Genomic DNA, 126,260 nt, shown 5'->3' on the forward strand with positions numbered 1-126,260 from the left:
GGAGTTTTATTTTAAAACATTTTGTTGTTTAATATGACATATTGCATTTGTACAAAACTATATGCAATATATATGTTTTTTGAGGTGTACATTATATTAGGTTGCACTGTAGAAACAACAGTATCAGTGAGGTTGTCAGTTTATGTCAGAATACACCAGATCCTGGTTGTCATAAAGACACATAGCTGGACACTTTTTGAAAAATGTATGTTATCAGTATAGGTACTACTAGACCAAATAACTTCCGGCTGGGTCAAAATTGGAGGTGCACCGAACTTTTGATAGAGAAGTGAACACCACAAGTCCTGTGATTGGTTATAAATGTGAGTGTGTTGGTTGTAAAAAATAATAGTTTTATCTGGGTTAAAAAAAAATGCAATTTTATTTCATCTAGTACCAATGTGTCAAGTAGCCTTGTGCTTGAAACATGTATGGGGTACCTGTAAAAAAAAGTACTCGAATTTTGTGCGGAACTAGGGTAGTCATAGACGCTACCCGTTATCTCAGAAACGAGCAGCTTGACCCCCATTTTTTTCTGATTCACTTTAAGTGTGAGGGGTGGTAGTATTTATATCCGTGGCGTTTATGTCGGTTGATACGTTGCAGGTAGGAGTTTTAGCCACATATGTTACTATTGTCGTCTATGGGATTTGATTTGGTAGTATACACCCAGAAGACCAAATTGGATTTTACCTCCCAATAATTTGGTAGTTGAGAAAAAACCCATATAGTGAATTAAGAAATAAAATGAAGTCAGTGCTTCTATAAGCATTAGGATGTCCAGAAACAGAGAATATACAGACCATGATACCAGTCCGGGGAGTGTTGATCGAAATGGGTATAAAACATCCACAGGTCTGCTCATTGAGGTAGCCAGGGGAAGGGAGGCATGAAGGCCCCCTTCAGTCACACCTCTTTTTTCTCTCTGCCCACCAGTTTATATTTTCCTGTTGCCCCAAAAACACAATGTGAGTGCCCCACCCCAAACATGCCGTATCAATTCCAGGCTATACCTAGCTAAGAAACATGTATTTAACATGTAATATTTGACGGTTACACAGGTTCCATTAGTCAGAGACATCTTGATAATGGCAGCAAACCCAGGACAGCCTCTTGACTTAGTCTTAGTAACTAGTTTAACATGTCCATATACCACTAGGGTTTCAAACACGCCTATCCCGAGTCCGGCCTCCGATAGGATCGGGGGTCTGACTCGGGATAGGGATAACCTAACAAATACGGTCAATTTTAAAATTTTGAATATTAACACCAAAAGTATAAAAAAGGGCAAAATTGGGGTTAATAAATTTTGACTGCACCCTTAAAGAGAAATATTAACATTCCTAAACTATATAAATTATTAATATAAGGTCCAAAAAAAAAATGTGTGTGTTTCAGGTTTCATCTCTGGAAAAAATAGGTAGGTAGGTAGGAACCTTTTTTTTTTTTTTTTTTTTTTAAACGGTGTTCTGCAAAAATGTTTTTTTTTTTTTTTTTTTTTTGGTAGTCAAATTGTTTTAGGGTCGCAGCGTAGAATTAGGGTTGGTCAGGAAACCGGAAACACACAATGTTTTTTTTTACGCCTAATATAATTTCAGCACAAATTTAGATGGGCTGATCTAATAGCCTCTTGAATTAAGTAGCTAGTTAAATAGTAATACTAGGATCACTTCACACTCACCTGGAAAACATGGCAACAACACACCAGACGACAATCTATTTATGCATTTCAGTATTAAAAATAGTCTGCAACAAAATGTATAAGAAATAGAAATTTATTCAGACATTGTCTCTTTCGAAGGCACCTTTAATTTTAAAGTCAATTTTGACTTCTTTACTGTGCTGTCTGACCCACTACTTTCACCACTTGGAGAATATATATGTAAAGGAGTCAAACTCATTCTCGTGCCCCGATTCTCCTCAGGGTCAGACTTGTCAAATTCAAATGGGTCAAAGCTTTTGGGACTTCTACCAGAATGCTTCCGCTTGTGTCTCTGCTTCGAGTCTTTATGCTTATCCAAAGATTTATCCCATATTTTTTCTTTACTCCCTGAACTTTTATCCTGTGAAAGCTGAAGCTTTACACGAGGCTGTAGTTTGATTTTTAACTTGATCCCTTTGGCTGGGTCAGCTATTGTACTGGTTATGTCTGCCACAGCAGGGGTTTCACTTTCTACTTCCACCACACTTTTCTCAAGAAGTTTCTCCTTGGTATCAACTGGCAAATGCATCATCCGAGAATGCCTAGGTTTGACTTCACTATCACTGTCGCTGTCTTCGCGGTAAAAGCCTTCCTGTCGAGACAGTCTGCGACGTCGCATGATCGTTTCCTCACCCAGCTTTCTCTGTTCCTCGTATCGTCTCTTCTGCTGCTCCTGCTCCAGTCGCTGTCTCTCTTCCTCTTCCTTGCGGATTCGTTCAGCTTCCAATCTTTCAAGTTCTGCTAATCGTTTTTCTCTTTCTTGTTCCTCTGAAAAACAAAACATAAAATAAGTAGATCATTTATAAAAAATAAAAAATAAAATAAAAAAATTAAGACATGGATTAGGTCGACAACAGTCACTTTTCGCACCCTTTTTTTGGCTTTGTATACAATAAATATAAGAAATATCAAGTCAACTCCATATATATTTCGTAAAAAGTAAAAAAATTTAATTACAATACTTTCTTTAACACATTCATGCATTAGAATTTTTCCTGCATTCTGAAAACGGACATGTCATGTACTCAGTTTATTGTTATTTTAAGATGCAAAGTGAAGTCATTGGAAAACTGACATCATTAAAATTAAAAATTAGCTGTATTAGGAAGGAAGGATATATTTTATTTAACGACGCACTCACCACATTTTATTTTTGGTTATATGGCATCGGACATATGTTTAAGGACCACACATATATTGAGAGGAAACCCGCTGTTATAGCTGTATTATTACAATGCTTCACCACAATAAAATAAAAACTAGTCTACTAACCTTGAACCCTGTCAAATTTCTATAACGAGCAGACAATGCTGTTTACAGGTCGGTATATTTTTTTTTTTCGTAATTCTGGACAAAATATTAAGTTTAAATTTTAAAAGATGAAATAAATAAAAAGTACCTTTTGTCAAATATATCACAACAAAACATTACTGTTGGATATGTTATAGTTCTTGTGTACGAAGCCAAAACAAGGGTGCGAAAAGTGACTGTTGTCGACCACCATTTAACAAACTATAGGTGTGATGTTGTTTTTTTGTCACTGTACATGTTTTCAAAAATCTCAATAAAAGTTTTTTAATATTTCCACATTATCATTTAACATTATATTAAATCTTTTTTCTTCCATTAAAAATATAAATTACCAAGAAATACTCTTTGCTTGTCTTAAACAAATAATAGATAAGTTACTAGGGTTCACAATGGAAAGTATTTCATTTTAGCCAGTTTTCAGATATGTTGAGAATTTCTTTTAAAATATTAAAAAAGTTCTTACTTTAGAAAAACTTTGTATAAAAATCAACAATTGACTAATTTGGCAATGGGCAGGGTGAGCCCTGAATTGCTAGGAAATATATTTTTTAATAAATAATAATAAAGTACAAATTACCAAGAAACACTCTCTGCTGCTCTCTGATGAGTCTTTGCTGTTCTTCCTCCAGGAGTCTCGCCTGTTCTTCATCTTCCCAATTGAGTGATTCATCCTCATCCTCATCATCATCCTCTTCAATGGGCTGGTCCTTCTCCTGTTCCTCCATCTCCTCCTTCTCTTCTTCCTGATCCTCCTCCTCCTCACTCACTTCTTCATCAGTATGCAGGGCTTTCACTTTCCTCTGTTCCTTTCTGGCCAGCTTTACTGCAGCTCTTTGTGCTTTTTCTGCTGCTCTTTTCAGTTCTAACTCGGCCTTTCTCTTTTCTTCTTCAGCTTTCCTCTTTTCTTCTGCAACCTTTCGAGCCAGCAATTCTTTCTCTTTCCTCCTTTGGTGTTCCTCCTTTTTTCTACGGTGTTCTTCAATCTTTCTTTTCATCATTTCTTCTTCTTGACGTCTAAGCTTTTCTTCCATCTCTCTTCGCTTTCTTTCTTCTTCTTTACGTTTCTTTTCTTCTTCTTCTCGCTTCAGTCGTTCCAATCTCTCCTGTTCCTGTCTAATTTTCTCAAGTCTTTCTCTCTCTATTCTTTCTTTCTCTTCCCTTTCACGCCTTTCCTCATCAAGTTTCTGCTGAATTCGAACCTGTTCCATAAAATCTTCTAGAAGCTGTTCACCTGTCTTTGATCCTTCAGGATCTGACAGATTTATCTTCTCCTTCGTCTTGACAGGTTTGAAGACTTTAGACACATCCATTATTGGCAGTTTCACAGATAAACTGTCACCAAAATACTCATGGAGTTCCTTATAGAAATCACTGGGAGATTTGTCCAGCAGCCCAGGGAGTTCATCTGAATTGTTGCTACTGTTTATTTGCAAAGTTTCTAGCACACATTCACCGACATCCTCATCAGGAATAAACTTAGATTCAAACTCGTGAATACTTTGTTTTAACAACAGCTCTGCTGCCAGCTGAAACAAAGAGAGACAGAGAGAGTGAAATATACATATATAAAGGTATATTTAATTTGACAAGACCTAAACACATTTTAAACTAGTCTTTAATACAGGATTACTTGTACACAAGTACAGAATACATTAGACTATTAATATCCATGCACATTTGGTAGAAATGATCGTGCAATATTATTAAATTAAATTCATATATTTCTGAACTGCATGGTCATCATATTGGCTTTTGAAATTTTACACAATACTAGGGTCTCCATGAGTATTCGAGTACATGGGCACGGGCTGAGCCTAGCAAGACTCGAGTTCATTCACAGGACTTGAGTACCCAGTACAAGACATTGTAGAGCATTAATTTCAGCAGTAACTAATCAGCAATACAAGTTACACAATAATTATATGGTCGTGCTAGTTTCTCTTTTTAATCTGTTCATCCATCACAATACTGAACGTATTAACCGGTTTCTAAATGCAATACAATGGCATGATTTGACATTCATATTTAGCGATGGAATTATGATACATAATGCTATTTTAATATTCCTTAGTTTCATTATCATCTAAGTGTTGGGTACTTGGGTCTGGGTTGAGTTTGATCCTCGAGTACTCAAGTCCAATACTTTGAACTCATGGAGGCCCTACTCAATACATATTGTAACAAATAAATCTTTAAAATATAGCAACTTTATTATGGAATAAAGCTACACAAACAAAGCATGCCTGTTCTACAAATAATTTTCACAAACTAACATTCGGAAAGGAAGAACCGTTTTGGTACAATACTTACCAGCAAAGCTCCATGTACTTTGTAGGCATCAGCTTTTGCCACAGCATTAGGTAAAGAGTTATCTTCCATCACAGCACTCAAATGAGGCATAATGACTGCAAGGTGAGGAACAACTATATCTTTTACTACCTGAAACACAAGTAGAGAAATAATGAATAAACTTCTTTTTTTTTAAAGATCAAAATTATATCAACAATTTTCAAAAATGTATTTGACCGAATTTACAAAGCCGTACACACATGCAATTAATTACATTTCCAATGCTTAAACACCTCAGGTGTTTAAATAAAACAGACTTCGTATATTCGGCCCTAAATATTTAATAATATTAAAGGCTTTTAAACAAACCTGATCACCTCTATTTAAACCATACTAACGACATTATTCTAAGTCACAATCATTAATGAACAAGAGAAAATGTTTGTTGATATTTTTATCACATATATTCCATGTCTTCAACTTCATTATATAGATTTTGTTACCTATGAACATTTTTAAAGCTTTTTTCCATCAACAAAATGCTCTCCTTTGGCAATTTAAAGCCTGTCCAAGGCAATTTTAAATCCGTAACCTTTGCAACAAATAAACACAAAATTAAATACCAGAAAAATCATCCATTCAAATGATGGTAATAATTTTCATGCAGTGGTAAAAAATAAAGCCATTGGTAAAGCTCCTGACCTACGGCAATTCATGTTGCAAGCTACGGCAGTTGCCTTTGATAGCACTGTTAAGTTGGAGCCCTGTAATCCTAGGTACAAACCTGGCATCCCAGCGCAAGCAGAGCCATGACAGCTCCGTAGTGAGAACAGTGAGGTTTGGTGAGATCATACAAAGCATCTTTCAGGGACTTGATTGTGTTGTACCTCAGGTGGTTCACGGGACTGTCCCACTTACTACAAAAAAATCCACACAAAACATTTATTACAAAATTCTATAACAATTATAGTTCACTCTGTTCATTAAGTATATAGTGTGAGCTTCTATTAAAACCAAAAGTCCAAAACCAAAATGTTAAAAACTACGATAAATTGCTCTCCTACTATTATTTTTCGTTAGATTTTACCCACATTTTGTCAAGACAGAAATCTTGAAAAAAAAATCACAAATGACACAGACTCTACATACTAGATGATAACCATGTCAGCTATATCGACTTCGCTGAGATAGTATAGGGCAAAAAGCATGTAATTTTGTGCTGGCTGCCATTTTGACTTTTTATGGAATATTCTCCAAGAGGGGTGAAAGGATAGGACTTAATCAAACAATGTTATGATATAAAAGCATTTAAAAAAAAAAAAAAATTGTTTGTTTAAAGATACCACTAGAGATCATTGATTTTATATTAATTATGTCACATACTTTGGAGGCTTTCACCCCTCTTGAAGAGTATTCCATAAAAAAGCAAAATGGCAGACGGCAGAAAACTGCATGTATTTTGCCCTATGTTATCTCAGTGAAGTTGATACTGGCGACATCGTTACAGTCTCATATGTGGAATCTGTGTCACTGTAATGTTTTTTTCACAACTTGTGCCTGGATAAAATTTGGGGGAAATTAACAGTAATTAAAGGTAGGAGAGTAATTTATCGTAGTTGTTAACAATTTGGTTCGAACTTTAGGGTATAATAAAGCTCAGTGGATGAGAACGTGCCTGAGGTGCAATGGGCCACAAAGGCTATGGTGTTTTTCGGTCAGTGTGATAACATGTAAAAGATCCCTTGCTACTACTCAACAGGAGTTGCCTATGAGATGGCAGAAGGTTTCCTCTCTTTTACCCTAGACCAATTGCTAAAATAATTGGATGTTAAGACACCAAAGAGCCATAAAAAAAAGAGTGAGGTGTTGCTAATCAATCCTTAACTTACTATTCACAAATATTTGACAGATATTTTCTCAAAGTGGATCAGTATTAGAGACACGTTGGACACAATATCAAAGAAGACACAAAATATTAAGCAACACAACAAATTATACACCGATAAAACTTACTTGACTATTTTAGCTAAAAGACATGCTGCATAGTCCCGTAATACCCAGTGGTCATTGCGTGGATTAATTGATGCAGCCAGTGGCTCAAGCACACAGTACACGACACCTTGGACTAGTACATTTAGCTGAAAAAATACAAACAGGAACTGTTTAGTAAAAAATCTAACCATAAACAACTATAATAACACTGGAATAACTGCTACAATGGTACCAAGTCAAAGATATAAATACAACAAATCAGAAAAAATGGAGAATACTTCTTTGATTAGCTTCTTTGACTAGCCTACTTCAGTCAAAAACAAAGGTTTTAAATCAACATAATTTTAATGTTGTCCTGCACGTGTTTCAAATAAAATAATATCTGATACAATGAAACCAATTAAATGAAATTACAGGAATTTTGTGGCTACCCCCCCCCCCCACTTTAGAGTATCAAGTCCAGGGATCGATTTTGGTGCCCTTTTTACTGGACGCGGTGCCCCGATAAATTGGACCGTGTCCACGGCCATAACTAGCCGTGGTTGCCTTCCTTGTATGCCCTAGTGCCCATCTCATGCCTGGTACCAACTAAATTGAACTTTGCAGCATTTGTCATTTGCCGTGTATTCGTCCATAAGAACAGAAATCCAAAGAAATTATTGCCGACTCTCAGACACGCAATTTCGATGGGCGCAGCCATATTCTTATTGTTTACAAGCCACAGATCCGAGAACCATGTGGTCGCCGAGAAGTAACTGCGCAGTCGCTCTATAAAGACTGTTCTGCACAGGGAACCTCATCTCTTACTCGCATCAGTGAAAACTTTACAGAAAGTGGCCTTGGTGCCCTACCCTTGAAAGAAATGTTGCCCTTGGTGCCCCAAAAATTTCCTCAAACCCAAAGCCAAAATGGCCTTGCCCTGAATTTTTTTTTAATTCTACCCCTGCAAGTCCAGTTACGTATCTCACCAATAACAGGCCGGGTGTTATTACATGCTCTATTTCAAATCTGGTGCACTACTGGCCTCAATGGTGTCGTGGTTAAACCATTAGACATAAGACTGGTAGCAGGGCCAGCTCTGCCACTCGCCAATTGCAAATTTTGACAAGAAGTGTTTGTTATAATATATATTTTGTTGGAAAATAGCTCTAGGTTTTGCATTTTTTTTAGATAATTTGGTGAAATTTTCTGATCAAGTTTTAATGTGTAGGTGTAAGACCACTACACCCACTTCTCTCTCACTAACCACTAATAACTAACTCACTGTCCTGGACAGACAGCCCAGATAGCCGAGGTGCATGCCCAGGACAGTGTGCTTGAACCTCAATTGGATATAAGCACGAAAAATAAGTTGAAATGAAAAAACATCCGGTGCACATTGAATTTTGATTTGGTGAAATACTGGTATACTGCTACCTGCAACCTATTTTTATTTTTCATTCTTACTTTTTTTAATAGACAAAAGATGTTAAAATGGCTGAGCCATCAAATAGTTTGGGCACATAGAATAAACTACCCAAAAATAAAGCAGCATTATAAAAAAGAAGAAAAGGAAGGAAATGTTTTATTTAAGATGCACTCAACAAGACTTACATAAGGCTGTGGCTCAAAGTTGAGATACGTATTGCTTATGAGTGCACTTGCTGTGTGCAGTAATGAGATCATCTGGTTCAGGTCATGGCTGATGGCTCGGACCTACAAGTACAGTCAACGTGTGGAACATGCATGTAAATATTACAAAGCACAGAAATAACAAATACGAGACGTCAACTTCACAGTAAATAAGTATAGTCCATATGTGGAACTAGAATATCAAGCCCATAGGAATTGGGGGGAGGCACACATCAACTTCAGAGTAAATATGTATAGTCCATAGAGGCAGCTGGCACATTAACTTCACATCACAGTAAATATGTATAGTCCATAGAGGGAGCTGGCACATTAACTTCACATCACAGTAAAAATGTATAGTCCATAGGAGGAGCTGGCACATTAACTTCACATTACAGTAAATATGTATAGTCCATAGGGGGAGCTGGCACATTAACTTCACATCACAGTAAATAAGTATAGTTCACATGTGGAACATGCATGTTAATAACAAGTCTGTAGGAACCAAGTGGGGTTCTGTGCCCCCTTCCCACTTGAGGACCAAAATGTATGTTTTTTGTCCTACTCTATATAAATAAAGATAAAAAAATGGCTTATGCCCCCGCCCACCTTACTGTTACTCCTCCACTAGAGATTGTACCCCTCCTCTCAAATTATTATTCCACAGATGTGAATATTGCATAACACAATAAAATAAAATATGAGACATCAACTTCAAAGTAGATAACTTGTATATAATAGTGCACATGTGGAACATGCATGTAAATATAACTCATCAACTCCACAGTATGGAAGCATAATCCATGACCATATTGTCACGATTTCTGGTATGGTAGTGTCTGTGTTAAGTATCTTTACCACTGGTTTTTATTAGCACAACAAATTAGTTATAATTATGGAGTTATTTAAAAAAAAATCCAAAAACATTTGGTACTTATTATTATTCTTCATCAAAAGAGGCTTAGAAAAGTTGATAAACAATGACTTATATTACACATATGAAGTTAAATTTCCATTAAAAAATTAATCATTATTACGCAAGTCGTGTCAGCTATGTTTTGGCTTGTAATGACTGTTAACGTACCCCATTGGCAATGAAGTTGATGAAATAGGACAGCAAGGGAGTTACATTTGGGTTAGTCTGAAGATCAGAAAGAGCCACCTGAAAATAAACACATTTTGAGCAATATAAGCATGTTTCAATTGGCATCATAATATACTAGTATACATTTTGTTAAGTGGGAGGTATCATTAGTGTGGAAAACATATCTTATGACATCAGCAAAGAGAAAATCTGTTGAGTAATGGTGCATGGTGGAAAACAGTTTTTAACAATAAATAATTCATTACATAGCATTTATGTTACTGTGTATATTGTGTATATTGCATACTTAGAATAAATACTGTTCAAATCCATAAAACTAACAATTGCTGGTTTGCACATACTGACAGTTATTTCTGTTGCCATGAATAACACTGTGTTAAGATATAAACAATACCCATACTCATTGCTATATGTTTTCCAGAAAACGTAGAGAGATGTTTGAGGGCAATATAAAAGGTTTTGTTTCAGAAAACATAGCTATGGATTTCTAATAAAGCAATACAAGTCAAATCAATTTTTTGTTAGTGTTGTTATCTTTCCTAAAAACACATTTTATTTTTTGTTAGGGTCCTTGTCATATCAGTAACAAATTAATCCACTACTCCATCTAATTGACGTGCATAGTGTACAGCAATCATTATAATCAAGAATCAGTTTAAAAATCTGTATAAATAAAAGTAGGTGTTTGGAGGATTAATATATATATATATATCGGTCAATTTTGGTAACCTCACCAACTCACCTTTCTGAGTCAATTAATGTCCATATAATATTTAATTAGATTTTGAAAAATGGCTTATCTTTAAAAACTGAATTCATCTAAAATACTGTAAAAATTCCCAAATGAAATTTAAAAGGGTACATATATCTGTCACCATTTTGGTCAGAAATAACAAGAGGAATGTCCATCTAGGGGCAATAACTCTCAGCAGAAACATATGTAAACAAGAGCACACAGCTCACCAACCATTCACATTTTAAAACCTTATAATAATTAATAATTTTATACCTTCACAGTTTTCTCATCTCCACTGATAATGGACTTTGTTATATTGTTGTAATACAAAAGCTGGTCTTCGCTAATTTCTTTTTTAATGTTGAGTTTTCCTGAAATATCATACATCTGTTAGCCAAAATATACCAACAGAAGACAAATATGAAAAATATATATAATGTACAAATAATAGATAACCAAAATTATATAAAATATATGATCTGAATTATTGTTATACTTCAGGTTAAGGAACAACATATGCCATTAAATGAAAAAAAACCTCACAATATTTTAGTGCTGTAGTGTTCTATAAAAAAATAAAATAAAAACCGTACACACAAAACACCATTTCAGAAGTGTGCTGATGGTATTCAGTTTAAGTTTTATTTTTAAAAATATTATTATTATTACTGAAATAAAAAATAAAAATAATTAACAAACAAATAAAGAGTCAGGATAATTTTTAGACCAGGTTAATTTACAGTGAATAAATATTTTTCTATGTTGGCTGAGGGGCACCATGAAGCAATAGTGATTCAGTACGAGTTAAAAGGTCAACAGTGTCACCTGATCCCTGCTGACTAGAAGTTGTCTTCTGGGTTCCTTCCACAGCCAGCCACTGAGCTGTAATAGATTACACCAACATCAATTCAATATATTTGTGTACAAACAATGTATGGAAAATTTGAAATAAAATATTTAATATGATAACACAAAGTTGTTTCACAACTAGGTGGTTTTTTTTTGTGTGTGTGTTTTTTGGATATACAATTTTATTGTCCCCAGAAATATTTGGCAGTGTCAGGGTTGAGGTGCCCTGAGCTCACTGAAGTACACATATTTTAATTATATTTCATATATATATATATACACTGTATATACAGACTATTTACATGTACACAATGTTCATGTTTAAAACATATACTGCAAGAAAGAAGAGAAAGAAGAAAGGGGAAAAACGAAATATCAGAAGTGAAAGAAAAGAATGATGGGTTGCAAATTTTATCTTTTAATGTTTGTCTCTAAGCCAGTATGTTAAACTACAGTTGAAAAGGTTCATGTAAAATTGTCAATAAATAAATTATACCATTTCTTCCAATATGTTTCAAAATATTCGTATTCAGTTTTTAAGCAGAATACACCTTTGAATTTCTAATTTGTTTTTAATTGTCCGTTGTAATGATCGTAAGTTCAATTTTTGTTTTTGGATTTTTATAGAATAAATATAATATTTTATATTAATAATCATCCAATTTACTACACTGCTGTTTTGTTCATTAGGCAAATCTAAGATAACAATATGTTTACCCATAGTATTTGTTATCCAATTTGCAATAGTTTTCCATATTTTTTTTTAACAAAATGACAATCATAGAATAAGTGTTCCATTGTCTGGCAGCAGATTACAGAAAGTACATTTATTGGTATCTATATAGTGAATAGTATATAAAAAATGGTTAGTTGCGAGTATTCGATGCAATATTCTGTACTGAAACCACCGCAAAGTTGTATCTCTAGTACATTTAAAGGGTATGCTATAATATATTTTCCATTCCCTTAATGAATAGTTAAAACCTTTTCCTGATATTTTAATTGTGATTTTGGTATTTGTGATGTTTTGCATAGCAGTTTATATTGTTCCTTGCAACCTTGTTTCTCTTTTAAAATCTTCTTTAACTTTTGTGGATAAATTGGTTTAAAATTAGAGAAAAATTCAGTTTGACAATTTAATTTTCCATATTTTTCAATGAAACATTTTACTGCTTTAATTAAAGACGTATAATCTAAAAAATTCGTTATATTATACTTCACCATAAATTCGTCAACAGTTAGAAAGCCACCATGTACACCAATTAAATCATTTATAAAAATAATTCCCTTTTCGGCATACTTTTTGTAGAAAATAGGTTTTTTATCTTTTAATATTTTACTGTTGTGCCAAATATTGACACCAACTATGTCGTCTATACATTCAATGATTTCTTCACATTGAATTTTTCTCCAGCTTTCAAGAACATCTTTCCAAAAAGGATTACTTATATTTTACATTTTCTTGCTAAACTAGGTGGTTGTTAGTTAATAATTTTACCAAGGCTGTACCTAAACTAAAACAACTGGGTGTGCACTGACAAAAACCCAAACAATCAAGGACTAGAAACAGATAGTTGTCTCCAGATAGACCAAGAGGACACTTTTAAAACAAAAGAAAACTTTTAAAGTATTTTTTGTTTTTGGGGGAGTGTATGGGGAAGAGACGTATGTAAGGACTTAAATATTTTTCATTCTAAGCAAGTAGAAATTTAAAATTATTAAAAGCTATTTTATGATTGTAATCCCAATGAAATGTACCTTTTATTGATGTTTTCCCCAGATTTTTTGGAACATAACTGTTAAATACGATATTAGAGAAGTTTGTGTCAAGATCTTCAACAAAATGAAGCTCTCCCTCCCGTGTCTGTCGGAACTGGCTTGGTTCCATCGATCCATGACCAAACACCGGCTATAAAACAAACATGAACAATAATACAGTCAAAAACAATAAGCAAAATTCAAAACATTTGGTTTAAAGGAGACACAGTAGCCAGATGATGATTACCATACTCATCTTGTTTCTTCAATCCTAATTACAGATGTTTTTCAGACTTTGACAGTCACAAACGTAATTTATAGAGATCACCATGTCTGAACAGGTTTAAGTATTGCTGTTTCAATTACATTTCTTTTGAAGTTGTATAACTATAGATTTTAGGGCTAGCTCTACCAATCGCCAAATTTGTCAATTTCATATTATAAAAACAAGCAGCAAAATTTATTTTTATTTAGTGAATTAGTTTTTTATAATGATAGATACAGTAGTTTGTCAAAATCTGTGGGTTTCTGCAGTTTTTGAAGTTTCATAGATAATTTGGTGAATTGTTTTGCTCACTCAGACCTAGCCCTGGATTTTATTAACGTAATGTATTAATGTATAAAATAGTGTATTTAAATTCAAGTATTTCACCTGTATATCGCTTTGCCTCAAAGCTTTATTGAAATCTTCTGTAGTCAGTCTTCGCCGTTTAGCATGCTTCATGAACTGAGTACAACACTGCCAACATAAATATAGGTAAAGATTAATAACAGAATTTGAGAAGTAAAAAGTGCAATTTTCATTAATATTAGAAGCTTAGTATCTTTCACAACTACATCCAGGTGTTTAGAATATTTTATAACCATTCTCACTTCACCTACAAATCTATTAGCCATAAGAAAGAATGTGTGCACTGTATGCAATTAGAAAGCATGATAAAATAAATATTGCTATATTACTTTTAAACAATATATTCAAACAGCACGTTAATATACATTATATGTTCAGTCTAAAAATATATACCCTGAGAGTAGCTTAATTATATACAGATTTACTAGCATAAATAGTAGCTGGATAATATAACTTTTTAAAATTTGCTCTATTCTTAATGTTTCCAGCAAAAACAGGTTCCAATCTAGTGTAAGTGATTCAAATAAATCACTTTGAACATGTTTTTTATTTGTTTTTAAATCCAAGCTGTTTCAAGACATGTTGAAGAAACAGATTTGATCCTTAAACTAACACTAAAACTAGGTCATGACCTCTCAGAAACTATATCCAACATACGTTGTATACGATTTTGATACACAACGGTGATCTCCTACACAGATATGTAAGAAATAGAGAATAATACATGAATTTCCATTTGATACCATTTATCTTACAACGAGTTGTAAGATAAATGGTATCAAATGGACACGAATGTAGTATTCTATTTCTTACATACCTCGAAATAATAAAAATGTAAACAATATAATAAACAATATATTATGTTATTACAGAACGTAGCCTAACTGGGTCATGACGTATGGATACTTGGCTTTAAGAATACATAACACATGTCATAACCAAATCACTACTGTACTAACAGATCCATTTTCCTTAAAAAATAGAGCACCTTAAAACATTTGCCAACCACTCGGAAAATTAAACTGATGAAAAGCGAGCTTTTTAATGTGGCGAAGCATTGTAATAATACAGCTAATTTTGAATTTGAATGACGTCAGTATTCCAATGACGTCACTTTACATCTCCTTATAATAACACTAAACTGGGTCATGTCCTCTCAGAAACGAACTCCAACATATGTTGTATACGATTTTGATACACAACGGTGATCTCCTACACAGGTGTGTAAGAATTACCTATATTATATAAACCAGACTATTTACCATTGTTATCTCTCGAAGTCTGTAGCTGACATCTTCGCCAAGTACTGCTGCCACATCATCTGGGAGATCCGAGATTCCCGTGGCTTCTGCTACCATTCTAATGGATTCCTTGGTAACGATGGCATATCTTTTCTCATCTACCAGCTTCTTCTCTTCTCCTGAAGTGGTCGTCATCTCGGAAGCCATGAGAAGGCCAACGTTATTTGCTTACACCATCATCTCTGACTTTCCTCATCTAAAATTGAAAAAATCACAATTGATATTTCCATCTGCTTGCCTTTTCTAACACCAATAGCCAATGTGTATTTTTTGTGACGAGGTGTTGTTAATTACTATCATCATCTGAATTATGAAAAAATTATCTTTCACATCAAAAGTATTGGAATTTCAAGAAACAAAACACTAATACATATTATAAAGTACATATTATATTGTAGTCATGTATTATTAAAACAAAATTTACTTTTAATAAGGGCTTCAAGATTATAGTAGCCCCACTCCCATGGCTAGTGATATTCAATGTTGCGCAGTATATAATTACTATTGCCATGCCTGATGGCTAGTGAAAGAAAAAAGAAGTCAAATGTTGCAGATATGTCAATTTTGTAAATATGAATATACTGCCCCCACCCCAACCCCACAATGTTAGTGTTTTAAAGCTCTGTCTCCCCCTTTAGGTGACATATCTGATCTTACTATTATTTAGTAAAATTGTATTAACTTTAGTAAAGTAGGGCTAGTGAATTTGTAATCGTGGCTAGTACGTTTTTAAAATCACTGATCCCATGGCTAGTGAATTTTATAAAAATTCTAGAAGCCCTGTTTTAATGGTCACTTGTAAAATAATTGTAAATTAATGTTTTATAAAAAGAAAAACTAAAGGCAAAATTTATGTCTTTCAAGACTTAAAAATAAAAGTGCCATTCTTACCATGTCATGATAGCATGTAGGGCCTAGAATAGCTCAAGCAAACATATCACGATCAAAGGAATCAAGTGCTGTGATTGGCCGAAATGTGTTACAGCATCATTGGGATTCCCAGCAAAGTGCAAACTATGGAAATGCTCATCAACCCGCTTTTAAAAAAATCTAAATAAACCATGATACACAACAACTGAAAAACAGTGCATTTAACCATAGGGCTAAAACCTGTGAATATCATATGCGATTAATTATACCACCCTTAATTGGAAATTCTGGAAATCCCATCAAGATGTAAAGGAATGCTCGCGCAAGGCTTTTGGACAGGTATGCATATTCAATGCTATATAAATTATAATGCACATTATTTCTTAATATCAACAAGTATATTATTATATTTAATTAATTAAATGGTTAAATGTGATGGCTATTATATATAAAGGGCACTGCCATTTTGTTCCATTGCAGTGAATATGCCTTCTGGCGGCTCGAGCCGCTGGTTATGTAATACTTAACGCGTCACATCAGGAATTAGTCTTAAAAATGAAGAAACAAACATACCTGATTTTTGAGCGATGATAAAACAAGCATGCATTGCCAGGGCTAGCTCTGCCACTCACCAAATTTGCGAATTTTGAAAGCAGTAGGCAAATTTTATTTTAATTTGGCAAAATAATTTCATGTCATAATTGACATTTTTTAGAAAATAACTGTTGATTTCTGCAATTTTGAAAGTTTAAAAGACAATTTGGCAAAATATTTTACTCACCTAGATAGTGTTCTTGCTGGGTAAAAATTAAAGGAGGGTGGCCACTCAGCACCACACCCTTCAAAATAAAGAGAAAAAAAAGCCAATAAATGAAAAGCAAAAAATAAAATAAATTGTTTTTTTTTAAATATTAAAAAAAAGGGGGGGGAGGGGTGGTTACCATATTGTTGTGTTTGGTAAACTTTGTGAAAAGACATACTCCTTATTTTGTCTACAAAAAATGCAAAAAGGTTTATAAATACGAAATACAAACAGACTTGTCTTTTAACTGAACCGAAGATGATATCGGTCTGACATTCATGGGCAGTTCCAGTTTTGCTGAACCAATCAAAGTTTTAATATTATTATTTTTAATAAAGATTTCAAGATATACGAAAAACAATAAAGATGTTTGTAAAGTGATCCCCTAATGTCGGATACATTTTTTGTTATTTCCATCTTCATTGAATGAATCAATCGCTGTGATAAAATAATATTGCCAGCTGATAAAAAAGCGGTGTATATATTATTTGGCAGTCAAGATAAATGATTTTAATGATAAACACTACTACTTCCGTTGTTTTTATAAGCGTTCATATCACCCTAAAATGAAAAGTTTGCAATATTTTATAAATAACTGCGGAATAAACAGAATGACAGAAAGTAAAAATCATCAGTTACAATCAATTATATCTGCAATTGAGAAAAAAAATCAGACGATAGTTAGTGAAAACAAAAGACAGAATGACTGTTCTGATCACGTGACAAATTTGGCGCCAAATAAGTGAGGTTTTTTCAATCGGAGATTGCTGAATCCGTAAAAGATAACAAACGTTTTCATTGCTCAAATAAAATATAACTTTTATTGTGTCTATTAAACATACAAATGGATACAGATATGGGACAAAATAGAGGCTGTTAAAAATACTGTTAAATTACGTTATGGTAACTTCCGTAAATGTTTCGTTGATTGTTTTTTTGTACACAAAAGTAGGTTATTTCCTTTGATGTCCAGTGTGCAGACTGATCGTTGGTTTTTTGTGGAAAAAAAGTGTGCATTTGGAAATAGAAAGAAAGAAAGAAATATTTTATTTAATGACGCACTCAACTAGCAGAGATAGGTGCTGGAAAATAAAGAGGGGTGCACAAAAATAAAGGAGGGCAGAGAACGTGAAAGGAGGGCAGCAAAATGGAATAGCGGAGCGGGCCGCCCCGTTTAAATGGAGCAGCGAGAACACTGCCTAGAGCTAGCCCTGATCGCATTGTTCTGTAATAATATTCGTCCCAATAAGCCAGCAATAAGTACACATTATTTTTCAATACAAAATAAACCATCATTATCAAAGTGGTTGAAATAACTATCATGTTTTGTCCATGCAGTAACCTACATACTGAATTGATAATCGAAGTGTTTTCTTATTTAATTTGTCTATCATGTAGTTGCCTCCATCTGTGATTCCTGATTGGCAGGTAACCAGACATGGTAATTAATTACCGCTGTCTAAACACAAAAATATGTACCAATATTATGAACATCACAGGGTATGGTGAAATAACCTGCTAACTCTAAAATGGTAATGGACATTATAGTTGTCGTGCTTTATTACTGTAAATAATTCTGTAAAACTCTTGATTAAGTAGACTTTCCCATCTAAAATCAAAGAAATGACCAATTACGAAGTCCCAAAGAAAAGAAAATGACAGAGTATGAACTTTACGGGTCGACCAATCGCCCATGGCAAGTCAAAATAGCATCAGGCAAGTCAAAACCGTATAACGCGTCGCCCACCTGGCGACTGAAAATTTCCGCATATTGTATTATGTATCAAAATGAAATTAACTAATGTTTGTAAGAGATCGGAAAGTTATTTTTTTTAAACTGTTTTCAATTGGTTTCCTATTAATATCTGTGCAACCAAACCCATATAGAACACAATAGTGACCACTTCCCCAGTCTATCGAACAGTCTAAAACCATTCGGAATACCTTGGCTGGTTTTAATTAAATATGTATTATTTGATTATGTGTTTTGATTATGTATTCGAAAAACTTTGGCCATGTAAATGTATTTGTAGGTTCAATCAGAACATCTCGGCCATGTCCGTCTTTACTTTCCATTTAGTTACAATCGGAACAACTTGTCACATTCCGCTACACACTGTTTCACAGAAAGATTTTGTTTACAAGCATGAGGTATTCCTAAGTTACATTCTGTTGGAACATTTTCGTTGCTCATGGAATATACAGTCTACTATATCAAACACCCAATCATCACTGCGAATAATGTCAACAACAGCTATCATTGCCTGTGCACGTGCGAGTGCTATGGGAACTTCAAATTAACTGAACTCTTGACAATGTTGTTTTGAGTGACCTGTCAACAAACGAGTTGTTGTTTGTTCAATATTTTTGCACATGCCTACATCCACTGAACATGTGTTGCGTACATGCTCCATTATGGTCACAAACGTCATTTTGGAAACATGTGGTGTTATTATCCATTTCATAACTAAATAGCGATGGTTGTTTTTGCTTCATTAATAATTAGTATTTTCTGGCATGATTACTGAAATGAAAATGGCAGAGAATTAACAAAGGTTAACTGGTCACTGCAAATGGTGCAACATGCGTCAAATTACAGACTGGTGCCAAAGTAAAAGCATGGATTGACACTGTGACAAGTGAGCTATAACATTCAACAAGTCGGGGTCTTGATGTCTGTTGTATTGTTGTGTTTTTGAAATTACATTAGAATTTAAATCCAAACTATTATGGTGACTTCGACTCCTCACTAAGTATTGCTAATAACTCGGGGACTTGATTTGGCTTTTGACTAACATTAAGCCTTGTTTTGATTGTGCAGGCCAGGCATGAGAAAACAAATGTAAATTGTAATGGAATTAAAAGACTAATGCAATTAATTTGTTTGAATTATGAACATTGATGATACATTTAAACCAAATCCAAAAGTTCCAGCCTTTCCCCCAACTCTGAACCAATCCTAGCCTAACGTTACCAACATTCTAACCAAAAGCTAACATGGGGGGGATGGGGAGGGGCAAAACTTTTGTCATGACTTGTATTCTAATCACTCGATGGACACTGAAAGGTAAAATAAAATTGGGAAAAACAAAATGACTGGATGTCATGTTTTAATGATTCTCAGGTAGTACATTTTTTACATTCAACCAAATACGATGCAGGGAATAATCTATTATTGTATGTTCGGTCAAACAAATTCAACAAGAATAAATATTACTTGAACTTACACGGAAAATAAACAAGAAAGGAACCAAAAAAGGGTTCAAATCGTCATTTTTCCGCCATACTTCGTCTTCTTTGTTAGTTTCGTCCACCACCGTGAAGCACCCATAGTTTTGAAATAATTATTTGACTCTTTTTAATACCAATCACAAAGTAGACGTATCCATTTAACAAAGTAATTAGTTAAAAGATACAACAATGATGGTCAACAGATAAAAAAATTCTCTTATTAACCAAGAATTTACTTTTAGTGATCCTTTTTAATATTTAATAATAATAGGCCTAATTATGTTAGTGGTAAATTACTCCTTTTCTTTAGGAGCCCCAACTTTTACAAATAACATAGCTGCGTGCATGTGAATATCATATTTCTCAGTTCATAAGTTGTGAAGAGCGTTCGTTTGCCGAAATAAACTGTGACCACAACTTGTGAACCGGGGTAAGATGTTTTTTGTCTCAATGGCTCAACAAACACATATCATTCGTATAATTATGGTTTGGTGTGTGTGATTGCAGTAGCTGGGACAGTGCAGATTGTCTATAAATCGCCTGAACAGTTTATATAGCGAAAACGGCACCGTGCCAATATGGCCCCAAGCGAAAACGGAACCAAATTGGTCAAAACGGAACCTAGCATTGGCTGAAACGGCACCAAAATTTATGGACAAAACGAAACCGTATGTTTTAAACTTTTTAAATGTATGGCTAAAACGGAACAAAAACCATTACAAGTTGTGAACAATGATATGCTCAATAAAACAACAGCTATATTAATCATTATTACTTTGTTCTGTTTTTATGTCCATGTAAGGGAGATAGAAGTAATAGCAGCTAGACGTTGGCAATATGCAAGTGCAAGTTTGTTTTGGGGTCGAATTTCAAACGAAGAAAGAAATGTTTTATTTAACGACGCACTCAACACATTTTATTTACGGTTATATGGCGTCAGACATATGGTTAAGGACCACACAGATTGTGAGAGGAAACCCGCTGTCGCCACTATATGGGCTACTCTTCTGATTAGCAGCAAGGGATCTTTTATTTGCGCTTCCCACAGGCAGGATAGCACAAACCATGGCCTTTGTTGAACCAGTTATGGATCACTGGTCGGTGCAAGTGGTTTACACCTACCCATTGAGCCTTGCGGAGCACTCACTCAGGGTTTGGAGTCGGTATCTGGATTAAAAATCCCATGCCTCGACTGGGATCCGAACCCAGTACCTACCCGCATGTAGACCGATGGCCTACCACGACGCCACCGAGGCCGGTAATTTCAAATGATGACAGGAAACGCCTTTTTTCTCATACTTAAAATTTACTACACGTTGGGTTTTTTTTGTGGGTTTTTTTCTGAAATTGCACACAAAAATAGTATTATCTTATTATTTCCAAAACACTTTTTTACTTTTATTTATACGTCAGACAAAACTGATATTATTTACAAAAAACATATTTGTAGGAGGATGGGACGGACTATTTTAAGTATCTCAGGGACGGAATAGATGTTCGGACCAGACGTAACACAATGCATCGATTTTTGAACTGTTAGGTCGTATGTTAAAAAAAGAAGAAGAAAATTCCGTTTAAGTTTGAGGTGGGCGGAATTTGAAATAAGAATTTAGTAGTTAGGTCAGAGACGTAAAGCCAAACGAACATTCAAATAGCATTACGTTAAAGTCTGGACTTTATTAAAGTCTAGACTTTATGTTTTATAAGCACGGCTGGTCATGTCTGGACTGAAAAAGAAAATTAAACCTAAAATTAAAATTAGAGTGCTCGGCCAAAAAGCTTTTTAGGTGATTTGAGCAATTTAGACGGGCTGCCAAAGTAAAGTGCGTCGGACTGTTTACAAAAAAATAAACATAAAATTATGAACCACGGCCAAAAAGCTTTAAGTCCGACTAAACCCAAAAAAGGAGGTACCTGTTCTAGGAAACGACGCACTCAACACATTTTATTTACAATTAAACATCACACATATATTGAGAGGAAATTAACCTGCTGTTGCCACTTCATGGGCTACTCTTTTCGATTAGCACCAAGGGTTCTTTTATATGCACCATTTCACATACATACCACGATCTTTGATATACCAGTCGTGGTGCATTGGCTGGAACGAGAAATAGCCCAATGGGCCCACCGACGGGAATCTATTCCAGACCGACCGCGCATCGAACGAGCGCTTTACCACGGGGCTACGTCCAACCCCACAGAATTCAGAGCTCCAAATAGTTTTACATCTATTAATTTTATTTTTTAATTTAATTATTATATTATTATGTTGTGTTTTGTATTAGTGTGGAAATGTCATTTATGCCTATATAATATAACCATAAATTATGTGAGCAATTTATTAACCTTTGTCTTTTTTTGCGCTCACATTTCATTGAAACTGAAAGTCAAGGCCATGACCGACAAGGTCATTTTTTTTGTACTGCTGTTCCAAAGGTCGGCGGCCGTCACGAATTTGTTGCAGGTAAACAACATTAATTGATAGTCCAGTACGCGTCGCTTGCGAGTTTGAAATTGATTCTGTGAGAGGTAATCACCGTAATGCAGTAATGCAATGTCTGCATTAGCATAATTACATGCTTATAGGTAGTGTCAGTACTGACTGCAGTAGTAATTGATAATGATAATAATGTTACTTGGTAGTGCTTATTTACTCGTTATTGTGTCTATGTGACTATACTGCAGAATCGGAATGAAGGTCGGGCATGCATCATTGCTACAATCGTAACAATGATAAACGTGCATTTTGTAAATAATATATATATTTGTTTTCATGCAAACGGTTTTTGTGTTCAGCATAAAGATACAATTTGTTTTCTTTATTTATTATAGACCTGTACTATCTGTTGTATTCTTGCTGATTCAGTTAAATTATTATTTTTATATATATAGTCCTCAAAAAAATTTGCAAAGTGCAAAAAATTCAGTGTTTGCTTAGCACAAACTAAATAAAAACAAGCACTGTCATTTTTAACATTGCGTAATGACAGTTACTATGGTCGACGACAGTCATTCTTTGCACGCTTATTTTGGCTATATCATATCCAATGGTAATTTTTTTTAATATATTTGACAAAAGGTATTTTTTTATTACTTTTATCTTTTAAAATTTAAACAATATTTTGTCCAGAATTATGAAAAATAAAAACATATTGACCTGCAAACTACGGAAGAGTATTAGTGCCATCACACACAATAAAATAATTCTATTTTCTAACATTTAAACTTTGAAAAATCAACTTTAATCTTGGTAAAATCAACTTTTAATCTTGGTAAAATCAACTTTTAATCTTGGTAAAATCAACTTTAATCTTGGTAAAATCAACATATTGTCGTGTGAGAGCCAGGAAGTAAGTGCATCAAAATTCATTTTTAAAAAGCCGAGATAATGAAGGAAAACTGTTTTTCTTGATCAATAGTTAAAGATGTCGAATTTGTTTTACTGACAATGAAAGCTGAACATATTTACGATTTCTTTGTATATTTGCGGTATTTATAGCATATTAGGTGTTTTATACGGAAGCATATTAGTGCCACCAAACGCAATAAAGTAATTCTATTTGCCTACATATAATCTTTGAAAAATCAACTTTAATCTTGGAAAAATCAACTTTAAAGGAGGGGACAATTAAGGCATTTGGCCTGGTATGCATATTCAACGATATATAATGCACATTATTGCCTAATATCAACAACTATAATCATATAGTTAATTAATAAAACGGTTAAATGTGACAGCTATTATATATAACGGGCACAGCCATTTTGTACCATCCCAGTGAATATGCCCTCTGGCGAGCTGGTGGTTACGTAATACCTAACGTGTCATGTCAGGAATTAGTCTTCGAACTGAAGAAACAAACATACCTGATTATTGCAGATGCATCGCAGTGTTCTGTAATTATATCCATCCTAGTAAGCCACTACCAATTATATATTATTTTTCAGTACAAAATAAACCACCATTGTCAAAGTGTTGAAATAACTGTATTATGTTTCGTACATAAATTAACCCACGTACTGAAACAATAATCGGAGTGTTTTCTTGGTTAATTGGTCTTTTCTTTCCATGGCCTTTCTGTGGTTCCTGATTGGCAGGTGTATATTCAGACGGTCCCCAGACACTGTGTTTAGACACTCTAAAAAGACGTGCCTCTTTTATGAAGATCACAGGGTATTGTGTGATAACAGCACAGATACACCTCAAATTGTAATGGACATTATCAGCCGCCTGCTTTATTACTGTAAGTAATTCTGTAAAACCCTTGATTAAGTAGACTTTCCCATCTAAAATCACAAAACTGACAAATTACGTTGTCCCAAAGAAAAGAAAAGTATCACTTGGGTATCATGAGTGGTAGTTTTTGCTAGTATGCATTTTTTCTTTGGTTTTTTAAAAAAGAAAAATACTATAACTCCATTTCGTTCTATTGATGTAACCTGAAATATATTTAGTTAAATAATTTATTATACTATCGAGTCATTTGAATTGTTTTACAAGTCAGGTTGATGAAAGCGAAGCACCTTGTCGTAAATTAGAGCGTTTGTTTACACTGTGCATAGAGAAGATGGACGGAGCTGACGTCACTTCGCCCCAAGCTATACCACCGGACGTCACAAAAACGAAACAAAATGGCTGCCCCCAGTTAGCAGTAATAATCATGTGTTTTTATTAACTCTAAAATTACGCGTTTTTCATTTGTTAAAGTGTCAGTATGTGTTGGTGGTCCGGGTATGCATCTTTCCAAAACATAAGGCTCTTGTTTGAGTTGACTCTACCTTTAATCTTGGTAAAATCAACTTTAATGTTGGAAAAATCAACTTTAATCTTGGTAAAATCAACATTAATCTTGGAAAAATCAACATATAATCTTGGAAAAATCAACTTTAAATTTGGAAAAATCAACAACCTTTAATATATTAACAAAGCAAGTTTTAGATAGAAATATCAAACAGTGTTTAAATAAAACACGTTACATTAATATAATAATTAACAAACTAAGTTTATATTAAATAATACACCAATAAGAATATATTAATTAACAAATTACGTTTAGATAGAAATATCACACTATTGTAACAGGGCCACGTACCTTTAATATATTAATTAACAAACTAAGTTTAGATAGAAATATCACACAATTGTAATAGGACGAAATACCTTTAATATATTAATTAACAAACTAAGTTTAGATAGAAATATCGCAATATTGTAACAGGGCCACATACCTTTAATATATTAATATTGTTAATTAATACATTAAAGGTGCGTGGTCCTACTTCAATAAGGTGTGATATTTGTATCTAAACTTTGTTAATTAGTATATTAAAGGTACATGGTCCCATTACAATACTGTGTGATATTTCTATCTAAACTTTCAACTTTGTTAATTAAAATATTGAAGGTATGTTGTCCTATTACAGTACATATATTAAAGGCATGTGGTCCTATGACAATACTATATGTTATTTCTATCTAAATATCACACACTATTGCAGTAGGACCAGTACCTTTAATATATTAATTAACAAAGTAGGACCTCGTACCTTTAATATATTAATTAATGAGCTAAGTTTAGATAGAAATATCACACAGTATTGTAATAGGACAACGTCCCTTTGATATATTAATATATAAAAGGTATACTGTCCTATTACAATTGTGTATTATTGTGTTAATTATTATATTAATGTAACGTGTATTATTTAAACACTGTTTGATATTTCTATCTAAAATTTTGTTTGTTAATCAATATTTTAAAGGTTGTTGATTTTTCCAAATTTAAAGTTTGATCTTTCCAAGATTATATGTTGATTTTCCCAAGATTATATGTTGATCTTTCCAAGATTAAAGTTGATTTTACCAAGATTAAAGTTGATTTTACCAAGATTAAAGTTGACTTTTCCAACATTAAAGTTGAAATTACCAAAATTAAAGTTGATTTTTCCAAGATTATATGTTGGCAAATATAATTATTTTATTGCGTTAGGTGGTACTAATACGCTTCCGTAGTTTTAGTTATTTGCTTAAATAGTTGTAGTTACGACAATTATTTATGATTAAATTAAATACGTCATTTACGACCAACAGTATATCAAGTAAATTTAAATATTTATTCTAAAAGCTTGTAAGCAGAAAATATTTAGAAGCAAACATTCAAAAAGGAATACAAGTAGAAGTACGTATTAATAAAATCACTGTTTAAACAAAATATTACGTAGAAAAAGTTATTTTACTTTTGTTAATAATAATACGATAAATAAAATCACCAATTGAACAAAATAATAATGTGAAAAAAACTACTCTGACTCGTGAAATCCTTTGTTTTCTTTGACCCACCCCTGATTTTGTTCGACCTTATCTGGTGCAGTGTTTGTGCCAGAGGGTAAAATGGGTATGGTACCATACCCAAATATTTTTGCAGAATTGTTTTTTAAATTAACTTTTTGACAAAATTAATTACTCTTATCATTACTGTGATTTTCTTAATCCTAACCCTAAACTTAACCCATTTTCTTTCTGAGGGAGGACCCCCCATCTCTGTTGACTGTGGTTCCATTCAATTCCATAGAGCCATACCCAAAAAGTTCTATCTGGCAGAAACACTGTGGTGGTAGTACTCCATATTATGTGCAGTATTCTTTCTGTGTTCTTTGCGCCATGGGAGTCCTTTTGCAGATAGTTCCTGGTTGTGTGTTCAGTGATCTCTCCAGGTTCTGTTGTGTGTCCAGTGCTCTCTCCATGTTCTATTGTGTGTTCAGTGATCTCTCCAGGTTATGATGTGTGTTCAGTGATCTCTCCAGGTTCTGTTGTGTGTTCAGTGATCTCTCCAGATTCTTTTGTGTGTTCGGTGATCTCTCCAGGTTCTGTTTTGAGTCCAGTGATCTTTCCAGGTTCTGTTGTGTGTTCAGTGATCTCTCCAGCTTCTATTGTGTTCAGTGATCTCTTCAGGTTCTACTGTTTTCAGAGATCTCTCCAGGTTATGTATGATGTGTGTTCAGTGATATAGCCAGACTATGTTATGTGCAATTTTCTCTCCATGTTTTGTTGAGTGTTAAGTTATCAATCCTCCGGTTTCTATTGTGTGCGCTAAATTATTTTTTGTGTCTTTTGTGAGTGTTATGTCATGTTCAAGTTCTCTTGTGTGTGCTATGTCATAATCATGGTATGTTGTATGTGTGTTCTGTTATGTTCTTCTTCAGGTTCTGTTGTGTGTACTATGTCACGTTCAGGTTCTGTTGTGTGTGCCACGTCATGTTCGGGTTTTGTTGTGAGTTCTCTATTATGTTCAGGTTCTGTTGTGAGTGCTATGTCATGTTCAGGTTCTGTCGCAAGTGACTGGATAAAGGCTGTGGTATGTGCTGTCCTATGTGGGGAAGTGCATATAAAAGATACCTTGCTACATTAGAAAAAAAATGTAGCGGGTTTCCTCTGATGACTATGAGTCATAATTACCAAATCTTTGATATCCAATAGCTGATGATTAATTAATCAATGTGCTCTAGTGGTGTTGTTAAAAAAAAATAAAAAATAAACTGTAACAAGTGCTATGTCACGTTCATTTTCTATGGCTTTTCTCATGTTCAGTTTTTTGCTGTTATGTTCAGGTCTTGTCATTGATGTGCCAAGTTCTGTTGTGTATGCTATATATCATGTTCAGGTCCTATTGTGTGAGCTATGTTTTGTGCGTATCTTTTTGTGTGCTATGTCATGTTCAGCTTCTGTTGTGCGTGCTATGTTGTGCTAATATTTTGGTGTGTGTGTTGTGTCATGTTCACGTTGAACATTCTGTTGCTTACCTTAGCTTAGGAACTGGTTTAACGTATCCATAGTCCATATACCACTAGGGTTTCGAACATGCCTATCCAGAGTCCGGCCTCCGATATGATCGGGTGTCTGATTCAAGACAGGGATATTCTGTTGCAAATATTTGTTAACTGTAAAGTTAAAGTTCATAGATCTTGCTATTGTTTATGTTGAGGCCACATTCACTTTATTCTCCTTTTGACTGTACGTCTGATTTCACTGTCTTTTGTTACTGGACTTTGTCCTGGATAACTTACATTGACGTTTGTATGTGCAGTATTGTTAATCCATAATGCTTACATTAGGGCAATCCTGTAGATCTTCAAAGGCAGCAGAAAGGTGCAACTTGATCACCGTAACATATAATTAAATACATGTACGTCCAAAATCAGTGTGGGTTATGCTTGCACTTTGGTCGTATATACATTATTATGAATTAAAATTGTATCTACAGATACAGATTACATGTTGGAAACTTTGCTTCAAGTAAAAACATTTCAAAATAGATATTTGTTTTTCAAGAAAATTCACCAAAACATGTTTATTATTATAATTATGGTGCTACTTGGAAATTGGTATTTCTGAGTTGTAAACTCGTAATTACAATTTTACTTGTTTGCATTCAAGTACACTTATGAGAAAGTAAGTTCCAGCACAGTTGGTTCTGTTGACCACAATTGGATCATTAGTATTGACATTTGTGGTAATAAAGTTTACTCTGGTTACTGTTCTGCCAAAAGATGTCTGGTGTTATGTTAGATCGGGTATTTGATTCGGTTATGTGTTGATCTTCGACCACTTGATAGATCACGTGAGCAGATTCGAGAATTCATCCTTGCTGTAACAACAGCTAAGATCATAGCAGAAATGGAAATGTTGAGAGGATCATGTCATAAGAGTTCTTCTTCTAACTCATGGATAGCGTTTTCAGCAACAGGATTCTTGTTAGGATTCTTTATCCTTCCCAACTACAAGCTGATTCTTTCTTTAGGTAAGAGTTTATCAGTGACAAGAGCTTGAAAGCCGGGAGCTGGATCTGTCCTCAAAACAGCTGGTGGTCCATCGAGTGGTTGAAGATCAGCACATAACCGAATCAAAGCTTCTCGTAATGATTCAAGTCATTCACTTTCAATTAGCATAGTAGCTGTATATTATGAGGTTACAGTTTCTCTGAGGACAAAGATTAGTTGTTGGATCGATGCACTTTATAACATCAGCGGCAAAGGTGGTGCCTGTGGCTTCCAGGGGAGGATACAACATCTATGCTTTGATAGTTGAAGTGATCTTTGCAAGTGAAACACATTGGTGACAGGTTGTAGACGTAATATTAATGGCCTTATCACTATCCAGGGCATAGAAATACCGGTGAAATATCAATTTTAACTAATGGTGAGTTGGGTGGTCTAATTGTATGTGAAGAGCAGTAAGCAGGCCTTCTAGGAACTGACATGGGACTATGGTTGGATGAAGTGGTTCATGTCTTTTGACCACAAGTAAACCGTCACTTGAGATAGATGCCACTCTGAGGTAATATCTGATGTCTTTAATGTTTGTTAGTTTTTTTAATGGACGTGTTCCTTTGCTTAATGTGCATGGATGTATCTCATATCCAAGCATTCTTTCTGAATACACAACCATGCATGTTGACTGGTAAATGGTAAACAAACAGTGTCCTGCACTATATCTTGAAGACCAATCTGTCTAACCGTAGCTTCCTCAGTTTGTCGTATGAAATTGTAAATTGGCACCTCATCTCATTGCAAGTTGGGACATTACGGCTTGAGAAGTCTGACTGAATATTGGCTGCACCTGCAATATGTCTTATGATGGTTTGGGGCGTGTAGAAAATTAACTTCTATGTAGTTTTTCATATGCCTGTACACTTGGTTTACTGTCAGTCAGAATGATGGTGTCATGTTGTGACTGGATAATGTAAGGACTGAGGTGTCTAATTGCAATGCCTATTGCTAATGCCTCGATTTCACAAGGAATCCATGTGAGTTGACAAGCTCAAAGTTTGGCGTTAAAGAAGCCAGAAAGGCATGTCTGGCCATCTCTTGTGATGTATAATATAGCACCAAGACCATGCTGTTTGGTAGATTCATCAGTCACAATCCATAGGTGATCAGATGGTTTTGGAATCAAAATGGACTTATGGTTAGCCAACTCTTTTTGGAGCCTTGATGATGGATGCCAATCTATTCTCGGACCATACGATGCTGTCTTTAGACTCCTTTCCAGCAACTATGTCATCCAATGGTGATAAGAATGATGCACATCCAGGCAGTGCACGGGACAGAACTTTAAAAGCTCCAGTAAATGATCACAAACCTTTAACCGAGGAAGGAACAGTAGGATACGAGAGTAGCAACACGGTGTGAATTAGCTGTGAGTGTGCCTGACCTCCAAATCCATCCCAAAAGAGTTGTGGACATATGGTAGTTTTTAGAGCTGACAAAGTTTGGATTTTGATAAACATGCAAACACATTCCTCCAGTTGAGTGGGAGCTCAGTTAAAGTGTCACCTCCACAAAAAAGGTCATCAGAGATTTTTGCTACACAGCCCTCTTTTATCAAGTATCCAAGTACATGACACATCAATTCTTCAAGGACTGTTTCTGAGCCTGGCATGCCCATTGCTGATCGGGCATAAACACGAACACCTCCAAAGGGGGTCAACACGCTGCACAATTTCAGTGATTCTTTGGCCAAAGGAATTTGATAACAGGCACTGGTGAGATCAGTGGTGATGATATACTTCCACTTGACAATTTTTCTGAGAGTGGAGTCAGTGTCAGGTAAAAGTGCTGATTGTGGTTTACTGTAACGTCCAACATCAGCGAATGCAGTAACCAAACGTGATTTATTAATCAGGAATGATGGGTTGACGTATTCAGCTGAGACTCCTACGTCCTCAGGTCACACAAAAACACCCTTTTCCTCTAGTTCATCGAATTTGTCATGGAAGTTCAACCAATTGGTTATGGTTATATTGTGGCTATTGATCTTTTCTCTTGGGCAGTGACATTGGGCCCATATTAATTACCGCTTCTAAAGGATCAACACCACCATTGTATCCTTTAATATCCAGGCTAAACACATTATCAAACTATTTTAGTAGGTGTCTGATATCTTGCTTGACAACAGAAGGCATTATGTTGTCTGGATCCAATATGACTTCATGTGAGTGTTCAAACACCGTCTTTCGAGTGGTAGTGTATGATGGTCAGGAACATTATGTTCTGGGATGAACACAGGTCAAATTTGAGCAAAAAGTTCATTGCACTTGAATGTCACAGATTGTGGATGCTGAGGATAGTTGCACGATGGATTGTATGAGGCACATCCTCAGGATTCACAGAGTTGCAGGAACCATACCTGTAACAAGTCCCATCTTTAAGGATAATGGATTTAGTTGCAGGTCGTGTGTAAACATCATTGCTTTCCATAAAAGAAACACCCACGAGACTGGGGATGTCTAGGTTTCTTATGACTAGCCCATCAAAGGTAAAGTTTTGCTTTTCTCTAGTGAAGGTGAGTAGGGTCTCTCCAACTATTTCCAATGGAGAAAAGCCATCAGCTTGATGAGCAGACTGTGAGCTATAATTGAGTCTAGCACCTAAGTGGACTGCAGTCACTTCTTAATCATGTTGCCAGTAGCACCGGTGTCAAGTGTAATTCATACGATGTGATGTCTGCAGAATATATCGAGATAGGGCGATGATGCAATGTTTATTCGTCATGCTGTGGGTGGACCCCATGCTTGTGTAACTGTTAGTGGCTGGTATGCAAGTTCACTAGGGATATCGTCACATGACTCTACTCATCGTCACTTTCTACAGTTGACATGATTTGTCTTACCCTTGCTATGTATCGGCGGTAGGCATCAGGTGTGAGTAAGTTATCTTCAACATATGCAACAAGCCACTGATACAAATCTTCAGTGCGCTCATTGGGTTGTAACTGAATATCATTGAAATCTAAAACCTGTAGTCTGACAGCTGAAGTGTAACCGAATGACTTGCCAGATGTTTTTGCTCTATAGTATTACATGAAAGAATGGGGCAATAGTTTGCAATTTGGCACATTAACTTTTTGTTATGCAGATAGCCTTCGCTCATCCAGTACATGTTCAGGATCATCTTGGAATCTGGGAAGTGAGTTATTCCTACTACACTTCTCCAAGGTAGATCCTGGTACTAGCAACTTTAGGTGAGAAGTCTGGGTCAAGTGATAGAGTATATTGCAGGTTTTGTCTCATAATTTCAAAAGAAGTAATAGTCTCATGCTTGGACAGGCACCATTATTTAGGGGCTCGATGGTTGTTTGCCATTATGGGACGTTAAATCAATCTGTATATTGATACAGATGAAACTTTGCAATACTGAAGTAACTGTGGGAAACAATGAGTATAATGTTGTCTCGCAGAAACGTGGAACGCTGACACCGGATGTTCGCCAGAATATGCTAAAATATAGTATTTACAATAGATCGGATGCAATATGCTGCAAATGATTTGCTGTGAATGAACTAGGTAACACCATTAATATGTAGGATTGTGTCCCGGCGCTGCTACCACACCAGTAAGTTATGTTTTATATTTTGCTATTTTATCAGCTCGAATGTTTAAATGTTTTATAAATTATGAATTACATCATTTTCACATGACACAAAAAACCTAATTAAAATAGTCTCCCACCACTTTTTGCACCAATTAATTATGATCGTTTTATAATTTTAGGTGTATGCTATATTTTATATCATCAAAACAGAGTTCAGAGAAACATTTTGTTGCCTTTTTTCTTCTAAATTTAAAAGGTATTTAAGGTGTCACGTTTAGCTTTTTTTTCTTCCGAATTTTCATGTCAGAAATGCAAACTCTGGAGCATTTCGGCTAATGTGAACAAACATCACAAAGATTGTGCTTAAGCATTTTGTAAAGTGGAATGGTTTTCAGTGGAGGACAGTTTTTGATAATTTATAAAAATATGTTTTTTTACAGAAACATACACAGGATTTGGGGAAGGGTGGAGGTAACCATTTTCAGCCCATTGAATCTAATAAATGGTGTTCTTTTAAAGCTTAACTCTATAATTATAAATTATGAGCTGAATGGTTTAAATCTATTTTACTGTATACTTTGTATTCTAAATAATTAGTAAAAAGTGTTATACCTACTTTTGCTTTCATTTAAGTGCTGCAAAACATCTTACAAAATACCTATGCTGAACTTTATAAATTTTATCCAAAAACAAGGACACCATAAACATCATTTTAATGTTTTCCGAACATACACTATATACACAAATCAAACAAATTATGTCACTATTCAAGAGAAAATCATACAAACTGTGTCACTATATTCAAGAGAGTTAGTCAAACTTTAAGGCAGGATTTTCAATAATGTTTTTATTGGAATATCCTTTATTGGAATTAAAAAACGTGTAATGTCAGCTGTTGATATTTGACTACGACATTATAAAGTTAACCTTCAAGTAATATTTCCCATTGAAATGTGTGTAAACATATATGATTTCCAACATCCCACTCCTTGGGTATGGTTTTGACATTAGTTTTATAGACCAAAGTATTCATGTAACTGTTCAGTTTTGTATTTCAGACAGATATTTGAAGCCAAGTAAAATACATGCTCCATTAATCTGACAATATTGTACCAAGTGCCAGATTATATACGCTATATTGACCGTGAGAAAGAAAAGCAATACATTTGTATCTATTTAACAACACCTCAGCACATTTTAAGTTACAGCTATTTGAATTTTGGATCTTAACAAATATGTTTATTTCTAAACCTGGTCAAGAAATAGCACAATACATACCACCACTTTTGAAGCTTTGTCTGTTTTACGTACCTCAGTTTAATAATGAAAATTAAGTATTTGCCTAAATGTCCATACTTTTTCTCAGGTAACTTTGTGACATCATAGCCTTGTACTTGCACAGGGCATATTGATATATGTATTGATATATGTATGTTTTACAAACAATGTCAATGCAACTCTCAAACCAAAATTGAAGTTCCGAGTTACATTTACATCTTGTTGACCCAGGGCTCAAACCTAATGTCGGAACCTACAACAGTTGCCGTCGTTGAGATATAAATTGCCATAGGTAGTGCCGTCAATAAAGCTCAACAGTGGCGAAATGTATACACCTGATATACATTATCTGCCAATATTTAATATTTGCACATTTAAAAGATGTCTACATATTTAAAAAATTGCCGTGGGATACAAATTCTTAAGTTCGAGCCCTGTTGACCTAATGATTAGGTCGAACTACTCGATGGGTTGAACACTTTCTTGAGCACCAACGATGTTCGACCCAACGGGATTCAACTGTATAAATAACAGAAGTACTTTCTTTTGGCAGATATCCCTGTGGAACTAGAGAGGTGTGACCAGGACAGGATTGCCTGAACCTTTGGTGGATGTAAGCATGTTACCATGTACATTTATTTTTCCCATTCCTTGCTATTGAAGACATGATGTCTGCCCATATTGGGATAAATCTGTCATGTATGACCACGTGATATGTACCAGATCATTTTGATGTACACATTCCATAATGTCGGCTTAAACACTGCTCCATGTTTAAGTGGAACAATTTTATTTAATTTTTAAAACAGTTAGTAATAATGTTGATAGTCAGAATACTCAAGTTTATATTAAAATTATAGTTTGTAATTTGCAAGACTTGATGGGAGGTGTGAAGAGGTGAGAGTTGAGATTGTAGATTCACTAGAAAAAGCATAAACATTATTATTAATTTTATTTTTCATTTATCGTTATGATCTTAATTTCAGTTGCCATAAGTGAAGATGCTTCGTCTACAAGCACGGGCTGGTCAGATCCGCAATGCGGCCTGTTCTCAACTCAGTAACATAAAGACAACTCCCCACTCGGGATTTAAACTGCCACAAGGAATAACACGGCAGTATTCTACAGGCACAGATGTGGAACCCATCAAAAAGCTTATGGTGGCTAACAGAGGTGCAAAGATTATTTAACATTTCATTAAAAATATTTGTTTTCTAATTTTACATATAATAATACCATGTGCATATAGTAAATTATAATAGACTATTGTAGATTTATATATTAATATAAAACATGGTCAAAATAATATGCCTAATTCATTTGTTCCTTTTGTTATAAAAAAGGATTGAGACAATTTTCATTCTTTTGTGTTGAATATATGTTTTTTTAATTTTATGATGTATTAATCATGTGGTATGTTTGATTAGGTGAAATTACTACCCAAGTGTTTCGAGCCTGTACCGAGTCCAAAATGTAAGTGTTTTTAACTGCATGATGTATTAATCCTGAAGTATGTTTGATCAGGTGAAATTGCTATCCGAGTGTTCCGAGCCTGTACCGAGATGAACATCAGGACGGTGGCCATTTACTCGGAACAGGACATGATGCACATGCACCGGCAGAAGGCTGATGAAAGCTACCTCATTGGGAAAGGTCTTCCTCCAGTAGCTGCCTATCTCAACATACCAGAAATCATACACATAGCACAGGTAGGGACTCTCAACTGGTAACCATTTGCAATGTACCAAATATATATTTTTTTTAACAGTTTGATAGATATTATTAGTCTCCTATGTGTCCAGATAGAGGGGACTATAGGTTTTGTTTCCATACTGTCTGTCTGTCCAACATAAATGTTTCAGACCTTTTTTTTCAGAATGTCTTAACACTTTAATGCCCGTGACAAAACTAGCATGAATTCAGATAAAATATTGGTTTGTGAATAAACATAGCATCATTTAAAAACACGTTTGAGTATATTTGAAATAAATAAATATTTTTTATTTGTTTTTAAATGTACTCATATGATTACATCAGGCTGTACTTGTATATGAGTACAAAAGTAATTATTACATCAGATTTTAAAAATATTTGTTGCAATCAGAGAAAAAACATATCAAATTCATTTAACACACCATTAGAAGAATGTAGCAGATCTATAAGTGCAGAGAAAAGACTACAAGATAAACATGTTGCCGTAGGTGCCTATTGTACTCAAACGAGTACACATTTAAATGTTTGGCGCTGTTCAAATATAAGTTTAATCATTCAAGTAAATTGTACTCATTTTGAGGATATTAGACATATATGGAAATTCTCAGTACTTATTCATTAGAAATATTTCATTTTTGCAAATAGTGTTTGTGCTTATAAAGTATGCACTCATTTGAGTACACTGGGCTTTAAAGGGTTAAAACATTTGGTAGAAATTATGTGAATAGATTATCAAGTATGAATGTTTAACTGAGTTGTGGCCCTTGAACTTAGGTGGACTGTTTTTTCCCCTTGCAAAGCCTAATGATACGATTTCATAGCAATTTTCCTAATGATTTTCAGAGTTATGTCCCTTGAACTTAGGAGAAATGAACATTTGTTGGACCCAGTAGGGGACATGTATTGCTTTAGCAGTACTCTCAGAATGCTGGTATAGCTATATTAACTTTTTTTGGTCACAATACAGAATGAAGCAGAATGTCTGCATATGATATAAATACTAGACTAAGTATACAAAATTATGAATAAAACTTGGTTAATTTGTTGTGAAATATTTTGATTGATTTGGTGCTATTGGGTGTCAAACTATGGTAATGCAAACAAATAAAGTGATTATCAACATCAGTATAAAAATTCAAGATTTAAATAAAAACAGTGTAAAGAACTGTGCAAAAATACAAATATCACAGATAGATACTGACTTTTACTCAAAATCTCAATTGTATCTCGAAGAAAACAAGGGGATTTGTGCTATATTGGCCATTCTCAAAGAGAATGTTACACCCCTGCACCACAGTGAGGTTACAGCACACGCAGGGGAAGACAGTCTAACAATTCTTTGGTTAAGCATTTTGTATCTTTTTTATTTTTATTGAACTGTGTTATTACTGATTTGTCTAAACTGTCTCTTAGTAAATAGAACATATTGATAATGATGCATTGTAAAATATTTTTTATTTATTTTGATGTCTGACACTGAAATTTTTGTGATCAGGAGAATGGTGTTGATGCAGTTCACCCAGGCTATGGGTTTTTGTCAGAAAGAGCTGATTTTGCCCAAGCTTGTTTGGATGCAGGAATGAAGTTTATTGGTCCATCTCCAGAAGTTGTCCGCAAAATGGGAGACAAGGTAGAGGCTAGAGATGCAGCAGTTGAAGCAGGTATAATTCTACAATATAGTTAGAGAGTTTTAGTTTTCATGTGTTACCTGTCTTGGTCATATGTCCTGAATAACTGAAATAATGCCCTGCCCTGCCCTGCCCTGCCCTGCCCTGCCCTGTATCATTAACAATTGAACTTGATATTTGGTGGAAATATGAACCATAGAACCACTTGATACACACTATAGTATGAATGGTAGCATGCCATTCATGCAGTGTAAAATGCATCCATAATTCATACATGGGTTTATCTCAATAGAATGAAGATATTGTTGTAGGTGGAATACAACAATTTATGGTGTATTCTGGTAACACTGACAGATGAAACTCAAAATGTTAAAACTATATGATTTGTGAATTGCAGTGTTTCCATGACCTGCCCTGGGTAGTCAAACAGTTCTGAATATCAGACTTTTGTAAATAACAATACAGACATGTTGATATACTGGTTGTTATTTCAGGAGTACAAGTCGTGCCTGGATCCCCTGGACCAATAGAATCGGCCGAAGAAGCTCTAGAGTTCTGTAAGCAATATGGCCTTCCGGTGATATTTAAAGCAGCCTATGGTGGAGGAGGACGTGGTATGCGTGTGGTCAGAACTATTGAGGTAAGTGCATAGGGGTCATTTTAGGTAATACATACGTTTAGTTTTTGAAACAAAAGAAAAAGATATGTTGTTGATGGAAATAAATAGTAAAAGCAAAGAGTGACTGCAACTAAAACTGTCATCAATGGTGTCAGAAAGTTGAGTGTTCAGGGATCGTGGAGTGTATTTGATAGCCAGTTGAGAAAAATTTAAGGGCCCAAAGGGTTAGTTGGGTTTTAAGAGTTAGTTCCCCTGAGAAAAGTTTGAATTTCAGGTGTTTCATTATGGCATTGCACAATTAGAGAGAAAAGTGTGGGGGAGGAAGGGCACCAATTCAAGATTGGCTAGGAATGAACATTACTTCCTGTTATGATTTGTCTGTTAATGTGGAAATACATACAAATATTTCTCTTATAAAAGTGTGAATGAGCTGAATTCTCACTGTAGATGAGAGATATAGATTTTGATCTTGTTACATTAAATAATAATAATGATTCCTTTTGTAGGAGGTTGAAGAAAATTTCCAGAGAGCTTACTCAGAAGCTCTGGCTGCATTTGGTAATGGATCATTGTTTTTGGAGAAATTCATTGAACGACCGAGGCACATTGAAGTCCAGATTTTAGGTATGGTACATAGCACTAACAAATATTGCTATTGAATTCTAAAACCATGGTTATTTTCTTAACCCAAGGTTGAAATGGAGATCGAAGTTTTATAATCAAATCTGTTTTACTATTTAAAATTAATCACACAATAAACAATTGAAACGTCTACAAGAGCAATATTTCCTGTAGGTGTTAGGTTTTAATTTAAATTGTTTTGTGAATCAGCAGTAATATGTTTTCTTTTAGCTAATCCAGTCTGTAACCTTTGTGTATATCCTGTTCAACGTATAGACTCCCAACAGCCTATAAAATGTCTATATTTCATGTATCAAGAGTACACTGTTAAGAATCCTATGTCATATCCTTTCTTTTTTGTTTATATGGTTCAAACACAATCGTTTCTTTTGCTACCATTCTATCATGTTCTTAGGCTCCCATTTGAATCTGGTGCATAAAACATTACAGACATCCTTTTTATATTTATAAAACTATTGCTGACAATAACTGTTCTTGCTATGATCTGAGATTTAGTTTAAAATACTACGAGTCACACAGTTTTCTAAGTTTACTACTATGAGGACCTAGTTAAGAAGGTTTGCCCACCGAAATAAAACTTGAATGTGTGTCATGAAACTAATCAGGGCGTTATTTTGGAGAGCATATGGAGACAGCTATCTTCCTGTTAGATTTTGCTATGATGGCTAGAGTGATACTTTTGATGTTGAGTAGGTTTGGTTTCACTTCGGCATCAAAACTGTGCCTTTGAAAAATGTGCATAAACTATTTCTTTTCTACTTGACCTGACCTCAGACTAGGGATAATAGTGTGGTCTAAACATCCCAACAGCCAATGGTCAGGTTAAGTATTCTTAAAAGAGCAAACACTCCAAGTTTTCTCCATTTATGGTTTACACCAAAATATACGAGGTAGCTGAAAACAGTCATATAATTTTGCAAAATCTGTTCACAACACTAATGTGTTGGGCATAAATGACTAAAAATTATAATTAAAACAATTGCTTATACTTTATGTAGATTAGATGGATGTGTTTATGTAGTTACTTCCATATTACTTTTACTTTTATTAAGTGACCAAGCTGGAAATATGGTTAACCTTTTTGAGTTTGTTTTGTTTAACAACACCACTAGATCTCAGTGATTAATTAATCATTGGCTATTGGAGGTCAAACATTTGGTAATTTTGACATATAGTCTAAGAGAGGAAACACTACATTTTTCCATTAGCAGCAAGGGATCTTTTATATGCACTTTCCCACAGACAGGAAAGCACATACCATGACCTTTGACCAGTTGTGGTGCACTGGTTGGAATGAAAAAAAACCCAATCAGTTGAGCACCACATTTAGTTCATATAGTTAATTGCAAATGTTATCTTCTTTAGGTGACCATGCAGGAAACGTGGTTCATCTGTTTGAGAGAGACTGCTCAGTTCAACGTCGCCATCAGAAGGTTGTGGAAATTGCTCCAGCTCCACTGCTGTCTCGAGAGATGCGAGAATCCATCACGCGGGACGCTGTCCGTCTGGGCCAACATGTTGGTTATGAGAACGCTGGCACCGTGGAGTTCTTACTGGACAAGAACGGACAGTATCATTTCATTGAGGTCAATGCCAGACTACAGGTGGAACACACGGTCACCGAGGAGGTGACAGGGTCAGTGCACAGTCAGTTTGTTTGATAGTCAGGCTTTCTGCCAGAAAGGTATTTTAGGGTATGTAATAAAAACAAAATAGATCATAAGTGATTATGGGTCTAAAATCTTTTGAAATTGGACAATGCATTCATGTATTTTGAACAGCAGTTCTCTTATCTAGAAATGTAAAAAATGTATCCATTCATTTCCAAGATTTTACGGCACGTAATACTAATAAAATAATGTTTCTGCCATGTTTGGGTTTCATGCCATCCACAAGCTATATTTGATCCTTGTACGTGTATTTGCAATCGCTTTTTAGCTAATTTTTCATGGATACACTGATCACAAATGCACAGAATCCAACAAGAAATGATATCCAGAAGAAAGCATCGTCATCAGAAGTCAAAACTGACTGATGTTCTTACGGTGTCCTTTTGAAATTAATTTCTGTCAAAGTGCCTTCATGACTGGGTATATGCACACTGCAATTTCGTGTATATGGAAACAATCTGTACATGGAAAACATAGGTATGGAAAACTTATCTTTAAACTATGTGTAAAACAAAATCTGCTTTCATATCTCAATGTATCAACAGCTGTGTGATTTTGAACTAAAACAAAATTTAATTTGACACTAAATTCTCGTTTAATACAAATAACTCTAAATCTGAGATTTTATTTCAGACTCTAATCATTTTCTACCGGCCTTGGTGGCATCATGGTTAGGCCATCAGTCTGGTAGGTAGTGGGTTCGGATCCCAGTCAAGGCAAGGGATTTTTAATCCAGATACCGACTCCAAACCCTGAGTGAGTGCTCTGCAAGGCTCAGTGGGTAGGTGTAAACCACTTACACCGACCAGTGATCCATAACTGGTTCAACAAAGGCCATGGTTTGTGCTATCCTGCCTGTGGGAAGTGCAAATAAAAGATCCCTTGCTGCTAATCGGAAAGAGTAGCTCATGTAGTGGCGACAGCAGGTTTCCTCTCAAAATCTGTGTGGTCCTTAACCATACGTCTGATGCCATATAACCATAAATAAAATGTGTTGAGTGCGTCATTAAATAAAACATTTCTTTCTTTTTTTCTAATCATTTTCTAACCTCTTGTCTTGATTTGCTTTAGTATTGACTTGGTTCAGTCTCAGATCCTCGTTGCCCAAGGTATGACTTTACCCCAACTCAACCTGACTCAGGATCAGATCAGCCTGCACGGTGCTGCTATCCAGTGCAGAATGACCACAGAGGATCCAGCGAGAAACTTCCAACCAGACACAGGCAGAATCGAGGTACTTCATCTGGAATGTTTGTTCTGATGCTGAAAACAAAGTAGCAGGGTTCATATGTATTTGTACAGTAGTTGAAAGTCTACCTCTGCCAACCTTTAACGTTAACAATAGTACCGTAGGTTGAACAGTCAATTCACAGGTAATTTGACATTGTTAAGGCAGTGCTTTAATTGCAACAATGTTTTTAGCTTTTTTTCGACTGAGAGTTGTAAGAGTCTGCTGGTAATGTATCATGTGCTGGTATCATGTGTAATGTAGTCAACACAGATCTGACATCTTGATAATGAGTACATTGTAGTTTTGTACATAATTGTTTCTGTATGACAGAAATTGGATTTACCTTAAATATGATGTATATAAATGTAACGTTACTGGTTACAGTCAATATTTTTTAATGTTTGTTACCATTTAAAAGTTATAAAATGCATAATTACAGGTTAAAATATATTAATAAATGTATACATATTGTTTTTTAAAAATGTAACAAATAGATGTTTCCCTCATTGTTTTGTAGGTGTTCCGAAGTGGTGAGGGTATGGGTATTCGTTTGGACAGTGCCTCTGCCTTTGCTGGTGCGATCATTTCTCCATATTATGACTCACTGCTAGTGAAAATCATTGCTCATGCTCGCGACCATAAGTCGGCATCAGCAAAAATGTTGCGAGCTCTCACAGAATTCCGGATTAGAGGTGTCAAAGTAAGTAATAAAACTTAATATTATTTGTGTAATAGTTCTTGCAGTGTGTACATTGCTTATCGGGTTAATAATAAAGTAATGAAAGCATGGATTACATGGATTAATAGTGTGCTTGAAAAATAATCATTTGGAAAGATTTTAAAGCCTTCATGTTTTTTTGCTATTATGGATGACCTGTGATGTATCATTATGTTGAGTTTAACTGTATATGTCTGTAACATATTTACTAGTCCCCTACTGGTCTAACAAGAGGGGACTATAGGTTTTCTCTTCATCAGTGTGTCTGTCCGTCCCACACATAGTTTTTGCTATTATGGATGACCTGTGATGTATCATTATGTTGAGTTTAACTGTATATGTCTGTAACATATTTACTAGTCCCCTACTGGTCTAACAAGAGGGGACTATAGGTTTTCTCTTCATCAGTGTGTCTGTCCGTCCCACACATAGTTTTTGCTATTATGGATGACCTGTGATGTATCATTATGTTGAGTTTAACTGTATATGTCTGTAACATATTTACTAGTCCCCTACTGGTCTAACAAGAGGGGACTATAGGTTTTCTCTTCATCAGTGTGTCTGTCCGTCCCACACATAGTTTTCTGAACTCTTAATTTTTTTCTTTTATGATTATTATTTTTTAATGTCTCAGATGTTTAGTGAATTTTTTATCATCTAGAAGTACAGATCATTTTTTATTTGCCCATTTTGACAGAGTTATGGCCCTTGAACTTAGGAGAGATAAAAATATGTTGCTTTGGCAATACTCTCAGAATGCTTGTTTAGCTTGACTTTTCAAATATTAGTTACATAGTCAAGTCATTAAATGTATTTTGTAGATGAATATAGATTATAATAAAATTATAAATATATATAGATTAATCATGACACTTATCACAAAAAAAAATTGTTATATATATTTTTTTTTTTTTTTTACACGCAACCAGTTTTTGTGAGTGAGAAAAATTATTCAGTTTTTTTTCTTCTTTCAGACCAACATTCCATTTTTGCTAAATGTCTTGAAAAACAAGGAATTTTTAACTGGAGTGATTGATACATACTTCATTGATGAAAATCCAGGCCTGTTCCAGTTTATTCCGTCACAGAACCGAGCACAGAAATTACTTCATTACCTGGGTCAGGTGATGGTAAATGGACCTTCAACACCCCTAGCAACCAATCTACAACCATCTGATACCATCCCCACGGTACCATCACTACCTACGGGTAAGCCATTTGTGAACATTTATGCAGAACACTTTTGACTAAATTGCCTATATTTTATTAATTAAATTGAATTTACTGTACAGCTATACCATCTGTATACAAATTGGTGACTTATGTTTTTATTGGAATTTCAAAATCTGTTACGGTTAATAAATATATTATAGGCTACTAGGTGTTCATTACTTTTGGAAATGGAGGGCTGTGTGTAAAAATGTGGTGGCAATATCTACTAAATGCAGAGGGGTTTATAACTAAGCTTGAAAGATAAGTGACAGTAGCAGGATAAATATTTATTAATAATTGCCACTGTCTCCTGCTAATGAACACACTGTATATTCCTATAAATCTGTGTGCATGATATTTGGATTGTGTGTTTTGATCAAATATACATATACTGTATATCTTTGCCTTTAAGTCGACCCTGCCTATAAGTCAGAATCCCTAATTTCTAGCCCTAAAAACACAGGTTTTTTTATTAACCTGTTTATAATTAGACCCATAAAAAATAACCAATAAATATTAAAGTATATCTTACTTTCAGCAAATGAGAATCATAAATGGCTCATATATACAATATTTGAACAAATACAAATTATTTTTAAAACGTCATCTTTGTAGTTTGTACATCGCAGTATTCCATTTCCAAGCAAATCTCATTACATGTGACATCAAACGGAAATGTGTCCACAATAGACTGTTTGACTGTTACCGTATAGCACTGTACAATGATTAATTCCAGTAATCCGATTTTAGAATAAACAGAGGCAACAGGTGCTTAATACCGTTTACAGTTTTGCTAGTAGTGATGGTTGTTATTTTAACCAAGTGGACTGTTGCCTTAGTGTGTGAGATCTGTCCGTCTGTCCGTGACACATTTTATGACCAAAACCGATCTAATGCCAAAAAATTAACGTTTTAAAAATTAAATAGTAAAAATTAACACATCTGAGTAGAAACACTGGGATAATTCAAGAATACAAACTTCCAATACCTTCCCCAAAGTGCTAATATTTTTAATGTAATTTTTGGACCCACTTAAAAGTCAACCCCCTAAGTTAAAAAATAATATTTTAATCTAAAAAAAACTTGACTTATAGGCGGAGATATACGGTAATAGGTAGAGATTGCAGTTATTGAAGTGTGCTTAAATGTGATGCTGTTTAAATTATACTGATTAAGTTTCTGCCAGGTAAAAAGGCTCTTGCTTTGTCTTGTTATTTAATTTAATGTATAAATTAATTTTGATCCTATTTTCAGAAACCTTGGATGGTAAGTGAATACTCATGGCTATGAGTATTTAACAATGTTTTCCCCATCTAAATATTTAAAGACCTTATTAACATCTTGGTGTTGGTTATGTTGCAAACAGTAAATTCTTATTTCATTAATGTTGTTTTTAATGATTTGAGAAAAGGACAAGTTCTATGTTCCTTGACTTGAATACCAAAGGCCATGCATGGTATGTGCAAATCTGTCTAATTGGAAATTCTATATAAACGATCCCCTTCTGCTACATGTATTCTATGTATTCAACATTGTGATAACAGCAGAATACCTTTCTAACATTAACCCATTAACATATAGCTGTGTTCTGGACAGACAGCCCTTCTTGGTAGACTGGTCGAATGCCCAGAACAGCATGCTTCCACTTTAAGGTGGTGCCACACAATATGTTTTGTCTTGTTACAATCAGCTGTTCTCCATTAGTTAGATATGAACATAATAATAAATTAAAGTAGAGACAAACTGAGTTTATAGCTAATTCTCACAAGACTGAATAAAATGGATATTTGTAGTCATGATCAGTCTGATGGATGTGTTAATAATACAGTTTAGTAATTATGTCGGTGTTTAATCAACATATTGATGTTACACAGAACAACATTTTATGTGAAAAACTGTCTACAAGAATTGCTAACCAAAATAAAAATCTGTACAAAGGATAGAATAGTTATATCAGTGCAAACAGGAATAACACCGGCATGAGTTTGTTAGACTCTTTGTTTACCAGACTGAGTATAGTTGTTGTAAGTCCAACACAGGCACATGTGCAGGAAGGTTTGTAAGTGGGTGGAGGTGTCTCGACTGGCAGGCATCAGTAATGAATAGCAAAACATCTGCCCTCACTACATTTTATAGAATACACATGTAGAAAAAAGTCAAATTGTTTGTTTCTGTTAATATTTAACAGATGGGATTAGTAAACAGGCATAGCCTATATAAAGATCTTTCCCTACATTATACAATTGAAGTAATGTTTAACTGGTCAACATGGACAGCTACATATGTCTATTATGCGAAGAGCAATCTTAAATCTGTTTTGGGAGGTAGGGGTTTGACCCCACATAACTCTCTCCCTGCACATGCACCCAATAGCTATTTAGGGATGTAGCAAGTATTTGTTAAAGTTATTTTAAAAATAGATGTCGCATAAGAGTTTAGGTTTAGTATCTGTAGAATAACATAGCATGTCCTTAAAAGGACTGATAGTTTTTAGTTTACATATAGTTTATTTATAGTTACGCAATCTGATTAACATTTTGATTTATTTTCACAGCCACTGAATAGACTGATAGATACCCCCCCCCCCCCTCCCCCCTGAGCTATTCAAAACTTACTGTTTTATGTTTTAGGACTGGAGTTTTGGAACTTAAGATAATTATGCAGTATTATTTATAAAAGATACAATTTTAATAATATTTCATCTAAAATGTATGCAATATTGTACATGATTGTTTAGTTCTTTTTTAATATATGTATTGGTAAATTATTTAAAAGTAGATCGACTTATATGAGAGAATTTTGGAAGTCTTTTAAACCATTTTGGCATATGTACATTATTTAATATCTTGTACTTATTTATTTAGCCTCGCCTTTTGAAGAGGGTATGAATCCTATAAAACATATCTAACTCTTAATATAGCATGGTTGTAGTTTAACCAACCTTCTTTAATTATGTTTATTTATTTTTTAAATTACAAGTTATATGTTGTGTTTAAAATCACAGTTCTCTGTAAAATGTGCTATATTGTTGTTATTATTTGCAATTATTAATTATACTTGACATTTATGTCAAACTCAGTAATATCCATAATCCCAGCTCTCAATAATCTGTTGTAATAGCAGGTGCATATTTAAGAATAATATTAGTAGTGGGGATTCACCAGCTGGGGTGCGTTTTGGTTGGATATTTTTTTTTTTAAATATCTATATAAGTGCGAGTGCGAATAATTTTTACATGCTCATATACCACTAGAGTTTCAAGCATGTCCGTCCTGGGGCCTGTCTCTGGATAGCCAGGGGCTTGTCCCGGGACAGAAAAAAATTAAGCAGACAATTTTGAAATTTACATCCAAAAATTAAATAGTGGGCCTTTAAAATTTTGATGCGCATCTCTAATTAATATAATTAATAAAGAAAATTCTACTCATTAAATTTGGTCGCTAGATTAGATTGGGTGGTCAAAAAGAAATTAGATATGATCTATATACGGTCCTCTTTTAAACTTAATATAGTATTACCTCTCTTAATAAAAACCAATCTTCAGAATGCTTCTTTCTTGGATTCTGAATTTTTTTTTAATTTGGTATTTTTATACAATACATATATTAAAATATTTATTTATTGTTAACATTTATTTTAGTCTGTGACCTTTATAACTTAATTTCAATTAACCTTAAAGTGTTTTTGCCTTTAAGAATCTTATGATTAGGCAGTTAAATACTTTGGCTAATTTGCTCTGAATATGAGACCAGAATTTAAAGTTAGATTTGCAAAGTACTTTTATGGGCACAATTAAAGCTTAATGAAATCATTTTTTAAAATGAAATTCAAATTTAATACCTTTTTTTATGAATGTGCAGAAATCTATATGGGTATCTAGTATCACCTACCTTTTTGGCTTTTAGTCCGTCCGTCAGTGTTTTCTTTTATGCTGGGGTGTCGTTAAACTTCCATTTATTGAGTTGTCAACCTTAATACTAGATAAACACATTGTTTGAAACCTGTTGGTCATGTTTTATCAAGATGTTATCTAATTGTAATGCTTCGTCTTTTTTTATGGAGTTTTTTTTGTTTGTTTTATTTTGTTTGTTTTTTGTTATTTTTTGTTATTATTGTTGTTGTTTTTTTCTCCTTTTTTTTGGTTTTGTTTTGTTTTTACAAAAGCTTACAGAATGTGAGGGATCCTAAAGTTGTTTAAATAACTGTATCATTAACTATATATGGGGGGTTTTCTACATAATCACTATCGAACAGTGAAAGAGGATTTTCCTAGAAGCTATTTCCACACTTATTGTTTTCTGTAATAGTCATAATAATAAAAATTGTAGAAAATGGTTTCCCTCTATTATCCTGATAGGGACTAAAACTAAAAGATAGCATTTTTTATCATAGCAAACCAACTTGTAATACCCAGTGATCTAAATAAGTAAATTTGAGATTTATTGAAGCATCTAGATTGTTTTGCTTCTTTTGTCTCGCCTTTATGATGTTAAACGGCGAAATATAGATATTACTCTTCAGATGACGGAAGCATTGGTGGTCAAAGCAGCAACATTGTCAACCTCTGCACATTATTCAATGTTAAACTTTTACATTTAGCTCTAGTTCTCACAAATTGTAAGTCTTACATAAATGAAACTTGGTTTATAGTTGAATCCATGAATGTTCATCTCAATGCATGTTTAAAAAAATAGACATTTAGGCCCATATTTGTAAAGGTGTTTTAACGTAAAAACATCTTTCAAAAAGATAAAACAGTGTTTTAAGAAAAATCAATATTTACAAATATGTTTTAACTTTAAAGCACTGCTACTAAAACATGTTTTTACATCCATATTTATAAAAGTATTTTAATGTTAAAACATGTTTTAAAGTATCCTAAAACACGTTTTAGTTAAAACAATGAAGAGGTATGTCTAACTCAATCACGTGTTTGGACTCAGTAACTTCAACATTTTGGGACATGAAACATGGATGTACTCTGACAACTACAACATCTTCAATGTGTTCAGGATATCAACTATAACCGTGCAGTGAGACGAGAGCGTGTTTTCAGAGATCGTGACAATCCATTTGACCGTTTGTCTGATGAGTGTTTTCGAATGCAATTTCGGCTGAGCAAAAATACAGTTCGCGTTGTAACTGACCTGGTGCGGGCAGATATAGAACAGCCAACACGTAGGAATCATGCAGTCCCTTGCGAACTTCAAGTCTTACTTGCATTGCGGTTTTATGCAACAGGGGGATTCCAGCTCACCATGGCCGACCTCCATGGACTTTCTCAGACGACCGTATGTACTGTTCTCAAATGAGTGACGAATGCGATCGCCAGGTTAAGACCACAATATATTTCATTTTCCAATAACGAGGAAATGAACAATCTTAAAGAAAGATTTTTCAACATTGCTGGTTTCCCCATTGACTGCAGTCACATCCGTATAATTGGACATGGTGAAAACAGGCAAAGATTCATCAACAGAAAAGGCTGGTCTTCTATTAATGTCCAAGCAGTGAGCGACAGTAATCGTAGATTTGTCAACATAGTGGCACACTGGCATGGTTCAGTACATGACAGCAGAATATTCGACAACAGCTTAATGAAACAGAGATTTGAAGATGGATAAATTGATAGGTTCTTGATTGGCGATTCGGAATATCCTTGTCTGCCCTATCTAATGACACCTCTGCTCAATCCAGGAAACGCTGCCGAAAACAGATATAACCATGCTCTCTGTTCCACGAGAAATATAGTAGAATGCATGTTTGGAATGTGGAAACGAAGATTTCCTTGTTTAACATATACTCTCCGATTCAAGAAGTTACAAACATCTCTAGCAGTGATTGTAGCAACTGCTGTATTGCATAATATTGCTATCAGTGAAAGAGAACCCAATTTGGACGAAGACATTGAAGATCCGCAGCCTCCACTTCAGTACAAAACGGACGTGGAAATGCTGTCAGATGGGCTCTTATTCAACAGTATTTTGCCTAACATATTAAAAGTTAATCCATTAAAATAACATACTTGTAACCAAAAACCTTACAATATCATTAGCTATGTATTTATTGTGTAACAGACAAACTACAAGTAACTGTTTTATATACCATCTTTTATGCATTTAAAACAAAAGGTGCTTTGGACAAAAACTGCATGTTAAGTACTAGATGAAGCTGGGTGGCTTGGCGTTGAGCACTTTTTGATCCAATACTGCTTTTTAAGTTGAAGAATTTCATGCTTCAAATCAGGGGTGGGGAAAAGCCCTTTTTTCCTGATCTGGGACCGATTCTCGATTTCTGAGACCGAAATAAAAAATTTAAAACGTGTGTTTGCCGGTCCCACTTTTGTCATTCTTGTCGGTCCGAAGCATCTGTCCATTTCTATTATTGGAACAAATTCCTATCTGTCAAGTGGATCAGCCTGCCCAGACATCAATATCTCGTGCATGATTGAAAATAATATATAAATTGTGGTCAATATGGCTGGTGTTTCAGACATCTGTGATTTTAAAGTCTGCCCAAGTATATATCGCCAGTCACTGAAGTCGGACCTACAGTAGTGTCAATCCACTGCTACTAGGCTAGACATTTGTCAAAGTCGCTGAGCCGGTAAAAAGATTAAACAGACATTAACAATGACACCATTCTTGGTGAGAGAGTCATCAAGGCATTACACTCCAATTAAAACAAAGGACCCAGAGTTTGCAACTGGTTATACAATCAACACCTGTCAACACCTGTGTACGGAGCTCTGTTGGGTCGAGTGTCCTAGTCCGAAAAAAGAGGCTTTTGTGCAATACAAAGTGTTGATGAGCAGAATCAGGTCATCCTGGATTGTTTCACAGATAGGGGCCTATCTTTTGTGATACCTTGTGGAGAAGTCAGCTTTTCCCCACCCTCTGTTTTGCTCATATCTCGTTTATGTTTTGCATGGTCTTTCCTTGCCTGACATTTTGCCCATCGCCACCAGTCTCTTTATCTGCGTCATTGTTTTCCCGGTATGCTCAGGGAAATGATCGTGGTAATCTTGGATAACCTCCTCCCAGGCGGCCTTTTTTTTCTTGTTAAAATTAATGTAATTCCTTTTATCTTCTATATATATTATATAATTGTTTGCACCAAAAATGCTTTTTCAGCATTTGAAAAATTTGTAGTTCTTTTTTTATCTGACATTACCTCCAGTAGATAACGCTCACAGGTGTCTATAGAAGTAATGCAGTGCCAATGTAATTGTGCTGTGTGAAAACTATACCCTTCCATACGTGCATGCAGTTCACTTCAATAGAATGTGTTTCACTTGTTGCATGCAATGTGTGCATCTGTCGTAATTTCAGTGAAATAAACAACTTGTATGTTTCATGTTCTTGCCAGCTTTCAAGGAAGAAATATGGGTGGTGAACAGTGAGGGCTCAGAAAACCCCCATAATAAAAGTCTTTAAAAGATTGTCATTTCGTTTGTTCCCTTAATTCGTCCTTTAAACAGTCCAAGAGTAAAAAAAAAAATGTGTGGCGATGTACGCATATATCCCGAGGTACATTCCCCTTCCCCACATCCGACATATATTTCGTAAGACCAGCGCATTCCTGATATTGCATATATGTGTACACTTTAAAACGGTACTCTAAAACAATGTTTTAAGTGAAACAGTGTTTTTTCTTAAAACAGTTTTTATGATATCGATTTAAATGTGTTTTAGGTTAAAACATGTTTTAGTTAAAATATGTTTGACCTAAAATGCCTTTATAAATATGGGCCTTAATTGATTAAAATTTCAGTGGAATTTTTTAATGTTTTTTTTAAAGGTTTTTGTTTTTAAAGGTTTTTTAAATATGCATTGATATGAACAAGTGAATACTAATTAAGTTATGGTAGGTGAGACATTTAACTCTGCGGAATTCTTGAGGGGTTTGTAGGTTTTACATGTATACTGTATCGTAAAATTGATGCATTGTTATGGGTTTTTCTCCCATCCATCTAGTCTGGTTATAACATTGCCTTTGCAACTAGCATGCTCTGGTTCCAATTACCTTTGCATCTAGTGTGATCTGGTTAACATTGCATTTGCAGCCTCTGTGCTCTGGTTCAAATTGCCTTTAAGTTTGAATCTGGCGTTAACTGGCTAACAAAGCTTCTGCAGCTATACTTTCATTAAGATTACATGTTCCTTTGCACCTAGTTTTTCTAGTTTTTATTGCTTTTGACAATAGTTATTGGTAGTGCCACTGTATGAATTGTACCATGATTATAGCATTTCCATGTCATATGCTATTATAATATGCCATGGTTAATATACATGTATTTGTCCAGTTGGCTTGTGCACTGGTAATATTGCCTTTGCAATTGGTGTTCCCTGGTAATAATGCCTGTGTCCTGATAACTACTAATAACAATGCCTCTGCAACTGGTGTGCCCTGGTAACAATGCCTGTGCAACTGGTGTGCCCTGGTAACAATGCTTTGGTTACGTTGTCCATGCAGCCTTTATTAAGAGTAGCAACTACTGTTTCTTGTATTATTAACTGCTATTTTCAATTCTCATTACTAGCTTCGTGATCAGCACCATGCATTCAAAAATATGTTACATATATTACTAAGCAAGATCTCAAATCTTTCTAAAGTGTTGTTAAATATTAATTCATTGATTCATTGTCATATGTCATCAAATTACTGTAGCATGTCACTGTATGTGCCCTGCTTTTTGGCATAAAATGTGATGTCTGTGATGCAGTAAAATGTGATGTCTGTGATGCAGTAAAATGTGATGTCTGTTATGCAGTAAAATGTGATGTCTGTGATGCAGTAAAATGTGATGTCTTTGATACATTGAAATATAATATTTATGTACCAATTACCAAAATAATAACTAGCATGTAGCATGTAAATCTGTCAACAGACCTTGATCACATCTTGAAATAAATAACTTTTACCAGTGTATGTAAAACCCAGTACTAATGTTACACAGTGAAAACAGTAGTAAATAAATGTAATTTCATCTGGGCTTAAAATATTTAACAACACAACAATAGTTAGAATAGTTAATAGCACACATAATAATATAGAATATATCATCAAATCAATAAATTAGCTACCGTCATTAAATAATGAGTTTGTATTTAGATATTATTAGTGTTGGTGTTATATTATTATTATTATTATTATTATTTTATTATGACCCGGTATTTTTTAAAATTGTACATACATACATCAATACATACATGCATACATACATGCATGCCAGTTCTGAATTAAAATATAAATGAGAATCTAAAATATTTGTTATTACCATTTATATATAAATGATGATAAAATTAATGCCAAACAAAACTTTCTAAACTGGTAATCTGAGATTGTAACACAGATTTTTCTGTATTTATTTGAAGTGTATGCCTTAATTTATTCTGTAATTTAACAAATTATGTATTTGAAAGAAACAGTAGTTTCTGCAGTATAATTAAAGGGACAATCCTGAGTTGGTTGCCATCGTAACATGTTCACAACATACATAACTTTTTAGATGGCTAAAATTACATATTAAAGATATTTTCTTGTTTAAAATATCAGTAATAAACAAGGTGTTTGTTGTCATCCTAATGTTTGTAGTAACTGAAATTAGATTTTACCTTCCATTAATTCCGTAAAAAAAATATACACTATGAAATAAAATGAAAAATATTTGCTACAAACATTAGCACATGACTGTAAAGACATTGGATATACAGACACTGGTATTAATAACAGTTTTTAAATTTAATATACAATTGTATTTGCCAAAAAGACTGTTATTCAGAAACATTTTACAATGACTGCAAACTCAGGACCTTCCCTTTAATATCTTTGGTTTCATTATCTGGTGAATAAATTTTGCATTTCTATTGGAATTTATAACATTTGTCTTTATAGTTAAGTTGTATAAAATGTACATTTGCTTTTAAAACAGGTTGGAGTATTGTGTATAAATCTGGATGGAAATTCTTCAAAACAATTAAGGGCTTTCTGTGACAACATGGGGTTAGGGGAAAATTAGTGGGCTGTCCTGACTGTTTTTATATGCCTGTCTATGATGGGTCATATTATGGTATGGCATTGTCCATCCATCTGTCAGTCCATATGTCCGTCTGTTAACTTTTTCTTGTCCAGACCATATCTTACATACAGATGCATAAAGGATCATCAAACCTCAAATGTACGAACAACCTGGGATGGCGGTGTGTCGCATACTATTACTAGGTCATTGTGACCTTCTTTTCACGGTCTATTGCACATATCAGTAAATCCTTGTTCGGACCATATCTTGCATACAGATATATACAGGACCATCAAACATCACATGTAGGAACAACTTGGGATGGTGGTGTGTCACATACAATTACTAGGTCTCTGTGGTACAAATAAATCAAATAATTTGTCTATATTCTGAACATCATATGGTTTTCCGTCAAACTCCTGATGGACGTATCATGTACGTCACTGGTACTCTTATTTAATTTAATGTTTCATATATTTTTGTATTATACATGTATACATTTTTATTATACAGTGAAACCTCTTTAACCAGACATCCAAGGGACTAAGTTAAACAAAATGTCTGATATTGAAATATACATGTATCTGATTTACAGGGTTTTTTTTTTTTTTACTATATTCAAATCAGATAGTGGCGTTATGGTGACCGATATTGGTCTGATTGTCCAATTTTCAGAGGTACAGTTTACACTAAATAAGTACATTGGGACTGGATTATTTCTTTAGTGTTCAGTTAGGAGATAACTATGTTGTATTTGACCATTTGTAGACATTCATGCTGGTTTTACAGTCGTAAATTTAGTTTTACTGTTGACGTGAAATGTAGACGCTAAAACAGATATTTGCGACTATAAAACCAGCATTAACGTCCGTAAATGGTCAAATACAACATAGTAATTCCTATTTTATTTCAATAAATGCATTTTCTTTTTAAAAATTGTTTAAATAAAAAAAATTCGAAATGAAAAACCTGGTCACTATTTTCGTGTTTCAAGTCATCCGCCTTATAAAATAATTATAACGCAAGCAGACTAAAAATATGAGTGTAAAAACAACTACTGCTCCTAATATCATTTTTGTATTTTATTGTTTTATTAACAACTATACCAACCATTATTATCGATTTCACTTATTCCGAATACTCATCACAACAGTTACTGGTGCTCGATAATGAAGATTCATAATTCGGCATAGTTGCCGTTACTTACTTCCTGCATTCTTGTCAGTGTCACACAGACATTTATAAACAGCATTTCCATCATAAAATTTAGAGGAGCACATTTTGCTTCAGAAAAAGATTCAATGTTGGTATTTTAAAAGTAAGTATGTCTGACTAAACAGTGAGAAGTAGTGTATAAATATGCAAATAGGCTCTAGGGGAATCCCCCAGATTTCCGACAGGTTCATGCTTGTTATACTGCTGCAAATGGGTTTGATTAGCCAACCCAATTTTGCGTTATATGCAGAATAAGTTTAGAGTTTAAAAGAACTTCCAATTTAAGAGGTAGATTTTAGTGTTAAGAGATGGGTAAATTATGGGACTGAAAAATTTCCAGTTTTTGAGACAATTCAGGTTTTAGGGTTTGCACTATGTATCAGTATTTTGTTTGTATGTATGCATGCTAGTGTGTGTATGTTTGTGTATTTGTGTGTGTGTGCTAGATTACATGAAGTGTATATATTTATTACCCATGTGGTTAAAAATATCTTGATACATATTAAAGTGAATATGTCCCACTTGGCGTAACAACGCCAAGTGTGACAGAACACTTTGATGTCATCAATTGGCACACTACATTCTTACATTCTGACATAAACATGTTACGAAATGGAAGCTTGTTTAATATCCTATAAATATAAAATATGTGCATGTGTAATTGGTTATTGTAGTTATTGAAGCATATAAGCACATTGATTGTTACAAGTTTGTATAGATACATAAGCACATTGATTGACACAAGTTTATATAGAAAACACACACACATCAGTTGATGGAAACTACTATATAATATATGAATGGTATATTGCATAGTTCATTATTTATTTCTTAATGTATCTTACACTTACTTAAGATAGATGTTTACCAAACTATTTGTCCCCTTTCAGCTGTGAAACCACCCCCAGGATGGCGTGATGTTTTGCTGAAGGAAGGACCTGAGGGCTTTGCGAAGAAGGTCCGAGAACACAAAGGCTTACTTCTGATGGACACAACCTTCCGTGACGCACACCAGTCTCTGCTGGCAACACGTGTTCGCACGTACGACATGAAACGCATTTCACCATTCACAGCATTTCACTTCAGCAACCTGTACAGCTTGGAAGATTGGGGAGGTATGTTTTGAATAGTCAATATCTGTCTAGGATATATAAAACATTAATTCATTTTTAAGTCAAAATATATATTGCATGGTACACATTAATTAATTTACCATAACATACTGCTGTTAGTTAACCTTAAAATATTGTATTATATCATGGTAGTTTTACTGGTGTTACTGCAAATAGTAATATAGAGCCATACTGGGTACAAAAAAGTAGAAACAACTCCATAATATAGCATGTTTTATTTTGATGCAAGTAAAACACATTGAGTTCAATTCATAGGTGTATTAAGCTTGAGATTATATAATAATGAGATTATTACCCTCATGTGTTTCGGTATTGTCAATATCATATATTAGGAATAAAAATAATGTATTATGCTTGCCACAGGCTCACATAATAAATTTTGTATTCCTTATATATGATATTGACGATACCGAAACACACTAAATGTGTGTGTTATCAAATAGTTTAAAATCAAGCTTAAATGTTTTTTAATTGGTTTTTTAATGTTTTTATTACAGGAGCCACATTTGATGTTGCTTTGAGGTTTTTGCATGAATGTCCTTGGGATCGTCTGGACACTCTCCGCAAGAAAATTCCAAACATTCCATTCCAGATGTTGCTAAGAGGAGCCAATGCTGTTGGCTATACAAATTACCCAGACAATGTTGTCTTTTCGTATGTTTGGGCTTATTTACACGTTTAGTAATACTGATTATATTCAGAACTGTAGTATGCTATCCCATTTCTTTCTTTCTTTGATATTTATTGTAATGAATATAATAATACCAGTAGTGAAAAATAACTAAATATTATGTATTATAAGTTAATGATAACAGATTACATCTGTTCAATGAGTAGGTGATAAGAAATATGTCTTTCAGGTATATTTGAAAAACATTGACAAAATCCCCCGGACAAACCTAACAACCCTCACGGCCAAAACCGCCTATGCCTACCGCCCTAACCATCTTCCGTTGGAGTATCCCCCACCCACCCAACACCCCCCCGGCCAACCCAACCGTCGTGCCCTCCAGTCTCGGTGCCCCCATCAAAAATTAGGCCCATGGGCCAACAATGCTACCAGGAAAAAAAAGAAAAAAAAAAAGTATTTAAACAGGGAAAGTTAAGCGTCTGGTGAGTCTGGCAATGTAAAAACGTATCCTGGCAATTCCAAGTCCAGGGGCGCCTCTCTATAATCCTGGAGAAACAGAACCTTATGCCATTCATCAGACACTGGCACCACTTTAATTTAGAAACCTAGCGCATACAAGTATGGTATAGAACCATGTTGCATACCCTAGGATAGGAGCAGCACACCACCCTATTAAATTCCTATTTCCTATTATAAAAAGAGGTTAAAAACATAAATAACTTATCATAAAAAACACATATTTAAAAGAGCACGCTGGTAACCTATTTAATTAAAAAAAATAACACCAAACTAAAAATTGAAACGATTTATACAATATATTTGACCGGCGAGAAGGGGGTTGTTCATCCATCACCAACCATACATAATAATGTAGACATTATAAAAATAGTTATATATAAAAGTATATACAGTTTAAAATTCGGTACATGTTTAAAATAAAATGAAATGCCTACTCCAAAGCCTGCCAGGCGCGACAAAGACACGGAGGATTCCGAGAAGTGGAGCCAAGGGGCGGTCAACGTCCTTCTAAATCCCTAAGGGAGAAGAGGCAATTACAGTTTAAAGAGCAGTACTGACACGCCCAAGAGCAACCATCGGAAGGAAAAGAGCAGCACCATACACGTCCAGCATGGCGGCAGGCGGCCGTCTTCGCACCAATCTAACAATGCCTTAGCGGCGGCCGCCCCCCACCCCTACCAGCGATAGGCGCTGCCCAATCTATATTGAACATTTATATATATATTTTAGTTTGATAAACAAAGGCGACCACTAACCTGTCGATTGTCATTTTATGTTCTTTAGATGGGTTTAATACATTAAATGCATTAAACTTTATATTGTTTACATTAAAGAAATTTACCAATTTACTTCTGAATTTAGTATATTTAGTACATTCAAGAAGATAGTGGTTAACACTATCAACAACTGTACAATTAACACAGTTGGGTGAATTAATTTTCTTAATTTTAAATCTGATATCGTTTAATCCCGAAGAGACACCCATACGTAATCTTGCAATAATTTTAGTTGCCTTGACATTAAATGAAACCGGTCCAGGGGTGGTCGCCCTTGGTTTAATATAAGAATGCCACACTCTGGCTCTGTGGTTCCATTCGGTCTGCCACAGGTTACCAAAGTGTGGGTCAGCTATTGAGTTTATTTCATTAAAGTTATGTTCCACTGGTACACTGACTACTGGGTCCAGCAAACATCTTTTAGCCGTCGCATGGGCCAACTCATTACCAGTTATTCCAATATGAGCTGGGACCCATTCCATGGCTAGCTCAATTCCTTTATCCAACAATTTATTATAACTTTTGACAATTTTAGAAATAATTTCGGGTCTGATACTATGGGCGCCATTGATTGCCTGCAAGGAACTGAGACTGTCAGAGAAAAGAACATATCTGCTAGGGCCATTATAATTATGATATCTTTCAACCCACTTCAGGGAATACAGTATGGCCATGAGTTCGGTGGTATAAACTGATATATTATCCGACAGCCTAGCCCTAATAGCTATCTGATTTTTATTACTATTTTTAACAATAAAGACCATCCCTGTTTTACCAGTGATTGGGTCCTTCGACCCGTCTGTGTATATTTGAACCACATCCGGGTAGAGTTCCCCAACCACTGCCTGAAAAATTATTTTCTTGAAATTAAGATTTTCTGTTTTAATAATATTTTCCCTGATGTGGTAATGAACCCTGGGGCAGCCCACGTGCCATGGGAAAGTCGGGTTTTATACCAAGAACATATTTTCATCTGTATTGAGTGGCTTCCCTTCAACAAGCCTGTTTTCATCAGATAATCACACTTTTCACTGCTATCTATGACATATGCCGAACTGTATAACTTGTCAGAAGTTAATTGAAATTCATCTCTTATATACATACTTATTTTGACATTTAACATCAAAGCAATGGTTGTCATGTGCTTTGTATTAAACACATTTTATAAAATGGTAATAAATTGTATATTACTGTTTTAGTGAACGTTTATAATTTATTGTGTTTTTAGCTTCTGTGCTTTGGCTGTGAAACATGGCATGGACATCTTCCGCATCTTTGACTCTCTCAACTACCTTCCAAACATATTGGTTGGTATTGAGGCTGTTGGCACTGCAGGTATGTAATCAACTTGAGCCTAGATCACATTATATGACCTGACACAACTAAATTGTTAAAATGCAGCATGGAAAATAATAGAATATGACAATATGTATATGTTTTATAGGTGGTGTCGTAGAAGCAGCAATTTCCTACACTGGTGATGTCTCTGATTCAACCAGGAAGAAGTATGACATAGATTACTACATGAAGCTCACAGACGAACTTATCAAAGCTGGCACACACATTCTGTCCATCAAGGTAACATTTCACAAATTAATTTAAATTAAAAAAACAAAAAACAAACACTTACTGCTAGAAAATTGGTAGCTTTGAGATTTGTTTCTCTATCATAAATATTAATATAAAGACATTAAAGTACTAGATTTTTAAAAATGATTATTTTACCGGTTTTATAAATCATAAAACAATTGCAAAATGATAAAACCCTAATCAACCACTATATAATATACATAAAATAATTGTAAAATCATATATAGAAGGAAAAACAACAATATTATGCTTTGGAATTCTGTTTACATAAATGATAAACCTTTTGGAAGTCTTTCCATATGACATGTTGTTCATTCATGGCTTACAAAAGCACATTTGTCATATTTTAGTAAGTTTATATGGACATTTATTACCCATATGATTAAAAATAGCATGGTTCATATCAAATATCAAATGATGTTGTCATACAATTGGTGCACTTTGACCTACGGAATGTTAATCAAATGAGTTCAGTGATATAAACTGAAATCGATTATGGGTAATAAATTGGATATTAAAAATCGTTACCATTTCTATCAGTTTATGTCTCTCATGAAATAATTTTCATTGTTCTTCGCTAAAGGTTGTGACAATTGAACATTATTTCACTCAGGACATAAACATGATACAAAATGGAAGCTTGTTTAATATCCTATAAATATTTTGAACATTCAGACAAATTTGTACTAAACTCATTTTCAGGACATGGCTGGCCTGCTGAAACCTAAAGCAGCGGAGTATCTGATTGGCTCAATCAGAGACAAATATCCCGACATTCCCATACACGTCCACACCCATGACACCGCTGGAGCTGGGGTGGCATCAATGCTTGCTGCTGCTTATGCCGGTGCCGATGTGGTTGATGTAGCTGTGGACTCCATGTCAGGGATGACGTCACAGCCCAGCATGGGGGCTGTTGTAGCTGCCACAGAGAATACAGAATTTGACACAGGTTTGTATATATTAAGTACAAATACTTCCTGACCTCCATAATGCATTGTACCAAAATTCCAATGATGGATTCAGTTTCTAGTCACATGGCCAATTACTAATACAGTGAAACCTGTCTAAACTGGATCACGCCGGGGACCTAATATTTATCCTATTTTGACAGAATCCAGTCTTTAGAGGGTCACGTTTTAGAATTTAGTAAGTTCGGGTCTGAGAAACTTGAGTGGTTTTTGACAGGATTCCAGTTTCTTCAAGATCCAGTTTAGACAGGTTTCATTTGTATGTTAAATAAAGTGTTATTTTCATAATACTGTCCTAACCTTGATATTGGATGGTCATTGGTATTGGTGAATCAAGCTTCTAGTCATGTTAGCGATTACTTTGCCTTTTCCTTTTAGTGTCGGCACCATTATTTTGTTTTAGCTCTTTGAATCAGTTCTGTTCTTTCTTACTTGATTTCAGCTGTTCAAGTTTTAAAAAGTCATATTTTTGCTAAAATAGTTTGTGAATGAAATTAACTACCGTATGTGACATTTTCCCTTTATAAGCACTTATTGGCTCTTGTTCTCTTTTCATTTGATTGTTTTTATTTTTAACCTAATGCATGCGAGCATGTAACAGATGTTTAAGACAGTTTAGCAGTATTGGAGGTATGAGGTAGGATGTATGATGCAGTTTCCTATTAAAACCATTTTGTAACAAGTTTTAGATTATGCAGTTTTATTTTGACTTGCAAATAAATCATAACGATGCCAGTATTTGTTACATTAATGTAGGGCTCTCTCTGGAGAATGTATCCAGCTATTCAGCCTACTGGGAACAAGCCCGGAATCTCTACGCTCCATTTGAATGTACAGTGACAATGAAGAGTGGAAATGCTGACATCTACAAAAATGAAATTCCTGGTGGGTTAGACATGTTTTCTTCTCTCGTTTATCATGCTGTGAACTGATTTTATGCCAACACTCGTCTTTAAATGAACACTTTTTCTTATGAGATTGTTTATCAGTGTAACGTGGCAAATTTGTCCATTTAAAAATATTTGTTGATTTTCGTATAACTCATCATATTGGCATTGAGCCAGTGGGTAGACTTGTTATTGTTCAGGAAAAAAGCAAGAAAATAAAGTAGATGGAAACGATAGCTGGATAAGATAAAACTGAAAGCTGCATTCATGAACACAAACTCTGTGCTTGTACAAATACATATATTATATATTTGTTTTTGTTAATCCTCAATAGGTGGACAGTACACCAACCTGCAGTTCCAAGCCTTCAGTCTAGGTCTTGCCGACCAGTTTGAAGACATCAAGAAAACATACATTGTTGCAAACCAACTTCTTGGAGACATACCAAAGGTGCTGATATTTAAAAAAAAAAAAAAATTAATGGAATGTAGGCCACTTTTGTTATTTTTATTTACATTGACTATTCAGAAATAGTACTGTTGTTTTCTAACCACTGTTAACAAATGCTTTGTTTGAAATATACTAAAAGGCAAAAGTTATTGTGACACACAAAAGACAAAAATAATTGATGATAAGTTTTTACTGCTGTGTATGAAATGTTATAACATGGAAAGAGAAATGTCCGAAGGTATGAAAATTAGCAATAGTCTAAGAAAAGGACGCGCCTGCCATATGCAAATGAGTCGCATCACTAGAGGGGTCCAGAGCAAAGTTCACACAGTCAGTAGCGAGTGTGTCCACCTTGAGCATCTCATTGCGGCTACTAAACGCTGGAGAAAGGGATAGTACGGGCTGTGAGGGTTGCCCGCTGGAACCTGTTTCGCAGAGGCGTGGTTCAGATCCATGTGTCTTGGCGAGGGGTTTTCACGGGTGGTCAGCCGCTACGGGGCCGTCCCTGACCTGGTTTTTTTTTATATATCATTGCCATAAGTGCCATATGGTGTTTCTGTGGATGTTGAATTGATGCGTGACATCACGCTGTGAGGTCCCAGATTAAAGCATCCCTATGACTCACCATCTGTCATTTTCACTGAGGCGTGACATGACAGAATTGCATCAAACAGTTTACTAATGGTGTTTTTCTGACTTCTGGACTTCTGAAGGCTGCACAGAGTGGCAATGATTTGCGTCTGAATGTGTGGTCTTTTATGGTGAACACTGGAGAGCATTTCTTCCAAATATTCCATGTTTTTTGCACAAAGCATGCAATTGCTGCAACAACTGCTTGGTTGCATTTCTTTGAGCTGTTTCATGCACATTTTCTCTGGTTTACATCCATAAATCCATTCACAAATTTATTACTCCAAACAATCCATGTCACAACAACTTTTGCCTTAAAGTACATTACATCTGATCCTCTGTACCACATAGTGCCATGTATAAACCATGTTTTTAAGACTAGAAATATCTTACTGAAAATGTATTCAGATAATGAATATCTAGAGGTAGGTGTATGAAATCCTGATAGAAAACCCTCTTGGATTCATCTTTTAACTTTGGATATGACTCCTACAACCTTCCAAAGCTTACGTGATGAGGCCAATACGTTTGTACCCGATATTGAGGGTTACGCTAGGAGGTTGGCTTATCCATGGAGTGAAGACAGGGAGGCTGTTACATCTTATAAGGTGTTCACAAATTTGTCAGTATATTGAGAAAAGTTTGAGGGTATGATAGCTTTACTAAAGTCTGAACCACATTGTTAACAACTACAATAAATTACTCCCCTACTTTTATTTATTGATAGATTTCCTTCACATTTTGTCCAGACAGAAATCTTGAAAAAACTATTACAATGACACAGATTCCACACACTAGATGATAGCTATGTCAACTATATCGACTTCACTGAGATCACACAATGCAAAAAGCATGTAATTTTGTGCCAGCTGCAATTTTGCCTTTTTATTGAATACTATCAAAGAAGGGTGAAAGGATATGACATAATCTTAACAACATCATAACATGTTATGATATTAAAGTAAGCATGATGGGCTATTTCTCGTTCTAGCCAGTGCACCACGTCTGGTATATCAAAGGCCATGGTATGTGCTATTCAGTCTGTGGGATGATGCATATAAAAAATCCCTTGCTACTAATGGAAATATGTAGTCAGAATGACCAAATGTATGACATCCAATAGCCGATGATTAATTAATGTGCTCCAGTGGTGTTGTTAAACAAAAACGAAATAAAAGGTACCTTGCTACTAATAGAAAAATGTAGTGGGTTTCCTGTCTAAGTCAGAATGACCAAATGTTTGACATCCAATAGCCAATGATTAAATATCAATGTGCTCTAGTGGTGTCGTTAAACAAAACAAACTTATAAGTATGATTACCCATGTTATTTCAGGTTACACCATCATCAAAGGTTGTTGGAGATCTGGCTCAGTTCATGGTCCAGAACAAACTGACGGCCAAGATGGTTGAAGACCGAGCTGAAGAGTTGTCTCTGCCTCTGTCCGTGGTGGAGTATTTCCAGGGAATGCTGGGTCAGCCTCCTGGAGGATTCCCAGAACCACTCAGAACAAAGGTACTTGTAGTCTATCAGGCCTGGAAATAAAATGTTTAGTGGTGCCTGTCAAAATGACCTGCATGTATGTCAGTCAGTTTGAGCCTGTCAAAAATGAAACCAAATGTTGAAATAATGTTATTATTGTTATGTCCTTTATTAATCATGTACTATCATATTATACATGTAGAACTACTTTTCATGATGTAGTAACACACAAGCCTTTTTTCATACTATGGAATTTACTACAAATTATTTATTTTTTATCCGATTGTTTTCTAACTTGCATATAAAAATAGTATTTTTTTGTTATTTCCAAAACATTTTTGCGTTAAATTAAACTCAAATTATTTATATTAAAAAAAAAAATTGTAAGAGGATGGGACAAACTATAGACATTACATTTATGGGCCAAATTGACATGGGAAAAAAAGAAAGAAAAAAAACAACGAAAAAGGGTGGGAAAAAAATATATTTGGATGTGTACTCAGCTTACAGGAGTTTGGATTGAGGTAAAAGTTTGTGTTGTATTCTGTTCACTATTAAATATAGTAAAAGTAATAAATTCTGGAAATAACTACATTATAATGTGCCAATGCAATTTTGGCGTTATATCAAGTTGGCAGTATAGTGAGGGTGCCTTGGGTTTACTACCAAAAATATTTTGTTTGAAGTTGCTAAATATCAACAGTAAGAAAATAAAAATAAAAATAACAACAACCCGGTAAGAAATTATAAAATATTTTATATATTTATAAACATAGTAAGTCAAAATGTTGATTCCCTTTTACAAAATGAAAATTTTACATTTTAATGGCATCCCATGAACTACATGGCTATACTGAAGGAATGGGTTCAGTGTCGGACTCCTCTTCTTGGTCATCGCACGTTTTGTCACAAAGTTACCTTAACACTTTCACTAATCTGCTCATTACTGAGACTGGCAAATGTCTCAGCCTCTTTATCAACATAGACAAACTCATCAAAGTCCATTGTCGATAGAAAACCTGCATGTTACATCACCAACGAGATCCCATAATGCTGACGTTTCATTGGCTGGTGCTTCAAGGAACTCTGTAAGATTTTCGAATCCAACAGGCACTGAAAAAGTCCCAGGCTTGTTTCGCCAAATGAATGCCATCACTTAGTGGTAACTGGAGATCATTACCAGACCTGGAGTAATTAATCCATGAATGAAATAACAAATCGAATGCACTTATCTGTGATCATCAGACTGTCATTTGTTCCTGCACCGTGAGCGCTGATTGGGCATGAATACTGTGACTACCCAAAGACATTGTTGCTAATTGCCACTTAATAACACAAGGCACATTTACTGTATACTACCAGTGGACATCGGTGTTACATTTGTAACAATCACCAGGTTAATTTCAGCACTATGATTGACTTCTGCCCACACTGTTGGTGGTATTATCAAGGGGATATAATGACTAAATGAAGTTTGGCGGATGGCGATGGTGGCAGTAAATTGAGGCATTTAAACAGAGATACAAACTGTACTTGAAAAAAAGTTGTCAGTAGGTGGGGTTGGCATTAAATCGGAGGGGGGCGGGAATAGAGGGTACACTGAACAATCAATTGTGGATAAAATAATGCAATTTATAAGCACAAGGATTGGGGGTGGGGCATTTTTTTCATAGTCATGTTCTGATAATTTTGCACCACAGGTCTGTCTGCAAAAACGTCTTATTGCTGTGATCCACATGCAGGATGATTAGTAAACATAAACATCAGTTATTTCTTCTGGCCTTTTTTTCATAGTCAAACAAGTTAATGTTTCGTTGGACTTTCTGACATGCTGCAGTTTCATTTGGAAATGAAATACAGTTGATATCTTTTCACGAAGCCAAGTTAAAAAATTGATTTGGTTAAATATGCATTTAAAAAATTACAACAGAATAAATTATTTTCATTACTTTATGGTCAATGAATCACATTCAAAACTGAAATAATTTTATAATAACAAAGCACGTAATAATTGTATTGAATAATGTGTACTTCAGTTATATTAAAACAAATATTATACCTTTCCATTTTATTTTGATTGCTTAATTGACATTAGTAAGAACCACAACACAAGCTAAGGTAGCCTACTGTTGATAAATATAGACTGACAGCTAACCGGAGCATGTGCATATCACATTACCTGTTTATCAGCCGATGTAAATAATGACTGCTACCCTCAGGACCATGCGGTTTCTGAGGTACAACTTATATTAAATAAACACAATAGCACTAAATTATTCATCCATCATTCAGTTTAGACGGGTAAATTTTTGTGTTAAAAGATGCATTATTAACTTGAACCATTCAAAAAACATTGGATCATTGGGCTTGCTCGGGTCAATTAATAGACATGGGAAACACCATTTCTTGGCAAATGCGAAGATGTTCTAGGAACAGTTCCATAAGCACATGCATGCTGCATGATAGGGTCAAAAAATGATTTTAAATAAATAACTTGTAGTAAATTCCATAGTATGAGTTCTTCTACTAACTCTTTTTGTTTTCTTCTTTCTTTCTTTTTTTTTTTTTTTTTTTTTTTTTTAAATTTTTGCTTTTATCAGGTTATTTACAGTGATATGTGTCGACGTATTGAGAAAAATGAGGTATGGGCATGATGTATGTATTTGTTCTGATAATTTTACACCATAGGTCAATCTGCAAAAACGTCTTATTGGTGTGATCCACATGCAGGATGGTTAGTAAATATGAACATCAGTTATTTCTTCTGGCCTTTTTTTCAACAATGTTTAGTTTCATGATTTTCAATTTCAATTCATATTTCATGAGACAGACATTATATATAAAATATGTGCATAAATAATGCATGACATAGAATGTAATATGGTTTGATATTGCATAATTCAAATATGGTTGGAATAATGCATGATACAAAATATAAACTTAATGTTTTTAGATAGTGTATGATTGAGATATAATTAATAATGCTTGATACAAATGTGGTTAAATACAATCCAAATTGTAAATTATAATATAACTAATGTAATAAGTTATAATATAACTAATATAGTAACTATTATAATATAATTGGTTAAATATAATCCAGATTGTAAGTTATAAAATTGTTTCTGTATTTCCTTTGTTTCTTGTTTTCTTAACCATTGTCTCTCTGTTATTAAGGTATTGAAGGGAGCCAAAGTTTATGAGGGCCGCCCTGGTGCTACAATGCCACCTCTGGACTTTGAGCAATTGAAAGCAGAGCTGAAGGAAAAGCACGGCCATGTGCGAGAAGTGGATGTCATGAGTGCTGCCCTCTATCCCAAAGTGACTGATGAATACTTGGACTTCAAGAGCTCTTACGGCCCAGTGGACTGTCTTGACACTAAGCTGTTTCTTGTTGGACCAAAAGTTGCTCATGAATTTGAGGTGGGTTGTTAGATCAGTACTTGTCAGTAGTTCTCGATGTTGCCCAAATGTCTGTACTATAATATATATATATATATATATATATATATATATATATATATATATATATATTTTAAATTATTAACTGTGAAAATATATTGGCATAATATAATTCTTCTTCTTCCACCATATAGTTTATCAGTTTAATACTAATATAGAACACTTGGAAAAGAGTCCCCTTTTTATAAGACACTAGTATTATTATTGTATATAGAGAAGAGTGGTCCTTGTAATAATAGTATGTAAATGTTATATTGGGTGACTCCAAAAAGACGATAAGCCTACTGAATTCAGAATTATTTTAAAAGTATGGGGACTGTAACTATGATATTACTCTGTTGGTATTTGCCACCTTAAGTAAAAAGTTTAAGTCCATAGGCTAAATATTTTTGAAATAGCAACAGATTCAAAATTATAAGTAAACAAATGTGATGCCACAGGCTAAGTGGATCCCCCCCCCTCCCCAAAAAAAAACCCCCAACAACAACAAAAAAACACAATAACCCTATTGAATGTAAATTAGGTCAGAATTGGCCCAATAAATATACACCACCCTTGTGCCTTGGGATCAGTTGCTGGCGAGGTCAGAGACTGGATACCGACCTTGGTGGTGTAGTGGTTAAGTCATCAGACAAGGTTGGTAGGTACTGGGTTCGCAGCTCGGAACCAGCTCCCATCTAGAGTGAGTTTTAATGACTCAATGGGTAGGTGTAAGACCACCTCATCAACTTGTTTCTCACTAACCACTAACCCACTGTCCTGAACAGAAAGCCCAGATAGCTGAGGTGTGTTCCCAGGGCAGCGTGTTTGAACCTTAATTGGATATAAGCACGAAAATAAGTTGATATGAATGAAATAGACTGGATATGGCTGGGCCATGCATGGATATTTAAATCTGTTTGGGTGTTGGATTTGCTTAGTCATCTCAAACCATTTATTATCTGATAGTGATAATATTTTGACTGATATGTTCAGGTACACATCCATAAAACTTGGCAAAGATGAATAGTTAAAACAAATGTTAAATCTATGTGGGATTTTACAAAATATTACTTACATAAATCAGTACAAAATGCACATATACAAGTAAATTTCAAAAATACAGAATACTTTGTCTGGTAAACTAGTACTTAATAGTGATACATTTACCTGCTATAGCATTTAAGTTTTGCAGTATTTTCATATTTGTTCAAAACATTTAATATGCTAATTGTAATAAGAATTTTATGTTGGGATGTAGCCCAATGGTAAGCTTTTGCCTGATGCATGGTCGGTCTTGGATCAATCCTCGTCAATCGTCCCATTGAGTTATTTCTCATTCCAGCCAGTGCACCTCGACTGGCATATCAAAGGCCATGGTATGTGCTATCCTGTCTGTGAAATGGTGCATATAAAAGATTCCTTGCTACTAATGGAAAAATGTAGCGGGTTTCCTGTCTAAGACTATATGTCAAAATTACCAAATGTTTCACATCCAATAGCCAATGATCAATAAATCAATGTGCTCTAGTTGTGTCGTTAAACAAAACAAACTTTAACTTTTTATCTGTAGGTGGAAATAGAGCGAGGCAAGACCTTGTCAATCAACACACTGGCTGTAAGTGATCTCAACAAGAATGGTGAGAGAGAGGTTTTCTTTGAACTGAATGGACAGCTACGTTCTGTGAGAATCAAGGACAGTGTAGCCCTTAAGGTTAGTGGTCATCACTTTTCTTTCCAGTTTTTTAACATCATAAGTGACAGATAATTTGCTAAGAATACATGCTGAATGTTAGCTTTTTTCTAGATTTTGTCTTGGGAAGATAAATACAGTAGATAGGAGACTACAAAAACATTCAAATGACTCAAAATTGACATAAGTGGATGGAACTTGAAAAATCATTGTTAGGGATGATAATTTATTGATTAAAATACCAAATTATCCAGAATACAAGATAAAAATTAATTGCTGTAATATATTTTTGACAGAGTCCAGTGAAAACAATACATGATTTTCCAATAAGATGTTGTTGAAAATAAAGAAATGCGAAATATGTGTGTGATAAATATTGTTTTATTGACTATTTAATTATTTTCTTTTTCTTTTATGTGTTTCTAGGAGATGCATTTCCACCCGAAAGCCCTGAAAGGTGTTAAAGGCTCAGTAGGAGCTCCAATGCCAGGTACTGTGGTTGACATCAAGGTCAAAGAAGGTCAAACGGTTGAGAAAGGTCAGCCAGTTCTTGTGATGAGTGCAATGAAGATGGAGATGCTGGTCAGTGCACCAATCAGTGGCACTGTCGTAAACCTGGCCGTTACCAAAGACATGAAGCTAGAAGGAGACGACTTACTCATGGAAATAGAATAGATTGTCAGACAACGAAACACTGAAAAATGGAGTAGACTGTAAAAAAATTTTGGGAAATAATGTAGACTGCAAGACAGCAACTGGAAATTAGAGTAGACTATAAGACAACAACTGGGAAATAGAGTAAACTGTCAGACAACAACTGGAAAACAGAGTAGACTGTAAGACAACAACTGAAAAATAGAGTAGACTGTAAGACAACAACTGGAAAACAGAGTAGACTGTATGACAACAACTGGAAAATAGAGTAGACTGTATGACAACAACTGGAAAATAGAGTACACTGTAAGACAACAACTAGAAAACAGAGTAGACTGTATGACAACAACTGGAAAACAGAGTAGACTGTATGACGAGTTGGGGGAAAAAAGAGTAAATTGTAAAACAACATACACATACTGGAAATTAGAGTATGCTATAAACAACAGCTGGAAAATAAAGTTGAAAGAAGAAGAAGAAAAAAAGAAGGAAAATAGAGTATACTGTATTAAAATGGTTATATAAATTTTCCTGTCTTGTATGGAACTGGCCAAGTCCAAGGTTGTGCTCATCATTGAATAGTTCTTTGATGGAAGCATGTCTACTACAATTGTCAACATATTTGACTCACATAACCACAGTAAATGGACCAGTGTTGTTTATGCAGATCAAGGGTACAGTGGCTTTTTGGGTTGTGAATGTGAGGTCTGATAAATTTGAAAAGAAATTATGAGGATTGAAAATAACAAAATCATATTGTGTCATTTTTAATATGTATGTGTGTGTGATTAAACGAGATAACATTTGTTATTTGTAATTTACTGTTATTAAATCTTATTTAACATGATTATTTTTACTATTATACAGGCAGATTATTGTTGTTACTATTTGGAATCTATGAAACAACTGATGGAAAGTGGAAAAAGTGGAAAAACACAGCTTGTCATGTTTTTGGTCGTTTTGTATGTGCATATCTCTGTTTTGTCATTATTTTGAAGTGTTTCAAGTTAAGCTTAAAAACTGCACTTACATTTGTTATGTATGTTGGTGTTTTTCCAGTCATTTCTTCTGGTTAGTACAAAAACTGAATATTTTCAGTTGCATGCCAAAAACATGTTATTTTATAGTTGTAGAATTATGCCAAATACCCCCATCCTCGCCCAGTTATTGTTATGAAGTTAATTACTGCAAGTTTTAACTGAAAATTATTCTCCATTATTCTAGATAATGAAACATTATTTTTTATATGTAAAGATGTGAGTTGGGATTCACAGGGATCAAGTTGCATACACAGCAATGTGCATATTGGTATTTAGTTCATTAGTTTTAATTTAGATATTATGTAGCTCAGTTATTATGTTATAATATATTTACTGGTACATATATTAGTTTATTATCCACATAGTTCAAGATATTCATGAAATATAACCAGTATGACACACATGTGATAATAAAGAAATTATTTCACTCGTGTGTGTTTTATAGTGATTTTACGAAACTCGTGTCTGGATTCATGTATTAGCCTCACTCTCACTCAGGTAATACAATAATCATGACACTTGCTTTGTAAAATCAGTACGACACACAAGCTCATATAATAATCTCTATATATTTTAGTGTACTGTAACAGTGTTATACATGCAGTTACTCCAATCTCCTTGATGGAGTTGCTATATACTCTTTAGATTAGTAATTAAGTTTTTAATGCGGATCGGTTTGTTGTATGGTTGGGAACAGTGTCCCAGTTTTGAGTATTAAAATCTCTCTATGGGAAGGATTTTATGCTCAATTAAACAGTTGTTTGATCAGTTATGAAATGCAGTATATTCAGTATTGTAAGCACATTGTCAATCATATTTTTGTTCAGAATTCTGACATAATAGAAAAGCGTTTTTTGTGTTTATGTGGATCTTGTCAGAAACTGAATTGCCAAGGGAAGTTAATATTTAATTAAGGATTGTCTTTTCTTTCTTTTACATTCATCGGGGTATGTCTTTGTTCATACCCATATGAACGTAAAAGAAGTAACAGACAATCCATATAATTAAAGTTAAACATTCTTATTAATTTTAACACTAAAAGTTCATATTTCATTTTGAATTATTTTTTTATTCTAAAGAATAAAGACAAAGTACCACTATAAAATAATGTCACGTTCCCTGACACTGAGAAATGAATAAACTTACATTGCTATGGCTGGACCAATGGGATGTCGTTAATTTGTAATAAATGGAATGGACATTTAATTATTATATATTTATTATGACCTAATATATATTTACTAAAAACTGATTTCACATGTGTTAACATTTATTTTCTCCAAACTGGAATGCCTTTTTACACTATGATAATGGCATTGAATTCTTACCGATTCAGTATTGAGAGAAAACCTGAATTGCTTGCAGTAACATACAATGCAAAAACACATATTTTATTACTTTTGTGAACTATTGTTCAGTGCTAGAACAGTATTCAGATGTGTTCTAATATAATTATGAATGGTTCACTGTTCCGAATAAAGTTGGAGAAAGTGGTGTGAAAGTTAGGATTGACAGACCATTGCAGCATGTAATGTTATTATTTTGTAGAAAAATTCTTAGTGTTAGCAAATATTTCTTACCTGTATATTTTGTACAGTGGCAAATAATTTGTTGTGATTGTTATTATATAAAAGGTATATACTTGTTAACAATATTCTGTATTTAATTTGCTCATTACAGACTCCACTCACTGAATTATGCTTTTGCTCACTATTGCAAGCATTATATATATTTAATAATACACATTTTTAAACTAAGTGTCACACTTAGCATTTAAATATTTGAGTATATACATCAAATATATGTCCAAAACTATATAATACCAAATTTAAAAATGATAAAATCAATATTTTATCCATTTATGTATTCCTTATTTTATAACTGACATTTGTTTTTAACCTCTAAAATATGTAAGTGCAATTTAAAAATGCACAATATATACAAACAACAATATTTCAGTTTGATGTGGTTGTACTACTAAAGTCCTAATCAAAATTATACCACACCATGAGTTTGGTTATTGCAATTGATTCATGAAAATCTGTCAAACAAAACTTTTGAACAGTTTATTGACATTATGATGACCTGTTACAATATACATGGTGGTATAATTTAGATTACGTTAGACAACTTTTGACAAGTGTGCATCATGTGTGTCGTCAAAACACATTCCAGTTTCCTTCAAGTCATGGCTGAGTTGCCGTTTGTTAATTTCTGGTATGTTTTTAAAATTAATCCCAACTGTGTAAAATTTGATTCATGACTACGGATGTGGATTGGAGTGACATTTCCAAACATCCATTTGAGACTCCTTATTTGGGCATACATTTGAATATGTACAGGTTTTAATAAGCCACATATTGCTTTTCATTGTCACACAGAATGGACATTTAAGTTCACTATGATACAGTTTAGTCATAAGACATAAATAATATAATATAAATAGTTCAGCTTTTAAACACTAATAAACAGAATTTGTTTTTGATATATCTGGTGTATATTGTTATATGATGTTTCAGTACACACACTTTTATTTTATAAACTTTACATATCTAAACTGAAACAGTTAGATGCAGTTATTTGTGCATTGTATTGTTAATGTATTTAGATTGTAAAATTACATTTCAACTAGTGCTTTGTGATACACATTCAGATAGACTATTTTGTGTCAGTATTTTCAGTATTATTAAAGTCATCTACTTGGAAACACCTAACATGTACAACAGGACTGTATGCAGATGTGGTGTTTTTAATGCACCTTTTGTTACATTTTAATTGAAAAAATATTTGTGAAGCCTTCAGTTTGAATTCTGAATTGCATAAGCTTTTGAAACTTGTGAAAGATGATGGAAACTAAAGAATCCATTCATGTCCTACAAGAAATTGAATGGCAGTCCTCTGAATGCATTATATTGACCATGGACTGTTACAACCCTGCACATTTGAAACTAAACAGATTTACCAAATAGCTATGATCTGTCTTGTCTCAGCAAACATAAAGTACCTGGTAAATAAAATATTTGGTGAAAATGTAGTCTGCATACAGCCTAGTTTATACAAGTCTTTGAGTTCTTTGCTATTTTTAGTTTTTTTTACTTGTTACACGACTTTGAAAAATGGTGCTTTATATTTCGTCAGGTTTTGTGTTTTGTGCTCTGTGTTCAGTTTGATTTCATTGATTTTTTATTGTAATTTTTTGGTGTAAAAGAGTTATTCACAAGATATAATTTTTATTTGTGTTTATGATTGAATAATATAAAATGTGGTGGACTACATTTACTAAACAAATTTATAAAATGTATAATAATAATAATAATTTGTTTTCGTAATTTGTTTTTAAATTGAGATATATCTATAATTAAAAGATCTTTTATGTTTTCTTTATGAAAATCCTGCAGAGATTTCACAAAATAATTATAATGTTTTCAATATAATTATAGAATTATTTCAGTATTAAACAAAATAATTATTATAATTAATTCAATAGAATTATTTCGGTATAATAATAAATATTTCAAAATAATTATTAGTGAATAACATTGTAACAGAAAATGATTTTAAAAAGATTTAAAATTTGTCTATGCAAATGTGTACTGACCAGTGAGACATGACTTTATTTGTACCGTAGTTAAAAACTACAATGAAATATTCTTTATTTTGTATAAACTTGATAAACATTTTTTAAATGGCTATAGTTAATGTGGCCTCCCATTTGTACACAATGTCTATCACATAATTCCATTAATGCTTTACTGTCAAAGTTAACATGTATCTTCCTTAATCCCAAGTCATAATAGAATATTAGCTCATAATAGTAAGAGATGTTGATAGGTTTGGTTGGAGTGGGTGGAGGATCTGGGAGGGACATAAAATGTGCAATTTAAAATATGGAATTGTTAAGTATAAAACATTTTTCTGTTGATTTTATTGGAAATAGTATTTGGAATTGAATTTGAAATGTATCAAAACTAAGGATAAGGCTTTATTACTTGAAGTACTTTTTTTACTATGTTTGTGTATTCTTAATTGTTAAATTCTTTTTAAAAAGATTTGTCTTGTTATACAAATAGTTGTTATGAAATAACAATGTAATACCTTTTCATCATAATAATAATAATATATCTTTTTGATATTTATAATTAGAATGAATGTTGTAGATATCAGTATGTACCTATTCCTTTGATTACCAGTATAGCTTATTATTACAACTCATATACTAGAATATATTTTTGTCCTAACTAAAGATGGAAATACATGTACCACTGTTTGAAGTGTGTTACTAGTTACATAAACATATAGTAAATGCTGTTTAATTTTCAATTATTTTATTGTAGGATTATTTTTTGGAAAAGCCATATTAATTAAAACATTGCTAGATAAAATAATAGATAAAGAGAAAATCTGTGTTATAAAATGCAGCATACTGAATTACGTAAAAAAAATACCTGGACTTTTAGTACTTGTAGATTTTGAAAAAGCATTTGATGTGGTATCTTGATAGTTTATTTTAAAAAAAAAGAAGATATATTTAATTGTAAACCATCTATAAAAAGTTGAATTGATATCCAACATTCTAAGAAACTTGATATAAAATGCAATGCAAAATGAGTATGTTTGAGTCACCTTTAAGCTGGAAAGAGGATGCATACAAGAAAACCCTCTCTCATCTTACATTTTCAGAATCTCTTTAATGCTGATGCATAAAATACAAAATATTGTGTCTCATAGGTTTTTGTACCCTTTCCTTTGGTTTTTCATTTTATCTTCAAAATGTTAAAGCTTTTTTGGAAATAAAATTGTTTGCCATATTTCTTTTTGAACCTAAGCTATTTCTGCCATACTTTATTCATATTTGTTTGTTCTCTGTATGAATGAATGAATGAATGAATGTTTAACGACACCCCAGCACGAAAAATACATCGGCTATTGGGTGTCAAACTATGGTAAATGGAACAAACATTTGATGATCAACATCAATAAAAAAAATTCAACAATTAAACTAAAACACAGTGTAAAGAACTGTGCAAAAATACAAATATCACAGATAGATACTGACTTTTACTAAAAAAAAATCAATTTGTGCTGTATTGGCCATTCTCAAAGAGAATGTTACACCCCTGCACCATGGTGAGGTTACAGCACGCACAGGGGTTCTCTGTATGATTCCCAGTGTTGTTATTGCAATATTAGACATCCACTTACACGTGTTAATATTTGTAAAATACCCTTGTGTTGATAAACAAACCTTTTCTTGCAATATTAGACATCCACTTAAACCTGTTAATATTTGTAAAATACCCTTGTGTTGATAAACAAACCTTTTCTTGCAATATTAGACATCCACTTACACGTGTTAATATTTGTAAAATACCCTTGTGTTGATAAACAAACCTTTTCTTGCAATATTAGACATCCACTTAAACCTGTTAATATTTGTAAAATACCCTTGTGTTGATAAACAAACCTTTTCTTGCAATATTAGACATCCACTTAAACCTGTTAATATTTGTAAAATACCCTTGTGTTGATAAACAAACCTTTTCTTGCAATATTAGAAAATCCACTTTTCTTGCAATACATCCACTTAATATTTGTAAAATACCCTTGTGTTGATAAACAAACCTTTTCTTGCAATATTAGACATCCACTTAAACCTGTTAATATTTGTAAAATACCCTTGTGTTGATAAACAAACCTTTTCTTGCAATATTAGACATCCACTTAAACCTGTTAATATTTGTAAAATACCCTTGTGTTGATAAACAAACCTTTTCTTGCAATATTAGACATCCACTTAAACCTGTTAATATTTGTAAAATACCCTTGTGTTGATAAACAAACCTTTTCTTGCAATATTAGACATCCACTTAAACCTGTTAATATTTGTAAAATACCCTTGTGTTGATAAACAAACCTTTTCTTGCTCTCCTTTCTTCCTTCACTTACTTTCATTCCCTGTGTGTTCTTTTCACCTCTACTTTTTTAACACTCCGTTCATGTTTACTAAAAGAATTATGGATACATGTATGTTACTGTGTTTTAGGACTTAATTTTACAAGTAAAAATATGTAAAGCCGTGTTCAGCTCTTGAAAGAAGAAAGAAAGGAAATGTTTTATTTAACGACGCACTCAGCACATTTTATTTACGGTTATATGGCATCGGAATACAGCTCTTGAAGGACAACTGAATCATCCATAACAGTATAGTCTCTTTATGATGGTGCTGGAACATACTATTTCCATTACCTCAGGTTTTTCTTGCATTAAGTTTGCTATTAGTATATGAAAATAACAGCTAGGTAAATTCTCGAGGCCTCCTGTTTCTAATTCACCTTTTTTCTTCTTTTATGAACATAGCCATGTATGTATGTATATTATGTTTGATAGAGTGCTTGTGAACATTCCATTTATGTCTCAGCACCATTTTTATTTGATGCTATATCCTCTTATTTGGTACATTTATTTGGATTCTTAGTGTCCCCAAATCCACCCACCCCATTCCCATATTTTGTTTGTTTTAAATTGCTTTATTCAGATCTATTCAGAACTCATTTTGAAACTAATTAACATTTTGCTTCTGCAGGTTTTCAGTAAATTAATTAAATAATTTCATGTTTCATCTTCTATACTTTACATGGCATAACAAGTTAAAATAGTTTAAATATTTCATTTTTGGTTTGTTGAACAGTACAGATTTTCAGAAATGGGCTGGAGCCATAAACATTTGATGAAATCCAGAATGTAACAAATATATTGGTTATTATGTTTCACAAGTTGTACTCTTTTTATGTGAATTAATAAAGTTGATCAGACACACAATGATACAAAAATAGTGGTAAATAAACACATCAAGTATTGCTTGGGGTTTTCAACCTATAAAAATGTATCCCAAATCCACACAATGAAATCAAGTAATTTGGCTTTATTTGCATTTATCCTGGCTGAGAAGCTAAACCATTATTATGCTTTTGTTGAAGGATAGGAAGGGTGTTTAATTATTTTGTTGTCATGTTGTTGCTTTTATATAATCATAGCCCCATGATTGTTTTGTACACTGATAACACTAAATATATAAACATCTCGGATAACTTAGAGTAATTTAATGAAACTGTATCTACATGCATTAATGTAATGAAATTGTATTCACAGCTAAGTGTGCTTGTTTATGTTAGCTTTATGTATGCTAGATTTGAAGATTATTCATAATACTAGTAACTGATTATATCAGCATTCGTTTGATCTGTCTGAAGACTTTATTCATAATTAGTTAATCACAATCTTATATAACATGCTCTTTCATGCTTTGTGTTCACTATATTAGATCTACAAATTTATTTTTATTTTCAGAGTTTAGAAATTATTTTTCTAGCTTAATTGGTCAGCCTCTTTTGGGCCTTTAGTTTGTTTCTTTGCTTATTTTCCATGCACAATATTCTTTCTAAATTAAAATGATGAAACTTTTTCTTGTTTTTTTATTATTTCAATTGTTATGTCTTTGGTAATTAATATCTCAACTACAAATTTATTTTTATTTTCAGAGTTTAGAAATTATTTTTCCAGCTTAATTGGTCAGCCTCTTTTGGGTCTTTAGTTTCTTTCTTTGCTTATTTTCCTTGCACCATATTCTGTCTAAATTAAAATGATGAAAATTGTTCTTGTTTTTTATTATTTCAATTGCTTTGTCTTTGGTAATTAATCTCTCAACTTGAGACAATAAAATATTACTTTAGTGATCTTAAAATTTAGCAAAATCCAAATAAGTGACACATTAGTGACATAAAACTTGAGTAAGGTTGACATTATTATCGTACATTAAAAAAAATATACGTTTAAAGGGACATTCCTGAGTTTGCTAAACTTTCAAGATGTTATCGACTTACAGAGACTTTAACGATTGTAATTACATATCAAATATATTTTTCTGCATAAAATATTAGTGGCTGTATATCAAACGTGTTTCTGATCGTTCTAATATTTGTACTAGGTTAAATTTCATCTCATTTCCTAAAATGTTTTTTCATATGTACGAAATTATTTAAAGACAAAATCCAGTTTGGGCTTCTTACAAATATTAAGACGACTAGAAACACATTGAATATACAGATACTGATATTCTAAACAAGAAAATATATTTAATATGCAAGTTTAATCGTAGAAATATTTTATTAGTCAGAAACATCTCACAATGCAGAAAACTCAGTAATGTCCCTTTAAGTTGTAATATTGACTGAAAGAATACTTTTGATCTATGTTGACATTATACAGACAATTAAATTTAGTAGAATATTGTATTAATATGCATGCAAACTAACTATACTAAGCGACAAAAGAAACGGGAGGTGCGACATTATCTATTTATTACAGAAAACCCCCCAATGTGAAGGTGTCTGTGGATGAACTTTGTTTCAATTAGCAAACGTCGTTATCCGGCTAGGATTAATTAAAAATCGCTAATGATTCAATGGGTCCGATCGTTCCATAGATAGAAACGGGTTCCGTATGAAGGTGCTAGGGATGTTGTCATACTCATAAATGACGGCATCACGAAGTTCCTGCAACGTTGCTGGCAGCACATGACGGTGGCGTATCCTACGTTCAATTCTGTCCCAAAGGTGCTCAATTGGGTTTAAATCGGGACTCAACGCGGGCTAATCGATGGTATGGGTGTTATTCTGTGCTAAGAAATCTTGTGTGAGTCGCGCAGTGTGAGCCCTCGCGTTGTCTTGCTGGAACATAAACTGACGTCGACCCGCCATGAATGGGACGACTACAGACTGCAATACTTAATCGATGTAACGTCTCGCTGTAACGCCTCTACCACGACCTGCACCGTTGTTTTGGAAGATGACAGGTGGGATACGATGTCCCCAACTAATGGCACCACACAACATGACTGATGGACCACACCAGCGGTCAAGTTCCATAACGCAAGCATCTCTGAATCGTTCACCTCGACGTCTTCATATACGGACTCTACCGTCGGCCCACAAAACCTGCTTTCATCTGATCTGCGACGTTTGTTTGCTGGTGACGCCTAAGAAGCTTTTTGATGGTAGACTGGTGTATCCCAAGGTGCTGTGCAACTCTTGGCACGCTCCATCCTGCTTCAACGCACCCCAATGCTCTATTCCTATCATCTATACTTAGGCGCGACCGACCTCGGTGGCGTCGTGGTTAGGCCATCGGTCTACAAGCTGGTAGGTATTGGGTTCGGATCCCAGTCGAGGCATGGGATTTTTAATCCAGATACCGACTCCAAACCCTGAGTGAGTGCTCCGCAAGGCTCAATGGGTAGGTGTAAACCACTTACACCGACCAGTGATCCATAACTGGTTCAACAAAGGCCATGTTTTGTGCTATCCTGCCTGTGGGAAGCGCAAATAAAAGATTCCTTGCTGCTAATCGGAAAGAGTAGCCCATGTAGAGGCGACAGCGGGTTTCCTCTCAAAATCTGTGTGGTCCTTAACCATATGTCTGACGCCATATAACCGTAAATAAAATGTGTTGAGTGCGTCGTTAAATAAAACATTTCTTTCTTTTTTTTCTTTCTATACTTAGGCGCGGCATTTAAATAAAGTGATTACGTGAGCATTTACAAAAATAAATCCAACTGTTCTAGCTTCTATTGACGCGAAGAAAGTAATTCTTTATTGCATGAGAAGCATGCAATGCACGAGGTACGTGCAAAATGTGAACAGTTTGATCGAGCGATTTGAAATAGGCAAAAGAATATGAAATTGTTGCGGTATTTTTTTAACAACCCAACAAATACTTAGAAGAAGGGAGTGTGTTTCTTATTTTATAGCTATGATTATAATTTCCAGTCTCTTGTAGGTCTCTTTAAATTTAACATGAAATGTTAGTGTTCTATGTGATATCGTAAATTCGCTATTTTTTATGCTCACTAATATTTCCTGATTTACTAGTGGGATTATTGAGTTATGACATATTATTAGGACAGTGTGATCTTAGTTGAAAAGGTTCAAACCAGTGGGATTATTGAGGTGTGACATATTACGGACAGTGTGGTCTTAGTTGAAAAGGTTCAAAACCGTGGGATTATTGAGGTATGACATTATTAGTGAGAGTGTTGTCTTGGTTGAAAAGGTTCAAATCAGTGGGGTTATTGAGGTATGACACATTATTGGTGAAAGTGTGGTCTTAGTTGAAAAGGTTCAAACCAGTGGGATTATTGAGCTATGACATTATTAGTGAGAGCGTGGTCTTAGTTGAAAAGGTTCAAAACCGTGGGATTATTGAGGTATGACATATTATTAGTGAGAGTGTTGTCTTGGTTGAAAAGGTTCAAATCAGTGGGGTTATTGAGGTATGACACATTATTGGAGAAAGTGTGGTCTTAGTTGAAAAGGTTCAAACCAGTGGGATTATTGAGCTATGACATTATTAGTGAGAGCGTGGTCTTGGTTGAAAAGGTTCAAACCAGTGGGATTATTGAGGCATGACACATTACGGACAGCGTGGTCTTAGTTGAAAAGGTTCAAACCAGTGGGATTATTGAGCTATGACATTATTAGTGAGAGCGTGGTCTTGGTTGAAAAGGTTCAAACCAGTGGGATTATTGAGCTATGACACATTACGGACAGTGTGGTCTTAGTTGAAAAGGTTCAAAACAGTGGGATTATTGAGGTATAACACATTATTACGGACAGTCTGGTCTTAGTTGAAAAGGTTCAAACCAGTGGGATTATTATTGAGGTATAACACATTATTACGGACAGTGTGTTCTTAGTTGAATGAATGCACGGTGCTCACTGTACACACCTAAAGCCACCGGGCTAGTAGACGTTTTGAGTAGAAATCTATCGTAATCACATTGCTGAACTTAAATGAGGTCATGAAATTAACGAATAAACACGGTTGAAATTGTTTTTGTATATCGTGTACCGCTGGGATTTTCAGTGATCATTTATGGGAAGGGTTACAGACTCAACTTTCTAGCATTTTGCTAGACAATGCTTCATTTGGTTTTATTCTGACCTTGCATTACCATTCCGTCGGGTAGGCAGAAGTAAGAAATTAATGTTTTATTTAACGACACTCTCAACACATTTTAATCGCCAAGCATTGGTCCGTCAGGCAGAAGTAACATGTTTGTGTGTTGTCTCCATATTACATATTATTACATTAGTACAGGGATTTATCCAGGCGTTCTATGGGTCCGAACATAGGCCCCTTCCCAAAAGAATATGGCACTGAAAATTATCAATTTGTATGTTAAACATTCCCAATATATATATATATATATATATATATATACTCTTCAAAAGAAGAAACGCAAAACCACATTGTCGTAACATTTGGAGAATTGATTTAATTATTGAATGGTGAGTCCGATAATTACCAAATGTTGCAGGATTGTTCACAATTCACTCTAGTCCATTGTGAGTAAGTGATAGGACACACCACCAAGGTCAAGGTCATCTGGAGTCAATACCGGGTGTGGCCTCCGCGTGTGTTAACAACTGCCTGGCACCGCCTGCCCATTGAAGCAACCAGAGTACGGATGACGTCCCGGGGGATGGTGGCCCACTCGGCCTGCAAGGCTGCTGCCAGCTCGGGCAGGGTCTGGGGCTGTGGTTGTCGCTGTCGGAGGCGTCGGTCCAACTCGTCCCATAGATGCTCAATTGGGTTCAAATCCGGTGATATCGATGGCCAAGGAAGGACATTAATGTTGTTGTTCTGTAGGAAAGCCGTTGTGAGACGTGCTGTGTGAGGCCTGGCGTTGTCATGTTGGAACACTGCGTTGGCGTTGGCCATAACTGGAACGATGTGTGGCCGGAGGATCTGGTCAATGTAGCCCTGTGCATTCAGGTTGCCCTGCACGTGGACCAGGTCAGTTCTGCCAGTGTGTGAGATGGCTGCCCACACCATGACACTACCCCCGCCGAATCTGTCCACTTCCTGCACGCAGTTTGCCGCATAACGTTCACCACGACGCCTATACACGCGACATCTTCCATCATGACGTCGGAGCAGAAATCGGGACTCGTCACTGAACCACACCTGTCTCCATCGCAGTTGAGGCCATTGCCGATGAATCTGGCACCACTGCAGTCGGAGTCGACGGTGTTCTGGTGTTAAGATGACACCTCGAACTGGACGTCTGGCACGAATTCCTACCTCACGTAGGCGGTTCCGTACGGTCTGGTCGGATATCCTGCGCAAACCTGGTATTGCTGCGGCTGTGGAGGTGGCAGTAGTCAATCGTTCCCGAAGGTGGCGTACCCGGATGTAGCGGTCCTGCCCGGGGGTAGTGACCCGTGGTCGACCGGATCTAGGGAGGTCACGTGTTGATCCATGTTGCTGGTAACGGTCCCACAGTCTGGAGATGGTGCTTGGGGACACATGGAATGCCCTGGCAACGGCCGTTCTGGATTAGCCTGCGTCTAGTCGGCCGATGGCATTGTTTCTCTGCGGTTCACTGAGACGTGGCATGTCCTGGATTGTCAACTGTCGGCCAGATACAGAGGCCAGGCAAGCGAACACCCTGCACTTTTATACTGTCGGTGTTCATGTTGCACGTGCAGACAACGCACGTGCAGTGGTGACATGGTTTGCACGTGGCTGCGTTTTTGCAAATATTCACATTTTGGAACTTTATTGTACAGTAGCTGCGTTTTATCGAATGTAACCGTGGGAATGTGTTTGGGACATGCAATGACCTTATATTCACAAAGCATGAACCGGTAGGAAACATAAAATCGGAGTTATAACCCATTTGTACCCTTTTGCGTTTCTTTTTTTGAAGAGTATATATATATATATATATATGTTTGTATGTATGTATGTATGTATGTATTTATCAATCCATGTGTGTGTGTGTGTGTGTGTGTGTGTGTGTGTATAAACTGACGATAAAAAAAACCGTATACCAATTATTTTTATTATAAATAAATACAATACACGTTCATGGAAGGTTAGATAGGTTCCAGTATTGTTCGTTATAATGCAATCAATGACGAATAGTCGCACATTGCTGCGTTTGGGCGATGCCGCACGTGCAAAATGAGTTTATTCATCAAATTTATACTGCACGAGAAACATGATACTCGTGCTCATAAGGGTATAAAAAAAGGGTGCCATTGCTTAGAACATGCCCCAGTCAACAGTAAAACACCAGAGAACATGGCAAGGCTAACTGCTGAAGAGAGAGAGAGAGCTATTGGTATGGTGCAGGTGGGTGCGAGTTGTGCCCATGTGGCAAGAATCCTGGCTCCATATTCATAAACATACTTAAGTGAATGTATGATACTTATCTATGTACTTTACGTATGTATTTAGGTATCATACATTGACTTAAGTACGTTTATGAATACGGAGCCTGAATTGCACAAAATTGACGATCACCAGGTTAATACAGCGTTACAGGGTGACTGGCAGGACTGCAGATAGACCACGAAGTGGAAGACCCCGCGTCACAACAGCCAACGAGGACCGCCATCTCCGCATCTTACACTTACGTAACATATTCCTCACTGTGACGTCATCTGCAGCGACTGGTCTTGGACATGTCATCAATCGTCACACTGTATGTCGTCGACTACGACAGCATGGTATCAGGGCCTATCGACCATTCAGAGGGATGACACTGACGAGGCAACATCGACTTCGACGTTTACGTTGGGCACGTCTGTTTCAACGTTGGCAACATCGGAACTGGCAACTCTTTTCTGATGAGAGCAGGTTCCAGTTATTTAGAGCTGATAGCAGGACTCGGATATACCGACGTGCGGGAAAGAACAGCTCCGTGCTGTGTTCAGGAGACTGGACCGTTTGGTGGTGGATCTGTGATGGTTTGGGGCGGTATCTGTGGCCAACAGCGGACAGACCTTATTGTCATTGACGGAAATCTTAACGCACACCGTTACATCAACCAGATTTTACGTCCCGTCCTGTTACCGTTCTTGCAACACCATCCTAGACTCTTGTTTCAACAGGACAATGCAGGACCTTACACAGCTCGTGTGGTGCAACAGTTCGCCGCAAACAACGTCAATGTTTTGCCATGGCCAGCCCGTTCACCTGACCTGTCACCGTCAGAACATTTGTGGGATCATCTTGGCCAGCGAATTCGACGTCGTCCTAACCCTCCACTGAACAGGGATCAGTTGGTACAGGCACTGAGGCAGGAGTGGAGGGCAATACCTGATGTCGTCATTAGGCGCTTGACAAACTGTCCGACGTCGGGTCCATGCTTGCATACTTGCACATGGTGGACATACACGCTATTGAAACATGCTCTTTGTGGTCAATTTTAATCACCTTCGTTATGAGTGGTCCTTTATGAAATCGCACATTTCACCCCTAATGCTGTTGTGCCCTGTGATATTATCTTTTTATAGGTTTTATTGAGTATACTCGTGTTTATTTATCGCCAAATTATTATACTTTCAAAATATAAAATTTGCATCAACTTGTGTTTTGTGTTGTTTTTAATACTTTGAAAAAATAATTGGTATACTTTCTTTTGATCGTCAGTTTATATATATATATTTAAGAATTGAATGTTATATTTTTCACGTTCATGTGATAATGAACACCAAACGCGTTTTATACACTGTATGAATGGCGTTGGCCAGACATTCAGTCGCAAATCATTGCCACTATGTGCAGCCTTCAGAAATCCAGAAGTCAGAAAAACACCATTAGTGAACTGCTTGATACAATTTCGTCATGCCACGCCTCAGTGAAAATGACAGATGGCGAGTCATAGAGATGCTTGAATCTGGGACCTCTCAGCGTGACGTCGCACTTCAATTCAACGTCCACGGAAACACCATATGACACTTATGGCAACGATATCAACAAAACAACCAGGTCAGGGACCGTCCCCGTAGCGGCCGACCACACGTGACAACCCCTCGCCAAAACATGGCTGATCCTTCCTCAGATCTGGAATGGCATTCCCAGGAACTTTCTCCAGCGTTTAGTAGCCTCAATGAGACGACGGTGCCAGACCTGTATCGGTGCTCAAGGTGGACACAGTCGCTACTGACTGTGAACTTCGCTCTGGACCCCCTCTAGTGATGTGGCTCATTTGCATATAGCAGGTGCGCTCTTTTCATGGACTATTGCATGTTTTAATACTTTCGGAGATTTCTCTTTCCATGTTATAACGTTTCATATACAGCAGTAAAAACTTATCATCAATTATCTTTGTCTTTTGTGTCACAATAACTTTTGCCTTTTAGTATAGTTGAGCAACTTTGTGTATTAACGTATTAAGAGACCGTTTCAAAGTAATTTTGATACAAAACACTACTACACGTCAAACCAGGAATAGCAGGTCTTGGCAAACAGAGCAAAATCAAATTATGGGAACTTGTCTAAGACTATTAATAACGGGTTTTCTTTAAAGGTTTGCATTTAGCTCCCTTTTTTCCAAAACTAAATCCTATACCAATGAAACTAAATTGGATCATAATTGCACCTGCGGATGTCCATTTCAATGTATGCAAAACAGTTTAATTATTTTTAATGTATTTTTTTTAGAACTAGATTAATGATGCACTTTACCGCAGGAATAATAATAATAAAAAAACACATTAAAAAAACACATTTTTTTAAAAACTATAAAATCAGTTTCAGGTAGGCGAGATCTTTAATTAATCACAAGGCATTCTCGTGATGTTTAGCACCACCTGATCACGCTCACACTCTAGGCTATAATTAAATAGTTGCGAAATATTTTAGGATTAAAAAACAAAACAAAAAAACTCAAGAACTTGCAACATAAATAGATACATTGTTGCGCAAGGTTATGACAATAATGCATTATGCCAGGCTTGATTGTATCCGATACGATTTAATTCTGGCATGACCGCTGATCTACAAACTAACACAGGAAGGGTGGGAGGTATACACAAATAGAGTAGATGGTGTTTGTTTCCCAAAATAAATCGATTAAAAGTCCATTACATAGTTGTAAATGCATTATTTCGTTATAATCGGTTATATACATAACCTTTGCATAATTAACCATAGGCGTACTGGCTCCCATTTTTGCAGTCCCCCCTCCCCCCCCCCCCCCCCCCCCCCCTCAATGTAAATATTAGTTCCTAAGAAACATCAGAAAATACACAGAAAAAAGTTATTTCATGTTTTCTGGTTCAATCCAAAGTGCTTTCAAACTCTATAGGTGCTCTCTTTTTCTTCATCATTTGAACACAATTGATTATCGAGATGCAGGCTTATGCAGAGTGTCGTTTTGCAATAAAAGTGCTGAATTACAATAATAAAAAATACTCCATTTCAACTTTTATCAATAAAACAATAATTTGAGTTTATTGCAAAACAACACGCTAATGCATTTTAATAAAAGTATCAAATTGCAATAAATTTGTTTTGTTTCTTTTCAATTCCAACCTACTCTAACATGATCTCTGAGCTTAACTGAATACTCCAAAACCAAATTTGGCATGTCTTTTCATAAATTTATCGATCAACGGACTTTTGAAATTTTCGGATTTGTTGCATTTCCATTAACGTGTCGTTTTGCAATAAACTCAAAATAGTTTTGTTGTTTTATTTGTTATTATTGATAATAAAAGTTGGGAGTGGGAATGTGTTCCCCATGTCCAGTTAAACACATAGTGTTTTTTGAGATGACGACAAAGTCGTCTTCTGTTGAAAAAGGCAATTTATTGCACACACAAAAAAATCCGAAAATTTCAAAAGTCCGTTAAAAGACACATTTATAAATAGACATGCCAAATTTTATTTTGGAGTATTCGGTTAAGCTCAGAGATCATGTTAGAGTAGGTTGGAATTGAAAAGAAACAAAGCAAATTCAGATATCATTAAAGTTGGTTGAAATCCGAAATAAAATTTTAAAATTTGCAATGCGACAACGTTCACGTTTAACACTAACAGAGTTATTTTTCTATAAATGTTTTCTACTAGTAAATTACATTATTTAATTGTAATTTCATGGGCTTATAGTTGAACGTTGGGATTTTTAAAATCAGTATTTCTTTTGACGACAGGCCGCAGCCATTATGCAATATGGATATAGCCCCTTTTAAAGAGCTTAGATTAAAGATACGTCGTCTAGAAAATAATTAGAGCAATATTTGTGTAAAATACTTGAATTCCTTGCATGAAATAATATCCTGAAATCCGTTGAAAATGCGCCAGTCAGATATATAGTTGTAAAAAGGATACCAGAAGAAACAAACCCATTTGACTGATTTTATATACTTACATGATGTATTCTGATAGACAACAGATAACCAAACTATTGCATGCAAGAGTTAGGGTGAAGATTATAGTTAAGAGTCTAGCATGCCTGACTGCAGCAAATAACCGACGTTGGACATTGGTGGCCCTTATTCGACCCTCCGTCCCAGTTTAGCTGGCTAGCCACGCCAAAGATCGAAACTGATGGACGTGTCTGAAACTTTCGGGGTATATGGGCACGTAAATAGACTTCCGAGTTGGAGTCAGATGCGTGCGTTCAATGTTACGATCTTGTCAGGGTGTGGTCACACGCTTTTGTCAAGGGGTGATCCTGTGTGGAACTGGTTTGCTGGGTGCGATTTACCAGTCTCATTGTTGGACTATAACATCCAAACCGTTGTGCTACGGCGCGTATAGAGATTCCAGCTTGATGCATGCCAAATACACGTTCACGCTCCTGGATGATTCATTTCATTTCAACTTATTTTTGTGCTTATATCCAATTAAGGTTCAAGCACGCTGTCCTGGGCACACCTCAACTATCTGGGTTGTCTGTCCAGGACAGTGGGTTAGTTGTTAGTTGGTTAGTGGTTAGTGAGAGAGAAAAGGGGGTAGTGGCCTTACACCTACCCACTGAGCCCTTAAGAACTCGCTCTGGGTTGGAGCCGGTACCGGATTGCGAACCCTGTACCTACCAGCCTATAGTCTGATGGCTTAACTACTGCGCCACCGAGGCCGGTTCTCCTGAATGAAATCCATTCTTGAAAATTATATCAAATCATGACAAATGGCCTTGACCTTAGGTACGAATCATAATTGTGAGGTAGGTGAAAGATTACCACTTGCTGGACGCTCCAGGGATGTCAATTGTAGCGTTATCGTTATGGACGTTTGATACAATCTATGGATGGATGTTTGTTTGCTTTTTACTCGAGATCATTTTATGAGACCTGTGCAACTTGCATTGTTTTGCTATTTTTTTTAAATATCAAGTGGTTTTAAAGCACATGCACGTTGTTTTAATACAGCGTTGGAAATGGCCTCACGACCGTTTCCGCACGTTGTAGTAAACTCGCAATAATAATTTAAAATGGTGTGAATATTGTTTTGGGGCCACTCTATTAAAACATCCTGGATCCGCGCCTGGTACTATTATAGAAATGTCATACCATAGATGTTACGAATGTGGACAAATGCCACATAGTACAACTGTAACTGTAAGACGATTTTGTTTAAATTAGAAAGACAATGAAATAAGATGTGTTTGAAGCAAAAAATCATAACTTGGTGTTTATTGCAACAATACAGTATTGCATAAAAAATATTTTTGCACGTGCGTTGCCTGCACTTGTCTCCCTATGAAAGCAACCGGGTTTTTTTTTGTGGGCTTTTTTTTTTTTTTTTTGGGGGGGGGGGGGGGGGGGGTAGTCATTCTATATGTCACTGATCAAAAATGCTAATTTATTGCAAAAAAAGTTATGTCGTTTTTTAATTGAAAGTAATTCGAAAATTAAGCAAGCCCACCTAGTATACATTAAAAACAAATCCATGCTATCCACTTCTAACGTATATGACCATAGCCTTTAGATTATATAAACAATTAAATGTTGAGACTCAAATTGAACATTCAAATTATAGAAGGCGCAACAATATATACATTTTGTTAAGATATAAAATATTTCAAAGTAAATATTTCAAACAATAAAACTCTTTTGCAAGTTCTGTTTAATAGACTTAATCATGACCTACATACAGTTCCATGTAACAAGTCGGTTGTTCTGTGAATCATTTATAAGAAATACTTTGGATAAACTATCACTTAGGATATAATTTCTCCAAAGCATTTCCATGTTTTTCACAACTGTATTTCCGTATGTTTAACCATTGCATTTCCATATGTTTCGCCATTGTATTTCCGTATGTTTCGCCATTGCATACACATATTTAGCTAAAGACTTTCCACATGTAACATAGTTCTGATTGTTATAGATCTCGATTATCTGAGTAAACAATCAGCCCAGCCTTTTGAGCCAACTTTTGCGGACATATTTTTCTGAACATTTGGATGGTCCGTAATCGATTAACTCTGAATGGGTGTTTTGACAGTCCCAGCAACATGCCGCCGTATCGTACACCTCGCCGCCATAAGCCTCGAAACACCCCAGACATCCCTTCAGACAATTCATGTGCGCTTTGTACGGGTTGCAGGCCAGTTGACTGACTGGCGAACTGGCGATGACGTGCAGTGTGATGGCGATCAGAAAGAGCGTATGTTTGATCTGAAATACAACAAAGGAAAGGAAAGTTTATTGTAAGTACCACAAGTCCTGCCATTAGTGAGAAATGGGAGTTTACCCAGTGTTTTCAATTTTATTGCATCTGGTACCACTGCGTCGAGTAGCCTTGTGCTTGAAACATGTAGGGGGTACCTGTAAAACTAATTACTACATTTTTGTTAGAAACTAGGTGTGTTGTAAAAACATCCGGTTATATCGAAATGAAAGTCTCCACTTTTCTCACTTAATATTTCATGGAGGGGTGAAAATACTTCTATTTATGCATCATAGTTTGATTGATATCTTGCATGTAGTGTTTTTAATCACATATGTTAACTTTGTTTCCTATGGGATTCTATTTTGTCTAGTACATCCATAACAACAAATTCAATACATTTTAAACAACGAATGTTTGGTTTCCACGAAGTACGAACACAAAAGCCCTAGCTACTAACAGAAAGGAGTATCTTACCAAGAGTGGATCCAGTAAATGTGTTTATTTATTTTGGTGGGTGGGGTGGGTGATGGGGGCTAAGGGAAAATGGGCACACGGACCAACTCGTGAATGGGACAACCTAACACGCACATAGTACATGAAACCCTTCTCCCAACAATAAAAAATTCTGCCTACACCACTGGAAATTAGTTGACCCGATTCATATCCATCACCCTCGTTCAAAAAATATTTAGAAATAAAATAGAACACAATCTGTTCAAAAACCTACAGGTCCCACCCCCACCGGAAGTTAATAAATAATTTAAACATTGTGTCGTCCTACACTTTTTAAGTGCGGATTAACAGCAAAAGAATCCGCATGCAGGAAATGAAAGTAATGAATATTCAACGACTATATTACATTTGGTAATCAGTGGCAATGAGATGACATACACACTGCACTTTTATACGGTGACGCTCGATACAAAAACATGCTGTCATTACAGGTTATTTTATTGTCCTTCAAAGGTAAAATAAAGTTTGTTTTGTTTAACGACACCACTAGAGCACATTGACTTATTCATCACGGCTATTAGATGTCAAACATATGGTAATTTTGTCAGTCAAAGAGAGAAAACCCGCTACATTTTTTCATTAGTAGCAACGGATCTTTTATATGCACCACCACACACAAAGGATAGCCAATACCACTGGCTTTGTTATACCAGTCGTGGTTCACTGGCTGGGACGAGAAATAATCTAATGGGCCCACCGACGGGGATCGATTTTAGACCGACCACGCATCAAGGGAGCGCTTTACCACTGGGTTACGTCCTGCCACCTTCAACGGTAAAGCCTGTTTTCTGCCACGGCATCATTAGACATTGATTAATAAATCATCGGCATCATTAGACATTGATTAATAAATCATCGGCGATTGGATGTTAAACATTTAGTCATTCTCATACTAGTCTTCAGGGCAAACGCTACATGGTTTTGTATTAGCAGCAAGGGATCTTTTATATGCACTTTCCCACAGACAGGACAACACATATCACGGTCTTTAATATATCAGTCGTGGTGAGCTGGTTGGTACGACAAAAATCCCAATGGATCCGCTGATGACATTCTGTGTTTCAACCCAAGCACTTCAAGCGACCAGTGTATCCAGTAAAAGGTGTAATTTTGAATTTGATAACCGTTTTGTTGTTAAGATGGAGTTATCTTCTACAGGAAACCTAAAAGATGGGAATTAGTATGGGTAAGCGGAAAGTGGCTCGTGAATACTTCTCTACGTTTGGCCACAATCATGCCAGGGTTAAAGACTTTTGAATGTGTTTCCGGTTCTTGAACACAAAATGCTGTTGGTGTAGCCAAATGTATCCAAACTTTAAAAACGTAAAAAAAATACTTTCAAGTGCGGATTAGCACCAAAGCGATTCCGTATGCAGGAAATGAAAGTAATGAATATTTAACGACTTTATATTACATTTGGTAATCAGTGGCAATGTGATGACATACATACTGCACTTTTATACGGTGACGCTCGATACGAAAACATGCTGTCATTACAGGTTATTTTATTGTCCTTCAAAGGTAAAGACTGTTTTTCTAACGACATCATTAGACATTGATTAATAAATCATCGACTATTGGATGTTAAACATTTAGTCATTCTGGGGGGTTTTCTGATACGTAGTCTTCAGAGAAACGCACTACATTTTTATCATTAGCAAAAAAGGGATCTTTCCCCACAGACAGGACAACACATACCAAAACCAAAAACCTTGGATTGCTGAGGAATTAATTTGGGTAAGCGGTTCGTGGCTAGTGAATACTCGCTTTTATATTTGGACACAGTCATGCCATTGCCAGGGTTAAAGAATCTTGGACGTCTTTCCGGTTCTTGAACATGAAATATTTTTGATGAAGCCAAATTGGTCCAAACTTTAAAAAATATTGTTTTTGGTTTATTTTTTATATTTTGTTTTTGTTATAAAATATTGTTATATGTTAGCAAAAGTATTTGACGTGAATAGCTTTTACCCACAACTCATTACACTGTAGAGATGTAGTTTTTACATGATTATATAAGTTTTATTGTAATTTTAATCCTAACTAATAACCGATGTGTATTTTTGTGCTGGGTGTCGTTAAACATTCATTCATTCATTCATTCATTGACATGAATATCACGAATTGTAATATGCAATGGATCCTACTAATATCATTTTCATTTACAATGACAAAGTAGTTTTATTTTTGTCAACTGGGGAATGATATGCAACAAAGATACACAACCACTAAACATTTTGACTTTTAAAACTTACTGTTAAAGATATATTCATGTTTTCCCTCTTCGGTTAATCCTTCCTTTAAATTGAACTATCACTTTCGTTGTCTTGTAGGCCCTATTTTTCGCTGTAAAAAATTGAGAAATACAGAAGTAAAATGCAATTCCAACGGTAGTCCTGTTCATATAATTAGTTGTAATTATCAGAGCATGTGCTTTTAAAACTTTAAAATGCAGACTCTGAAGTTTTATAAGCACGGGTCTGGCCTCGTCACGCATCTTTATGTGTCTGTATATCTGCCTGACAGTTAAAATAAAGTTTGTTTTGTTTAACGACACCATTAGAGGTCTTTAATGAAGTATATATAAGAGATCCCTTGCCGCTTTTTCGAAGAAATATGCTATGTAGCGGAAAAGGGTTTTCTTTTTTTTCTCTAGATCTAATAAGAACGTGCTAAGGTGATAATTTCCACTGCTTTCAAGTTAAAAGTGTTTGGTTTTTTAACGACACTACTAAAGCACATTTGATTTATTAATCATCGGCTGTCAAACATTTGGTACTTCTGACTCCTAGTCATCAGAGGAAACTAGTTACATTTTCCCTAATGCAGCAAGGGATAGTTTATATGCACTTTTTAACAGACAGGAAAACACATACCACGGCCTTTGACCAATTGTGGTGCACTGGTTGAAACGAGAAAGAAACCTAATCAGCTGAATAGATCCACCGAGGTGGTTCGATCCTGCGACGCAAGTACCTCGAGATCTGCCTGACAGCGTCTGTATGTCCGCCTGTCTGACGAGTATTCTATGTATTGCTCATATAACATTGTTTGAACTGTACACATATTCAAAACTATGCAATTGTGGACAAATCTCATTGAACACAGGAAACTCATGCTCTAAAGCTTTTAAATCGCTCTGATAATAGTAAGTAAAACATATTTTTAATGACTAGTGAAAATGAAATTGCAATAGCTGTAGCCAAGTAATGATATTTAGCTTTTGTAGTCAGAAAATCCTATCTCAATAACTATTTAATAGAGTGACAGCCATAACTGTTAGTTAATAGTTTTCTTAGTTAATACTTTTCTTATTCTTATATATTAACAAACTATCTAATAATTGCCAGAAAACCATGTATGCAGACCTTGGTTTTTAAGGTGCGCGGGTGCGATCGCGCTCGTACAGCGCACGTAATTTCAATCTGACGAGTGTGAAAAACAGCGCACGTTACACTCAACAAACGGCGCACGTAAAATAGATGGGTATATTTATTTCAACTGTTTACAAAAATCAACAGTTTTCATAGCTCATTTAGCTGATAGGAAGGTCCTTTTATTAAAACAATAGAAATTAAAAACATGGCAGTGGCTTCCATGGAGTCTTTAAATTGATATTTTTCTTTGTTGAACAAATCGGGAAATACTTGTTTAATAGACAATTTTGTAGACGTACCAGTCAAAATCCTATCTGAGCTACATTGCCTATTTTATTTATTTTAGCGAGTGATTTTTCACTCGCCTTAGCATGTTGAGGTGTGCGATTTTCCACTTACCTATAATTTTCAAAAACCAAGGACTGGTATATTGTACCTTATTTTTATCTTTGGTCACACATTTGTTGTGATTTGTAATTTAGCTGTACATAACTGATTTGGTTTGACAGGGATTCGTGGAATCAATCCCCATTTTGTCAAATGTCCACTGTTTAGAGATTCGGTCTTGATTGTGGATAAATGTAAAGGGTTTTTTGTTTAACGACACCACTAGAGCATACTGATTTAGTAATTGTCGACATTTGGTAATTCTGACAGTCTTAGAAAGGAAACCCGCTACAATGTTCCATTAGTAGCACAGGATATTTTATATGCACAATCCCACAGATGGAACAGAACATACCACAGTCTTTGATATACCAGTTGTGGTGCACTGGTTGGAAAGAGAAACAGTCCAATAGACCCATTGACGGGGATCGATCCTGGACCGACCGCGCATCAAGCGAGCGCTATACCACTGGGTTGCGTCCCGCCCCCTGGATAACGGTTTTGTCGTTCAGATTTTTGTCATTTTGTTAGACGAAAGGACATAATCACTCGTCAATGTCATCACTGGTCTCGGACGTGGGAACTCTGTCCACATCATCTCATTCTCGCACGGAAACGGAACAATGGGAATGTGTATAATACCAGATCACGTTACAGATCAAAAACCTCTTTCATCAGATCTTTCAAAAATAAATATCACTTCTCTGCCTCTTTTGTGATCGGTTAATCTAGAAAATCAAACTTTACTGATTCTTGTATCAACCTAATCAAAATCAAACAAACGAAAAAAGAAATGAAGAAAAAACCTAAATGTAAAAAAAAACTGTAGTGTTTTTGTACGAATCGTGATTAAAAACAGCCAGACATCGCTTCTGCGTGAAGTTTGAAAAGAAATCTTGTCAGTGTTGGCGGGTTAGAACCATCTGGCGTGCAATGCCTTTGGGGTAATATTAACTATGTTGAAATTCATCAACGACTATCTGTTCCCTGTGCGCTTGTATAGGATCTTACCCAAATGTCATCGGTCTTCGCCCTTAGCCATAGTATAATGACAAAATAATGTGTTGCTGCTGTTATTGTTTCAAGTGTTATGCTTACTTTTTTTTTTTTTTCTTCTTTTTTTTGGAGAGGGGGGGGGGGGGGGGGAGGAAGAGAGGGTTCTGTTGTTTTTATGTGCTTTTATGTCGTTTTATCGCTACGACACTATCAATATCCAGCGTCGATTCCTTCAGTAGAATAACTAATGTAAAAACTCAACTATAGTCCGTCCCACAGGGAACGCCTTTTTTCAACTATGAAATTTACTAAACGTTATTTATTTCTGAGCCGATTGATTTGTAAATTGCACACAAAAATAGCACTTGTTATTTCCAAAACACTTTTACTTTTCTTCTTACGTCAAACCAAACTAAAAATATTTACATTTTTTGCTAATATAGATAGATAGATAGATAGATAGATGGATTGATAAGAAAGTTTGTTTTATTTAACGACGCCACTAGAGCACACTGATTTTTTTTTATCTTATCATCGGCTATTGGACGTCAAACATATGATCATTCTGACACTGTTTTTTTAGAGGAAACCCTCTGTCGCCACATAGGCTACTCTTTTACGATAGGCAGCAAGGGATCTTTATTTGCGCTTCCCACAGACAGGATAGCACAAACCATGGCCTTTGTTGAACCAGTTATGGATCACTGGTCGGTGCAAGTGGTTTACACCTACCCATTGAGCCTTGCGGAGCACTCACTCGGGGTTTGGAGTCGGTATCTGGATTAAAAATCGCATGCCTCGACTGGGATCCGAACCCAGTAGTATAGTATAGTTTATTAGCTTTAAGCCTTACGGCTGATAGGCATATACATATACATTCAATAAACAATGATACAAACAGATAATATATACAATGGGTGATTGTATAATTGGAGGATGGACAGTTATATATGCTTAGAACGTAAAAAGGTTGCATGTTTGAGAAATTTACCGAGATTACGTAGTTCTTTTCTGTTTTGAACTGATAATAATTGTACAATTTTAAACATAGATGGTTTGAACCAATAATATTTGTTTATGTAAGTAATTCGTAAACCTGTATACAATGGACAAATCAGAATAAAATGATATTCGTCTTCTATATCGTCCTTATTGCACAATTTACATTTTCTTTCCGATCTTTCTATACCATAATATCTTCCTTGTTCAATGAGCAATTGATGGGAAGATACACGAAATTTTGTAATAAGCGTGGCATAACATTCAGGAATTGATATTCTAAGATAATATTGCAAACAAAAAGTGTCTATCAGCAGTTTATATAATGTACATTTTGGAGATTTGTCTATTGTAGCATCTTTCTCTTGAATAAACTGGTCCATTAGACGTATTTCTAAACATTTTAAAAATGAGTTAGCACTATCTACATGCTGACTACACCAAACATCTCCGAAACCTATTGATAGTAGTAAATATCTTACCTGGTATAGCCAATTAGAGGGATTCATGTGTTCTAACATATCTTCATATAACGATTTTAAGATACAATTTCTGGTTTGTAGTAATTTCAACCAATATTTAACTATTCTAATTTTTCGCATAATACTTAAAGGAACTCTTCCAAGTTCTGTCAAAACAACTACATTTGTGGTGCATTTCTTGACATTCAAAATTCGTTTACAAAAATCCATATGTACATGTTCAATATCATGAGCAGGATGAAAACCCCATATTTCGCATCCATAATTTAAAACACTAGAAACATAGGTATCGAAAACGTGCAACTTCGTGTCCTTATTAAGGCATAGATTATTACATATTCTTGAAATGTGATTCATACATTTTCTGCCCTGTGAAGCAATTACCCTTTGTGATATAGTAAACTTTCCATTAAAATTCAATGTCAATCCAAGGTAATTAAAACAATCAACAATTTCAATTAGGTCATCGTTATATATCCATGATTCTTTAACAGTTATTTTACCTCTATTTCTGAATACAACAATTTTTGTTTTATCTATATTAACACTGATGTTCCATTTTGTACTATATGCATAGAGCACATCAAGCATCTTCTGAAGACCTTCTACTGTCTCTGATAAAAGAACAGTGTCATCAGCATACTTTACAAGAAACAACGAAATATCGTGTAAATACATTGGCTCACATAAGCCACTAATTAGCTCATTTTCAAAATCATTAATATACATAGAAAACAAAAATGGTGATAACGCTTAACCTTGCATTAGTCCAGTATTACAATTACAATAGTCTGAAAACTGAGACTGATACTTAACACATGTCTTCAAACCGTCATACATCGATTTTATAATATTATAGAGTTTGCCGGTAATACCGGAACGTGCTAACTTAAATAATAATTTACATCGATTTACACTATCAAACGCTTTTCTATAGTCTACAAAACAGCAATACAATTTCTTTTTACTCGCCAACATTTTCATAATAACAGCATGGAGTGCAAAAATCGCATCAGTTGTACCGTAGCCTGGTTTAAAACCAAACTGGGTATCTGTAATAACATCGTTTTCGTCTGACCACTTTAACAATCTATTATTTAAAATTGCAGTGAAAACTTTTTCCAGAGAGCTGACAAGTGTAATACCTCTGTAATTATTTGTATCATTTACGTTACCTTTCTTATATAGAGGAATTACAATACCTTCCGACCAACTTGAAGGAAATATCCCACTATCAAATATAACATTAAAAATTCGAGTCAAAAAAGGAACAAATACATCTTGGAACGTAATAAAATATTCATTAAGTAAATGGTCTTTTCCTGGTGATTTTCGTGATTTTAAATGTATTACTGTGTGAACCTCTTCTTCAGTGATTGGGCAGTCGAGCTCTGCGTAAGTGCCCTCGTCGTGTTCTTCTGCAGCATCTGGAGGGTCGTCTGTGTTACTGGCTAAATCTTTAAAATGTTTTAAAAAATCATCCAGAGATAAATCTGTTTTCGGTTCACGTTTGCGCTTTTTAAATAAACTAAAGAACTGCCGAGGATTACATTTTCTTAGGAAACCAATCCTATTGCCTTCAAATCTCAAGTAATTTCTTTTAACTCTACGCTCATAAGCTCAGTACCTACCAGCCTGTAGATCGATGGCCTAACCACGACGCCACCGGCGCCTCTGACAGATAGGATGATGGGACGGATAGATAGAATGATGGGACGGACCATAAATAAATGTATTTTGTGAACTATTAAATAAACCATTACAGTTTTGTGTACTAGATTGTCAGGTCCGTAGAAAAGAAATTTGTACTGAAGGTGGGACAACCAACATTATTTTCTTTGGATGGCTTGAAACGCGATTTCGCAATCTGGCGAACCAAATACCAACGTTTTGGATAATACTTTGCAGCTATTCTAAAATACGTTTCCAAGTATATACCGGTTCCTGCACCTACTTGATTTATGAAGATGATAAAAAACACTGGTCTTTTAAAATGCCATGGACTATAATAAACCCTGACATATATCTATTGCTGTAAAACAGTTCTAAAAAGAGATAAACTTATGAGAGAAGTCTTGAATTTCTTTGGTGTTTCGAGTAAACAATAAGTATTGGTTGCATTTGACATTAACAGGATCCATTTATCTTGACAGTAACTGGAGTCCAAAATCGGTATTTAATGTGTTTTATTCGGTCGACTATTGTTTACGAGTAGTGTATTCTTATTAGAATATCAGTCGAAAAACGAGAAACGAGTTTTCATAAGATATTAAAAATTATAATATAGAATGACACCTTGACATATGTAGTGTTTAACATATATGTGATCGAGACGGGATGGAGAGAGAGAGAGAGAGAGAGAGAGAGAGAGAGAGAGAGAGAGAGAGAGAGAGAGAGAGAGAGAGAGAGAGAGAGAGAGAGTCAGTCAGACCAATCGAGACATGGGAGAGGAAACCCGCTACCAGAAAGCGGAAAAATATATTTTGCTGCAATGTCTCACTAACAGAATATTGTCAGGTCCGTAGAAAAGATATTTGTACTGAAGGTGGGCACAAACGACATTATTTTCTTTGGATGGCTTGAAACGCGATTTCGCAATCTGGCCTTTCATAAATACTTAAGGCATTGGTTTAGGACGGGGGAAGTAAATCCAAGTCCATTTCACCTCAAACTGATCGAAACCACTGATCAACACTGATCTAAACCCCACCCTCATAATATAGAAGTAAATATACTTTGTTTTTCATTAAAAAAAGAAAGAAATAGATATACCTACTTTTAGTACCGACTACTAGCTAAAGGTCTTGTATGCAGCACTGTTCCAAAAGACAATATAGCGCTCACCACTGCATTGCATACATCAGTGGTGAATCAAAGTGAAAAATTGTTGATGTTCTTCAATCAAGACACGTGTGTCCACTTATAAGAAGTCGATCTGATCGAGGGGATCAAGCTAAATTATACATTGCTAACTCTATTTGGTTACATAAACTAAACTCTGTTCACCCTTGTGTGTTAAACGAGTACAGTCGAACCAAATTTACCTGATAGACAAGCCCTCCGCATTAACGCTGGTAGGTAGTGGGTGAACTTCCACTTGAGGTAAAGGTACGCTGTTCTGGACACATTTATTTGGACTGTCTGAGGCAGGGATTCATGAACGATATATATATACTACTCAAAAGAATTTAAGGGTCAGACGATATTTTCGACATTATTTTCTGAATGTCAATTATATTAGCTAGACCATAATGTCACGCATGGTATTGTTCCATTTTGACGAAAGTGGGTCTAAGCAACCCATAAATGAATTAAAATCCACTGTCATTGACACTGTCAACTAGTTCTAATGGCGAAAACATGCTTACATTTGCACGTAAATTAGGGCAAAAGCGAAAGGTCTGCTAAGTGCCCATAACTTGCTTTTTCACAAAGCGCTTCATTTGCACGCTTTGCATGTGTATTCCATGTTCCCAATGCTGAATTTCCGTATAATTGGAGCTTGCGTTCGTGTACGGTGCACACTCCAAATTCGACAATGGTACGACGTCAACTGACTATCGAAGATCGAGGAAGGGCTATTGCTTGGCTTCAGGATGGCAATACGCAAAGAAATGTTGCTCTGAGACTTGGTGTTAGTCAGAGTGTCGTTGGCCGACTGTGGCAACGGTACCAAGCAACGAATTCTGTTCGAAATCGTCCACGTTCGGGAAGACCCCGAAGCACTACAAATAGAGAGGACCGCTACATCACCAATATGGCTCTACGTCAACGCACAACCACTGCACGCCGATTACGTGACAATCTGCGGACTGCGACTGGAACTCGAGTGTCTGATCAAACCATACGCAATCGTCTGAGAGCCAATAATCTACGCTGCCGTCGCCAGGCTGTTCGACCACCACTCCTACCACGTCACAGAACGGCCAGACGTCACTGGTGCACACTTCATCTGCGGTGGCAACGTGTTCAGTGGGGTCGAGTGATGTTCACTGATGAGTCCAGGTTTAGTCTCCAGTTCAACGACGGTCGGGTTCGTGTCTACAGACGTCCTGGGGAGCGCTTCGCTGACGTTAACGTTAGACAACGTCACCGGTTCGGTGGTGGCAGCGTCATGGTGTGGGGCGGCATCTCTATCCACCACAGGACCCCCCTCTATGTTGTGGATGGCAATCTGAATGGAATCCGCTATCTGAATGAGATTATCCGGCCGTTGGTTCTCCCAGGCCTTCAGCAGATTGGCGGCGGGGCAGTTCTGCAGGATGACAATGCCAGACCCCACCGCGCCAGGGTGGTAACGGACTTTCTCAGACAACAAGGTATCGCCAGGATGGATTGGCCAGCATATTCGCCTGACTTGGCCCCAATAGAGCACGCCTGGGACGAATTAGGCAGAAGAGTTCGGGATAACCATGCCCCTCCGGCCAACCTTCATGATCTGGGTCAACTTCTTATGGCAGAGTGGCAGGCCATTCCCCAAGAGTTCTTGAGACGTCTGATGAACAGCATGAGGCAACGATGTGTCGAGTGTATTCGCGCCAGAGGTGGATTCACACACTATTAAACGAATGTTCTAATGTGTAAAATCCATGTTTGACAACCTTCAACTTTGACAGCATTTCATGTGACTTTCTTGTATACAGTGACGTTTATTTGTGTGGTTTTTTGTAAATATGGAACAATAAATTAAATTTTTGGTGTAGTTTACATCATCAATCTAATACACTCTGAAACTTATTTGGTTATAAAGTTTTGACCCTTAAATTCTTTTGAGTAGACCCTTAAATTCCCCCTAGCTACTGCTAGTAGGAGTACTTTATACCAACACTACTACTACTACGCATACTACGCATACTACGCATACTACTGACTAAATCAGCATTGTGCTGACAAAGCGTTGACGTACACTACTCGTAAACAAAACGTAAAATAGTTTTAATAATAGTGGGTTTTCATTAAAGAAAACGTTTAACATTTTATGTCTTGTGCTTTACTCTGCTTTAGGTTACACACCACTATTAATTACTCGATGCAGTCCAAAACAATTTCTATGTCAGAATATATTCAATGAAAATTACAACACTACCGAGAGGGTCATGTGATTCTAATTTTAGGGAGTGCTTTCAACTGACAAGTACCGTGTAAATAATCAACATAGGTCGACCACGAAATGTTTCAGTTAGCAGCCCTCACGTCTGAGCACCGCCTAGTGGTTCTGTTATATAAGTGGCATTATATCACAGCCGTTATCAGATAGTACTACTTATGACAAGTAACTTCAAACCAATGGCTTATTTAAATACTACAGAGGTCAACCTACGTGTAATCATCAAAGAAAGTTTTCATAACGCATATAAGAATTTTGTAGTATTGTGTTATGAGTAACTATTTCCTTAACCGGACTATATTAATCTGCTGCCACACGTAACGACACGACAAATGGAAGTCGAAGGAAGTGTTACACAGGGTCAGTTTTGTCAGGTTCGACTGTATATAACTCGCGAGTGCTGGTAATCTAGTTCTGAAAAGTCATGATAAATAAATAAATACAATTAATAAATGATACGTGGGTAATAAGATACATGAATTATACTTCCTTGATTCTAAGAGAAAATGGCTATTTATGTATGTTAGTTATTTATTCTTATGGTGGTTTGTAAATGCCAAAAGGCATAGTCTAAATGCCATCTTAAAAGATGTCATCTCTGCGTTTTAATATGAGAGAATCAAAATGTAACACGATATTTTCTTATTTGTACGTGGGAGCATAAAGCTATGTACCTAACAGTGGAACTTTGCCATGATAGAGTTATACATTTCATAGTTAAAGTTTGTTTTGTTTAACGACACAACTAGAGCACATTGATTTATTAATCATCGGCTGTTGGATGTAAAACATTTGGTAATTTTGACATATAGTCTTAGAGACGAAACCCACTACATTATTCCATTAGTAGCAAGGGATCTTTTATATACACCATCCCACAGACCACGGCCTTTGATATACCAGTCGTGGTGCACTGGTAAAGCATGTTTTGGAGAAGGGCTCGCTTGGGTTTAGGTGAATACGCGTCTCACCTTGGCTACAATCTCGAACATATTCTCTGAACAGTTCTCTGATGTAATGTAAACAATATACCCTACCCAACATGAACTCCGTATAAATTCGCACGCTCAATATAAATTAAACTCAGGTGACTAAGCATAGTATCATTATGGCTGGTGTAATAAAAGTCGAGTTTGACCAGTCTTCGCGTGGTCAATCCCAAGTTTTATTGAATGGATAGGAATATTCCAAGAATCGCACTTTGGGAGACTGCACTAACTGGCGATGTTCAACTAGGCCATGCAACGGCAAACTGACGACCGTTGGAGTGTATGTTCGAAATACGTCCGTCCCCTAGTGATCAAACTCGATCAAATTTATAAGTACGATGCGGTAGGGGGCACGAAGTGATACAACCCCAATGTACCAGAAGAAATAAATAACACCCAACACAGCAAAGCGTCCTTGTGGCGAGGTTTGGTGATATATTTTTGCTATTTAGGTCATCATTTATTGTATATTGATCTGATTCGCTTCCCTGTTCCAATATTAGCTACATTGGCATTGCAATACACAGGCAACCAATGCTTGTTACTGTAAACATGTCATTTTACCAGTTGAGCGTGTTTTTACTTCTATTAGGTTGGAGAATATTATAGGAGACATAACACTGACCACCTTCCTGGTCCATTCCTTGACATGACGAGGGGACTTGTTTGTCTCAGTGACCCAACGAGCTATGCCAGAAGACATTTTGGCTGAATTGGTCAATGGGTAGAGACTGGACTGATATGGACTAAGGGTGAGGTAACCCTAACAGAAACCTCGAGTGCTGAAGTTAGAGGTATTGGGCCGCATGGCGCACTGTAATGGACCCAATACCATGCATATACAACTATCATGACTGCACTTAGCTGTAGAGGATTACATGTGATCGAAGTATCGTTATAATGACAAGCCTAATGGAAGAGTGTGTATGAATATGTGATGAAAGGGGGGTGGGGATAATGTTTAGAATGAAGCTTTAAGTTTAGAACTTTCAAAAGGCAATGAAATGCAGTTGCCCGCTGGTACTATGCCACAACATTGAACAGCCATGTTGTGGCCCCCTTTTTTTTTTTTTCTCTTTTTTTTTTTTTTTAATCTTACTGCCTCTTTTTCTTTTTCTTCTTTCATTTCTTCTTAATTTTTTCCCATCTGGCAAATTCTCCAATCTTTCAACTTATTTTGCTCGCCGCCTCCACATCCCTGTCCTTGTCAATCGAACCGAGACGTGCTTGTCTCGTGTGGCCATTCGTGCTACACACCAGTCATTTTCCCATCAGTTTGTTGTTTGTTGTTGTTGCAGACAGCTTCGTAGAGTATTGAGTGGTTAATACTGGCGCTTGAATCACTGTTGCCAGCTTCTTCACTTTGTTTTGGCTATTTTAAGAAGTATAGATAATCGGCGAAAATATGGGATGAGATGGAATTCGTTTGAAATTGTTTGAGTTTGTCTTAGCCATCTCTATGTCGTATTCAGCTGGTTAAGGAGCGAGACGTAGCCCACTGGTAAAGCACGTACTCGCATGATGCACGTTCGGTCTAGGATCGATCCCCGTCGGTGGGCCATTTGGGCTATTTCTCGTTCCAGCCAGTACTCCACAGATGGTGTAACAAAGGCCCTGGTATGTATTGTAGGATGGTACATAAAACACATCACTTACTGCTAATAGAAAATAGTAACCCATGGCGTGGCAGCAGCGGGTGTTCTGTGTCATTATCGGTATGGTCTTTAACCATATGTCCGAAGCCATACGCATATAAGTATTATAACCGTAATTAAAATGTGTTGAGTGCATCGTTTAAAAAAAACTTGTTTTCCCTTCCCTGTCTGTTTGTTTAAGAATTTGAATTTGGGTATTTGTCTCGTTTGTAATTGTAATGTTCTATGTTAATCATTTTACAACATTCACATTACAATTTTCCCATTTTAAAGTGTTTCAACAGAGATTTAATTTTGGATATCGCACATAATCGGGTTTTTTACATTTGATAAAAGTAGTCGTTACGGACTCGAGCAACATACAATGCCATGTTCACGATTATTATTAAAGTTCACAAATAAAAATAAATGAATTAATAAATATTTAATGAACCCCAGCACGAACAAAGACTTCGGTTAGGCCTATTGGACTTTTTATTGGAGAAAACCCCAAAACACGCGCATAGGACATAACGAATGACAGTTTAAATCAATATAATATTATAGTTTCCATTAAAATATTTAAAACAAATTAATGTAGAAAAAAGCGCTGGAGAAAACAATTATTATTCTTATTCAATATGACAAGAACTATTTGGAATATAATGTACAAACTCACCTGTCGCTTGGAAGAGTTTCACAAAAGACGTCGTGCTGGCAATGTCATCCCACAACTGTACGTGTGCCTAATGAAGAAGAAGCACTTGACAGATAGGGTTAATATAATTTATACTTCTCCTAATTGCTTCCCTCGAGAGCGCTACCGACATTCGCGCGAGATGGTCCGCCCACCCCTCCGACCGCAACTCTGCTCAGAACTGGGACCGCCCATTCGAGCAGCGACACTTTGGGCGCGCATAATTAATGAAATAAAAAACATTCCGATAGACTGGCAGCAACAAAATGAAGGTCGTGCATATTTAGGCAGTCCTATACTGTATACTATGTTTGGCTTGAGTAAAAATATATATTAAATATTAATATAAATAGACGATCGATTGCGAAAATTAAATTACTAGTTTTTATAAGGAGATTTCATCTCTTTTGGGGACTACGAGTCCGAATTACCAAATGTCTGACACCCAATAGCTGATGATTAATTCGTAGACCAGTGGTAAAGCGTTCGCTTGATGCGCGGTTGGTTTAGGATCGATTCCTGTCGGTGGGCCCACTGGGCTATTTTTCTTTCCAGCCATTGCACCACGACTGATATATAAAATGCTGTGGTATGTGCTATCCTGTCTATGGGATGGTGCATATAAAAGATCCCATGCTACTAATGGAAAAAATGTAGCGGGTTTCCTCTATGACTGTGTCAAAATGACCATATGTTTGACATCCAATAGCCGATGATTAATAAATCAATGTACTCTAGTGGTGTCGTTAAACAAAAAACAAACTTTAACTTTTTTGGGGTGACATTTATGCTTGTAACCTTTCACCGCCGTGCATCACTTCCATTTTCCGCTATTTTGGCTTTATGAGTTTTGTAATAATAACAACAATAAAATTTATATTTTGTTACAGATGAACTATTTATTTATTTATTTATTTGTTATATATTTTTATAGTCTTTTTGTAAAAAATACAGTGAAATCCATCAAAACCAAATCTGATTAAAATTAGTTCTACTGGTCTACCAGTAGATCTAACAGTATTGCGTGGACTCCCATGTCCAGGTGACATTTCATCTATAAATAACAATTTAAATATCGACCAATTACACTTCGCCTTTTATAAAGTTATTCGGGAGCATACAAATTCTAAAAATATCGGGCGAGACTAATTTTATGCAATAGGCGAACTTGTTGGTCTATTTCAACATTGAAAAAACAGGGGGAAGAGTGCAGTAATAAACTCTGGATTATGTACTAGTATAAACAGATTTTATGGCTATACCGTCACGGGGTCTTTTTTTTTGTCTTGAAACGAATTTTATATAAAATTTTATATTTAAATTAGTTTCCGGCATACTTCGTAATTCACCCTCTTTTTAAATCACTGGCATGATTTTGCAAATAAGGTTTTCATTGGTCAAATGAAAGGTCAACTGGACATGAGCTCCAACGGGCTGCTGTTAGATCCAGATGTAATAGTGGAGGTAATTTTAATTAGATTGATCAAAACCGACCATCCAAGGGACCGAGTGAAAAGTCAGATTTTTAAGGGTTATTCAGTTTTCACGCTTTTGTATTGCGGTAAAAGTCTTGGTCGTATCCTGTTCTCTAGTAACAACAGGAATCATATGTACTTTCTAACGTATTGAAAATCAATTAATAAAATTAAACGCTACTGATGTTTCTTCACCAAGCGACGCCAAATAATTCTTCTTCCTAAAGTATTTGGTTAAACGGGGACGGGATTTAGCTCAGTTGGTTGAGTGCTCGCAGGATCGAACCACCTCGGTGGATCCATTCAGCTAACTGGGTTTATTCTCTTTCCTACCAGGAAGGAAGGAAGAAAATGTTTTAACGACGCACTCAACACATTTTGTTTACGGTTATATGGCGTCAGACATATGATCAAGGACCACACAGATATAAAGAGAGGACACCCGTTGTTGCCACTTCATGGGCTACTCTTTTCGATTAGCAGCAAGGGATCTTTTATATGCACCATCCCACAGACAGGATAGTACATAACACGGCCTTTGTTACACCAGCTGTGGAGCACTGGCTGGAACGAGAAATAACCCAATAGGGCCACCGACTGGGATCAATTCTAAACCGACCGCGCAATTAGCGAGCGCTTTACCACTGGGCTACGTTCCGCCCCCTTTCCAACCAGTGTACCACAACTGGTCAAAGTCTGTGCTTTCCTGTCTGTGGGAAAGTGCATATAAAAGATCCCTTCTGCTGATGAAAAAATGTTGCAGGTTTCTTCTGATGACTACGTGTGATAATTATCACGTTTGACATCCAATAGCCGATGATTAATTAATCAATGTGCTCTAGTGATGTCGTTAAACAAAACAAACTCTTGGTTAAACGCTGCGAAAATATGGGTAAATCATGAGACACTCCCACACCCGAGTGCTGGAACAAATCCTCAAATTCAGGCAAAATGAGCTGGCCTAAAACCTTTTCACCGTGTATTTCCATCATTCTATCCACAAAATTAGTTGTAATCCATATAAAAATGCGTACTGATTCATTTGCAACCCTATATAGCCGTTTGATAGTAATTGCTAATATGAATAAATGTTATTCAGATTCGGACATTTTAGGGCACAAATCAGCTTGCCCCCTACATAAAATGGGAGCCCCCCTATGGGGGAGTTTCACTATATTACACAATGAAGAGGTTAAAAAAAGTTGTTTTGTTTAACGACACCACTGGAGCACATTGATTAATTAATTACTCACCTACGTAATATTAAACACAAATCAAGGTATGGGGTATTTTAGATAATTAACTAACGTGCAGCTACTACTACTACACCTTCCCTTTGTTAAAGGCAGGATCTAGCTCAGTGGGTAGAGTGCTCGCCTAAGGTGCTTGCATCGTAGAATCGAACCACTTCAGTGGACCCATTCTGTGAACGGGCTTTTCCTGTCCCAGCCAGTACCCTCACGACTGGTATGTGCGGTCCTGTCTGGGGGAAAATTCATATGACAGATCCCTTGCTGCTAATGGAAAAATGAACGTTTTCTCTGGAGACTACGAGTCAAAATTACCAAATGTTTAATATCCAATAGTCGTTGATTAATTAATCGAAGTGCTCTAGTGGTGTGTTAAACAAAATAAACTTTAACCTCCCTTCTGTTAGATGAACCTGTTCAATGCAGACACCCGTGTTGTATATACGAAAGCATTGCTTGGTACCTTATAATCCAAACTTGAAATGTGTGTATGGATGAAAGTGTTCCCCGTGTTGTGTAATCTAGAGTTTATTCTGGGTTTCACATATGATTACAATTATCGTTATGGTTTAATTCTTTTCTGATTTCTAACAGGTTCCCCGAGGGATCTGACAGGTAAAAACCACTGTCACGATAATTAACAGCACGATGATCCACACTGTTATTTACCAACGCCCATACTTGTTTTAAAATGGCATTCTCTATAACACATGGAGTGTGATTTTAATTTGAAACCAGCGATCAACCAAGTCCAAGTCCAAACAGGATTTACGCGTCCCTATCCATTTAAGGTTCAGGCACGTCCGCCCGGAACTTAGCCTCTGATATCGCCAGTAACTCAGTCCAAGGCAGAGGTCCGGCCAGGTCATAGGATTTAACGTTCAGAACAAGTAATGAAAATGGGCACAGATGGCGGCTCTCGCCGGCTCCTCCGTCCAGGACAGGAAAGCGTTGGGGGGGGGGGGGGTGTTGCCCACGCTGACATGTGTAAGGGAGCACAAGCAGTACGACCGGGGGCCAGGACAGAAGGGGGCGATCAGCTTTATAGACCTCCAACCTATGTAGGCTTCCGTCAGAAGGTGGAAGGAAAGTATCTCCGTCGTGCCTTCACTGTATTGTCTCGGGCAGAATGGGGTGATCTGCTTCATAGACCTCCAACCTATGTAGGCTTCTGCCATGTCATGTCATGTCATAGGGTTTTACGTGCACATTCAGAACAAGCGGTTGTAGCGCACGCCTGTCGTGGGCGCAAGAGCCGGCCTTGGCCGGCTCCTCCGTCCATGACAGGAAAGGTGGGGGGAGGGGAGAGGAGGGACCGCCTGCACTGGCAGGTGCAAGGGAGCACCAGCAGCCCGATCAAATCGGTAGCAGGCGGGTGGGGGTGGGGGTGGGGGTGGGGGTGGTGCTATGGAATTTGAATGGAGCAGTTAAATGCCAAAGAGAAAAGGGTGCGCAATTTTGATTGAGGGAATTTGGCGCAATTTTGAACGGTCGGTCGAAAGGTAAATGGCCGAGCTAATATAGGTTTTGATATTAGTGAATCGAGAGTAACTCGTTGATTTTAGACTTTTACGATGCTGTGGTGTCTCCCTAGGTTGCCAATAGGGCCCTTATAAGGGCCTGACCGCTTCAGGCTTCTGTCAGGACGTGGAGGCTTTTATACTGGTGGGGACCCGCACTATGTATGACGTATGTATATATGTATGTATGATTTTATAAAATTTAATAGTTTTAAAAAGGTTTGATTAGGGGCATGGCCCCCGTGTCCCCTCCTTACACCATTGGTGTGTGTGTGTGGGGGGGGGGTCAAATACCTCCCCCGGTCGCCTCCCATAGTTAGTGCCTTCGCTGTATTGTCGAGAATGTTTATTTAGGACAATCATCTAGTCTTAGAGATATGACAATTTTTCTTCTTCGGCAAAGCAGATACTTGCTAAATTAAATAACATCGAGACGACCTAAGAAGTATTTTCACACATCAAAGATCATTAATTAAGTTATTGGCGTTTGGTTGTGTGTAAATTTTAACAGGATCGTGACTCACATCTGAAAACTGAAATTAGTGACTCAGGTGATTTCGCTAACGTTATGTAAAAGTTATTACTCGGTAAAATGTATGTCTCTGGGTATTTTGTGACATCCTGAAATTCAATCAGGCTGACTGTAATGTTTTCTTAAGTCTTCCCCATGAATACATTGTCAACAGGCTACTCCTTGGAGTGTTTTCAGACCCCGAATGGCGAAACAAAAGGAATATTTGCCGAACGACAATTTGGTGTCTAACATATAGTTATTTGACACCTGGGAGTTAGGGGGCGAGAGAGAGAGAGAGAGAGAGAGAGAGAGAGAGAGAGAGAGAGAGAGAGAGAGAGAGAGAGAGAGAGAGGGGAGACGTAGCGAGGACGATTAAATCAGCTTGCTTCTTGAAAATTATGCTGTTCTATCGACGAAATTCGGTCACATGGAGTTATGGGTATCCTTGGAAAGCTGAGATTCTAAGTGGGACCAGCTGCTGTCATAGACTACTCCTACCGAAAAGGTAGTAGTGTGTCTTTTATATGCATTTTCCAGTACATACTATGGTATTCTACGGTGCCAATAGTGGGTACAGGTTGGAATGGGAAAATGTCCACTGACCCATCGCATCATAGGCGAACGCTTTATCAATGATCAAAATTCAGTTTCAGAGAGAGAGAGAGAGAGAGAGAGAGAGAGAGAGACGCACACACAGACACAGAGAGAGACAAAGACAGAGACAGACAAAGACACACAGAGAGAGAGAGAGAGGGGTGGGGGGTGGGTGCTGGCTCGGGATGGTTATGTTGAACTTCTATTACCAAACTATTTTTTTTAAATCGATTCAAAGGAGGAATGCTTAATCATATAAACCTAATGAACACCTACCATCTATGTTCATTAACCTTTAAAGAGCAGACACGACCCCTAAGTGGCAGAGCGAATTATTGTCACTAGCATACAAATAAAAGGTCTTTATAACGTTTGGGGCACGTGCATTTAACGTTTTGTTTTAGCAGTGTGGATGGTTCCCTTCTGTCACAAAATATATCTGTAACCATCGACCATGCGAAGATTTCCCAGCTAGGAGGAATTTTCTTTCAATTTTGTTGATTAATGACGTCCAGGAAGCGTTAGTTGCAGCGGCTGGTGTGTCTCGGCAGACCCCACGTGGACGAACTGCGACTTATCACAGCTGACAGGACCCCACTGCTGCCGCCACGGATAACCAAATAAAACCAAACTCTCGCTTACTCACTCGAATATATGGTATAATCGCATTACTGTAGAAATGGTATACCATCAAAGCATATGGATTTTAAAAATACACACGCACACACACACACACACACAAATATGAGCGCACGCACGCACACACATACACAAACACACACACGCACTAACACACATGCGCGCGCGCAGACATGCCCACACAGCAGTAGCATTGCCGTAATTTATTTTTTGTTATAGGCCGTGGTATGCGCTATCCTGTCTGTGGGATGGCATATACATTAAGCGGGTTTTCTCTCAAAGACAATATGTCATAATTACCAAATGTTTGACATCCAATTGCCGATGATTAATAAATCAATGTGATCTAGTGGTGTCGTTAAACAAAACAAACTTTATTTAGTGTCAACTCTTACATACCGGTATGTGGGTGGGTCTTTGTCCATCCTTTGATTTAATTTATTTTCGTGCTTATATTGAAAATGAAATAACATCTAGGCAAAGCAAAGTTATCTATAAACCTTGGATGACGTTACGCAGGTGTTCTATTCCTTTGCCAGGTACTCATCTAAATCTAGCTAAGACAAACGTTAAAGTTTAATTTGTTTAACGACACCACTAGAGCACATTGATTTATTAATCATTGGCTATTGTATGTCAAACTTTTGGTAATTCTGACAGTCTTAGAAAACACGCTACTTTTTTACATTAGTAGCAAGGAGTTTTTTTTATATGAATCATCTCATAGACATGATAACACACACCACGGCCTTTGGTATACCAGTCGTGGTGCACTAGCTGGAACGAGAAATAGCCCAATGGGTCCACCGACGGGGATCGAACCCAGCCTACAGACGATTGAGCCTCCTGTCTCAGCCTATCATTTACTCGTGTTGTGGCCTCATCTAACTATATCAGCACAAAGTGTATAAAAAAAGACGTACTATTTTATGTTTCCAAATGAGGAAGAACTTTGTTTTGTTTAACGACACCACTAGAGCACATTGATTTATTAATTATCGGCTAGTGGAAGTCAGATATTTGGTATTTCTGACATATAGAGAGGAAACCCGCCACATCTTCCCCACATTAATATCAAGGGATATTTTATATGCATCAGGAGAGCCAGCGACCGCAGACGTTCACTAGACATTAGATGAATGTGATAGCATAGAAGATGGTATACCAGTCAAATTGTCCGCGAACGCTCGGCCTTTTGAACACGCTCTAATATGACCGGACACACACACACACACACACACACACACACACAAAACTAACTTCGATACATTTCGATCCCTGATCATTTGTTCAGTTAACGTCAAATCGATCGGTCGATGGCAGTCACAAGGGGAGCTGGTTATGCATTAATTTGTCTTTCAACGGAGGAATGCACAAGCTTCAGTGTTGGGGGCGCTCGTGCCTCTCTAGTCCTTCCTCCACACCTCACTTCCGACACTTATGACAACAAACAACGCAAACCTGAATCCGCCCATGTGCCGCCTTTTATTACAAAGCTACACGAAACAGTACATGAAACCGGTAAAGGTAAAAGGTATTTCATCATCATATTAATTTTGTTCTACTTCCGGCGTCGTACTTTGGTTTCCGTTTTGCGACTGGCTGCCTTAGGTTAGATCATTGCTTGTCTGTGATTGGAGAGTTATTTCTGTAAATCATCATGAAAAATAGACTGAATAACACAGTAACTGTTTGCTCGAGCATTAGACTTTTGATTATTTAACCATTTTGAACAGCCCACATTAATTTTCTTACCAACACACGACATTCTTCGATATCGCCTGGCTGTAGTGATATAAAATGTATTATTCTTTATTGGTGGATCCAGATGGTGTCACGGGGGAGGGTTACGAGTGACCCCCCCCCCCACCCCCGGTTTAAAGTGCCATCTTTAGTGACTCTTTTAAAATAAATCATCCACAATATCGCCTACAACTTAAATTGTCCAGAAAACACGTCTCTGAGAATCCTTATTTCAAATGCCTTATGGGGAGCACGTCCCCGTACCCAAATACAGATCTTACTTCTTTTGGAACTTCCCATCAGTGGGCCCATTGCGCTATTTCTCGCTCAAGCCAGTGCACCAGACTGGTAGATAAAATGCCGTGGTATGTACTATCCTGTCTATGGGATGGTGCATATAAAAGATTCCTTGCTGCTAATCGAAAAATAGTAACCCGTTAAGTTGCGACAGCGGCTTTCCTCCCTCAGTATCTGTGTGGTCCTTAACCAAATGTCCGACGCCATATAACCGTAAATAAAATGTGTTGAGCGTGTCGTTAAATAAACCATTCTTCCTTTTGGAACTCGGTTTATTTGCCTTCAGCGAACTCTAACTTACTATTTTTAGAATTTTATGACACCCACCCCCTTTGTTAAATCCTGGACCCGCCTCCGATTCATAATTCTAACTTTCATTAGTTTAGCCGTTACTGGGATTCCAAACCACTTACCAGCCTTTAGCAATCATTATGATTCAAGGATGGATAATAACGCAAACACGAATAAAGGTGAACGGATGGACGGATGAAGAGAACGTTAAATCGACAAATATAAACAGAATACTATATGTTACTGACGAATTTCTCTCGATGAATGCTCTTTGAGTGACGTCAGTAACACTTACTGCGCAGGTGTGACGGAAACACAGCAGGATGTGATTTGCTAGGTGCACCACACCAGGGATAGTTCTCAACTCATCCATCTCGCCGTGGACAGCAGAGCATGTTCCAGACGTGCGCAGATACTTGCAAACGAACATGCTCACAACTATTATTAGTAACATGATGCGCTTGTCCAGATGCGCTCAAAACGACCCCATGGTCCTCCCCGATTCGGATTCTTAGTTGGTGTGTGTATAAAATATTTGATATCAAATAGCTTCAGGACAGAAAAAGAAAACACATAAACACTGAATAATTCACATCTACGAAATACCTCTGATCCTGGGGCCTAATTCACAAAGGTCTCTTAGGCTCTGCTAGACAACAAAGCATCCTTTTTGCAAGTCTTTTAGCATTGCACTGCGAGATCGCAAAGTTGCGAGAGTTTAGTGAATCAGGGGCCTAGACTATTCCGATGTTTACTATTAAGAGACAAAACAGTTTTATTTTGTTTAACGACACCACTGGAGCACATTAATTAATTGATCTTAGTTGTAATCCACGTAAAACATGCGTGGCGATTCGTTTGCAACCCTATATAGCTGTTTGGCAGTAATCGAGATTCGGGCACTTTTGTTTAATTCGAGCAAAAATCGGCCTCGCCCCCACACACAGTATTGCACGCCCGGTATACGTAAGAGCTCTTTATATATACAGTTCGACAGACATCAATGTGAAATGTGAATTAAGGGTGATTAATTGCTCCCCTAACTTAGATAATGGGGAGCCATTTAAGATATTACCATATCGAAACCATATAAATGTTCATGCTAAGGGGAACTAAAAACTACTCTCCTTGAACTGGTATCAGGGTGATGGGTACCGACTGTAGGCCTAGTTCTTTATAATGGTCGCTTGGCAGTCCCTTAAGATAAGAGTTCCACAGATTGTATTACTTGAACTAAGCACTTCCTGTACGTTCTCCTTCAGCTAACGCTCGCAAACATTTCAAACAGCGTTAGCGAAATGTTGACAATTCTATCTGATTATAGCTTCGTAGCCATAATTCAATTATAAAGTTTTGTTTTTGTTTAACGACACAACTAAACCACATTGGTTAATTAATCATCGGCTATTGGATGTCAAACATTTGGTAATTCTGACACGTAGTCATCAGAGGAAAACCCGGTACATTTTTCCTAATGCAGCTAGGGATCCTTGATATGCATACATATATATGTATACCAAAAACAATATCTACAGACCGTGTCTAGAAAACCTCAATACGTGATACCTTGTAGTATGGTCAAAATGGATTTCAAAGATTCCATTTGATCAAGGGTTTGACTGTGAGCCTATTATCTGTGTTACTCAGACAAAAACAAACAAAAACCTTGGCAATTTTGTAAATACGCTTAAAAGAATGCTAAAGCAAGGCTTTTGGACTGGAGTGCATATTCAACGATACATAATGCACATTATTGCTTAATACCAACAAGTATAATTGTATAGTTAATTAATAAAACGGTTAAATGTGACAGCTATTATATATAACGGGCGCATACGCCCCCTGTCGAGCTGGTGGTTAGGCCTACGTAATACCTAACGTGTCACGTCAGGAATTAGTCTTCGAACTGAAGAAACAAAACATACCTGATTTTTTCGGATGCATCGCAATGTTCTGTAATAATATCTATCCCAGTAACACAGCAACGTGTATATGTGGTTTATTTTTAAATACAAAATAAACCACCATTGTCAAAGTGTTCAAATAACTGTATTATATTTTGTATATAAATTAACCCACGTACTGAAATAATTGTCGCAGTGGGTTGTTTTTGCTTAATTGGTCTTTTCTTTCCATGGCCTGTACCTGTGGTTCTTGATTGGCAGGTGTATATTTAGACGGTCCCTCAGACACTGTGTCTAGACACACTAAAAAGACGTGCCTCTTTTATTAAGATCATAGGGTATTGTGTAATAACCTCAAATCGAAATGGACTTTACCAGTTTTACTGTAAGTAATTCTGTAAAAACCTTGATTAAGTAGACTTTCCCATCTAAAATCACAAAACTGACCAATTACGTAGTCCCAGAGAAAAGAAAATTATCACTTGGGTATCGTGAGTGGTCGTTTTTGCTCGAACGTATCCTACCAATAGGCCTAATAATATGCATTTTTTCTTTGGATTTTTTAAAAGAAAAAATACTATAACTCCATTTCGTTATATTGATGCAAATTGAAATATATTTAGTTAAATAGTTTATTATACTATCAAGTCATTTATGTTGTTTTAAAAGTCAGGTTGATGAAAGCGAAGCGCCTTGTCGTAAATTAGAGCATTTGTTTACACTGTGCATAATAGAGATTTTCAAAATGATACCAGACACTGGATTTAACAGGCATCATTTGCCAGTATATGTAACAGGAGATTTTTAATTAACAAAAAGCGGAACTGTCACATCATTGAATACATTATTAAAGTACAACGCAGTAGGGCTCTGTGTGTGTGTGTGTGTGTGCGCGTGCGTGTGTGTGTGGGAGGGGGGTAAATTGCTAAACGTTTTAGACATAGTATAATATCCGTTATAAGAACACTCTCGGCAAACACAACGTTGATCATGACGTTAATACGATAGTCGCGCAACCGTGGCAGCGTAAAGACAACAAACACTGTCTGCAGACATACTTCGTAATCATGGTTTAGAGGCTTTTTGGTTAACGTATTTGTCTACGGTTCCCAAGCACACGGCACGGCAATAAACACCATTTCCTTCGTCACTTTTATAGTTGAGGTGTAGCAGCGACTGAGTGCCGGTTAATAATACGTTAAGGAATAAAACGAATTTATGAGATAATGTAATGAAGTGATCAAAACAAATCGCGCAGTGCACCTGTTCCGTTTTCCCATGTCAAAAAAATGTTTCCAGACTGAACAAAACTATGCACAAGGGAATTGTGCCAATATTGAATTCCAGAGTTAGTACTAACATAGTTCTACCTGTCACGCCTTTGAAACAAAACATTCTGTGTTGCACAGCTTTATCGTTTCATCTCTTCATTAACTACCAAACTGGAACACGATGGGTCAGAAAGGGGCTCTTTAGAGGTTGCAAAATGAAAAAACAAAAAATGAAAAAAATGTTTTATTTAACGACACACTCAACACATTTTCAAAAATGGAGGCTTCCCACTAAAAGTTTATTTCATAATTATTACATAGTTAATGAATGAAATTTTGAACAAAAAAGATAAATGCACTATTACACAGGAGGTTTGGGTCATTAAATGTCTCATTGCCTCACATTGACCATCAACACCACTATTCCTTAATCAAAATCTCAGTCACAAAAAGTTAAATGTCCCTGCAGGTCAGCTGGAGGTGTGGCCACCGCTGGCGCCAATGCAAGCTTTACAACGTCGTCTCATAGACTCAATATGCCTGTTCACCAGCATAACTGGCATATTGTGCCACTCCTGTACAAAGGCTTGATGTAGCTGCTGAATGTTTAGCGGCTGAAGATCTCGTATGTAAATTCGCCTACCAAGTTCGTCCCATAGATGTTCTGTCGGATTGAGGTCTAATGATACCACGGCATTTGATATACTAGTTGTGCACTGGCTGGAACGAGAAATAGCTCAATGGGCCTAACGACGGGAATCGATCCCCGACCGACCGGGCTACGTCCCGCCCCGAGACAGAAAATAGACAGACAAACAGACGTATACAGAGAGAGAGAGAGAGAGAGAGAGAGAGAGAGAGAGAGAGAGAGAGAGAGAGAGAGAGAGAGAGATCATAAAAGCGAACGAAAGTGTGAAAAAAGGTGAATGATAAATATGGATACGAGGCTACATTTTAACGCAAGGAGGATAACAGAAATAAAGATGAAGAAAGAGCAGGGCACACAAAATGGGGAATAAAGAACTGTATTCGGTGTCATTGGATTCATAACATGTCTTAACAAATTAGAGTGCGGATTTAACTACCGCACGGAAACACGTCTCGACGATCGGCTTAAACAGCAGGTACAGCTACGGGAATGCTCGCGCAGGATATGAGCTGTAAGACAGTCCGGAAACACACGAGTACACGACCATGATTTCGACCAATTTCTCAGTAGGCCAGGATATCGCACAAAACATCAAATCTGCTGTTTCACTCCGTCAGTTGGCGAATATAAAAGCATGTAAAGTTGTGATCGTTGTCACAATTCCCATCACATCAACAAGAAAGAAGTTGTACGTGCTACATTATCACCATCATCTACCATGAAGATAGCCATTCTCTTTCTGATCTGCGCTGTACTGGGTTCCTTGGTGTTACCGATGGACGCCTGGCACCATCACGGATGTTGTAAGAAATGCGGCCACTGCCACGGCCACGGGTCCTGCTGCTCCAAGTGCAAGTCGTGTGGATCGTGCAAGTCGTGCGGTTGTGACTAGCGACGCCATCGACATCATCGTACACAAGTCGGGAGGAGCATGATGTTGATTTTCAGACAATTCATCACAGGCTGTCAATTACAGCCTTCATCACGTGACTGGGGGAATAATACCACTTTATTTTGTATTTCACGTACATTTGTTTTTATAAAATATAAAAAAATGAAAACATTTAAATAAAATAGTTTTTTGTTTTTTTGTGATTAAAAAAAAAGTCTTAACAAATCATAGAAAAACTAGATAAGATAGTCAAAGAGAGGTCAGGGTCTCGTTCTAGGAAGCGACCTTAGAGCTAAGATCACTTTAAATGCATAAGGTGGTCATACACGTAAGGTGATCATAAGGCTAAGATCGCTTCGTGGAACGGGACCCACTTTACGCAAAAAGATATTGAAAGTTAGATTAATGTCATGGAACACTCGCCTCAACCGAACGTAAGAAGACCGCTAGCCTCATGTGACGTCACCGTCACGCCTTTAACGTGTCTGTCGTCCTCTATTGATTTTTAATATACATGTGTGTGCGTGTGTGTGTGTGTGTGTGCATGGCTCAAAACGGTCCGGGTCCAAATCAGTTTTGTCATTATAGATGAATATTAGATTTGTATATACATCTACATAATTAATATCCCCTATCCGATACGCCTGTCATGATATGCTAAATAGTCATTTAGGAGATAACCATAATCAGTTTTCAGATTTGCGGGTGTTATTGTCTATTTGATTCCGCAAATGTAATTTTTGACCGAATGTGTTAGTCTGAGATCAAAAATGAAAAATTTGCGTGCATCAAATAGATAATAACACCCGCAAATCTAAAAACTCAATATGGTTATGTCCATTGTAAACTGAATCGTTTTTCTACGGAACTAACTTTATATTTGGTATTTTTCTGAAATCATGACACTGATCAACATACTTTTGGTGATGCCCGCAACCAATGCAACCAGCGAACGTTCGTTTTCGGCCTTGCGAAGAGTGAAAATATACCTACGTATCAGTATGTCGTAGAAAAGGTTAAATCGCCTGACGCTTTTGCATGTACATAAGGACAGATTGGACTGCTTGGATATGAAATCTGTTGGCAAAGCATTTTGCTGTGGTCACGACAAAAGAGTGTTCAACTTCGGCAAATTTCCAGAGAATCTCACTTTTTTCTTCTTTTTTGTTTGCTCCAGAAAATAGCTTACACATTTCAGGGTTTAATTTCTATAGTGTTTCATTTGTTTATAAAAAGTAGTGCCTCCCCCCTTAGGATTTTGATCAGGGTACGGCCCTGAATTTTGAGTACCGGTAATGCAAAAAAAAATCCAACACAAGTGGCATATCTGAGACATCATCGGAGACACCCTCATTAAGAAAAACCCAAACAAAAACCCAAACAAACAAATAAACAAAAACCATGGGTCATGGAAAGAATCGCCTTCTAGTGGTGTGGCCTGAATGCATTTATAAACGTTCAAAAAAGTTTTTAAAATGTAACTAAACGCTCCTTAATGTTTTTCTATATAATTTGAATTTCTTTTTATATAAAATAGCAACACATTTTATCACAATCAAATATTATTTATAATGTCCAGAAGCCATAAAAATCGTGTTTTTCAGTATTTACATTTCAAAATTTTCACGGACCCCACTAGGAAATTTGGGCCGCTTCGTGGCCCTCAACATTGCTAGTAAGCCGCCCGAATGTCACAATCGTTCCGGCGGCTCTGGTGTGTGTGTCTGTGTGTATGTGTGTACTCACAGAAAAACGTTCCTGAGCATTATTAACAATTCAGTAAAACTTATATTTTTAAAATTAAAAAATATTGTGTTTTACATACTTTTTATCTGTTAAAAGTAGAGAATGATCCTCTCCTGTCTTCTAAACCTGGAGTACGATCTACACACTGCTTGGTGCGCCATCGGTGACGATATAACAGAAGAACGTATTGATATACGGTCACGGTCGTACTTTGTGATCACCTAATCGGTTGCGTACAGTCCTTCCACAGATTGGCCTTAACTCAGGGATGTATTAGGATGTTAAACTTGTCATTTCCAAATGATTCCATATGTGAATCCTCTTGATATTGACGATTTGTTAACGTGACGTCACGTGTAGACTCCTTAAACATAAAGATCCCTAGTATCCCTAAACTGTCGAGAACATCTTTGCAGACACTGCATAGTTTTCTGATGAACACCAATGAATATCAAAATGACTAGCAACAACGTTTGTGCCATTCTAACTTCAATTATATTTATCGTTCGAAGAAGTTCATTTTCATGGAGGCGTAGCATCACATGGACAAGGGCCGAAATGTAGCCCAGTGGTATTTAGCGCTCGCTTGATGCGCGGTCGATTTGAGATCGGCACCTGTCAGTGGGTTCATTGGCCTATTTCTCGCTCCAGCCAGTGCACCACGACTGGTACATCGAAGTCCCTGCTCTGTGCTATCCTGTCTATGGGATGGTGCATATAAAATATCCCTTGCTGCTAATCGAAGAAGAGTAGCTCATGAAGTGGCGACAGCGGGTTTCCTCTCTCAATATCTATCTGTGTGTTGTCCTTAACCATATGTCCGACACCATATAACAGTACATAAAATGTGTTGAGTGCGTCGTTACATAAAACATTTCCTTCCTTCACACTGACGATGATCAGATGTAATGAGAATTCATAGAATAGTTTTAGAACCAAATGATAAGAAAAATGACGTCAAACAGGAGCACGTGACCAAGATTGTTAGTAATGCAACTTGTGATTACAAAGCATAAATTGACAGGACACCGCTGAAACATCGAAGGGAGTGGTTACACGTTCAATTACTGAAATATTTTATAACTAGATTTCAAGTAAATTATATTTTATATGCAATTATTTGGTGCACAGGACCTTTTTTGTGCGAAGATATATATATATATATATATATATATATATATATTCACACATATTCGATACTCTTTAAAAATGACAAATAACGTCCAAGACAATCCCTTTGACCATGCCACGGTTGAATCCACTAATGACCGAAAGAGAGCAGATGGAATGTTTCAAGCAGGCATCAGTATCAGTGTCCAAGTCGAAACTTGTTTTTGTGTCAACATCCACACACGTTCAGTCACGTCCACCCGGTACACATTTCTCTAACATCGCCAGTGACCGAGTCCCGGGTTGAGGGGGTGGGGTAAGTGTAAGGTGGGTGGGCGGAGGGGTTGGGGGTACGTTTAAGGTGTGCTGAAGTTTGAGCAATTTAGTAACCATCCTATAAATCTGCGATGTCTAGAATGCGATTAAAGCCAAACGATTAAAGCCAAACAAAAACTTGACTGCTCAGTCCAAACGTTTTCTAGTGATTGTGAGTAATTTAGATGGGCTAAAGTGTATCGGACTATTTATTTAAAAAAATAAACATCAAAGTTTGAACAGTGGCCAAAGGTTTTAAAGTCCGAAGATCCCTAAGTAGGATGGAGGTTCGTCGGGGGTTGACGTTAGCAGCTGAATATGATCTCAGTCTATTTTGAAGTTGGGAAGATACCGCTGAAGGTTTCCCATTTTCCTGACAAACGTCGAGTATTCTTTGATCAGCAGAATCTTTACGATCTGGTGAATCGATCCACCATCCGTGTCCGGTGTTGACAGGGCCTGTCTGAAGAATCCGCCAGTACCAACTGTGATAACAACGTTCTTGGACCTCTGATCCTTTCCTGTGTTGACTTGAGTGGTGAATATCCCCTCCTTTGCGATTAATGTTTCCGGTTTCTTCAGTATAGGAGGTTGGCATGATAATTGTTGGATAGTTTCTCTAGCACCGTTTGCCAGGTGTCGTCCGTGGTGGTTGCCGATGGCACTGCACCTTCAGGTAGTAGCGAAGTTGCTTTTGGCTTCCCTTTCCGGGCCACTTGCTTGACGCCGTCGGTGTGGACGGGAGCTGGTAGAGCTGAAGTCGGAGGCGACGTGGGGTTAGCCGGGGCGTCAACCACCAGTTCTCACACACACACACACACACACACACACACACCGCGTGCCGCCCTGGCGGCGTTTCTTTTTCTTCTTTTTGGTTTCCACATAAACACAGGTCACCGTTGCCTTGTTCCAGGTGCACGAGACACGAAACTCGGCTATCGTACCAAATGTTGCAATCATCACCCCAGGTATCGCTGAGTAGTCTGGAAGTATCAGTGCCTTTGCTAGACGCTTTAATGTGACAAGAGCGACTGTGCACAGACTTGTCAATCGACTAAACGTCACTGGATACACCAATGACCGTCCTGGTAGTATTTAACCACGAGATACTTTGGCCGTACAGGATCGGTATATCCGAACCACAACCGTCCGAAACAGATTTCAACCAGCCACCATTATTGCCCATCAGTTGCACATCACTTCCCAAACTGTTGGAAACCGACTGAGACCACGACCCATTCTGACACAACGCCTCTGTCTTCAGTGGGCAAGATATCATATCTGATGGACCTGAATTCACAGCCGGTTTAAAGATCCGCGGAGCCTGTAGCATAAATAACAGCGGATATATATTTTGCAACCCCCTCTGCAAGAGGGGCGGGGGAATGACCTAGGGAAAATTAATGTACACAGCAGCGCGGGACTCCCCCGAAGCGCGTGGACCGTGGTACGTGCTGCATGTGCTACTAGGATAAACCGGCTCTGCCAGAAGTCGTTGAAATGTCCTCTTTAGTGACGATACGAGATTCAAGTTAAGAGTTGCGGATGGGTGTGTCAATGTGTACCGTAGAAGAAGAAATTAGAGATACCAAAATTGTTGTTACGGAAGTGGACAGGTTTGGCGGAGATAGCATTATGGTGTGAGGTGTATACGGTCCAATTTGTCATCAATGGAGTGGGGTGGGGGCGGGACGTAGCCCAGTGGTAAAGCGTCCGCTCAATGCGCGGTCGGTTTGGGATCGATCCCCGTCGGGTGGGCCCATTTGACTATTTCTCGTTCCAGCCAGTGCACCACGACTGGTATATCAAAGGCCGTGGTATGTACTACCCTGTCTGTGGAATGGTGCATATAAAAGATCCCTTGCTGCTAATCGAAAAACAGTACCCCATGAAATGGCGACAGCGGGTTTCCTCTTTCAATATCTGTGTGGTCCATAACCATATGTCTGACGCCATATAACCATAAATAAAATGTGTTGAGTGCGTCGTTAAATAAAATATTTCCTTCCTTCCTTAAATAGGGTGGGTAGGCATGACCTGGCCGCAAGGGCGAATCCAGGAAATATTTGGTAGGAGGGCTAACAGATAGAGGGCACATGGACCATCGCGTAAAAGGGTAACCCCCCCCCCCCAAAAAAAAAAGAAAAAAGAAGAAAAAAAGAAAAAAGGAAGTTGAAGTTAATGTTAAAAGCGTGACAGTGACTAGCTGCTTTCTTATGTTCAGTTAATCGAGACTAGTGCTCCGTGATGTTAATCTAGCTAAAAACAACAACACCACCACCACCTTTTCAACTGATCTCTCTATGACTGTCTTATCTAGTTTTCCTACGATTTGTTAAGACTTTTTTTTAAATCACAAAACACCAATGTTATTTAAATGTGTTTATTTTCTATTTTATAAAAGCAAATGTACGTGGAATACAAAATGAAGATGAAATTATTTCCCCTGTCAGGTTCACAGCCGGTTATGTCGTGTCTGCAGCACAACACACCATGCGCCTCACGACGTTGGGTATGATGATGTCGACGACGTCGCTAGTCACAACCGCACGACTTGCACGATCCACACGACTTGCACTTGGAGCAGCAGGACCCGTGGCCGTGGCAGTGGCCGCATTTCTTACAACATCCGTGATGGTGCCAGGCGTCCGTCGGTAACACCAAGGAACCCAGTACAGCGCAGATCAGAAAGACAATGGCGATCTTCATGGTAGATGATGGTGATAATGTAGCACGTACAACTTCTTTCTTGTTGATGTGATGGGAATTGTGACAAGGATCACAACTTCACCTGCTTTTATATTCGCCAACTGACGGAGTGAAACAGCAGATTTGCAATTTGTGCGATATCCTGGCCTACTGAGAAATTGGTGGAAATCATTGTCGTGTACTCGTGTGTTTCCGTACTGTCTTATGGCTCATATCCCACGTGAAAGTTCACGTAGCTATACCTACCGTTTACACAGTGTATGAACGGAACTGTATACTAATAGTGTTTACAATTTTCCGGAAGCTGCGACTATGTGAAGCGACGATCACGTACTTTCGGTTCTAGTTTGACATTTTAGTCGGAGTCATATTTATCTCTTTCTAAATATAAACACAAATTATAAATTATTGTTCAGGCAAAAACAATCCATCCCAAATTAGCACAGCCAAATTTTAGACATATAAATAAAAAAGATGTATTCAAATATTAAAAAAAAAATTCATCGCTGCCAGGTAAAAATAATTTTTAAAATCAATTTTGACTCCTTTGGAAAGCAGAATGTGTACACAGTTTTGAAATAATTTTGTTGTATTGAAGATATATGGATGACATTAGGCATACTGAAGTTAAAAACATGCTTTAAAAAATAAACTTGTAATAGACAAGACTTTTGCCAGTTTTTCTTCAATTCTGATTTGTATAGTCATTGCTAGTATTAATAAAAAGAACTGTATAGTTAATTGTGATCCGATTGCTTACTCTTGTTGTGTGTAAACGTCGTTAAGCCTTAGGTTTTGTCATCTAAACGAAGTTGGAAGGTGATATATAGGTATCACTATCAACGTTAAAGGGACTAATTTGAGTTTATAGCCATTTTAACGTGTTTCCGGCAAATATAACCTGTTAAAATTATTTAAAATACCATTTATTTACATTTTCTTGCTTTGAATATACAAGAACCGAGACACAAACCAAACCCGGAAAACCGAATCACAAACAGACGAAAGCAGCCAGTGCCACAATAGTACACAGCATAAAAAAACATCTTAAATGGCCTACAAACAAAAGCTCAAAAAAAGTTGGTTTTTTCCTCTGGTCCTCAAACTATCACCAAACAAACCTCAGCTAAAACAACGGACCAACAAGAAGGCACCAAAGCTACGACGTCCGCCGCAGGAAAAATAACACCAGAAATAGAAGCCATTTTCTCCTTCGGTAACACCACGGAGCTACCGGACGTCGGAGAAAACACGCCAATGGAGACGCGGCCGCCATCGCCCACCACCAGTCTCAAGCCGCTAGGGGCGTCAGCTATTCCCCGGGCCGAAAATAGCCCAATAATAATGAAAACCAATAAACCTACGAGAACCAGACAGGCCCCCAAAAACTCAATACCAACCAAAACCGGAAAAATTAAAAACCCTTCAGTCCTTCAAAAAATTAAACACCTACCAAAGTAAGAGCCCAGCAAAAATCCTCTCGAGATATACTTTCCTAAAAACCAAACAAACGAAAGCCCCAGCTAAAACCAGACAAATAAAACCAATAAAAACGCCAAACCAAACGCCAATAGACAGAGAAAGCGGAGCCACCCATCCCGTCACCGTCACCATCACCCCCACCCCCACCCCCACCGTAAACCCCCCCCCCCAAGCCCCACCACCACCACCACTAACAACGTCCCAAGCCCCTTCTACAAGGAGATACCGACAAAGGCCGCGGGCAATTTGAAAAACCAACCCAACATCCAGAGCCAAACCCACACCCCCACCGATAAGACCACCCCCACCCCCACCAGTACTAACAAATGGCTTGCAAAGCTCCACCCACTACCAGCCCTAGCCACCTCACTCCAAAACTTTGAAAGAAGACAACCCCAAACCTCGAAATCAAAGAGGTAACAACCTGGGACAAACGGGTACCTCTTAATAACAACGACCCGTCCCTGCGATCACCAAATCATAGTTCAAGGGCGCAGATATTCCCTCCTCCCCCCTATGAAAAGAAACCCAGTAAGTGCCACCACTGTCAACAGTGGGGGGCACGGAGCTGCAAAATGCCGCCATTATAGAAACCCACCCACTTGCCATCGGTGCGGCCAAAATCATGCTAGAGCCTCCCTTAATCACCTTGCACCAAGCCCATCCAATGCCCCAATTGCTTGGATAGGCACATGGCACACGACACTCGGTGCCACCACTATCAAAGGGCGATGCGCCAAATGAACCTCCTGGAAAAACATGAAAAAAACCAAAATCCAACCAAAAAATAACCAGAGATAA

General features: G+C 36.3%; 2 protein-coding genes across 9 annotated transcripts; one reads left to right on the top strand and one right to left on the bottom strand.

Annotated features, from left to right (window-relative positions):
* Nucleotides 1-1,705: 1,705 nt before the first annotated feature.
* Nucleotides 1,706-20,276, bottom strand: LOC121371537 (eukaryotic translation initiation factor 5B-like). 2 transcript variants are annotated; one of them, XM_041497501.1, is made up of 14 exons: nt 20,185-20,270; nt 16,937-16,994; nt 15,247-15,481; nt 14,006-14,092; nt 13,354-13,504; nt 11,572-11,628; nt 11,020-11,117; nt 9,990-10,067; nt 8,888-8,989; nt 7,316-7,440; nt 6,087-6,219; nt 5,324-5,452; nt 3,591-4,539; nt 1,706-2,470 (listed from the first exon to the last, which is right to left on the bottom strand). In XM_041497501.1, the coding sequence occupies exons 3-14, from the start codon at nt 15,430-15,432 to the stop codon at nt 1,776-1,778; spliced, it is 2,790 nt and encodes a 929-aa protein (XP_041353435.1). In that variant the 5' UTR covers nt 15,433-15,481; nt 16,937-16,994; nt 20,185-20,270; the 3' UTR covers nt 1,706-1,775. The 2 variants fall into 2 exon arrangements, with proteins under 2 accessions (XP_041353435.1, XP_041353436.1); XM_041497502.1 differs by lacking the exon at nt 16,937-16,994 and having other exon boundaries at nt 20,185-20,276.
* Nucleotides 20,277-22,630: 2,354 nt separating this feature from the next.
* LOC121371539 (pyruvate carboxylase, mitochondrial-like) lies at nt 22,631-73,744 on the top strand. Of its 7 annotated transcripts, none has more exons than XM_041497504.1 (25): nt 22,631-22,655; nt 34,392-34,451; nt 34,825-35,011; nt 35,363-35,547; nt 37,047-37,212; nt 37,674-37,819; nt 38,305-38,422; nt 39,806-40,076; nt 41,182-41,344; nt 41,859-42,041; nt 43,034-43,268; nt 44,526-44,537; nt 46,136-46,153; nt 55,398-55,622; nt 56,138-56,294; nt 58,795-58,901; nt 59,011-59,144; nt 59,859-60,108; nt 60,884-61,012; nt 61,349-61,464; nt 63,430-63,609; nt 66,177-66,218; nt 66,754-66,999; nt 68,591-68,731; nt 69,137-73,744. In XM_041497504.1, exons 3-25 carry the CDS (start codon nt 34,840-34,842, stop codon nt 69,383-69,385), a joined length of 3,645 nt encoding a protein of 1,214 aa, XP_041353438.1. In that variant the 5' UTR covers nt 22,631-22,655; nt 34,392-34,451; nt 34,825-34,839; the 3' UTR covers nt 69,386-73,744. The 7 variants fall into 7 exon arrangements, with proteins under 7 accessions (XP_041353438.1, XP_041353437.1, XP_041353443.1 ...); XM_041497503.1 differs by having other exon boundaries at nt 22,640-22,720; XM_041497509.1 differs by lacking the exon at nt 66,177-66,218 and having other exon boundaries at nt 22,640-22,720.
* The last annotated feature ends 52,516 nt before the right edge of the window (nt 73,745-126,260 follow it).

This window comes from Gigantopelta aegis, chromosome 4 (assembly GCF_016097555.1).
Source record: "Gigantopelta aegis isolate Gae_Host chromosome 4, Gae_host_genome, whole genome shotgun sequence".
NCBI lineage: Eukaryota > Metazoa > Mollusca > Gastropoda > Neomphalida > Peltospiridae > Gigantopelta > Gigantopelta aegis.

Coding starts and splice junctions, on each gene's coding strand:
- LOC121371537 (XM_041497502.1), bottom strand. CDS start 15,432: ATGGCTTCCGAGATGACGACCACTTCAGGAGAAGAGAAGAAGCTGGTA. Junction 8,990..9,989: donor TCAACTTCATTGCCAATGGG/GTACGTTAACAG, acceptor CTGTACTTGTAG/GTCCGAGCCATCAGCCATGA. Junction 6,220..7,315: donor CTTTTAGCTAAAATAGTCAA/GTAAGTTTTATC, acceptor ATTTTTTTGTAG/TAAGTGGGACAGTCCCGTGA.
- LOC121371539 (XM_041497504.1), top strand. CDS start 34,840: ATGCTTCGTCTACAAGCACGGGCTGGTCAGATCCGCAATGCGGCCTGT. Junction 66,219..66,753: donor GACGTATTGAGAAAAATGAG/GTATGGGCATGA, acceptor TCTGTTATTAAG/GTATTGAAGGGAGCCAAAGT. Junction 67,000..68,590: donor AAGTTGCTCATGAATTTGAG/GTGGGTTGTTAG, acceptor TTTTATCTGTAG/GTGGAAATAGAGCGAGGCAA.